The 144,179-nt window shown below is 49.5% G+C and overlaps 3 protein-coding genes and 1 pseudogene across 3 annotated transcripts in view; 2 read left to right on the forward strand and 2 right to left on the reverse strand.

Moving 5' to 3' along the window:
* Nucleotides 1-4,208, reverse strand: part of LOC133359577 (E3 ubiquitin-protein ligase TRIM11-like) — a 15,296-nt gene extending 11,088 nt beyond the window's left edge. The window contains exons 1-2 of the mRNA XM_061578023.1: nt 3,616-4,208; nt 3,243-3,338 (exon numbers count right to left, since the gene is read on the reverse strand). Of these exons, the coding sequence (XP_061434007.1) occupies nt 3,243-3,338; nt 3,616-4,194 (675 nt within the window). The 5' untranslated portion in view covers nt 4,195-4,208. The remainder of the gene's footprint in view (nt 1-3,242; nt 3,339-3,615) is intronic.
* Nucleotides 4,209-25,983: 21,775 nt separating this feature from the next.
* Nucleotides 25,984-45,886, reverse strand: LOC133359563 (E3 ubiquitin-protein ligase RNF135-like). The gene is made up of 6 exons (XM_061578006.1): nt 45,256-45,886; nt 44,983-45,078; nt 37,327-37,560; nt 36,423-36,445; nt 32,913-33,025; nt 25,984-26,640 (listed from the first exon to the last, which is right to left on the reverse strand). Exons 1-6 carry the CDS (start codon nt 45,811-45,813, stop codon nt 26,093-26,095), a joined length of 1,572 nt encoding a protein of 523 aa, XP_061433990.1. The 5' UTR covers nt 45,814-45,886; the 3' UTR covers nt 25,984-26,092.
* Nucleotides 45,887-58,529: 12,643 nt separating this feature from the next.
* On the forward strand, nt 58,530-100,525 carry LOC133359543 (E3 ubiquitin/ISG15 ligase TRIM25-like; annotated as a pseudogene).
* Nucleotides 100,526-107,302: 6,777 nt separating this feature from the next.
* LOC133359580 (E3 ubiquitin-protein ligase TRIM7-like) lies at nt 107,303-141,278 on the forward strand. Its single transcript, XM_061578026.1, has 6 exons — nt 107,303-107,875; nt 109,842-109,937; nt 113,252-113,485; nt 123,018-123,040; nt 123,385-123,488; nt 140,247-141,278. Exons 1-6 carry the CDS (start codon nt 107,303-107,305, stop codon nt 140,795-140,797), a joined length of 1,581 nt encoding a protein of 526 aa, XP_061434010.1. The 3' UTR covers nt 140,798-141,278.
* The last annotated feature ends 2,901 nt before the right edge of the window (nt 141,279-144,179 follow it).

The following is a 144,179-nucleotide window of genomic DNA, read 5'->3' on the forward strand; positions in this document are numbered from 1 at the left end:
TCAGCCTAGGCTTGTCTTCCTCCCCACTCCAAAATTATTACAGAGCTGCGTGATGAGTGAGATATGAATCAGTTCTGGATTTTACCTTCAGCAACCCGCACTGACCCGCACAAATAAGTATGGCCAACTAGCCTCAATGATCAACACGATGTGGGGAAGCCTTCGTCCAGAAGTGTATTGGTGAGGATCTGTAAATTATTTACAAATAGAAAAGCACACAAGTCGTCTTCCTCATAGATTGTCTCTCCACTTCAACAATAAAAAGTATTTTGTCCACAATCTATTGGCCCTGGTGCCTTTTGGGATTATATTATTCTAGAATAACTGTATTCATTCACTATGAGATCTCTTTTACCAGTGGCAAAATATAGTAGTTGGTTTTTACCCTTTTAAACTGGTACAAAACTGACACCTTTATTCAAGGCATCATGTTTGCAATAACCACAACACAAGTAGTCAAAAAGCAAACAAAAAGAAGCAACTCTGATAATGATAATAATATGCACCGTCCTTGAAGTTGATTGGTCCACACCCGAGACGGCTTTCTTTAGAGCCAAGTCCCCATTGGTGTTGGACCCCAATGACACCAGAAGGCGTACAACTCAAACACAGTGCAATATCAGAGTATTGAGAGCTCGAGGTAAGCATTTACACTATGAGATCTCTTTTACCAGTGGCAAAATATAGTAGTAGGTTTTTACCCTTTTAAACTGGTACAAAACTGACACCTTTATTCAAGGCATCATGTTTGCAATAACCACAACACAAGTAGTCAAAAAGCAAACAAAAAGAAGCAACTCTGATAATGATAATAATACTGGTAGGAACGAAGTGGACCAGCCTACAATAGATTATATCGTCCGTCCGTCCGTCCGACCGACCGTGTAGCAACATCGCCCCCTACTGCAAACACTTGGCATGACCCTACAAAAACTTTTAGACTCAGTGACGCTTTCCTGGCTAAACAAGTGTAACATTCCCTTATAATTCCCTGAGATAGCTTTTAATTAAAACTTTGAAATTAAAAAATAACTCACAGCGCCCTAAAGCCTACAGCTAGGCCTAAAGCCTCGAACTACGCCTATCACTCTCCCTTCGTATCGTACCCCCGCATGTGTGCAAGGGAGTTAATGTTTAGCAATGTTACATTCCCTGATGCTTTTAAATAGACACATTTAAATTTAAAGCTTTTACATAAATAAAAAAAACATTTAATTTTAAAATTCACTCACGGCGGCCTAAAGCCTACAGCTAGGCCTAAAGCCTAGAACTAGGCCTCAACCTCTCCCTTCGTATCGTACCCCCGCGTGTGTGAAAGGGAGTAAATGTTTTACAATGTTACATTCCCTGATGTTTTTAAATAGAAACATTTACATTTAAAGATTTTACATAAATAATTAAAACATTTAAATTACAAATTAACTCACAGCGGCCTAACGCCTACAGTTAGCCCTAAAGCCTAGATCTAGGCCTCACACACTCCCTTCGTATCGTCCGATTCGGTGTAGCAACATCGCCCCCTACTGCAAACACTTGGCAAGACCCTACAAAAACCTTTAGACTCAGTGGTGCTTTCCTGGCTAAACAAGTGTAATAATACATTATGTTTATATTCTTTGGTTATTCGTTCCTACCAGCCCACCCCGCAGGGTCATGTTATGCACTGTCCTTGAAGTTGATTGGTCCACACGTACAACTCAAACACAGTACGCCTTCTGGTGTCATCTGGTCCAACAACAATGGGGACTAGGCTCTAAAGAAAGCCGTCTCGGGTGTGGACCAATCAACTTCAAGGACAGTGCATATTATTATCATTATCAGAGTTGCTTCTTTTTCTTTGCATTTTTGACTACTTGTGTTGTGGTTATTGCAAACATGATGCCTTGTATAAAGGTGTCAGTTTTGTACCAGTTTAAAAGGGTAAAAACCTACTACTGTATTCATTCAGTGCAAGCAAACTCTGGACCGGTTTTGGCATGTAGTGTATCATGAGCAGAGTCAGGCTCGCTTCAATTAAAGCAGGTGAACTGCTAGGTGTTATAGACAAGGATATAGATCTTAGACGAAATATTATTTGATGCATAAACAAGTCCAGCGTTTCCTCTACAGAATCAATACTGCTAAAATGATGCACTCCAAGAAGACTAGAGCCGATGTATTAGGTGGAGAGACAGATGTGTTAGGAAATTATAATGTCTGTTTATTTTATTGCTATATTCTCTGCAACGAGTCTAATTATTATGTTGGTGTTGTGTATTATATAATTTGGCATCTAACTAGGACCCATATCATGACAAAAGAGTCCTTACCGATACACATAGGGTAGTACATCAGCCTTACCTCAAGCAAGTCTAACTGATACCGAGACACTGGATGTGAAAATTAGTCCAGAGTTTGCTTTTACTGAATCAATACTTTTGAAACGATGCACTCCCACATTGTGGAGCTGATAGGATGTGTAACATTTTTCTCATGATTTTTATAGAGGCAGATATATGATGGAGACTTTAATCTGCTTATATGTTTTTGTTACGAATATTTTCCACGTTTCTTTCGTAAATTTTGAATATCACCAGCTGAGCTGATGCCCTGCATTACACAATGGATACTTCTGCATGCGAAAACACAAACAGGCTCATAGCAATATCGTTGAAGACATATCAAAAGTAGATATATTTACGTAATTATTCTTATCAATAAAATGTACGGCACTAATATTCAATCACTTTAACATCACTATTCGTGAAAAATAAATTTAAAATGTTTGAAATATTCAGACTCTATTTTATGTCTGCTTGAGAGTTGAGTGCGTCTCGTGAGAGCAAATTTTTTTCCAGCATTTCCTGTACTCTCTTGAAGTCGTGTGTTTATTCTAGACTTTAACAGCTGAGTTCTTGTCATTTCATCTTCTTAACTCGTTAAATTTCTAGTTTCAATGTTGTCGTTTCTCCATACTGTGTTATTTTATCTCACTCATTGCAAGTCATTCGAGTTAACCTGCGAATTGTTGTGCATTCTCACGAGATATTAACTTTTTTTTACATATATAAACGTTTAATGTTTTTTCTCATTTATATTTCAAGCATCCATAGCCATAATAATGCAATATCCTGCACAGTTATTACACACTGACTAAGGACTATCAAATTTTACTTGAATCTACGGAGTTGTCCTCACAAGGAGAGATTCACAGACTCCACGCAGGGTGGAGATAACAGGATAACAAAGTCCACGCGTAGTACCTGCACAGCCTTGCGAGTGGCTTTCAGCCGTCCCACGGACGCCTCCGCCTTCTTCCTCTTCTCCTCCACCGCTCGCGTCTCCGCTCCGACTCCATTCTGTAAGAGACGAAGCCACCAGAGGAGACTCAACTTCTTATGCAGCTCCCTCTCAGCCCCACTCCACACGGAGGCCTCCACAGTGATCGTTCTATAACTGCTCACCAGAAAAGAGTCCAAACAATTCAGCTTGAAAGAAAAAAGAGCGTGAAAAGAGAATAATCCCACCCTAATGGTTTTGATGTAATGAGATGTTGTTGTAGTAGAACTCTTATGGGTTCAGGTCATGGTATTGTTCGCTTCTGAGTGACTCCAACTCAACCCACGCGGGTCTCACCTTCCGTGTCTGATGTTCATCCTCTAGTGTGATAAACTTATGACCCGTGTGGTCTCCTGCGATGGTGCAATCCCTGCACACAAGGCTAAGGTCTTGCTTACAGTAGAACTTGAGCTCCTCGTTGTGCCTCTTGCACTTGCGTTCTTCAGGGTTAACATCTGGTGAAACCAGGACGTGACCTTTAAACTTCATATTTTCCAGGTGAGGCACGAGGTGTTCCCTGCAGAAGGACGTATCACACCTGAGGCAGGTCTTCACTGCAAGCGTCTTGCCTTTTGGGCAGTTGTCACAGAAAACAAAACCATCAGCAGCAGCAGCAGCAGCAGCTATGGTCTCAGTCACTCGCAGCTGCTCTATGAGGTTGGCGATCGTCACGTTCCTGGTCAGCTGGGGTCGTCGAGGGAAGGTCTTGCGGCACTGCGGGCAGCAGTAGGAGTCTGTCTCTTTCCAGGCATCCTCCAGGCACTGGAGGCAGAACGAGTGGCCGCAGCTCAGCGTGGAGGGGCAGACAAACGTGTCCAGGCAGATGGAACAGGTCAACTCGCGGTCCACGTTCTCAGCGGGAGCTGCGCTCGCCATGACCCGAGGATGCACCCAAAGTAGTTTCTCACTGTGGCTCAGAAATATATTTCAACAAAACTATTTATCTTTATAATATCGTGAGATGTTGATTACCATTGACGAGGTGTGTTCTATTCAGGAGACGCTGTGTGAGCAGCTCAACCCGCGGAGACGAACAAGGAAATGAACTGACTTCACCTTCAGTTACGTTATAAATATCTCGAGACACGCCCTGGAATGTTCCACACGGCGGCTGGGCTCACGTGTAGACGTGGCGTTACAGTCACGTACTGTGTAATAGCTAAAACTGATTTTTGTGTTTAGTTGTTGTCCTCCTGCACTTCCGATTAGCATTGTTGGCTAAGTACGGTGTGGAAGAAGTTCAACAAACATGCATAGCTTTGACCGGTCTCAAGTGACGTAATATTTGTACAAACAAAACCCAGCAGTAGCAGCAGCAACTAGGGACACAGCGATAATGGTTTGTCCCACAGGCTGATTGACCGGCTAGGGTCAGGATGTGTGCATTGCCAGAGTACAAACATTCAGATTTAAATGTGAAATAGTTTTTTTTCCATCTGTGTCATTATCTATTTTTTCTTTCACGACCTTTTTTTAACTTCTAAGTCTATAATCTTCAACCTTTATCACCTAATATTTTTACTGTTCGTCTGTCATATATTTTTGTGTTCATGTATTTCAAGGACACCGTTTTATTCCGGGTGAATGGTGGTTGTATGTTGAACTTTTTTCACAACGTACGTAGCCAACCGTGCTGATCAGACGTGTGTGGGTGTGTGAGTGGGGGAGTATGTGGGTGAGTGGGTGGGTGGGTGTCTGGGTGAGTGGGTGGGTATGAATGTATGTTAAACCTATTTCGCACCGTACTTAGCCACTTGTGCTAATTGGAGGTCTGAATGAATGGGTGGTGGTGGTTGAGTGTTGGAGATAAGGAGAGAGGGTGAATGGGTGGGTGGAAGTGCGTTTGGTTGAGTGGTCGGGTCCCTAAGTGGGTGGCCTCACGCATTACCGAAACGAACCACCCCTGGCTAAACAAACATTCTGGCTCATTTAAGCTCATTATCTTAATGACTGCCACTGTATGTTTTCCTATCATGTGTTTAAAAACATCTTTTCGAGATTTTAAATCTTCATCACCTAAACAAATAAATCCGCATCATCTATTTGTGTCAATGTTAATATTTTACTTCCTGGATTCGCCGAGTTTGGGTAATTCTCAAAAACATATTTTTATTTTACAAGGTAAGGCCCACTCAGCTACATAGCTATTTTCTCAAAAGCGACCTGGCCACAATTTAAAGCTCAACGAAGTTGCTTGTCCCGTGGAAATTTATAGCAGCCAAACACTCTAAAGGCGTGATGTTGATTCCAAATGTGGAGGGAAAACCCGTAGGACCCGGAGAAAACCTACGTGACGACGGCGAGAGAAGTATGCAAACTCCAAATATACAACAGGCACCAGGTTCGGGGTCGAACCCACGCCCTCCTGTATACTAGGCGAGGTAGTTAACATCTCCAGCCAAAGTGGCGAGATGTAAAGAAATCACAGAGCAATGACGATGAAAAAGGAAACGAACTGACTTCACCTGCAGTTAAATTAGAAACACCACGAGATGTACCCCGCATATTAACTCCGTTGCCTGGTATACAGGAGTTCATGGATTCAATCCCCATCCTGCCGCCTGTTTATTTGGAGTTTGGATGTTCTCCTCTTGATAATTCCTCATATTATGATAAACAAAATAAAAAGTAGAAAAATTATGTAACGCATCAAATTCACAACGTTATCGCCCCTACACCCCAGTCATTCAACGGAGTATATGTCCCTTCCTTCCATGACCTCCTAGGGGGTGGCTGTCATGAAGAAAATTAAACATATCGAAAGGACGCCACCCACTTTTATTCAGCACACAAAATGTGATTAATTCAGATGTCAAAATAATTTATTTTGTACTTTAGAGTGCTAATGAAAGTGTGCATTTAAAATTTAGTTTTGTACCTCATTGTTTTATACGGCGCACCACCAGCATACCGCCACTACATTCATACGTTGGAAACATTTTCATATTTTCTTCAGCAAGGTTCGTGAGTCTGGGCGAGGGCAGATGTGCCACGTGCTTCTCGTTTCTAATCAACAGTACAGCGAGGACACGGAGGGGGAGAAGGACGCTGTGACTCCTGCAAGTCACGTGTGCAGTGACTGCTGATGGAACAAATAATAGTAATTCACAACTCGGTGTTAAATCACTACTGGATGATGAACTTCATCACACACTTTTATCGTGGTGGTTGTGTGACCATAATTCACCACGCTGGCCAGGTTGGTGAATGTATGTAGTTGAACATCTTTCACACCATAAATAGCCAAACGTGCAAATCAGAGGTGCAGGGGAAGGCGAGGACTCACTATCCTATATTGACTCGCTATCCTATATTGACGACGTGCTGGTTATGCAACATCATCATTGTCTAACAGCATGTGCTTTACAAGCATTGGGGACTGTCAATATACAATGGTCAGACGACATAAGGCAGGTTCATTTTGAATTAAGAGCAGTTTAAGAACTCCAAAATAATATTTAAGCGAACCGGAAGTTCATCAAAACACAAAAAACAAGACGATGTTTATGCAAAATGCGGCACACCAAATTTGCAAAGTTAGGGGAAGTTGATATCATGACAATTGCTCATGTCCTGAGATTTTTCAATCAACATGTGACAAATTATAACGCAGCAAAGTCACAACGTTATCGCCCCTACACCCCGGTAATTCAACTGATTATATGTCCCTTCCTTACCTGACCTCATAGGCCAACTTCTGTACTTTGTATCATCTGACAAATGAGTAACCCTGACACCCCGCACAGAATAATGGCCCATGGCATTCAATAATGATCATACTCGCATACGATAACTAATGGGCTGCTACATGGAAAAATACCTTTGGTTCTTTAAGTCCAAACAAACTGAACTTCACCCAGCTACTTGATGTGAACTGCTGGTCGTGACTTGCTACTGATATCTGAACTAGTCTTTCCTGTACACAAACAAGCACACATATTGAGTCATCTGCAGTTTAAGAGGTTGAACGCATTAATCCGTCAGCTTGTAGACATAGATCTCCACTTACAGCCTCATCTCGGCCTCGCACCGACTATATTGCTTTATTACCCTTCCCATCCCTGAGCCAGCTGTGTACTTTGTACCATTGCAACACTTTATATACCCTGCCACATAGTATAGGACAAACATCTTTGACATTATACTCTTTGTTTTTTTCGGTAAGGTCACGTAGGTAAAACAATTAATAAAATAAAATAAATGAAAACAACTAAATTAAGGCTGTGCCTTTTTACACCTGATGAGGGAGGCTTGTGTTGACTCCGAAACGTCGTGATTTAATTTAGTTGTTTTCATTTATTTTATTTTATTAATTGTTTTACCTACGTGACCTTACCGAAAAAAACAAAGAGTATGAATCCTTGCAGTCACGAAAGCTTCAAATCTAGAATCTTTGACATTAAACAACTTGCAGACTCGTGCGTGACAAGGAATGGGATGAAATATGGAATAACTCGTTTGGTTTCTCAAAATCAGACCACAACCAATCACACTTCGGATTTTATTTCATTTCGCTCCTCGACCAAGCGCTGCACAAATATCAACCCTGACACCCTGCGCAGCATAATGGTCCATGGCATTGAATTATAAGCAAACTTGTGTACGACAACGAATGAGCCGCGACATGGAGAAATGTGTTTGGTTGTATAAATCCAAACAAACGAAACATAATCTGGCCACTTGATGTCAATTGCTGGCCATGACTTGCTATTGATATCTGGACCGGTCTTTCCTGTACACAAACAAGCACACATATTGAGGCATTTGCGCGTAAAGATGTTAAACATGTTAATCGTCAGCTTTTAGACTTATACCTCCACTTACAGTCTCATCTCGGCCTTGCTCCGACAATAACATTGCTTCATTCTCCTTCACAAAACCCAGATATGTACTTTGTAACATTCCATCTCTTGATATAACCTGGCACACACCACAGGACAAACATCTGTAACCTTAAACCAATTGCAGACTCGTGTATGACGACGAATTGGGACTAAATATGGATGAACTCGTTTGGTTTCTCAAATCCAGACCACAACCAATCACAACTCCATTACATTTGTGGATGAAGTGGCTGAATGCACCATAAACCTACTGGCTTCCCAGCCACAGCCAACATCAGTGGCGACTGACATCTAAACCAGTCGTAGCCCCCATCACTCCCTACCCCTGCATTAACCCGCATTGACCAGCATCCAGCGTGGTGAAATATGGCCGGACATCAACCACGACCGACAAGGCACAGGGAGTTTGAGAGAACCTTTCTGAGTCTCCAGCTGTTGCTGGCCGTTTGGTGTGGTGGGTGGCCATATGGAGTCTATTCGCAAGGATTGTAGTCTTATTTCCTATTTCTAAACCAAACTAACTGGTGTAGTCAAAGATGATTGCACTCATAATAGTATGGTAACAATAAAACGATTTAATAATAATAAAACACGTGAACAACCACAAAGAATGGTTCACTCCAACTCACGCCACAGCTCTGCCCTCAGCCGAAAAAGGCGGGAAGAGAATGGCTCCGCCCCTTTTTCCATGACGACAAATGTAAGTTGGCTACAGGTTTGTCAAGTGAACACAAAGTACAGATCCAATTTACTACTACTTCAGCACCACCGGTTGTGTATTAGAAAGCAGACCCATACCATTTACATTTGAGTACGACATTTCACCAGTGATTACAACTAGCATCATCAGGCGATTGGCAGAAGTTTGAAAATGTTTTTCAGTTTTAAATAACGGAAGGTGATGTTATCACTGTGCACATACAGGTGCAATATACCCAAGGGGTTATTGTGTTGGTATAAATTGTTGTAAATTATGTTAATATGACATTATACATGTGTAGTGTAATAGCGCCGTCTGTTGTTCAGCAACAGCAACTGTGGTGGACGAGCAGTACACACGCTGGTTAGCATATACGCAGGTGTGTTGGTAGGGCGGATGAACTGGAGCAAGGGTCATAAAGACCCCGTCTGGAATCCCCTGGAACCCGCAAGTGGGTTCGAGAAGAGAGGTGCGGCCAGGGCAGAGCCAGGCCGCACCAGGCAGCATAAAAGCAACGGAAAGTGGAAGCTCGTGGCTGCCGGTTGTGGGGAAGTGGACTCGTTTCATCGTCGCTGTCGTCTTCGCCACCTTCGTCACTGCCGTCTTCGCTAGATCGTGCGCGGCCGAATAGTTGTTGGCTGTCTCAGTCGGCGCCTCAGAGTAGCACGGTCAGGGTTGTGTCAAGGCTAGGCTAGACGACTTGGGAGAAACGAGGGCGAACCTGTGAACCTAAAAGTGTTGAATAAAGAAGGTGCCTCCTCAAGAACCTTGTCTACCGCTCCGCAGCCTCGGCAGGGTCATCCCCACTTTGTCCCACGTTGTTATCCAGGCTGAGGGATGTCTCCTCCCCCACGCCCTCACAGAAATGCTCAGCAAATCTGCAAACCTGTTCCTTGGGGTCGGAGAATGAATCACCGTTCTTTCCCCTAATAATGGTAATAGTGTGTGGGGCTGCAGGTTACTATTTTATGGAATTAAAGAGCGATTAGTGATCGCGGGCCATTGAGCAGACTCCATCTCCTCAGCAACCCGCGACCACCACCCATCCTTGTGTAATAAAGGACTCTTGCACTGGGTCTGTCTCCGTTGTCCTTTATTGTGGTTCGTACAACTTTGCTCGCACGGCGTCTCGCTCAGAGTCTCCTCCGTCTCCCGCTCGGCAGCCCCACTGCTGCTGTCGCTCCTGCAGACTTGCTGCTGGCTCACTATGCAGCCCCGCTGCTGGCTCTTCACTCAGCCTCTCTGCCTCCGACCTGCAGCCCCACGGCTGCTCTCTATGCAGCCCCACTGCTGGCTCTCCATCTCCTCCGTGCCCGGACACAGCTGGCCAACGGTGCCGAGTCCCAACCTGTGGCGATCACGCCACTTTCCACCTCCTGCCCTGCGTGGCCTCCTCCTGTCTTTATTCCCACACTCTCCTCCAGCCCTTCCGGTTCCTGCCCTTAAAAGCTCTCCTCTCTCCCCACGTGACCCTAACTCCTCCCACCTGTTACGTCACATCCGCGAGGCCGTTTACGCTCGCATTACACCACCCTCCCCCATAGAGAAAATTCCAGCCGTCCTCGGCTGAAACAGAACAAGTAATGCGAGCGACCACCAACCTTCAGCCGTGAACGGACAACGGAGAATACAACGAATATAACAATAACAACAAGAACCAGAACAACAATCAACGAAAAGAAAGGGATTTCGAACGTGTGCGGGTCGCCGGCCTGTCCCGGACGAGTGGCGGCCCCCTGCAGACCAAGAACGCGACGGGGTTTTAGGAGCGACAGGATCAAAACCGCCTGTCGCTGTTGGAGGCCCGCCAACGCCAAGGTCCCGTTCCCCCGAAGGACCAGAGTCCGGGGTGTCCCACAACCGTGTCTGCGGTGGGGTTGGAGGGGCGGCGGGGTCAGGTGTCCCCGCAGCCATGGTAGGCCCACCCAGAGCAGAGTCCGCTGCCTCCTGCAGTGTCACGGCCGGTTTGTCTGTAGAAGGCACGACAGGCGCTATTGCAGGGTCAACAGGCACAGGCAAGGGTGCGTCGGCGGCAACAGACACCGGCAAGGCAACATCAAGAGATGACACATCCGTTCAAGGGGCCACGTATGGTTTCAAGCGAGACGTATGGACGTACCAGCGCCGAGATCCGAACCGAACGCGCGCAGACTGCGGGTTAGGAACCTCAATGAGCCTAACAGGCCCCTGCCATGGTTTATGCAATTTAGGGGAGGTTCCTGCTCGCACCTGCAGGCAATGCAGCCCAGCCATGTCCCCCACCTTCCAGGGGCACTTCCCCTTCGAGCGTCGAGCGCAACATTCGTTTCGGGCCTGGGTTTTGGCAGTAGCCACTCAGGCCCCCTCCCGCGCCTCAGCGACGCGGCAAATGGCGTCCTGAATGTAATCGGGGAGAGGCTTAGTAGGTCCTCTCACTCCCGTTCCCAACTGCACATCCATTGGCGGCACGTTTTCGCGACCGTACATGAGAAAAAACGGAGAATATCCTGTGGACGCATGAGGCGTCATCCGGTATGCCGAGAGTACCCCAGGGATGTGCAAATCCCAGTCAGCTTGCTTCTCATTAACCGTGTGACACAGCATGGCTGACAGCGTCCGATTTAGTCATTCCACCATGCCATCCGTCTGCGGGTGGTAAGGGGATGTCCGGATCTTTTTGGTCCCCAGAGCAGCGCACACCTCCCCCAACAATTTAGAAGAAAAATTCCGGCCCTGATCCGTGAGCAGCCTCTCCGGCGCCCCTTTGTCCATGACATATCCAAATAGAAAGGCGTCCGTAATGGACACCGCCGACTGCTCGGGCAAGGGCCAGGCCATCGGCCAGCGGGAGAGATACTCCACCCCAACTAGCAAGTATTTATTACCCTTAGCGGATGGCGGGAAGGGTCCAAAAATATCCAACGCCACCAACTCGTTAACTCGAGACACTTGAATAGACTGTATCGGCGGCACATATGGGTGTTTAGGCGGTTTCCGCCGGGCACACTCGGGCCACGCACGAACGTGCCCGACGACATCCGTCGTCATGCCGTGCCAGAAGTAGTCTCGCTGCAACGTCAACAAGGTTTTCTGCACCCCCAGGTGTAATAGCGTGTCGCAATGCAGAGTCCTAATCAATTCGTACCGAAACGACGACGGTACAACCAGACGCCAGCGATCATGTAACCCCTCCCTCCACATCAGCAGTCCATCGCGGAGAGCGGCCCCCGGCATCCCCCCGGAAACCAGTCCCCCCCCCTCCCTTTGCAGCTCGACTCCGCAGGGTCCCCAACGAGTCGTCAAGCATTTATTCACGAATCCACACTGCTCGTGGAAGGTTCAGAACCCCATCGGCCAGTCCCGGGCACACTGGAGCCTCAGGCACCTCGACCGCAAACGCAATAGGCCGAGGGGGCTGCTGGGTCGGCGTACACCTATGCGTACCCGACACGCAAGCGCAAGGGGATCCTTGCGGTAACCTGGAGAGCGTGTCCGCATTCGCGTGACGCGCCCCCTTCCGATGTTGAATTTGGAAGGAAAACTCCTGCAGAGTGTCCAACCATCGTGCCAGCTGGCCAGATGGTTGGTCTACCCTCAGAGCATATTGTAAAGCCGCATGATCCGTGCACACAATAAACGAACGGCCGTAGAGATACGGCCGAAATTGACGAAGAAAATAGACAATGGCCAAAAGTTCACGGCGAGTGATGCAGTAGCGGGTTTCCGCGGGGGACAAGACGCGGCTACCGTACGCCACCACGCGTTCCACACCACCTTTGGACTGTGACAGCACGGCCCCAATGCCCGTGTCACTCGCGTCTGTGTCCAGAATGAAAGGGTGATCAAAATCGGGATAGTCCAATGTTGGCGCCATTGCCAAACGATCGCGCAGGCCCTTAAATGCTGCCTCCTCTGGCGGTCCCCAACTGAATTTCCGTCCTTTACCCGTAAGGAGGTGCAGAGGCCTAGCGATCGTTGCAAAATTGGGAACGAACCTATGGTAATATGAGGCAAACCCCAAGAAGCGACGCACATCCCCCACCGTGGCCGGGGTTGGCCAGTTTCGAACGCACGCCGTCTTCTCCGGATCCGTGGCAACCCCTTCGGCACTGACTATATGTCCCAAATAGCGCACGGACCGTTGCAATAGGTGACATTTCTTAGGTTTAAATTTCAGATTGGCGAAGCGCATCCTGGCGAACACCGCCTCCAGTCTCTGTAGATGTTCGTCAAATGTGCAGCTAAAGACGATTATATCGTCTAAATATATCAGACATGTCTCCCACTGCAACCCCGTTAATACCAGCTCCATCAACCTCTGAAATGTGGCGGGGGCCGCATTCAACCTCATCGGAAGACAATTAAATTGAAATAGGCCCTGCGGCGTACGAAAAGCGGTCTTTTCCCGCGAGGACTCATCGAGGGGAAGCTGCCAGAATCCCGAAGAGAGATCCAGCGTCGAAAAGAACTTCGCCCCTGACAAGGCATCGAGGGAATCATCCATACGCGGCAGGGGGTACGCATTCGCCACGGACACTTTGTTTAATTTGCGAAAATCGACGCAAAATCGCAATTTGCCGTCTTTCTTTTTGACCAAGACTACAGGCGCACCCCATGGGCTGTTAGACGGAGATATTATGTCCGCAGCCAGCATGTCATCCACTGCTCCACGAACATGGTCTCGCTCCGCCGGGCTCATCCGATGCGAGTTCAACCGAATCGGAGCAGCGTCCCCCGTGTCAATATGATGGGAAAGCAGAGAGGTGCGTCCCAAGTCCAAATTGTCGGAGCTAAACACATCGGAATAACTCAACAATAGCGTGCGAAGCGCGGATCGCTGTTCCCCGGTCAGGGATGAATTTTCGCCGCATAATTCGGCGACCCAGCGATCATCTTGGCCCGCAGGCCCCGAAACTCCGGAAACCACATCCCGGCGGCCCAAATGGTCCTGGGCCGTGAACGCTGTTGTGGCATGGGCCACGACCGTTCCGGCCGGCATGCAAACATTCTCCGTACTCCCATTAAGCACCTGCAAAAACGGCTGCTGGTCCGGCCGGATAATAGTTTGCGCCCCGACCAGCGCCGATCCGCCCGTTATGGTTGCGGACAGCAATAACAAAACCCCAGGCGCTCCTTCCCGACCAGGCACCGGTTTCCGATATCGCAAGGGGATAAGCATCTGTGAACCAGGTGGAATATCAACAAATACTTCGGACAGCGCCTGCACCTGGCAGACTGGAGAGGGTCGCCCTCAGGGCGACGGCAAAAATGTAATTTTTCGACCCCCCGGTAATTCAATGCAATTTTGATTAACTCTTATTAGAATGGGCATTTTGGCCAGAAAATCAGTTCCCAATAAACACGGAACCGCAAGGGACCTCGAAATCAACACAGTTCCCGAGGCCGACACCCCCCCGATGGATATATTGGCGTCCACCTGGCCCACAATGCCCATACTCCCCCCGTTCGCTGCTACACAGGAATCGTAAACCGGGTGCACTGCGTCCGGCGGGATGCCCAACAGATGGAAAATGACATCCGATATAATCGTCGCGGATGCACCGGAGTCCACTAAAATGCGCACGTCGACCCCTTGTATAGAACCCGGCACAGTGGACAAACCAGTAGCGGCCGCAACAACCCGCCGTGCCAATTTACTCCACTGCGTTACCGAGCGATATGGGCCAGTCGGCGGCCTCCCGTTGTTAACGACACCCGGATCGCGCGGCAACGGTGATGAATGAGGTGCCAAGCCTTGCCAGGTGTCTGGTGCGCACCGACTTGCCTGTCCAGGAGGGTCCTTCCGCGGCACATCTGTGGTCGAGGCCTCCTGCTGGGGCGGCCCCGGGATACGGGCCCAGCAATCCCTGGCGTAGTGGCCTTTGCGACTGCAGCGGAAACACTCGACGTCATTACGACGCACAGCACTCCCCCCATCTCGACGCTCCCGCGTCGGCGGCGCAGATCGCGGCCCCGCCCTCCGCGGGCAGGCCACTGCGCAGAGGCGGCCGTCAATTCCTGCGGGCCCCCCCCCGTCAGGAACGTACACTGCCTTTTTGGGATCCCAACTCACGGCACCCCCTTCCACGATGGGCCCCCCCGTCCACGCTGTCACCTGCTTCCAACGGCGCAGATTAAACTGGGCATCCAAACACTTCGCAGCAGCCCGAGACGTCAACTTCTCATGGCCGCACACCGGCATAGGGATCCCCAAATCTCGCGACAGCTCAAGCATTTTGCCCAAAATAAGGGGTTCCAATAGGTCAGGCTCCGTCTCAGGGTATGCGGCCATGGCCAATTCCAGGACAGCACCCCTGTATGCCACCGGCGACTCTTCGGGTGCGCGCTGGCGCTGAACGAATCGTCGGTGAGCGTCATCCGGTTGCTCGTACGCATCCGCCATCTCGTCAAAAACCCCTCTCAGTGTCTTCTTCTTCTCGGCCTTGATGGAACGGAAAAATCTGACCGACTCATCATCGAGAAGAGTTGGCAGAACTTCCAGGGCCTCTGCGTCAGTCCATCTGGCAGAGCGCACCGCCGCCAAAAATCGGCAGGCGAATGCACTCCAGTCGCCTCAAATTGAAAATTTTGTAACTGTTGTCAAGTGACGGCTGCGGGTCCTCGCTCCGCTGTCCTCCACAGACGGCGTGTCGCGTGGCATGTTCAAGATGGCGTCGCACCGCAACGTGTCAAAGATGGCGGGTTCCCGCCGCGGAGGGCGCAAGATGGCGGCTTCACGCGGTTCTTCCCCTGCCACGCCCAAGATGGCGTCCTCGTGCCGCGTGGCAGAGGGCGCTGGCGGCGCAGGCAAGGCCCTGGTCTGTTGGTCACCCCCGGGCCTCCCCGAACCCGTCGCCGGCGTGACGAGGTCGCACAGTTGCGCCAAGACAGTCTTCAAAGTCTCCAGCTGGGCCGCCATCTGTCTCCATCGCTGGTCAGCGTCCCCCGGCGCGGGCGGATCCACCGAAGCGGCGACCTCTTGCACCCCCGGGCCACCACTCGTTCCCGCGTCGATATCTCCCTCCATCGTTGGCAGCGCCACTGCCTGAGGAAGGTCGTCGTCGTCGGAAGATGTAGCAGACGATGGTGCGGGGTAATTCTTTCTTCTGAGCTGTTTTGACATGCCATTTCACTTCTAACACCAGTGTAATAAAGGACTCTTGCACTGGGTCTGTCTCCGTTGTCCTTTATTGTGGTTCGTACAACTTTGCCTGCACGGCGTCTCGCTCAGAGTCTCCTCCGTCTCCCGCTCGGCAGCCCCACTGCTGCCGTCGCTCCTGCAGACTTGCTGCTGGCTCACTATGCAGCCCCGCTGCTGGCTCTTCACTCAGCCTCTCTGCCTCCGACCTGCAGCCCCACGGCTGCTCTCTATGCAGCCCCGCTGCTGGCTCTCTGTCTCCTCCGTGCCCGGACACCGCTGGCCAACGATGCCGAGTCCCGACCTGTGGCGATCACGCCACTTTCCACCTCCTGCCCTGCGTGGCCTCCTCCTGTCTTTATTCCCACACTCTCCTCCAGCCCTTCCGGTTCCTGCCCTTAAAAGCTCTCCCTCTCCCCACGTGACCCTAACTCCTCCCACCTGTTACGTCACACCCGCGAGGCCGTTTACGCTCGCATTACACTTGCAGTGCCTCACGGCTCTCCGAACCTCCGAGTGAAGGCTGCGGTAAGCCTCCTCATTCTCCAATGTGGGATGCTGTAGCCGATGAGAGTGGGATTGTCGCTTTTTCTAAGCCAGCTTGAACACCTCCTCTGTCAGCCAGGGTCTCTGGGGAGGTCTGGACCGTGTACCCAAAGCAGCCATTGCAGCAGCATGAGCCACAGTCCTCAATCCCGCCCATTTCCCCTCGACATTAGGAGGAGTGGGGGACGATGCCAACCCCAGCCGCAAGTGATGATTAAATCTTGCTTGCAACTTTCATCAGCTAGCTGAGACCATGCCACTAAGGGTTTGAATGGGGTCCTGGTTGTACACCCACCACTGGAGTGAAAGAATGGCAGGCGCATCTTCCAGATGACAAGTCGATGGTCAGTGGGCAGATGAGCTCCACGGTAGGTCCTGGTGTCAAGCACATGGGCCCGCATCTATTGTTTCGTCACTATGTAGTCCAGCAGATGTTCTTGCTTGGACCCGGCATGTATCCATGATGTTGTGTGGATGCGCCAATGGTGGAACAGCGTGTTGGTAATTACAAGCCCATGGGCTGCACAAATATCTAGCAGCCTCCTGCTGTTGTTATTGAGATTATCTGACCCATGCCTTCCAATCAGTCCAGACCAGGTGCCAGCATCATGACCAACTCGGGCATTGAAGTCACCCAACAAGATGACTCTATCCCGAGGGGCCACTTTAGCTAGCACCTGTGACAGGAGGTTATAGAAGGCATCTGACTCATCGGCCTTGCCTACATCCCTCCACGGATTATGAGATCTCTTTTACCAGTGGCAAAATATAGTAGTAGGTTTTTTACCCTTTTAAACTGGTACAAAACTGACACCTTTATTCAAGGCATCATGTTTGCAATAACCACAACACAAGTAGTCAAAAAAGCAAACAAAAAGTAGCAACTCTGATAATGATAATAATATGCACTGTCCTTGAAGAAAGCCCTCCACGGATGTTCATCTTCAGTGGGGGCATAAATAACCACGACCACCACTCCTCGCCTCTGGTTGATGGGAAGGCGAGCCCAAAGTAGCCTGGGGTTTACAGCTTCCCACACCTCACCGCCACATTCCCACGCCCCCTTAATTATTTTGTTCAGAAGAATAGCCACTCCCTGCTGTTTGGCAGTCTCCTGCCCCAAGAAGAGGACTGTCCACCCCTCATAGTGGCAGGACCTCCTGAATACCACAGAGATCCAGGCGGTACTGGTCCAACTCCCGACAGAGGAGTGGTAGCCTCTCCTCGGCAGTGAGCATGCGAATATTCCACGTAGCCACACGTACTGTTTTTTTGTTATTTCTAGAGGAACCCCGAGAGTAAGGATTCAGTCAGGCTCTGCCAAATGGGGTTTGGCCAGGAGAAGTCATAGACGCCTGTCCCCCCGGGGCCTCCGGCACAAGCTTATTAATTAAAATTTTCCGTCGTGGTTATGTGGTAATTAATTGAAGCTGGAGGGGTTACCAGCTCCTTGCACCCCTTTTGGCCACTGTGGTGGTCACAAACGCCATGAGGAGAAAGGCCAATCGGAATTTGCCCTCCTCCCACAGCACTGCCCACGACAGCATTGCCCGTCCGGCACCATGAGGAGGTAGGGGGTTGTTTTGCAGGACACACACCTCGACACACACAAACAAATGTGCGAACACAAACGTATTAAGCCATTTAGGGGTAATTATTTAAAATGTTTTAATCATCTTCTCTCAGACTTAGACGTGGACCTCCAGTCACAACCTTCAATCCACAGGGACCATGGCTCCCCCTGCTGACAGAAATGTCAACTTTATTTGACTTTGAATGTCGTCTTCCATTCAGTGCCTGATATGCTGTATATCTACATAACCGATCGAGCATACACTACAACACGGCCACTATTGTCTCAACATCCATTATTACACACAGAGACACTTGCACTGTTGTTCACTCCTTCATCGTCATCAATCTTAATGTGGCACAGAGTAAGAGTGATAGAAACGTTTAACACATAGTCGGCTTTCGCGACCAATATTATCCTTAGTTGAGGTTTTTTCTGGGTTAGATCGCATAAATATAAATGTGTCGTTAAACTCACCACCATCCAACACTGCCAATTAGTAAAGGTAAACAAAACATGCCAATTAGTAACGAGTTCACCACTAACCGGTGTGTTGGAGAGTAAACCCCACAACATTTACAATACAAATTCGAAGAAAAGCCCCCTGCCCACCGTCTCTCATTAAAAATGTATGTACAGTATGTATTAACGTGTTTGGCTGCGTACATCGCCAACCACACTAATCTGTGGGTCTCTATGGGTCTGGGTGTCTATGGGTCTCTTTGTATGTATGTTGAAACTTTTTGGCACCATAGGTAGCCGATCCCGCGAATCAGAGGTGCGGGGGAGGAAAGTCCGCGTCAGAGTGTAATTAACGATATCCCTAGCTAATATGGATGATGCCAGGACTCGGTGCGTTGTACACGGCAGCAGTGGAACACTGATGCTCCACCAACCCTACACGCATGCGCGTCACGTGCTCTCCCCACGTGGCTGATGGGTGGTGGGCACGTGTGAGCGTGTGTTGATGACGTGGGGACTGAGAGTGTAATATGTCACTAATGCCATCGCGTTTCATACAATGTCACGAATGCCACCATGTTTCATATCATGTCACTAATTCCATCGTGTTTTCATATAATGTCACTAATGCCATCGTGTTTCATATGCTACTAATGATATCTTGTTTCATATAATGTCACTAATGCCATCGTGTGTTATATGTTACCAATTCCATCATGTACATAGTTATTAATTCGCATTTTGCCCGTCCTAGGATGGAAGCTGTAATATTCACGAAAAAATTGAGCAGAGTATAATTGTATCTTGTGTAATATTAATGGTAGTGAATCAAAAGCACAAATGAGACCTGTTGTTTCAAGAGAAGAAGAAATAAATGAAAAAAGTAATGCACTGTGATGCTGCATGGACATTTATTTCCCTCACTTTCTATAAAGAAACGTCAAATGTTTTATACATTTGCATAAAAGTTGTTTAATACCCGCGCAAACTTCTTGTGTGTTAGTGTAAATTTCCACGCGGGCATGAATATTAATTAAGTGGGGGGCTCTCGTGCATTGACGTCATGCACGGATGTAGCACTGTGATGCGTAGATTTATTTTTTACCGTCACTTTCTGTAAAGAAACGTCACATTTGAAGCGACTTTTCGTAATAAATTATTTAATTTAGCTCGACCTTCCTCTGCGTTAGTGTAAAAATCCACCCAATGAGGGGGGTGGGGCTCATATTGAGTGACGTCACGCGCAGGACGGACATATATTTCTGGGTGATTATAGTAGGTAATAATGAATGTCAGTAGATGTATTTCGAAAGAATGTCTTCAAATACTGGGAACACTTATTAAGCACCAACATGAAATCCAGACGTGATCGGTCACCCCGTGTCCCTTATAAATCTCAGCGTTCATCAATCAAAGTCCCCATCACAAGGGAAAAACACAAATAGACAAAACATTGTTTTACTCAGGTAGACACATGGTAAGGGTATGTAACAGCATTACACATCACACTCTACAGCACACTATGCACTGTCTATAACTCAGCTATAGTACATGGTGAGGGTATGTAACAGCATTACACATACGTGTACTATATCTGAGCTGTATACAGTAGATAGTGTGATGTGTAATTTCGATTTAAAGCTTTCGTGACTGCAGGAATTCATCTTCTTGGTTCTTTCGGTAAAGTTACGTAGAAGGGAAATAATAAAATAATAAAAATTTTACATAATAAAATACAATTCTCACGACGTTTCGGCCACAACGCAAGCAGCCGTCCTCAGGTGAAGAACAGGTCTGTCGGAAAGACAGCGTCTGAAGACAGCATTTCAGGCGCTGCAGAAGATGGCGATGTTATTTCTTTATTCGCTGTTGATCCGCTCAACTCTGCCACGTGCACACAGAGAGAAACGCGTGCGTGGGAACCAATTCCAAACCCTTACAGTCACTAAAGCAACGATCATCAGAGTAAAAACCCAAACACGCACGCACTCATTCAGAATCGCCATTCTTTAAGTCTGAATGATGTGCAAGTAGGTCCATTGCCTGAAACGTCGTTTAATATGTTACCTTTAAGGTCCATGCAGTGTTATTTGACGAACGCGTTGAGTTATTTTGTGACAGCGAGAGAACGTCCCACATGAACCGACAGTGCGCACCGCGCATTCATGCGTTTGACTGCCCTCTGATGCTCGTGGGTGCGATACCTTGCCTCTGTTCTTGGCTCTGTATCAATGTGTTTCACGTTGTTTATAAACGTAAACCGTGTAAGATGTAGATTTTAACGTTTTTATTGGGAGTGATTAGATGTTAACTCCCTCGCCTGGTTTGCAAGAGGTCGTGGATTTGATCCCGACCCCGACGCCTGCGACATATTAGGAGTTTGCATGTCTCTCTTTCTCACTGTGGTCGTTTTTTTCCCTCATTTAGAATCAACATCATGCGTTTAGAGTATTAGGCTACTGCTATACATTTCCACATGATGATAAGCCACTTCGTTGTGTGATGGCCAGATCGTTTCTGAAAAAGAGCTACATTTCTCAATAAACCTCACCTGGTAAAATAGAACACAATTTAGTCCATAGTAAATATTTTATTGAAATTTTTACGCATGTGTCACTTGACACCTTGGATACCCTTGCAAATGAGAAGTTCAATCGAGCGACTTTTCAGGTAAAATATTTTAACCATCATCATCCTGGGGGCTCACAACATCGGAGATGAACAAGGAAGCCAACATTACTTAGCACGAGGTTACAAACCTCACGAGACACTCCGTGGAAATGTTCTCAAGTGGTCAAGGTCACAGACACGAGCGTCGCAGCAACCGCAGCTGTCTAGACGAAACGTGAGACACGTTACACGGTCGGCTTTGACCACTTCCAGACGGGAGCCAGGTCCACTCGCTCCGCTCTCAGTGGGGATTGCGCTCTCCACGACTCTCAGTGGCTTCTCACCGATAGCCGCTCGCTGTGGCTGAGAGACGCTGTCCCTGGAGCGCACACGGCGGCGGCGAACCAAGACACGAATCGACTCTCACCTGCCTAGACAGTAGCGTTGCATTCACGCCACGGTATTGGGGTTTACGGGTCGCGATTTCTACAAAACCCACAGTGGCCAGGCAAACGGTGATGGTTTGTCCCTTGGACTAATGTCGCGAGGCTTTGTGGGGTTCTGCACCAAACCGTATCTTGTAAAAATGTATTATTAAAGGTTTAAAAAAAGTATGTCGTCTCTATCATTGACATTTATTTGTTCTGGATTTATTTTAGAGTAACTGTTTGAAATTGTCTTTAAAAAAATAGTAACCTTTAATATTGTAATTTTTTTGACAAATAATCTCACAACTTGACATGTAAATGAGTGGGGGATCAGGTGGGAGGGTAGGAGGGTGATCGTGTGGGTGGTTGAGGAGATGTATGTGGGTGGGTGGAGATTGGTGTTGTAGTGGTTAGTGCGCTGTGCTATGAACCTGCCGATCCAAGTGAAATTCCCACTCATGGCCACCAACACCAATGAGCATTGTCTGTACCGGTCATGGGCCTCCCTTAGGTCGATTCAGCCTCAAATGAGTACCTGGTGTAGAGTATAAATATCACCACTCGGGACAAAGGCGGCAGGGCTTGGTGCTGGCCATCCACCCATTCGTGTGCCATTCCGGCCTTCATAGATGCTCGCTAACAGCACTTGCCCAACAGTCTGTTCAGGCTATACAGGGGATCTTTGCCTTTGTGCGGGTAGGTGAGTGAGCGGGTTTTAAGGTTATCAGGTGGGAGGAAGATCAGCCGGGAATGGGCGCTTGAATAAGCATGAGGTGGGCAGATGGGAGGGTGGCAGGATGGGCAGGTGTATGGCCGCGCAGGTGTGAGTGTGGGCAGGTGGGAGGGAGGTCTCTGTAGACGGCTTGGGGGGGGGGTAGGTTCGGGAGTGGCAGGTGTCGGCTTGGAGAGTGTTGGGTGCAGGTGAGTGGGTGGTGGCCATCATTACCAAGCGTAGTCATTATCATCGTGCTCTTCATCATCATCCATCATTCAGGATCCATTGATCATCATAGCTCATGATGAGGAGGAACAAGCAAACTGACAGAGTGCAGCAAAAAAAAACACGAGATGCGCCATGGAATGTGGCCCAAGGCTACAGACAGCACTTACCTGTGAAGGCATAAGCTGTAGATTTACTAACTGTGCCAGGGTTTAATATCCGTTAATATAACATCTATACAAACAAAACAGCAACCATCCCAAAAAAATACATGTTTACACAAGTCAGTCTCAGCTATGAGAGAGTCACATTCACAGCCTGGATGACAATCTTGACAATAGATTTTCAGATTTTATTTTTTATTCACCCAGAACACATTGACCCTTGACCCACAATACAATGTGATTACAATTCACAGGTAATCCAGAACACAATCAGGTCTATGTAAATTTACGCAATCTAACCCAATAAACCTTTATCATTGATAATATTGGTCGCGAAAGCCTCCGTGTTAAAGTCGATTTGTTTAACCAGGTGAGAACTCAAGAGACCAGGATTAGTCTCGGTTGCAAGAGTGATGATAATGGTGCTGCTGTTGATGATTCTGTTACTAATGATAATGATTCTATCATTATTGATGCTGCTGGTTCTACTCCCGATGCTGATGATGATAATGATGGAGCTACTGCTGTTGAGGCTGTTGCTCCTGCTACTAATTCTTCTGCTGATGATAGTTCTGCTGATGCTGATGATCGAGTCGAGTTGAATTTTAATTTAACGAGGTGAGAACTCAGAAGACCAGGATGAGTCTCATTGACAAGAATGACCTGGGTCACAAAAATGAAAAAAGCAAAACAAGTCAAACCCATGCCAGCAATGAAGCAAGTAGAAATCTCACCCCCAGCCCAGAGCACAATGCGATTAGCGTTCACACAATTACACAACTGGTACGAGATAATCAATGCGTCTCAAATCATCTACGTGTTGCTAAACACCCTGCGACTCGAGGTTGGGTTCACACCGGATTGGTGTCTCACGTTAAAGAGGGGTGCTGCGGTGGCTCGGAGATGTGAACTCCCTCGCCTGGTATGCAGGAGGTCGTGGGTTGGATTATGACCCTGCAAGCTGCTGGAAATTTGGAGTTTTTGTTGTCTCTATCCCTGTAATAACAGTGTCTTTGTGTTATTTATGAGTGTTGAGACAATATTAGTCGTGTCGTATTGTAAGGTAGATCCTCACTCTAGATATATATCAGGCGCTTAATAACTTTAACCCACTTCAAAGTCAAAACACAGTTCCCATTTATGTCAGCAGATGCGTTATCCCATGAATCGAAGGTTGTGGCTTTAGGTCCAAGTCTGAGAGCAGATAATTAAAATATTAATCAAAACAAAACTTTACGAATAATATTGGTGACGAAAGACCTCCTACTACTACTAGGTATTAAAATGGCTTCTCTCTCTCTCTATGCCCTGTAAAATAAAACTAGTTTGGGTGGGGGGGGGGGGGTCACTCAACCCCTGGTTATAACAAAAATGCTTTATCCCAGCGACGCTCAGCACACACCACGAGTAGTCCCCCCCTAGTGATGCCATCCCATTCCCACGCCGGGTTTATTGCCCAACGAGCGAGTGACCGCGAGGGGGACGGCGCGCGTCACCCCGCAGCGTCACGTGACGCGTGTTCCCAGCACGCCCGCGGTGGAGCTCCGCCCTCTCGGCGTTGAGCGCCACGCGGCGCGCGGTGCGAGGGGCGATGACGTCAGAGAGAACTTTGGCTCCCCCCGCCCTCCCCCACCAGTGCGCTAACCACTGCGCCACCGCTCCACCCCACACTCGCACATGGCTCTCTATACACTTAAGAGAAAGATACCCCGTGTAGCCTTAACAGACTGTTGGGGCAAGTGCTGTTCGTAGCGAGTAGCACCGATGAAGGCCAGTACTGTGACACAAAAGGGAGTGGGTAGGCAGCACCACGCCCAGAAATACACAAAGACAAAGACACGCACAGACACAGTAACAAAGACACAAACACAATAACAAAGGCACAAAGACACTCACAGACACAGTAACAAAGACACAAACACAATAACAAAGACACACAAAGACAAAGACATGCACAGACACAGTAACAAAGACAGAAACACAATAACAAAGGCACAAAGACACGCACAGACACAGTAACAAAGACACAAACACAATAACAAAGGCACAAAGACACGCACAGACACAGTAACAAAGACACAAACACAATAACAAAGACACACAAAGACAAAGACATGCAGACAGTAACAAAGACACAAACACAATAACAAAGACACGCAAAGGCATACACCCCAACTCACTTACCCGAAGACAAAGATCCCCCGTATAGCTTTCAAATACTGTTTAGTTAAGTGCTGTCAGTGAGTTTCACCTATGAAGGCCATCCTGGGAGAGGCCCGCCTTTGTATCCCCAGGGGTAATGTTTACTCATCGCACCAGGAAGTCATTTGAGGCTGAGTCGACCTAGGGGAGACCCAAGACCGATTCATATAATCGCTATCAATGATGTTTGTAAATCGGTCATGGGCCTCCCCGAGGTCGATCAGCCTCAAATGAGTTCCTGGTGCAGTGTGTAAACATCGCCACTGGGAAGACAAAGGCGGTCGGGCGTGGTGCTGGCCACCCACCCCCTCGTGTACCGTTTCGGCCTTCATAGGTGCTCGCTAACAGCACTTACCCCAACAGTCTGTTCAGGCTATACGGGGATTCTTTGTCTTTATCTGTGTCTATCTGTGTGTGTCGGTGACCAGCACCACGCCCGACCCGCCTTTGTCTCCCCAGTGGCGATGTTTGCACGTCGCAGCAGGTACTCATTTGAGGCTCAGTCGACCTAGGGGAGAGCCTGGACCGATTACGATAAACGTCACTGGTGTTGGTGAACCGGTCATGGGCCTCCCCTAGGTCGACTCAGCCTGAATAAAGAGTTCCTGGTACGGTGTGTAAACATCACCACTGGGGAGACAAAGGCGGCCTGGCGTGGTGTTGGCCACCCACCCCCTAGTGTGCTGTGCCGGCCTTCATAGGGGCCGTCCATAAATGACGTCACGCGATTTTTGACCCTTCCCCCCCCCTTCGTCACACGGCGTTACAAAAAGTCAGACCCCCCCTCAAATATGACGTCACAAAGCTCTGTTCCCCCCCCCAAAAATATAAAACATGCTTCAAATCGCTTTAAACGAATGTCATTGTAGTGCGTATTTAATGTGGCGCTGCACTCTGATGTTGTGGGAGTAAACATTTATTAAAAAGTCTATTTAACTAAGTAGAACGTGTTGTCTATTTATTTAAAGTTACTCATTTTTACGTGACGTCACATTTCCCCAACACCCCCCCCCCCCCCATCGTCACAAATGTCTGACCCCCCCCTCAAGATGCGTGACGTCATTCATGGACGGCCCCATAGGTGCTCGCCAACAGCACTTGCCCCAACAGCCTGTGAAGGCTACACGGGGGATCTGAGTCTTTGTGTGCGTGAGTCTGAGCGTTGTGCGCTGCTCACACTCCGTGCTCTCAGGACGCACGACTCAGGTCCAGAATCCTCACTGAGTAACCAACACCCCACACATACAGTGCGGGGTAGAGCGGTTGACTAAACGAGTGGTGGATCGAGTGCAGCAGCTGCATGGAGTCGGCGCAGTAAAACAACAGCAGCCCCGCCTCCCAGTTCAGGTGACACCCGACTCTCCGGGGAGATTTCATCACCGGCACTGACGTCCAGACACCACCATGAAGCACGTAGCAGTTGTTGTAAGATTTATATAAAACCCAGGCTGAGTTGTTCCTTCCCAGCTCGCACTTTTTACCACTCCCTTTCCGTGCGATCGTCCCGTACGTGACTCCAACCCGAAAGTGATCCGCCGCACCCCCCACGTCCACCTCCCAGTAGTGCTGACCCGACGAGAAGCTCTCGGAGCACAGGGCTTGGTCCCACCAATCAAAGCGGTGTGGGTGATCGAGGCGACCCTGGGAGACAGCGGTCTGCGTCACCGTCCTGAGATCCGAGGAAATCTGGAGTTTGTTGTAGGCCGAGTTGAGGTCCACAGTCGGTGAGCGTCCGTCTGCAGTAACGATAATCACAGTAGCCGTGTAACAACAGCAGCACTATAACAATAGCAATCGTGCACTAACACGCACGTACACTAAAATAGAGCAATTCATAATGATAATTATTATACAACGTGGTAATGCGTAGCTATCGGTGTGATGACATGTCACGGGCACTTTGTGAATCCACTGCTGGATGAGGGTCTCCCTACACCGTGCGGGTCGTGGGGGATATTTGACCATACTTCACCACGCCGGTCACCACGCGTTGGCAAAGGCAGCCGGCGCAGCTGGCGAGAGCACAGAAGTACAGTACAGCGGTCCGTTTGTCTGCCCCGCCACCTGCTGCCCCGCCACGTGGCTCCGCAGCCTGTAGCACCTGCTAGGCAGGGTGGTGACTGCCCTGCCACGTGGCCCCGCAGCCTGTAGCACCTGCTAGGCAGGGTGGTGACTGACCCGCCATGTAGCTCCGCAGCCTGTAGCACCTGCTAGGCAGGGTGGTGGCTGTCCCGCCACGTGGCCCCGCAGCGTGTAGCACCTGCTAGGCAGGGTAGTGGTGGCCGCCCGTGCGAGCCCTGCCCAGGTCCAGCACCATGCGGGGCTTTGCGAGGTGCCAGGAGGTGTGTGATAGTGTAGTGATGTACACTCGTGTGCGTGATAGTGTAGCGATGTACACTCGTGTGTGTGTGTGAGATGGTGTAGTGATGTACACTCGTGTGTGTGATAGTGTAGCGATGTACACTCGTGTGTGTATGATAGTGTAGTGATATACACTCGTGTGTGTGTGAGATGGTGTAGTGATGTACACTCGTGTGTGTGTGATAGTGTAGTGATATACCGGCAAAACAACCTCCTACCTCCTCGCGGTGCCGGACGGGCAACACTGTCGTGGACAGTGCTGTGGGTGGAGGGCCAATGCCTCATTGGCCTCTCCTCTCATGGCGTCTGTGACTACCACAGTGGCTAAACGGGGGCTATGGACGGGTGCGAGGGGCTGGTAACCCCTTCACCTTCAATTTATTACCACGAAACTACGAATTAAACATAAACCTGTAACAAATAAGCTTGTGCCGGAGGCCCCGGGGGGACAGGCGTCTAAGACGTCTCCAGGCCAAACCCCAATCGGTGGAGCCAGGAGATTGAATCTTCACCCTCGGGGCTCTTCCAGAAACAACAAAAAGCCATTACGGATGGCCACGTGGAATGTTCGAACGCTCACTGCGGAGGAGAGGCTGCCACTCCTTTGTCGGGAGCTGGACCGGTACCGCCTGGATCTCTGTGGCATTCAGGAGGTCCGGTGGACCGGTTCTGGCTCCTGCCACCATGAGGGGTGGACAGTCCTCTACTCTGGGCAGGAGACTGCCAAACAACAGGGTGTGCCTCTTCTTTTGAACAAAAGAATGAAAGGGGCGTGGGAGCGTGGCGATGAGGTGTGGGAAGCTGTAAGCCCCAGGATACTTTGGGCTCGCCTTCCCATCAACCGGAGGCGAGGAGTGGTGGTCGTGGTTACTTATGCCCCCACCGAAGACGAACATCCGTGGAGGGATGCAGGAAAAGCCGATGAGTCAGATGCCTTCTATGACCTCCTGTCACAGGTGCTGGTTAAAGTGGCCACTCGGGACAGTCACCTTGTTGGGTGACTTCAATGCCCGAGTTGGTCATGATGCTGGCACCTGGTCTGGAGTGATTGGAAGGCATGGGCCAGATCAGCTCAATAACAACGGTAGGAGGCTGCTAGATTTTTGTGCAGCCCATGAGCTTGTAATTACCAACACGTTCTTCCGGCATCGGCGCATCCACACAACATCATGGACGCATGCCGCGTCCAAGCAAGAACATCTGCTGGACTACATAGTAACGGAGCAGCGGATGCGAGCCCATGTCCTTGACACCAGGACCTACCATGGAGCCGATCTGCCCTCTGACCATCGACTAGTCATCAGTAAGATGCGCCTGCCATTCTTCCACTCCGGTGGTGGGTGTACACCGAGGACCCCATTCCAACCTAAAGTGGTCTGGTCTCAGTTAGCTGATGAAAGTTGCAAGCGAGAATTTCATCATCGCTTGCAGCTGGGGTTGGCATCGTACTCCACTCCTCCTGATGTCGAGGGTAAATGGGCGAGGTTTAGGAATGTGACTCATGCAGCTGCAATGGCTGCTTTGGGTACGCGGTCCAGACCTCCCCAGAAACCCTGGCTGACAGTGGAGGTGTTCAGGTTAGTTGAGAAAAAGCGACAGGCCCACTCTCATCGGCTACAGCATCCCACGTCAGAGAATGAGGAGGCTTACCGCAGCCTTCGCTCGGAGGTTCGGAGAGCCGTAAGGCACTGCAAGGATGGGTGGTGGTCGCGGGTTGCTGAGGAAATGGAGTCTGCCTCAGTGGCCCGCGATCACAAATGACTATTTAACTCCATCAAAAAAGTAACCTGCAGCGCCACACCTATTATCATCATTAGGGGAAAAAACGGTGATCCAATCTCCGACCCCCAGGAACAGGTTTGCAGATTTGCTGAGCATTTCTGTGAGGTCCTGGGGGAGGGAAAATCCCTCAGCCAGGAACACATCATGGCACAAAGTGGGGATAACCCTGGTGAGGCTGCGGTGCCTCAAATATTTGAAGTAGTCACCCCCTGTGAGTGGCTGGCTGAGGTGCCATCTGTTGAGGAAGTACTGAAGGCGATCCGGAGTCTGAGACCAGGAAAGGCACCGGGCAGAGATGATCTCCTAAGCGAAATGCTGAGGGAGGGTGGCGTTTGTGCACAGACTGCCCTATATGACATCATAACAACAGTCTGGACCACTGGACGGGTTCCGTAAGATTGGAAGGATGCCCTGGTGGTCCCCCTCTTTAAGAAGGGGGACCGCACAGACTGTAACAACTACAGGGGCATCTCACTCCTCAGTGTGCCGGGAAAGGTCCTGGCAAGGATTATTCAACATCGCCTTGCTAGTCACGCTGAATAGAGGCTTGCAGAGCCCCAATGCGGTTTCAGGAAAGGGCGGTCCTGCACAGATGCCATATTTTCTGTCCGTCTGCTACAGCAGAGGTGTAGAGAATTCCAACAAGACCTACATCTCTGCTTTATTGACCTGGTCAAGGCCTATGATACCATCAGTAGGCCTGGGCTCTGGGTTGTTCTTCGTGCTTTCGGAGTCCCAGACCCTCTGCTCACGATCATTAAGGACCTTCATGATGGTGAGCGGGCCCGGGTAAAACTACGTGGCCGGGAGTCAGAGCCTTTCCCTGTATGCCTTGGGGTGCGACAGGGATGTCCTCTGGCTCCCACATTATTTAACATGTATTTTGACCACGTAGTTCGTGAAGCCTTCAATAGCTGTACCGGGGGAATTTCCATTTGGTACAGATATAATGGGAGGCTGATTGATGCCCGGGTGTGATCAAGGGATGGCTCCCTATTGGTCAACCACGTTATATATGCCGATGACTTGGTAATAGCTGCTTATTCAGAGGAGGAGTTGGAGATGCTGCTGCTGAGACTGGAGCGTGCCACTAAGAGGTGGGGCCTTACCATCAGCCCCACCAAAACTAAGCACCTGCCTGGGTATTTTGTACCATCGGACACTCCACCCCCACAACTCACAATCGGTGATGGGGCAGTAGTGGAGAGAGTGGAGAGTTTCCCATACCTGGGCAGTGTGCTTATGACCGGCTCCAGTTTAACAGCAGAGGTTGTGTAACGCTGTGTGGAAGCAACCTGGTCTGTCGCTCCGCACGAAGCTTCAGGTCTTCTCGGCCACAGTCATTCCCTCCCTTCTCTACGCTTGCGAAACGTGAACCCCCCTAATGGAGCATCTTCGCCGGTTGGAAACATTTAGGCTGGCCTGCCTACGATCCATCCTGGGTTTAACCAGGCTGGATTGTGTAAGGAGCTCACAAATACTTGAAAGATTTGGGCAAAGTCCCATCGGTGAGCTCCTCCGGCAGGCAAGGTTGCGTTGGCTGGGTCATGTAGCCCGCATGCCCAGCCACCGCATGCCTAAACAGCTTTTGTTCGGCCGGATCGAGGGGGCTAAACGGGCGCGGCATGGGCTAGAGAAGAGATGGAGTGATGTGGTACAGGAGGACGTGGAGCTGAGTTGACTTGCCGATGACTGGTACCAGCGGTGTCAAGATCGGCCTCTGTGGAGGAGGCTCGTGAAGGACGCTACTGGGCAGTTGGAGGCAGTCGCCCTCCAACAACAACGGAGGGCGGTGGAGCGACGCTCACAACAACGAGCGGAGCGCCGGGTGGATAAAGCACAGCAAGTTGGCACAGTAGAGGGCACAGGTAGTGCATCAGCCAGTCATCTCGGTCATCTCAGTCAGTCGACCCGTGGCACCTGGGTCTGCCCCGTGACCTCCTGTCAGCGGACGTTCGACACTTCACGTGGCCTCAAGGTGCACATGGCCTGGCACAAGCGTCGTGGTGATGTCACCGCCACTTAGTGGCGAATGGCGGTTGTTGTTGATAGTGTAGTGATGTACACTCGTGTGTGTGATAGTGTAGTAAAGTACGCTCGTGTGTGTGTGTGTGATAGTGTAGTGATGTACACTCGTGTGTGTGTATGTGATAGTGTAGTAATGTACACTCGTGTGTGTGTGTGTGATAGTGTAGTGATGTACACTCGTGTGTGTGTGATAGTGTAGTGATGTAAACTCGTGTGTGTGATAGTGTAGTGATGTACACTCGTGTGTGTGTGTGATAGTGTAGTGATGTACACTCGTGTGTGTGATAATGTAGTGATGTACACTCGTGTGTGTGTGATAGTGTAGTGATGTACACTCGTGTGTGTTTGATAGTGTAGGGATGTACACTCGTGTGTGTGTGATAGTGTAGTGATGTACACTCGTGTGTGTGATAGTGTAGTGATGTACACTCGTGTGTGTGTGTGTGATAGTTTAGTGATGTACACTCGTGTGTGTGATAGTGTAGTTATGTACACTCGTGTGTGTGTGTGATAGTGTAGTGATGTACACTCGTGTGTGTGATAGTGTAGTAATGTACACCCGTGTGTGTGTGTGATAGTGTAGTGATGTACACTCGTGTGTGTGTGTGTGATAGTGTAGTGATGACTGCGGTGTTTAAACATCGCCACTGGGGAGACAAAGGCGGTCGGGCGTGGTGCTGGCCACCCACCCCTTCATAGGAGCTTTTTAACAACACTTGCCCCAACATTCTGTTAAGGCCATACGAGGGATTTCTGTCTATATAAACGTATCAATATGTTGATACGTGTTTTTTTGTAATTAACTTGTTGTTGCCTGTGTAGTTATTTACACGGCAACTCTGGTTATGCCTTGGTCTGGCTGTCTAAATAAACCTAAAGTTGCCTTTGATTCTGAGAGCTTCAAGCTGTAACACTGAACCCTGAGAATCCTCAAGGTGTCTGGATCTCCCTGCCTCAAGCACTAATAATGAATCCTAATAATATTAGCCATAGCGTGTGTGTGCGTCAAAGATTCACACGCAGAATAGCAACAGCATCCTCACTCAATCGTACACACGTGTAGTGTTAATAGAGCTCATGTTATAGTGATTTACATTCGTCTCTGTGTGTGTGCACTAACTATTGTGGGAAGCAATAGTGTAGCGGTTAGTGCGCTGCGCTATGAACCCAGCGACCCGGGTTCGATTCCCGCTCACGGCCAACACCAGTGACGATTATCTAAACCGGTTCCGGGCCTCCCCTAGGTCGACTCAGCCTCAAATGAGTACCTGGTGCGGTGTGTAAACATTGCCACTAGGGAAACAAAGGCGGTCGGGCGTGGTGCTGGCCACCCACCCCCTCGTGTACCGTTCTGGCCTTCATAGGTGCTCGCTAACAGCACTTGCCCCTACAGTCTCTTAAGGCTATATGGGGGATCTTTGTCTTTGTGCTACATATTAATGTATATTGATACACGTTCTATAGTAATTCATATTTTTGTTCGTATAGTGACGTACACGATCAACCAAGGTTAAGCGTTTGGCTGACTGTCTGATAAACCTCCGAATATTAATACAGAATCCTAAAGGTGCCTTGGAGTCTGAGAGCTTCAGGCATTAACACTGAACTCTAAGGATCATCAAGGTGTGCGAGTTTGGATCTTGCAGCCTCAATTACGAATAATGAATCTGAATAATCTTAGCCATATCATGTGTGTGCGTGTAATGAATTCATACATGAAGAATTTCAACAGCATCCTCAATCATACCCACGTGTAGTGTTAATAGAGCTCATGTTACAGTGATTTACACTCATCTGTGTGTGTGTGTTTGAGCTACATATGAATGTGTCTACATACACAGGAGAGCCAGGAGTCTCATCTCGACTCCTCCTGCTGAGATGACCTTTGTGAGCTCCTGCTGGCTGAATGTGGGAGCAGGGCCACCTTGAGTCTCCTGAGATACCGAGTTTCTGCTCCCACAACACAGGGCACACAGAACAATGCAGGCTCAGGTCTCTCTACACACAACACAGGGTACACATAACAATGCAGGCCCAGGTCTCTACACACACAACACAGGGCACACAGAATAATGCAGGCCCAGGTTTCTCTACACACACAACACAGGGTACACAGAACAATGCAGGCCCAGGTCTTTCTACACACACAACACAGGGTACACAGAACAATGCAGGCCCAGGTCTCTCTACACACACAACACAGGTCACACAGAACAATGCAGGCCCAAGTCTCTCTACACACTAAACACAGGTCACACAGAACAATGCAGGCCCAGGTCTCTCTACACACAACACAGGGCACACAGAACAATGCAGGCCCAGGTCTCTCTGCAAACTAAACACAGAGCACACGGAACAGTGCGGGGCAAGGTCTCTCCATAATAACAAGAGCCGACATTGACTACTAAGTGGTGATGTCACTACGATGCCTGTGCCAGGCTAGGTGCACTTTGAGGCCACGTGAAGTATCAAAGACTCGCTGTCAGAAGGGCGCAGGACAGACCTAGCAGGTGCCATGGGTGACTAAGAGAACTGGCAGATAACCCCACCTGTGTCCTCTACTGATCCGACTTGCTGTGTTTTATCTACTCATTGTTGTGAGCGCCGATCCTCTGCCCTCCGTTGTTGTTGGACTGCCGAGTAGCGTCCCTCATGATTCTCCTGCACAGAGGTCGATCTTAACATCACTGGAACCAGACACCGTTAATACCACTCATCTCCATATTCTCCTGTACCACATTAGTCCATCTCTTCTCTATCCTGTGCCACGCCCGTTTGGGCATGCGGTGGCTGAGCATACAACCTACATGCCCCAGCCAACGCAGCCTTGCCTTGAGGAGGAGTTCACCGATGGGACTCTGCCCAGATCTTTCAGGGATTTGTGAGTTCCTCACATAATCCAGAATGGTTATACCCAGGATGCATCATCGTCAGGACAGCCTGAATGTTTCTAACTGGGGCAGGCATTCCATCAAAGGAGTCAATGCTTCACAAGCATAGAAAATGGAGGGCATGACCGTAGCCGAGAAGACCCGAAGCTTCGTATGGAGCGAAACACCAGTCAGATTCCACACAGGGTTATGCAGCTGAAGTGCTACCTCTGCTGTCAAACTGGAGCTGGTCATAAGCACACTGCCCAGGTATGGACACCTCTCCACTCTTTACACAAATGCCACCACATCTACGCCTCTATATGAGGAATGCAACAGTTAGACTTCTCCACAAATCTGGCTGTCGCCTGAAGAAGCTAGTTGTAATTACTGGCGAAACGTCATTCTCAGATTGTAAATATTGACAGATTGGCATGTTCTGTTTACGTGGCAACCCTAACTAGTTGGCTATGTCAGGTGGTGGCGGGTTTTAATGACACATTTATATATTTACGCGATCTAACCCAAAAAACCTCTTATGGATGAATGGATGAGATTGGTCGCAAAAGCCTACGTGTTAAACTGGAGGGAAAGTCTTGAGGCTTTCCGGGTTTTCAGAATGGCGATGACTTTGGCATCCCTTGTTTTGGATTTTGCATGTCCTGTGCATGACGGTGAAGAGGTTTGCCAGCCATTGTTGTCGATATCGTCCCAGGTTTAGGAATGCAGGATAAAGGCCATCCATATCCTTGTGCCTTGTTGGACTTTGCAGCCCTGAAGGATGCTTCCACTTCAGCTGCAGTGTACGGCCTGGTTAGATCTGTTGCATGTGGTAGTTGACGCATGGAGATGGTGAGTTGTTTCCAGACAGCTTATTTGATGAGATCGTCGATTGGTGCCTTTGAGCAGGTCAGCTTGTAGGAAGGCACCGGATTTGCTGCGGTGTTTGGAGTCTGTTTTGAGGCACCTAGATTTTAGAGCTTCCAGGCTTTACAGCTGGAGTGAGTGAAGTCCACGTTTGTCGTGATGTCTTCCCATCATTTTCGTTGTGCAAAGTTCAGGAACTCTGGCAGTGTGGTGCCCTTATCTTGGTCACCAGTTCTGATTAGATAATAGGGTTTTCCCCTTTTTTCTGACAACAAAATAGGTGTTAAGGCGTCCTCTGGTCGAACACTGTTTGAGACGAGGCTCAAAAGAAAGCTGTCTCTGGTGTGGACCAATCAGTTTCAAGGACAATGCATATATTATCAGAGTATGTTTTTTGTTTGCATTCTGACCACAAGCATTGTGGTTAATGCAGACATGATTCCTTGTTAAAGGATTTCAGTTTTGTGTTTTAACATCTTAACACCTGTTTTGTTGCCAGAAAAAAGGGAAAAAACATATTATCATATTTTGGGACTGGCAAAGGGGAGGTCCCATGATGTAGTTCTGATTAACTCTTTCAAGAATTGCTCTGGTTTTGATTGCCAACATGGCATATAGCTTTTCCAATGCCCTATCAGGATTTTTTTCCTCTCGCATATGTCATAATTGTTTTCAATATATTGAAATTCCCAAGCTTTGGTTGCAGGTTATTCAAATCAGCTTCGGTTTATTGTTCATAGCCCGGGCTTCAGTTGGCTTTCAATGCAGCCGTCATGTTGAGGTTATGACTGATATCAGTTGTCCACTGGTCGTGATTGCTGCCCCTTGTTGGCTCTTCTGAAAATTGCCAATAATTGTTCGCGAAACAATGAGTGGAGCTGACAAGAAGCATAATTCGGGGTTTTTGTTCTTTATCCATCGGGCTGAGTGAATCGTGCCAGGTTGTTTAGGGTCACACGAAAGGAAAGTGTCTTGTGCCAATGAGCATTTCTTGACTCTCCGGCTTCATCATTTACTGAGTACCCCCCTTGTGGGTGGTGGCTGTTGAAGTCACCCCACATCTATAGCCGGGTGAGTGACTGCTAGTAGAGGTGGTGATGGCCATTTCGTATTTCAGGGGCTGATGTACATTCATGACCGTCGCATTACCAATTGTGACGGTTCTTGTCCATGTGCCATCACTTATGGCGAAGCACTTGAGAGCAAAGGCCTTGCCTGATGAAGGTCACAAAGAGGTCAGGATGTGGGTGGTAGATGGCAGCAACAAGGGTGCTACCATTTATTCTGCTTTTTGTGTTGTTTGTTATCCTTCCCATGCACCTACGATTAGCACGGTTGGTTACATACGGTGGAAAGAAGATCAACATACATACACATTCTGTAATTTGCCATCCGTGTGCTGGCATGAACGTTCATCTCCCATGAGGTGATGACGTCAATTATATTTACCCATCTCCCACCCAGATTCTAACATAGTATAATGAGATTCCTAGTCTCACTGTATACACAGCACAGGATAAGCAGAATAGTCAATGTCCATGTCTATCTACAGTCTACACACAGCGTGAGATACAAATACTAATGAGGGTCCACGTCTCTCTGGTACTGACCTGAGTTCCTCGTACTTGGGATCCTGAAAGACACAATTGTGCAACTCATGTCAATAAAAAATATTCACTCCATCACCAACATCTCCTCCTCTTCTTCCACACACTCATTTCCTGTTGTCAGGATAGATTGACATCACGATACGGGATAACAATATCTGGCTATTGAATAGGGTGTCCTGAACTGGATAGGCTTTTTGGGCGTCAAAATAATTTCTTGTTGTCTTCTATATGTTAATACACCTGCAGTGTTAATCAGGGTTGTCCCTGCAACTTCTGCAAAGAGTTATAATAAACATGCTATCACTGGGCCATATCACATGACTCTTCTAGCCCAGTAATAAGGTTTTGAATGAAAAGGAAACACAACAACGTGTTATAGTTATATCAGGTTCAGAATAATGTGGTGGCTGGCTAGGTCATAGGTAAGAGTGCCGAGCGCCTACTACTGAGTTTTTGAGTTTGAATCTAAGTTTTAGGCGCCGGTAATTATCAAGGAAGGCCCTCCAGGGTCTCAACCCCTTTTTTTACTTTTTTTAGTCCCGCATTGTGAAGTTTGGCCATTTCCACTGTGAGAGGAGGAATTTGCACGGGGATGGAAATTAATTCTTAAAGAAAACCCCAATATACATGAGAGATAGCACTTTAGCGTGTAAACAGGTAGATTCACAACCGACTTTCTATACTGCAATCCCCGAGTAACTTTGCAGATCGCTTGGTTTTGGAGTTTCACACGTCTGCGTAATCAACCAATCGTTACATCAATGATTTGAGGATCTGCTAATGCAAGGGAAGGTCTTCTATCTGGGTACTTCATTTTCCTCTCACATTGATAAACATCCAAGTGGATTGGTTTAACATTCCACTTGGGTTATGTCAAGTTGTGGAATCAGGGATGCCTCGTCACCTGCAGAAAGGTGAGTGGGTCCTTTACTGCGAGGGCCACGATCAGCTCGTTGATCTCCTGCTCCAGGCCACGAGCTCTGTTCTCATAGAGAGCGATGTTCGCCTGGATCCGGGACAGCACGGAGCGGCCCTCCTCGTCCACGTGCTCCAGCGCCTCCCTCTCCTCCTTATTCAGCTGCTGCCTCTTCCGCTCAAACTCTTGGCTGATCCTCGCTTTCATCCCACGCAAAGACTCCTACGCAGAAGGGGATGATCATGAGTTGTTGAATCACTCACATGGTACTGTATGTGTCTGGCTGTACCTATATGTGTCTGTGTGTCTATCTGTAATTCCACGTTTCTGTGTCTCGATATCTAAATGTCTCTCTGTGTGTCATGAACTTAATGTACTAGTTTGTTCACCAGGTTGTTGTATTTTTATTTGGTTAACTGTGTGTGGTGGGGTATAGCTGAGGAGGCTCGTGAAGGATGCTACTGGGCAGTTGTAGTCAGTCGCCCTCCAGCAACAATGGAGGGCAGTGGAGCGACACTCACAACAATGAATGCAGCGCCGGGCGGCAAAAATATAGCAAGTTGGCACAGTAGGGGGTGCAGATGGTGCATCGACTGGTCATCTCAGTCAGCCATCAACCTGGGTGTGTCCCGAGACCTGTCAGCGAGCCTTCGACACTTCATGTGGCCTCAAAGTGCACCTGGCCTGGCACAGGTGCACTGGTGTCATCACTGTCACTTAGTGGCGAATGTCGGGTATTGGTATAGCTGACTAGTCAGATGCGTGTATTGGCCAGTGCTGGCTACAGGCTCATTAATATGTGAATGCATTTAGAGTAGGCTCGGTATAGCTGTATCTATGGGACCTTTTTGCCAGTATAAAAAAAGTAATATTTAAAAATACTTCTTTTTTTTTAAACACGCTTTAATGAAATGTACCCTACTCGTAATGGCAGAACTCGACGACTCCAAGAAGTGGCCGCAAAGCTTGCCATAACGTAAGGCACCGTGGTGATTTACAGCCAACGTCAGTTGAGCGTGGACAATTAGACCCAAGCCGAAACATAACATAGAAAAAATAATGTTTAAAAATACTTTTTTTTTATTTTGTTTAATAGAATATAGTAGTGTCATCAGTATGACATAAGTATACCAAGTTTGCAGTCGATACCACATTGGGAAGTGGGTTAAAATTGAGTTACAAGATTTGAGGATACGACAACGACAACAACAGACAGTGAGTTAAATAAAAGCGTGTAATAACAACTTTGACCCTTTCCGTCAATAGAACAGGTGTTAGGATGTTCAAACACCAAATAGATACCTTTTATAAGGCATCAAGTTTGCATTAGCCACACATTCTTGTGACAACACATGCATGCAAACAAACATGCTCTGATAATTATATATGCATTGTACTGTTCACATTTTGGTGTTCTCTGGTCTAACACTGGTGAGACAAGGCCACAAAAGAAGGCTGTCTCTGGTGTAGGACAATCAGTTTCAAAGACAAAGCCATATATTATAATATTATCAGAGCATGTTTGTTTGCAAGTTTTGCCACAAGTATGTGTGGTTATTGCAAAAAATATGGCTTGTAAAATATATCCAATTAGCGTTTGAACATCTCTACGCTTGTTTTATTACTATAAAGGATAAAACCTATTATTTGTCATAATTTTAGTTATAACTGGTCGTAGCTGATGTAGATCCGGGAGGGTGGCCACTGGCCGTGGCACATTGGGTTTATATGGAAAGCTTTCATGCGATGAGGCAGGTCAACTACTCCTCTATCTAATTTCTCAGCACCTCTCCAGCAACCGTTGACATGGCTCTAGCAAGCAGCGAGAGCGAGCATGGCGGGACTTTCGGGGAGCAAGTTGGACTTCCATCCCTGGCTGTGAATCTGTCAAATGTGCTCTTAGTCTCTTTGGCGCAATCAGATGGTGATAGTTGACAGTGGGCGTTTCCTTCATCTCATTTTTTTTGTTAAGATTTGCCGGTTGGGGGACAGCAAAGATCTTGGAGGTGGTGGTTACGGGCCAAGTGGCGACTTGTGGGGACTAATGGAAGGGGTGTGAACATCTGTGAAAACTTCTGAAATACGTGAAAACTACTGGACATCTGTGTAAGCTACTGACATCTGTGTAAGCTCCTGACATCTGTGAAAACTACTGGACATCTGTGAAAACTACTGACATCTGAGAAAACTACTGGACAGCTGTGTAAACTACTGACATCTCTGAAAAGGAGCTGTACAGCTAATCGGATTTCTCCACTATAAATACATATTCTCATTCTGGGCCAACAGCAGACTCTCACAACCAATCAATCAATCTTTATACTGGTAGGAACCCACTGGTTCTACCAGCCCACAGGGGATTATTGTGTCCGTCCGTCTGTCGTGCAGGGAGGGGCTTGGTGGGGAGGGGCTGGGTGGGGAGGGAGGGGAGTGTGGGGAGGGGCTGGGTGGGGAGGGTAGGGAGGGGCTGGGTGGGGAGGGTGGGGCTGGGTGGGGGGTGGGAGGGGTGGGGCTGGGTGGGGGGTGGGAGGGGTGGGGCTGGGTGGGGAGGGGCTGGTCACCCCGTGGTGCCCTTATAAAACTCAACGTTTAAGCTACTCACACCGGCTTGTGCCCGCCCTCACAGTCGGGCATATTTGCGGAATATACCACGCCGTCTTTGACCCTGGCCATTGACCGAGCAACCCAACGTTCCTATCAGCTCCCTCCGCGGGAATGTGTTTTTACATACCAATATCGCCCTCAAAGTAGGCATCAGTGCACATTACAGCAGAACGGGAATTGTACAGGGGGCACGGAGCAACAGGAATGAAAATGAAACTTGTCACGACCTCAGCGGCTAACACCAATTGAGTGATCTGCAAGGTGGTCTGGTGACTCCCAATTAAAGTACCCCTAACATTTTCTTTCCTTTGCATTTTCATTTATGTTTTAAATACACCTTTAAAAAAATGTAAAGTCTTACAGAATTAAATGTGGATCACGAGACAGCTGGACCACCCTGTAGATTGCAACCACGACGCTGTTTGGAAACAGTTTGATATCTTCATATCGGTGGTGGCTATGCATGTGGCTCGCAATCGAGCACCATGGAGGCAAGTTTTGTATGAATGTATGGATGTAAAAGTTCTTTCGAACCGTACATAGGCAACCGCGCTAATGGGAGGTGCGGAGGAAGGACAACGAACCTAACACAAAAAGCAATTTTAAAGAATGAGTTTTCAATCTAGATCAGTGGTTCTTAACCTTTATTGCAGCCTTGCACCCCTTTGATTCCCAATTGTTAAAATATGTTATAATGTATATTAAACAGAGTACTTGTAGTTACATGAACGTTTAACATGAAGGCTTTCGCGACCAATATCATCCATAAGAGGTTTTTGGGTTAGATCGCGTAAATATATAAATGTGTCGTTAAAACCCACCACCACCCAACACAGCCAACTATTAGGGTTGTCACGTCAACGGAACATGCCAATTCGTCACTAGTACAGCACACCGGTGTGTTGGAGAGCCAAGCCACAACATTTACAAACTGAGTACGACGTTTCGCCAGTAATTACAACTAGCTTCATCAGGCGACAGCCAGATTTGTGGAGAAGTCTTACTGTTTCGTTCCTTATATAGAGGCGTAGATGTGTTGACCACCCTTCTGCGCTCTTGCACAATGTGGGAGGAGAGGGATTACTGAGGCAACGTTCATTATGCATGTGCATTTTGCGAGCCCTTTGAACTTTTCTTTCCTGTCTATTGTGTTTATTAAAATAGCCCTACCAATGGTAATCCCTATTGATTCGCTTCCGCGCAGTACTAAGACGGTAGCTATCCTAACGGTTAAAGTTATTTTGATTTCTTTCAATTTCGATAGATCCTCTATTAGTATTGGCCAGTAGTAGCTAGTTTTGCACAAAACTTCAACATGATCAAAATCAATTGAGTGTCCTTGTTGGCACGCATGTTCTGCTAGTGCAGACAGTTGCATTTGGGATAATTTAATGTTTCTCTGATGTTCTTTTAGTCTCGTTAACACATTCGTCCTGTTTGTTCAACATAACATTTACCACACGTGCAGTTAAACCTTTCACACATTCTGTTGATAGCTTCGGTAATACATATTTTGTACCAGATATTCAATTCTGTATTTTATGTACCATGACAACGTCATCTGCAAAAAGCAACGACACCACCTCCATGCCCCCATACTGTATACTCTCCATACCTCAACTGCGCCCTGATATCCTGTCCATAAAAATCACAAATATTAGTGGAGACAAGACGCACCCTTGGCAAAGTCCAAAACCCACAGTGAACTACTTTGATTTAACACCGAGGATATGGACAGAGCTCTCACTCCAGGAATAGAGGGTCCAGAGAGCACACAAAAGCAGCACCAGTACATCACATCCCGCAGCACCTCCCACTGGACATTGCAGGTGTAGTGCCATAAGAGGGGAGGGGCTGGTGGGGGCTCTGGGACCCTATACAGATAAGCCTCGGCGCCAGGCGCTAGGATCCCAGGCAACCCAGACGCTTAAGCCCCTTGGCGCCACCAACGGGGGGGGGGGGGGGGGGCTGTGTGTGCTCTGTGGGATACCTGGGGGCGCACACAACCCCACCCCTCGTTCGGGACGAGGCATAAAAGGGCAGCTCCCTGGCCGATCGAGGGCCAGTGGTGTAAGGGCGAGTTCCGAGGAAGCCAGAGTCCAGACCTGCACCTTGGCTGGGTCGGGTCAGATTAGCCTCCCCTAGGGTAATTGTAGCCGGAGGACCCCAGAGCATAGCCAGAGTAGTGTATCTAGGCTGTGTACCTAGGCTGTAACAGAGTATCAGGACTGTTGGAGTGTTGTATTGTAATAAAAAAGTTACCTCTACAAGTGTCTCCAGAACCCATTACACAGGGAACACGGTTATATACTTTCTCCAAATCTACAAAGCAGATGTAGACTGGAGAGGGACTCCCATGACCACTCAAACATCTGTGAAAGGAAAACGAGCTGGTCCATTTTTTTACAACCATGACGGAATCCATATTGTTCCTCCTGAATCTGAGGCTCGACCACCTGGCTGGAGCCTTACCTCCAGCACTCAGGCAAAAACTTTACTTGTCAAACTGAAGAGTGTGATTCCTCTGTAGTTGGAGCAGACCCTCTGGTCCTCTTTTTTTAAAAATGGGAACCGCCCATGCCTGGGCTTTTGCTTCAGGGACTGCAACAGCTGCTGCCCTCTTGGCAAGCCGGTACCTCTCATTAGAATTGGGTAACCTTTTTCTGGGCAAAGCTCAGAAAGCCTCCTTCAACTTGAAAGCCTCCTTCACCACTGGTATCCACTAGCGGATCCAAGGGTTCCCGCCAGGACAGGCACCAACTGCCTTCAGGCTACAGCTTTTCGCAGCTGCATCCACAATCGAGGTCCTGAACATTGTCCACTCGGACTCATTTTTTACCACCTCCCCTGGGGTGCAGGAGAAGTTTCCCAGAGGTGGAAGTTGAAATCTCTCTGCACTAGGTCTTCTGCCAGACGTTCCCAGAAAACCCACACTATTCATTTGGGCCTTCTATGTCGTTGCCCCAAGTGTCGGATCCCACTTACTACCTGGTGGTGATCAGTTGACACATCTGCCCCTCTCTTCATCCAAGTGTCCAGAACATACGGCCTTAGGTCCGATGATACAACTATGAACAACTACCTTCGGCCTTAGGTTCTGTGGTACTAAGTACACTTATGAGCATCCTTGTGTTCGAACATGGTGTTTGTTATTGAAATTCCGTGATTAGCACAGAATTACAATAACATCTCACAGTCGGGCTCAGATCAGCATTCCTCCCAATCATGCCTCTCCAGGTATTTCCATCGTTTCCCAAGTGACCATTGAAGTCGCCAGTAAGACGATGGTGTTGGTAGGCAGTACTGTCGAGCACTGTACCCACCATCTCCAAGCCAGCCGAATACTCTGAACTCCTATTTGATGCATAAGAACAGACAACAATCAGAATTGTCCTTTCTGAGACCCGAAGTCTCATTGAGGCGAATCTCTCCTCCACTGGGACAAACTCCAACTGAAGAGCACCCAGCCGTGGGTTTGTGAGTATCTCCACACTCACCAGGGGTACTGCAGAATCGGAAAGACACCACCCCCGATCAAGTAGTTTGGTTCCAATGCCAATGCTGTGTGTGGAGGTGAGACCGACTCTATCTCGTCGGTACGTTTCCACCTCCTCCACCATCTCTGGTTCCTCCCCCAGTGATGTGACATTCCACGTCCCAATAGCGAGTGTCGATTGCCAAGGTTCAGCCCGTCTGAGACCATCCCTCTCCCCGTCATGCTGGCATCGCACCTGCCACTCACCCTTCGTCCTGTGAATGCTGGGCCCACAGGACGGCGCCATGTAGCCAATCGGGCTGGACCCAACCGGGTTACGTGGGTCACCCAGCCACCAGGCGCTGGCCAGCAAACACCACCCCCAGGACTGGCTCCAGGGGGGGTGTCCCAGTATCCCTTGTCCAGGCGAGGTTCTTTGATTTTGGTATTTTGAACCATTCATGAGGGGCTTTGTATTTCGATAATTTACCTTCTAAAAAAATCTGGCATGTCCCGCACCCCAACGAAGGGCAGCTCGCACCTCCAGGGAGTGTGTGCACCCCAGTTTAAGAACCACTCATCTAGATGATTTAAAAGTACTTGGCTCCAGTGCCTTCCTAATAGCAGAAGGAAGAGCATTCCAGTCGGCCGCAAAATAACTTGCAAATGTTTAACACCTACGTTTTCGCGACCAATATTCATAATATAGTTTTTGGGTTAGATCGCATAAATAGAAATGTGTCATTAAACCTGCTACCACCCGACACAGCCAATTAGTAAGGTTTGTTACGGAAACAGAACATGCCAATTGGTTACAACATTTACAATCTGAGTACGATGTTTCGCCAGTAATTACAACTAGCTTAATAAGGCGACAATCAGATTTGTGGAGAAATCCTTCTTTTTCATTCCTTAAATAGAGGGATAGATGTGATGACATCACTTGTGAGCCTTCTTGTGCGAAGGAAGGGGGGGGGAGTTAATGAATACATAACCATTACAATGGGTATCCATTGTCGTCGGTTGGGTTATTCAAATGGTAATTACCATTTGCATAATGTACGTTGCTTATAATCAATGTAAATTACATGACTTACATTAACGATACGAACCAGTTAAAGGCTCGAGGTGGTGATGGCATGTGGCGTTGACTGACGCATTGACCTCTAAATATTGTGTCAATACCTTATTCACATCGTTTGATTGTTAGAACAAGGAAACCGTTGTGATGGATGGCCTTGAGACCGTAGGATCAGGTTTCGTTTAGATGGTCGCATTCAGAGTGTGTTGTTTCCTTTGCCACTGCGTGTTTATTTAACTGTAGGTTTGCTGTATATAGCATCACACGAGACTATCCCTTAAGGTCGGTGAGAGTGGGAAATAGACCGACTGAACCTTTACAAGCATATCACTTCTGGTTTTTTGTGCCCTCAATGTTGGGCACGACGTCCCCCTCCCACGCCAAAAGCCACTCTGGTGAAACCGTTAGAAACATCGTTCACGGGAAAAAGGCGGCAATGTGCGAGTCCACTCTGGCATACTTGTCACTGCGTCTCGAGCTATACCTGCATGTGCTTGTACGTGTCCTTGAGCTGCTGTGTCTGTGACACTGCCGACCCCTTAATCTTCTCTCTCTCCATCTTCTTGAGCCTCAGCTCCTTCTGTGTGAGGCAGGTGAACGTGCAGTGCTTAACATTCACTTCATCATCACCATCGTCATCATCAATTATATTGAAATCCATATAAATAAAAAACAGACTTTTTAAAGTAACAATGCAGAGACACAAGCTGTAGTAACTCGAGAGGAGGGTGGGTTACAGCAGTAAATGATTTCTCACCTGTTTAGCATGTTGAGCTTTTGTCACCGTGATGACCTTGTGTCCTGTGTGGTCTCCTGCAAAAGTGCAGACCATACAGACCAGGCTCCCATCCTGTTCACAGTAAAATTGGAGATGCTCATTGTGTTCCGCACATCTTCGTTCTTCTAGGTTCAAAATGGGAGCCACCAGGCCATGGTCCTTCAACTTGGGGTTAATCATGTGAGGCTTCAGGTGGGACTCACACAGGGACATCTCACACCTGAGGCAGGTCTTCACTGCAGGAGTCTCCCCATCACCACAACAGTCACAAAAGACAACTCCGGCCATCCTCTCTCCAACTCTGAGCTGCTCCACCAGGTTGGCGAGCGCCACGTTCCTCTTCAGCTGGGGTCGCTCAGGGAAGGCCGCTCGGCACTGCGGGCAGCTGAAGCTGCTCGCCGTCTCCCAGGCACCGTCCAGACACCGGAGGCAGAACGAGTCTCCGCAGCTCAGCGTGGAGGGGCAGTCAAACGTGCCCAGGCAGATGGGGCAACTCAGCTCACTGTCGACACAATCACTGGGAGACGCGCTCGCCATGGCCCATGGCTTCACTTGGACTCAGTCGCGCGCCGCGGCTCACAGAGGAGCTATCGCAGCAGCTGCTCACACAGCGGAGACGAAAAAGAAAATTAACTGACTTCACCTGCAGCTAAATTATAAATACCTCGAGACACGCCCTGGAATGTTCCACACGGCGGCTGGGCTCACCTGTGTAGACATGGCGTTACAGTCACGCACTGTGTTAGCTAAAATTGCTTTTTGTGTTTATATGTCGTTCCCCTGCACTTCCGATTAGCACGGTTGGCTACGTACGGTGTGGAAGAAGTTCAACATACATACATACATAGCTTTGACCGGTCTCAAGTGATATAATTTTTATACAAACAAAATCCAGCAGCAGCAGCCAGGGACGCAGCGATAATGGTTTGTCCCACAGGCTGATTGACCGGCTAAGGTCAGGCTGTGTGCATTGCACAATGGAACCGCACCTTGTGGAAACATTCTGATGTTAAGGTTAACTTGTTTTTTTCCCCATCTGTGTCTTTATCCATTTTTTTCTTGCAAGGCCTTTTTTAAGGTTCGCAGTCTGTAATCGTCTTCTACCTTTATCAGCTAATATTTTAACTACAGGCTTCATGCGTCCTCTGTTCATCTGTCAAATATGTTTCAGTTTTTTTTTATTCCTACCACACCGTTTTATTCTGGGTGGACGGTGGTTGTATGCATTATCACAGGTAACAGCCTCTGGCTGAACAAAACATCGTCGTTCGTTTAAGCTCAATATCGGTATGACTATCACTGTACATTTTCCTAATATGCATAAACAAATCTTGCTCAATGTTTAAAATCAACATCACGTAAACAAAAAAGGTCTTCATCACCTATTCTTGTCAAAGTTGACATTTTAAATAATGGACTCGCTGAGTTTGGCAGATTCGATAAATAAATACAAATTTCACAAGGTAAGGTCCACTGAGCTGCGTAGCTCTTTTTTCCAAAGGCGACCTGGTCACAAATGAAAGCCCAGCGAAGTGGCTTTTCTCAGCAAAAAACTCTAAACGCGCGATGTGGATCCTAAATGTCGAGGGGAAAGCGGAGGGAGCAGAGAAAAGTCCACAGGACCACGGCAAGAGAGACATGCAAACTCCAAATATACAGCAGCAGGCGTCAGGGTCGGGATCGAACCCACGACCGCACGTATACCAGGCGAGGTAGTTAACATCTCCGAGCCACCGTGATGATGATGAGAGAGAGACATGCAGACTCCAAATATACAGCAGGCGTCAGGGTCTGGATCGAACCCGCGACCTCCTGTATACCGGGCGAGGTAGTTAACATCTCAGAGCCACCGCAGCTAGATGTAAAAAAAAAATCGCAGAGCAGCCACGATAAACAAGCAAACGACCTGACTTCACCTGCAGTTAAATTATAAACACCACGAGATGCGCCCTGGAATGTTCCCTGCGGCAGCCCTGCTCACCTGTGGAGACGTGGATTTACATTCACACACAGTGTCAGGGTGTAAAAGCCGCAATTTATATATTTTGCTAAAACCCCATGGTAACCATGAACACGGCGATGTTTTTTTCCACAGACAAGTTACACCAGATAGGGTGAGGCTGGGTTTCTTCATAGTAAACTGCACGTTGTAAATTCTTATTAAAGTTTTAAAGTAATACGTCGGCTTTCGCGAGAAATATTATCCGTAATATTTTTTTCATTTTGGGTTAGATCGCGTCAATATAAAAGTGTCGTTAAACCCGCCACTACCTGACACAGCCAATGAATTACAGTTTATCACTTAAACAGAACATTCCGACTAGTTACTATAGCACACCGGTTGTGTGTTGGAGAGTAAACACACAGCATTTACCTTTTGACAATTCTAGCTATTGCCTGATGAAGCTGGTTGTAATCACCAGCAATACGGCATACTCGAATTGTCATCGTTGTGGATTTCCTCTCCAATACACCACCGGTGTGCTGACGTAGTAACTAATTGTCACGTTTTATTTAAGTGACAAACCTTACTGATTGGCTGTGTCAGGTGGTGGCAGCTTTAACGAGACATTTATATTCACGAAGTCTAACCCTAAAAATTATACTCGTCGCAGTCATTAACATTTATTTGTTCAGCATCTGTGTCTTAGAATTCAAAATTTGGAATTGTTTCAAATCTACATCAGCTTAATGTGTTCCATCTGTGCCTCGTGATCTCTGATGGTCATTTGTAAAATCATTTTTTTCTTGGGATACGGTTTTAGTCCTGGTGGTTGGCGATCGGCAGGATGGGTGAGTCGGTGGGCAGGTGAATAGGTTGTCAGGTTGAGCAGGTGAGCGGGTGAGCAGATGGGCAGGTTGGAGCGTGGGCCAGGTTATTTGGTGGATGAGTGATCAGTTGGGTTGGTGTGTGAATGGATGGGCGGGTGATTATATGGGCACCTATGCAGGTATGAGATGAGTGTGGGTTGGCGGGGAGATGTGAGGGGGGGGAGGTCTCTGTCGATGGCTGGGTGGGTCGTGGGTTAGGGAGTGGCAGATGACCGGGTGGGAGGGTGTTGGGTGCAAATGAGTGGGTGTTGGTTGTAACTTTTTCATCATGCTCTTAGGTTTTTTTCGGTAAAGTCAGGTAGGTAAAAATAAATAATAAAAATAAAAGAAATAATAATAGAAATATATTTATTATTTATTTTTACCTACGTGACTTTACCGGAAAAAAAACCTAAGAGTATGAATCCTTGCAGTCACGAAAGCTTAAAATCTAGAATTTTTCATCATGGTTATTATTATTTTCATCCACTTCATCATCATCTATCTACCTACTCACATGAATGGCTGCTTAGCCCTCAAGTTCAAGTTCATTTATTAGGTATAGCCCTGTGAGCCATTCGGCTCTTGAATCGGGTGCAACCGCAAAAACAAAAAACAAAAACAGGAACGAAAAACATCTTAAAGTGAAGATGTGACTAAGTGCAAACAGAAAATCCAAGAAAAGACAGCAAAATATTGCAGAAAAAAACACCGTACACCAACGCTGTGTGCAAAAATCCCAGTGGGATGCAAGTCAAACAACAACAACAACCACAAGACAACTTAGATTAAGGCCATCAGTCTAACTCTGTACTACAACAAACAAACATGGCTAAACCAATACACTTTTCGAAATCATCAAAATAAAGCAATGAAAGCAATGAAAAAGCAATCATAGGAACTGTGACGGAATTTTCACAATAAATGGCATAAACAACATGTACTACCAAAACCCTGCAGCCATAGCTGGCCGCATGAGTCACTCCACAACAGCAGGAGCATCACCACTGCTTCAGCGAAAGATCTTCACTCCATAGTCCTCTGTAAACGACGCAAGTCTCGGTACTTCCCCCGGTCAAACGGCCCCAGACGTCGCCGTCGCGGTTGTCGAGGCGGCAGGAGTCGAACTCTCCATGCCGCTACTCACGCTCCTCATGTGAGATCATCCGTCCCTGGGTGGGTTGCCTCACGCATTCCCACAGCGAACAGCCTCTTGCTAAACAAACATCGTCGTTCGTCAAAGCTCAATATCGGTATGACTATCACTGTACATTTTCCTAATATGCATAAAAAAATCTTGCTCAACGTTTAAAACCATCATCACGTAAACAAGTCTTCATCACCTATTATTGTCAAATGTTGACATTTTAAATCCTGGACTCGTTGAGTTTGGCAGATTCTATAAAAAATATAAATATAAATTTCACAAGGTAAGGTCCACTGAGCTACGTAGCTCTTTTTCCCAAAGGCGACCTGGCCACAAATGAAAGCCCAGCGAAGTGGCTTTTCCCGTGGACATTTTCTCAGCCAAAAACTCAAAACGCGTGATGTGGATTCTAAATGTCGAGGGGAAAGCAGAGGGAGCGGAGAAAAATCCACAGGACCACGGCGAGAGAGACATGCAAACTCCAAATATACAGCAGCAGGCGTCAGGCTCGGGATCGAACCCACGACCGCATGTATATCAGGCGAGGTAGTTAACATCTCCTTGCCACCATGATGATGATTAGAGAGAGACATGCAGACTCTAAAAATACAGCAGGCGTCAGGGTCGGGATCGAACCCACGAGCTCCTGTATACCAGGCGATAAAGTTAATATCTCAGAGCCACTGCAGCTAGATGTAAAAAAAAATCACAGAGCAGCCACGATGAACAAGCAAACGAACTGACTTCACCTGCAGTTAAATTATGAACACCACGAGACGCGCCCTGGAATGTTCCCTGCGGCAGCCCTGCTCACCTGTGTAGACGTGGCGTTACATTCACACAGTGTCAGGGTGTAAGAGTCGCAATTTTTATATTTTGCAAAAACCCCATGGTAACCATGAACACGGTGTTGGTTTTTCCCACAAACAAGTTACACCAGAAAGGGTGAGGCTAGGTTTCTTCAGAGTAAACTGCACGTTGTAAATTCTTATGAAATTTTTACAGTTATACGTAGGCTTTCGCGAGCAATATTATCCTTAATATTTATTTTCATTTTGGGTTAGATCGCGTAAATATAAAAGTGTCGTTAAACCCGCCACTACCTGACACAGCCAATGAATTACAGTTTGTCACTTAAACAGAACATTCTGATTAGTTACTATAACACACCGATTGTGTGTTGGAGAGTAAACACACAGCATTTACCTTTTGACAATTCTGGCTATTGCCTGATGAAGCTGGTTGTAATCAGCAGCAATACGTCATACTCGAATTGTCATCGGTGTGGATTTACTCTCCAATACACCACCGGTGTGCTGAAGTAGTAACTAATTGGCACTTTTTATTTAAGTGACAAACCTTACTGATTGGCTGTGTCAGGTGGTGGCAGCTTTAACGAGACATTTATATTCACGTAGTCTAACCCTAAAATTATACTCGTCGCAGTCATTACCATTTATTTGTTCAGAATCTGTGTTTTAGAATTTTAAATTTGGAATTGTTTCAAATCTACATCAACTTAATGTGTTCAATCTGTGCCTCGTGATCTCTGATGGTCATTTGTAAAATAAGTTTTTTTCTTGGGATGCGGTTTTAGTCCTGGTGGTTGGCGATCGGCAGGATGGGTGAGTCGGTGGGCAGGTGAATAGGTTGTCCGGTTGAGCAGATAAGCGGGTGAGCAGATGGGCAGGTTGGAGGGGGGGCCGGGTTATTTGGTGGGTGAGTGATCAGTTGGGTTGGTGTGTGAATGGATGGGCGGGTGATTGGATGGACACCTGTGCAGGTATGAGATGAGTGTGGGCTGGCAGGGAGATGTGAGGGGGGGAGGTCTCTAGATGGCTGGGTGGGTCATGGGTTAGGGAGTGGCAGATGACCGGGTGGGAGGGTGTTGGGTGCAAATGAGTGAGTGTTGGTTGTAACTTTTTCATCATGCTCTTAGGTTTTTTTCGGTAAAGTCACGTAGGTAAAAATAAATAATAATAATAAAAATAATAAAAGAAATAATAATAGAAATAAAATAATAAATCACGACGTTTCGGAGGCAACACAAGTCTCCGTCATCAGGTGGGACCGTCACAGCTAGATTTACTGTATCAAGTGAGGAATTTTGCCTCATCGTGATTTATAATTGTACTGCTATTATTATTTCTATTATTTTATCTTTATTATTTTTTTTACCTACGTGACTTTATCTTTATTATTTCTTTTTACCAACGTGACTTTACCAAAAAAAATAAACCTAAGAGTATGAATCCTTGCAGTCACGAAAGCTTATAATCTAGAATATTTCATCATGGTTATTATTATTATTTTCATCCACTTCATCATCATCCATCTACCTACTCACACGAATGGCTGCTTAGCCCTCAAGTTCAAGTTCATTTATTAGGTACAAGCCCTGTGAGCCATTCGGCTCTTGAATCGGGTGCAACCGCAAAAACAAAAAACAAAAACATGAACGAAAAACATCTTGTAGTGAATATGTGACTAAGTGCAAACAGAAAATCCAAGAAAAGACAGCAAAATATTGCAGAAAAAAACACCGTGTACATCAACGCTGTGTGCAAAAATCCCAGTGGGATGCAAGTCAAACAACAACAACAACAACCACAAGACAACTTAGATTAAGGCCATCAGTCTAACTCTGTACTACAACAAACAAACATGGCTAAACCAATACACTTTTCACCAAAATAAAGCCATGAAAGCAATGAAAAAGCAATCATAGGAACTGTGACGGAATTTTCACAATAAATGGCATAAACAACATGTACTACCAAAACCCTGCAGCCATAGCTGGCTGCATGAGTCACTCCACAACAGCAGGAGCATCACCACTGCTTCAGCGAAAGATCTTCTCTCCGTTGTCCTCTGTAAACGACGCAAGTCTCGGTACTCCCCCGGTCAAACGGCCCCAGACGTCGCCGTCGCGGTTGTCGAGGTGGCAGGAGTCGAACTCTCCATGCCGCTACTCACGCTCCTCATGTGAGATCATCCGTCTGTTGTATCTATTGTGGTGAAATGATAAATTAAATGTAAAAATGAAAATATGATTAAAAATGTTTTTTTGAAAAATTGTATTACGTAAAATATGTTAACATGTGTAATTAACACTATGGGGACCTCATTTGCCAGTAAAAATATGATAATTGGTTCTTTACCCTTCTATCTGGCAACAAAACTGACACCTTTTTGCAAGGAGTCATGTTTGCATAGACCGCAATACCTGCAGTCATAATACAAACAAAAGAACATAACTCTGATAATGTGCACTGTCCTTGAAGTTGATTGGTCCACACCCGAGACAGCTTTCCTTCGAGCCTAGTCTCATATGGGTTGGACCAGATGACGCCAAAAGGCGCACAACTCAAGGACAATGCACCATCAGAGTATGAGAGCTCGGGGCAAGCATCTACACTATGGGGACCTCATTTGCCAGTAAAAATATGATAATTGGTTCTTTACCCTTCTATCTGGCAACAAAACTGACACCTTTTTGCAAGGAGTCATGTTTGCATAGACCGCAATACCTGCAGTCATAATACAAACAAAAGAACATAACTCTGGTGCATTGTCCTTGAGTTGTGTGCCTTTTGGCGTCATCTGGTCCAACCCATATGAGACTAGGCTCGAAGGAAAGCTGTCTCGGGTGTGGACCAATCAACTTCAAGGACAGTGCACATTATCAGAGTTATGTTCTTTTGTTTGTATTATGACTGCAGGTATTGCGGTCTATGCAAACATGACTCCTTGCAAAAAGGTGTCAGTTTTGTTGCCAGATAGAAGGGTAAAGAACCAATTATCATATTTTTACTGGCAAATGAGGTCCCCATAGTGTAGATGCTTGCCCCGAGCTCTCATACTCTGATGGTGCATTGTCCTTGAGTTGTGCGCCTTTTGGCGTCATCTGGTCCACCCCATATGAGACTAGGTTCGAAGGAAAGCTGTCTCGGGTGTGGACCAATCAACTTCAAGGACAGTGCACATTGTCAGAGTTATGTTCTTTTGTTTGTATTATGACTGCAGGTATTGCGGTCTATGCAAACATGACTCCTTGCAAAAAGGTGTCAGTTTTGTTGCCAGATAGAAGGGTAAAGAACCAATTATCATGTGTAATTAAGTGTTATTAACTGGAAATGTGTGTTAAGTGTATTTCATGTGTGTTCAAAATTATTATTGGACGTGTATGTGATTGTGTGAGTGAGTTATGTGTTTGTGATTGAGTTAATTAAGTGTACGTGATTACGTGAGTGATTATGTCTGTGATTATGTTAGTGATTATGTGTGTGTGCAGTTATTATGTGATTGTGTGTGATTATGTGAGTGAGTTATGTGTTTTTGATTGAGCTAATTAAGTGTATGTGATTATGTGAGTGATTATGTCTGTGATTATGTGAGTGATTGTGTGTGCAGTTATTAAGTGATTGTGTGTGATTATTAAGTGGGGTCGATTATTATTGGCTCTCTCGTTGTCTAGGGGTTCGTGTGCGTGTGATTATGTGTTTGTGATTATGTGTGTGGTTATGTGTGTGTGAATTTCGATTTAAAGCTTTCGTGACTGCAGGGATTCATCTTCTTGGTTCTTTCGGTAAAGTCACGTAGAAGGGAAATAATTTATTATTATTTTATTTTATAATGTTTTATTTTATTATTTTATTATTTCCCTTCTACGTGACTTTACCGAAAGAACCAAAAAGATATGTGCGTGTGATTCTTACGTATATAATTGCGTGTTAGATTATTATGCATGTGATTACGTGTGTGTGATTATTATGTATGTGATTATATGTGTGTTTGTGATTATTATATATGGTTATGTGTGTGTGTGATCACGTTGTTGGCTCTCGTTGTCTCGGGGGTATGTTTCACCAATCGTGATAATTTCAATGATTCTCGCTTTAACAATTATGATGTGTAATTATGACAGGTCTCAGGATTCAGATCTCACTGCAGGACACAGTTCGTCATTACGACGATGGTGCACGAATTTAGGAAAGAAGCACTCGGAACCTGTTTTTAATCTAAGCAACTTTAATATCAACTTACTCTAACATCAAACTCTTATCAAAAGGAATTAATAGCAACGAAAGTACCCATGCAAATATACGTACTCATCAATCCGTATGAAATGACAAAAACAAGTATTGCCTAATCTTCACGATCACGTGATGAAAAAAAACAATAGGCAGACCCTAAAATATATCAATATTCGTACGGAATGCGTGTCCAAAAAAATGTATACGTATCAAATATATCAGAAGCATCAACGATCGGATTTCATGATCACGTGATCAAAGAATACTTAAGGCTAACACACACCAATAGTATCAATGTTAGCATACGTGTTAGCAAATGTATCTTTAGCAAATGTTTAGAAAGCATCAAAAGTTAGATTTGCAAGATTATGTGATTAACAGAAAAACACACAGCTAATATCAAAATTACCATATGCATGCAGGCATATGGGTTCATACAATACATCCTTATTAAATGGTTAGAAGAACATCAAGGATCAAATCTCACAATCACGTGGTTAAACCAAGCCAATAGGCAACACCTCGAAATGGCAATATTCGCACAGAATTCATACTCTTAGTTTTTTCGGTAAAGTCACGTAGGTAAAAAATGAAATTAAAATTAATAAAAATAAAATAATAAAAATCACGACGTTTTGGAGGCAACACAAGTCTCCGTCATCAGGCGGGACCGTCACAGCCAGATTTGCTGTATCACTTGATACACTTGATACAGCACATCTTTTGCTGTATCACTTGATACGATCAAACATAAAACAATTGTTAAGTTTTTTCGGTAAAGTCACGTAGGTAAAATAATAATAAAATAAAATAAAGTGATACAGTAAATTTAGCTGTGACGGTCCCTCCTGATGACGGAGACTTGTGTTGCCTCCGAAACGTCGTGATTTATTATTTTATTTTTATTAATTTTTATTTCATTTTTTACCCACGTGACTTTACCGAAAAAACTAAGAGTATGAATCCTTGCAGTCACGAAAGCTTCAAATCTAGAATTCGCACAGAATGCGTTCTCATCAAACGCGTGTCAAATAGTTCGAAAAAGTCAACGATCTGATCTCCCAATCAAGTGATTAAAATAAGACAATAGTCTATCTCATGGTAAGGCGATCATACACACTTCCCTTGTTATGGTGTGTGAGGCATGCAAGCTGAGATTCTTCTTGGCCCACAACCTTGACAAAGTACAGTTAAAAATAGTGAGCGAGTGTAAAGTTAATACTCTTTGGTTCTTTATGTATGGATTCCTGCAGTCACGAAAGCTTCAAATCAAGATTTTTATTAAATTATTAAGTTATTAATAGATAAAAATGTAAAAAAAATCGCTAAATATTTTTTTATTATCAATTTCCACTTTAATTCTAATTATCAAACAATTACAATTTAGTAATAATAATTTAATAATTGCTATTACTTGACGGTCACGCCAGTTTGTTCAGGGCACGGGGTCGGCAACCTGCAGCTTCGTAGCGGCGTGCGGCTCTTTGAGGGACCGCTGCTTCGTGAGACGTTTTTATTTATCAAGGACCACCACCAGCACGGTCTCTCGTACTCACACCACGTTTTTATTTATCAAGGACACCACCGTCTCTCGTTCTCACACCACGTTTTTATTTATCAAGGACCACCACCAGCACGGTCTCTCGTACTCACACCACGTTCTTATTTATCAAGGACCACCACCGTCTCTCGTACTCACACCACGTTCTTATTTATCAAGGACCACCACCACCAGCACCGTCTCTCGTACTCACACCACGTTGCATTGCGGATCTTGAAATAACGAATTGTTTGGTTTCTATTTTACTTACTGAATTGTAAAAAATAAGAAAAAATGTCTCTCTTTGTTGTTTTGGTTGGTGACCCTCTCGTTTAGGGGAATCGTTTTTCTTTTAAACCTTGAATACGAACTGACAGCTGTGTGGTTTGCTGGGCAAAACGCACAGCCTCACCCTAGCGGGAATGTTTGTATTAGTATTATTACACGCTTTTATTGAACTCACTGTCTGTTGTTGTTGTCGTATCCTCAAATCTTTTAACTAAATTTTAACCCACTCCCAATGTGGTATCGACTGCAAACTTGGTATACTTATGTCATACTGATGACAATACTATACTCTATAAAAAAATATTTTTAAACATTATTTTTATATGTTATTTTTCGGCGTGGGTCTAATTGTCCACGCTCAACTGACGTTGGCTGTAAATCACCACGGTCCCTTACGTTGTGGCAAGCTTGGGGGCCACTTCCTGGAGTCGTCGAGTTCTGCCATTCCGAGTACGGTACATTTCATTAAAGCGTGTTTAAAAAAAAAGTATTTTAAAATATTACTTATTTTGTTTACGTGACAAACCTTACTCATTGGTTGTGTCGGGTGGTGGCGGGTTTAACGATACTTATAATTACGCGATTTACCCCAAAAACACGTTTTATAGATATTATTGGTCGCAATAGCCTATTTATTATTTTAAATCTTTAATAAGAATTTACACGGTGAGGTTTACAGTGGAAAACACAGCCTCAGCCAAGCAGGTGTAACCAGTCTATAGGACAAACAATCACCGTTTTCATGGCTACCGTGGGGTTTTTGTAAAAATATATCAATTGCGACTCTTTAACCTTGACACTGTGTGTGTGAATGTGACGCCACGTCTGCACAGGTGAGTACGGGCTGCCGCGTGCAACATTCCAGGGCGCGTCTCGTGGTGTTCATAATTTAGCTGCAGGTGAAGTCAGCTCGTTTCCTTGTTCGTTGTCGCTTCTGTGATTTTTTTTTTACATCTCGCTGCGGTGGCTGTAAGATGTTAACTACCTCGCCTAGTATACAGGAGGTTGTGGGGTCGATCCCAAAACTGACGCCTGTACGTGTACTTGGAGTTTGTATTATCTCTGCCTGTGGTCGCGTGCATTTTTATCCCGATCCACCGATTATTCCCTTCACACTTAGAACAGTGCGTTTAGAGTGTTTGGCTGCTAGAAATATCCACGTAATAAGCCACGTCGTTTAGCTATCAATTGTGGCCAGGTCGCTTCTGAAAAGAGCTATATACTTCAGTGAGCCTTACCTGGTAAAATAATCGTTTTGAAAGAATCGTCCAAACTCAGCGAGTCCAGGATGTAAAATCTTAACATTAACAATAGATGATGAATATATATATTTTTAGGTTAAGATTTAAATTCTCGATTTTTTTACGCATAATAGGAAAAAAGGGACGGTGAAAGTCATGTAGATAATGAGCTTAAATGAACCACGATGTTTGTTTAGCCAGGGGCTGTTCACTGTGGTAATGCGTGAGGCCACTCACCCAGGGACCCAACCACTCAACCACAAGCCCTCCCAGCCACCCTTCCTCCACTCCTCCCTCACCGCCTGCTTGACCACCCTTCACGCCATCCTCCTGCCCATCTGTCTCCCCTCTCACCAACTAACCCATCCACTCACTCAACCTCCAGTACCACCACCCACTCGCACCTTCGATTAGCATGAGTGGCGAAATAAGTTCAACATATACTCACCCACTCACTCACCCAACCACTCACCCACCCACTCACCTACACACTAACCCACTCACCGACCTACACACGCACCCACTCACCCACATACCTCCGATTAGCACGGTTGACTACGTACGGTGTGAAATAAGTTTAACACACATACAACCACCGTCCATCCGGAATAACACGGTGTCGTATGAATTAAATAAAAAACATTTGACAGATGAACAGAGGACGCATAAAGCCAGTAGCTAATAAATTAGTTGATAAATGGGGAAGACTATTACAGACTGAAGCTTAAACAAACAGGCCTTGCAAGAAAAAAATTAATAAAGACACAGATGGAAAAAAAACAAGTTAACCTTTACATCAGAATGTTTGCACAAGGTGCGGTTCCATAGTGCAATGCACACAGCCTGACCCTTGCCCATCAATCAGCCTGTGGGACAAACCATTATCGCTGTGTCCCGGGTTGCTGCTGCTGGATTTTGTTTGCACAAATATTATATCACTTGAGACCGGTCAAAGCTATGTATGTATGTTAAACTTCTTCCACACCAACTGTGCTAATCAGAAGTGCAGGGGAAGGACAACAAACTAAACACCAAAATATGTTTTAGCTATTACACAGTGCGTGACTGTACCGCCACGTCTACACAGGTGAGCCCAGCCGCCGTGTGGAACATTCCAGGGCGTGTCTCGAGGTATTTATAACTTAACTGCAGGTGAAGTCAAGTTCATTTCCTTGTTCGTTTCCGCTGTGTGAGCAGCTGCTACTGCGATTACTCCTCCGTGAGCTGCGGCGAGCGACCGAGTCCGAGTGAAGCCATGGGCCATGGCGAGCGCGTCTCCCAGTGATTGTGTCGACAGTGAGCTGAGCTGCCCCATTTGCCTGGGCACGTTTGACTGCCCCTCCACGCTGAGCTGCGGACACTCGTTCTGCCTCCGGTGTCTGGACGGTGCCTGGGAGAGAGCGAGCAGCTTCAGCTGCCCGCAGTGCCGAGCGGCCTTCCGTGAGCGACCCCAGCTGAAGAGGAACGTGGCGCTCGCCAACCTGGTGGAGCAGCTCAGAGTTGGAGGGAGGATGGCCGGAGTTGTCTTCTGTGACGGCTGTGATGATGGGGAGACTCGTGCAGTGAAAACCGTCTCAGGTGTGAGACTTCCTTCTGTGAGTCCCACCTTAAGCCTCATCTGAAAAACCCCAAGTTGATGGACCACGTCCTAGTAGCTCCCATTGTCAGCCTGGAGGAAAGAAGATGCAAGAAGCACAAACAGGAGCTCATGTTCTACTGCAAGCAGGACGGGGGCCTGGTCTGCACGGTCTGCTCCATCACTTGTGCACACAAACGACATGATGTCATCGCACTGGAAGATGAGCACAAGACACGGAAGGTGAGGTCCTTTATTAGGTGTATGGAAGCCACTCAAACGATACCACAACATAAGTTGATAAAAGCTGTCACTGGGCAAACAACATCTGATGGTAATCATCACCAGGGGTTTATTTCCTCTCCACTGTTTCTTGCTTTCCGATTGTTCAGTCAGTAGAGGGTGGGTTGCTAGCCTATTTTCTAATGGGCATTTCAGGGCCACCACTGTGGGAGGGCTCAGTGTGGCGTGGGGCTGAGAGGCAGTCGCTCAGGGATTGGAATCTCCTCTGGTGACTTCGTCTCTTACAGAGTGGAGTCGGAGCAGAGACGCGAGCGGTGGAGGAGAAGAGAAAGAAGGCGGAGGCGTCCGTGGGACGGATGAAGGCCGCTCGCAAGGCCGTGCAGGTACCACGCGTGGGCTTTGTTATCTTGTGACCTTTACCCTGCGTGAAGTCTGTGACTCTCTCCCTGTGAGGACAACTCTGTAGATTAAAGTGAACTTTGTTAGTCTTGAGTCAGTGTGTAATAACTATGCAGGATATTGCATTATTATGGCTATGGGTGATTGAAATATAAATGAGAAACAACATTCAATGTTCTCCCTTCTAGCGGGCCCTACAGACACTCAGGGCTATGCTCTCTCGGGTCCTCCGCTACGGGACCTAGGGGAGGCTAAGCTGACCCGACCTAGCCAGGTCTGCTACAAACCGACTCTTACAAAGAGCCTCGGTTGAGGGTCACAGGGTGCTGGCCTAGTCTTAAAGTCTTCAGACGTCTTCGGGTCTTGAGTAGACGAATACTGCCCGTCCCGTTTCGAGGACCGGCTTTTATACACCAGTTGGGGCTTACCCCGCCCCTAGCCCCTCCTTCCCTCGAACCTTCCAGAGGGTTCTGGAAGGGTCGGGAATGAACCGTTGGCCCCCATCCCCCATCCCCATTGGGGTCTGGGGTCTCTACCTTCGGTCACGGGGTACCCAGGGGGGGGGGAGTTACCTTAGGTTAACCGCTACACTTCCTGCTCACTCTCTCGGCTGCCCCCTATCGGCCTGTGAGCGTGGTGACAAGTAAGAAAACATACAGCGCCTTGGTATGGCACAACATACGTAAACAAAATTTATATCTCGTGAGACTGCACAGCACTTCTCTGGTTAACTCGAATGACTTGCAATGAGTGAGATAAATTAACGCAGTATGGAGCAACGACTACATTGAATTAGAAATTAGAAATTAAACGAGTGGAGATGAAATTACAGGAAATCGGCTGTTAGATGCTAGAAGAAACACACGAGACGCTACTGCAAGAGAGTACACGGAATGCTGGAAAACAAGTTTGCTCTAATTACTCGCAGACAACGCTCAAGCAGACATAAAATAGTCTGACTATTACAAACATTTTAAATTGAATTTGCATGAATAGTGATGTTAAAGTGATTACATATTAGTGCCGTACATTTTATTCGATAGGATAATAACGTAATTGTGTCTACTTTTGATATGTCTTCAACGATATTGCTATGAGCCTTTTTGTGTTTTCGCATGCAAAAGTATCCATTGTAATGCATCGCATCAGGTTAGCTGCTGATATTCATAATTTACATAAAAAACGTGGAGAATATTAGTAACAAACACAGATAAGCAGATAAAACGTCTCCATCATATATCTGCATCTGTATAAAAATCATGAGAAAAAATGGCCACACCCCATCAGCCCCACGACGTGGGAGTGCATCGTTTCAAAGCATTATTTAAAAGCAAACTCTGGACTGACTTCCACACCCAGTGTCTCGGTATCAGTCAAGCTTGCTTGAGGAAATGCTAATGTACTGCCCTTAGTTTATAGGAGATGATCCTTTCTTAATGATATGGGTCCTAGTTAGATGCCACATTTTATAATACACAACACAAACATAATCATTAGACTCGTTGTGGCGAATATAACTATAAAATAAAATAAAGACAATTTCTTTACACATCTGTCTTTCCAACTAATACATAAATTCATAAACCTCACATCGGCTCCACAGTCTTCTGGGAGTGAATCATTTTAGCAGCATTGATTCCATAGAGAAAAACACTGGACTGGTTTATGCATCAAATAATTTTTCATCTGACTAAGAAACATATCATAGAGGGTCCTTGTCTTTAACACCTAGCAGTTCACCTGCGTTAATTCGAGCGAGCCTGACTCTGCTGCTGATATACTGCATGCCAAAACCGGTCCAGAGTTTGCTTGCACTGAATTAATACAGTTATGCTAGAATTATACAATCCCAAAAGGCCGCCAGGCCAATAGATTATGTTCAAAATACTTTTATTGTTGATGTGGAGAGGCAGATCTATGTGGATGGCGACTTGTGTGCTTATCTATTTTGTAAGTAATTTACAGATCCTCACCAATACACTTCTGGACGAAGACTTCCCCACATCGTGTTGATCATTGAGGCTAGTTGGCCATACTTAGTTGTGTGGGTCAGTGCAGGCTGCTGAAGGTAAAATCCAAAACTGGTTCACATCACACTCATCACGCAGCTCTCTAATCAATTTGGAGGGTGGGGAGGAAGCCCAGCCGAGGCTAAGAGGCAAGGACATTTCAGTAGCGTGAGGTAGTAGCAGCAGCCTGGATGTACGCGTCACCAAACCTAGTCTTAATAATGGATTTTATTTTTAAGAATAGATATATACTTTTGAAGCTGCGACTGGGAATTTGCGGAGTTAGGAGGTGCTTACATATGTAACAAATCCGCTCCGGACGATATCGTGTATTTTGTCTTTTCTTTATTCCTTCATTACACAGCTCCCTCACACGCTGGGTTCCTTTCCCCCCCATTACTCTCGTTCCCCGAGCGTGGCGTTCGCTCGCTGCCTCGCTCCCTCACACCACTGGTTGACAGTGTGTAGGAGACAGCCTCCGGCCTGCCACGTGGCCGCTGGCGTGCCGGTGGCACAGACGTGGTCCCTTTTCAGCCCCTCTCTACACTGACCCCGAGCTGTCTCCACCCCTTTTAACACCTGGCCCACGTGATAGCACGCAGCCAATCATCAGCCTCACCCCCTGGAACTTTCCAGATGTTGCCATGCAGCCACAGGGGTACGCCCCTGGCTCGACGTCCCATTGGCTGCGGGCTGAGGCCGGCAGAGCCTACCACCATGGCCCAGTTACCCCCCGGGTGCATCCTCATATTACACATATGTGTAGTGCTCGAACCAACACGACAGCTTCTTGTCTTTCCTCGTTACAACAACCCTTACACAATCCCCCCCTTGACAAGGCAACCCGATTTCTACACCACAAAATGTCATGAAAAAGTCACTCTCTGGGAGCGGGTTCCCGCAGCCGGTCCATCTCCCCGGCCCGGGTGAACAGGGGACAAGGGCGGGGAGCATCTCTCCGTGGCCGCGGGCCAGCGTTCTGCCCATAACGTGCGCCTCTCCTCGTCACACCGGCCGCTCCCCGGCAAGACCGCATTCCGTTCCTATGCGTCCCGGGGCGGCACCTGACTCAAAAATGGCGATCCTGCAGACACACGGGGGGTAAACTGCTGAGGTGCGTTCTCACGCCGCCGCACAACACGCCCGTCAGACACATCCAATACAGACCACTCCGGGATGGGAGATGACGCATCATAAGGCAATACATATTTCTTCAACTGCGACGGGTGAACATGCCACAATCGACGACCGCACCGAATCCATACACTCTGGTCCCTTCGAACCTCCACAATCTCAACAGGACCCTGCCAGGGCCGATGGAATTTCGGTGATGTGCCAACTGGCACTATAGGACAATGCAACCAAGCCCTGTCTCCAACTTCCCATTTCTCCCGCGTGCAGGCACTCATTAGCCGCCTGCCTCCGCTCCATATTCCCCAGTGAGGCCTCTCTAGCCTCCTTCAGACGGTCCAATGGCACTTGCATGGGGGCAGGCACCGCTGACAACTTCCCTTTAGTTCTGACACCCAACTTGACTAGGGCCGGGGCCTCCAGTTCACGACCATATCCCGACCATACCCCGTTGAGGCATGCGGGGCTAATCTGTAAGCGGCCAGAGCCGCCGGAACATGTAGATCCCAATCTGTTTGAGCCGAATTAACCTGCTAGCACAACATAGACGTCAACGTCCTATGAAGATGCTCAACCATCCTGTCGGTTTGCGGGTGGTACGGGGACGTCTGAATTTTCTTCGTACCCAATGCGTCACACACTTCCTTCAACAGGCGGTAAGACATTTTTTTTGCCCTGATCAGTAAGCAGGTGCTCCGGAGCACCCTTATCAAAAACGTAACACTGCAGGAAGGCCTCCGCGATCGATCCCGCTGATTGGTCCACTAGCGGCCATGCCATAGGCCACCGAGTGAGCTACTCAACCCCCACCAGCAAATATTTGTGACCCCGCGGGGTAATGGGGAACAGTACCAAAATATCCAGGGCGACAATTTCGTTTACCCGTGAAACCCGTATCGATTGCAACAGTACTCGATACGGTTGCGCCAGCGCCTTCCGCCGTGTGCACTCGTGACAGGCCTTAACATACAAATGAACATCGTTCTGCAACCCCGGCCAGTAAAAATCGTTACTCAAAGTCAATGCGGTTTTCTTCTCACCCAAGTGCATCAACCGCTCGTGCACATCGCGAATAAGTTTTCCCCTCAAGCACAGCGGTACAACAATACAACATTTCTGCAACACAACATCCCACCTCACTAGGAGGTCGTCTATGAGCCGAAGGAAGGGCCGGTCCTCCGACCCTTGGGAACGGGAGGCCTGAAGCCTCATTCTGGTAAGCGAAGAATCGTTCGCCTGAAAGCGCGCTCAACAATCCTGTGACAATCCTAGCAACCCGGGCTCTATAGCAGGGGCCCCGTCAATTGGGCTCGAATCGGCTGCAGTGGCCATGGCCGGAATGCCCTGCAGTGATGGACCGCAGTACAGCGATCCCTCGGTACATCTACAATCGGGACAGAGCGTCCGCATTGACATGACGCGTCCCTTTTCTGTATTGGACCATAAAGGAGTATCCCTGCAGGACCTCAAGCCACTGGGCCAATTGACCTGAGGGTTGATCAATCTGCAAGGAGTACTGCAGCACCGCGTGGTCAGTGCAGACCAAGAATTCCCTTCCGTACAAATATGGACGATACAACTGCACGAAGTGTACAATTGCCAAAAATTTCCTGTGCGTTACACAATATTTCTGCTCCGCCGGGGACAGCACACGGCTGCCGTATGCAACGACTCTTTCCACCCCCTCGATATTTTGCGACAAAACAGCGCCTATGCCCGTATCACTGGCATCCGTGTCCAGAATAAACATCTCACCATAATTCGGATATCCGAGCGGCAGTGCGTCTGCTAAAGCATCCCGAAGCATTTCAAACGAACGCTGTTCCTCGTCACCCCATAGGAACTTTTTACCCTTAGTGGTCAGTGAATGCAGTGGCCTCGCAATCGTGGCAAAATTCTTGACAAATCGACGGTAGTACGACGCAAATCCCACGAAGCTACGCAACTTCCGACACTGTTTTCGGCACTGGCCACGTGCGTACACAACTCGTTTTCTCCGGGTCAGTGGCGACTCCCGCCTCGCTGACAACATGACCCAAATATTTGACAGACGTTCTCAACAAATGGCATTTTTGGGGTTTAAATTTTAAATTGGCATCCCGTACCCGGCCAAACACAGCACGCAGTCGTTGCAAATGCCCCTCAAAATCCTTACTGAACACAATGACGTCGTCAAGGTATATCAAACATGACTCCCACTGCAATCCGGACAATACGAGCTCCATTAATCGTTGAAAGGTGGCTGGCGTGGAGTTCAGCCCCATCGGAAGCACGTTAAAATGGAACAATCCCTGCGGCGTTCGGATGGCCATCTTCGGTTTAGATTCCTCGTCCAAGGGCAATTGCCAAAAGCCTGACAAGAGGTCAAGAGTGGAAAAAATTTTGCGCCAGACAAGGTGTCCAATGCGCGGGAGCGGGTATGCATCCGCCACCGAGATCTTATTTAGTTTACGATAATCGACACAATCGCAGGGAACCTTCTCGTTTCTTAACCAATACAATTGGAGTCCCCCACGGGCTGGAAGAAGGAGAGACAATATTCTGTTGCAACATTTTGTCCACAGTTTTCCGAATAAAATCCTTCTCCAGCGGGCTCACACGGTGAGAATTTAAGCGAATCGGAGGTGCATCTCAGTATCAATGTGATGCCGTAATAGGGACGTGCGACCGACATCATATTTCCCCGAGCTGAAAACGTCCTTAAACTCCAAAAGCAGACTATGAAGACGCGATCGCTGCTCGGGTGTCAAACCATCATTACATTCGTACAAATCCCGGAACCAGCCCGGTTCCTCCTCGTTCCGTGGCAGGGCACTTCCTTCCCCTGCTGCCAAGCACGCATCTCCATCTGAGTTCCGTGCCGCCGATGCGTGCGCTAACGTAGTCCCTTCCTGAATAACAACAGGCTCGTGCCCCATATTAACAATCTGAATAAATGGTTCGCAATTTGCCGGCACAATCGTAAAAGCTCTGACCAAGGAGGGCGTCCGTTACACGGCGTTCGACGGTGTCAACAAAATACCTTCCCCCAGGTTATCCAATGGCAGGCCCTTTTTCAAGAGTAACGGCACAAGCATCTGCGTCGCAGGTGGAACGCGCACTGTGCGACTAACAACCGCCTGCACCACGGTGTGTACACTTCCCCGATGGCAATTCTAAACGTCCCCTCTCAATTGAGATCTTAATGGGCATCCTTTGCAAAAAATCTGTGCCCAACAAACATGGCACGGCCAAAACAGTTGAAACCAAAATGTATCCCGTTACACACACCTCCCCAACTTGAATCGTTGCCAGCACGCGACCCAAAATCCCCAAACTGCCCCCATTTGCCGCAATACACGGGCCATCCACTGGTTCCAAAGCCTGGGGCGAGGTTGGCAATAACCGAAAAGTTTGCAAAGAAATTAAAGTCGCAGAAGCCCCCCTATCGACAATGACTCTAACCTGTACCCCTTGAACAAGCACCATCACATCCAACAAACCCAGCGCGGCTCCCAAAACACGATGAGCCAACGTACCCCATACAGCATTTCCATGCGAATCGTACGAAGGGGGATTTACAGTGTGTGGTGTCGCGGTTGGGTGAGGTGAAGGATACAGCCGTGTATTAAATGTGTCACGACTCACCTGTTGGTCCTGGAATGGGGAGAATCCGCGGTTGTAGTCTCCCGATGTCCTCAGGAAGACGCCTCTACATCTCCAGCAGTCCAGGTTGGCTTGGATGTTCCTGGCGATCTGCAAAGACGACCCGTCGTCGTCGCTGTTGCTGTGAAGTGAAATGACGACCCATAGCTCCTTCGCCATCAGCAACAGCTTCTCCTGGGCCAAGGAGTCAAGGGCGGCATGGTCCATCGCCGGGTAAGCCGCTTGGTCGTGGGTCAACAGCGCACTGCAGGACGCGAGGGGAGATTCCATCTCCGCCCGCTGCCTCAACTGAAACTTGCGCTTGGCGACCGATCGCGGCTCGTAAATGTCCTGCATTGCCGCGAATGTCTCCGTCAATGACAAGCAAACTTCCACAGAGAAGCCGTAGAACGCCGCCAGCGCATTGTCGTCCAGGGCCGTGGGCAGGGCCCATAACGCGTCACCTTCCATCCACCCGAGCGACTCATACGCTGCTCGAAACCGTCATGTAAATGCCGTCCAGTCGCCAACTTTCGCATCAAAACGTTCCATGTGCAGCCGGCGTCGTGAGCCCGGAGTCGGCGACCCCGGTGCCTCCTCAGCATCCAGCTCCGCTCCTGGCGTATTGGGAGACACAGCAGTGCCGCCGGCCACCGCAGGTGTCGCGATCTCGTGCGGCGGCTGATCCGATCCTGTCGGTGCCTCCCATATCGTTAGCATGAATCGTTCGAACTCCTTCACAAGCGCCGTCATCCTGGCCTCCCACTCAGCCATCGCAGCCCTCCATACGTGAGGCGGGCTTGGTTCGTCATCGTCGTCCGGGTCGCCCTCCTCCCGCGGAGGCGCCCCATCAGCCTGGTCCGTCGGGGGAGCGGCAGCCTCCATCCCCGACGGGAGTATCACGGCTGCATCGCTACTGTCGGCCGACGAGCCCGACGGTACGTTCTTCCTCTTCGTGACTTTCTTTGACATGTCGGCGCGGTTCTTCAATCACTTCTGACTCCAGTTGTAGTGCTCGAACCGACAAGACAGCTTCCTGTCTTTCCTCGTTACTTTATTTCGCGTATTTCGCTCAACACTCCTCCATCCAACATCTCTCAATGTTCCTCCCGCTCACACCGATCCACAGTTCTCCTCCACGCTCTCCGCTCGCTCGCCACGTTCCGCCGGCCTCACTCGCTCCCCATCACTCCTCCGTCGACTCTCTCTGCCACAGTTTGGCTGCTCTTTATCAGCTCCACCGTCCCACTCTGTCGTAACTACATCAGCTTCTCTTCCCACACTCCAGCCGCTTCCTATTGGCTTCGTCGTCTCACTGTTACTTTACACTTCTCCACTGCTACCCTACGCTTCTCCACTGCTACCCTACGCTTCTCCACTGCTACCCAATACTGTTATTAGCTCTGCTGCTCTGACTCTTCCATCCTCTGTCTCCTCCCAGGCGCGAACTCCCATCTCCTCCAAAAACCCCTGTCTTTATCCCCTAGCCAATTAATTCCCCATTAATCAGGGGCACCCCCCGCGACACCCCTCGCCCCCAGCCCCCGCTGCCACGTGGCATGTTTTTCCAGACAATGCGGTGCCACTCTGCGACAGCAACACCCTCTCGGCCAATCAGCGCCCTGCGTCCTTAATTACTCCCTGCCACCTGCTGTCATCCTCAAACATCACGTCACCTCCTTTGGGACAACAACAACGGTTGTATATGTTGGATTATGAAATTTTGATAAAAAAAAATAAAAATTAATAATTTTCCAAAAAAATGCGCAAATCGCATAAATTATGTTAATGTGTGTATTAATATGCATAAATTATGATAATTACGGAGATAATCGTAGTTATTTATGCGAATGCTTGCGATTATGTTAATGTGAGCAGTTATGATAATTAGGCTTTGTTTCGTTTATCCAGAGTTGTATCAATCAGGATAACACGATTATCATTGATTAAACATTTACTGATTATCTTAGTGTGTGTTATGTTATATTAGGTCTCCAGTTTCATATCTCGTCACAGGATACAGTTCTTGGGAATAAGACAGTTTTGCATGGACTTGGAAAGCAGCACTCGAACAGTTGGTGTTAAGCAATTTTAATTCTAAACAAACACATGACACTCTAGTATGCAAAAGCAAGTATACGTCAATAAATTCATGGCAAGATTATGCAATTAACGAAAATGAATGACTAAAACATTTCTTATTCATGTAACTCGATGGCAGCAACTACTTTGCACGATCAGTTGATATTGAACGCACCACCTTGAATTGGCAACCCTTTTTGAAACGCAAAGATAACTTTTTGAAAGTATTATTCGTGTGCGTGCTGTATGTGCGTTGTCCCCTCGTAATATTAGTTAAATTTCTTAGAGCCGGGAGTTGTGTCGTTAGCTTGTGTGGTGGGGGAGGATACAACCCGCCGCCAGCGAAGTTCCTCTCTGGGTTGGGCGTGGCCGCAGCGAGCCCCTGCTGCTCCCTCGCTCGGACGTCTCTGCTTGTGTGCTCTCTCTCTCTCCACTGCTGGATAACGAGTTGGCACGACGCTCGGTGACGTGTTGCGCGATGATTCCGTCGTCGCTGCTGGACGACGAGTTGTCTGTTCTCACTGGGTGTTGGTCGGTGTGCGTATCAAACACACTGCGTATTCGATGGCGCTTTCTCTCTCTTGGTGGCAGCCCCCGGCTTCTCCACTGCTCGATTGATTGTTGAGTCGGCACTATGCTCGCCGTCGCTCTGGACGTCTGGTCTGTTCTCACTGGTCGTTGGTCGGTGTGCGCATCAAACACACGGCGCATGCATTGGCGCTGTCCTCTTCCTCACAGCCGTTTGATCAGGCTTTCTCCACTGCTTCGCGCTCTCTGCTTTGCACGCTTGGTCGACGCTTGGCGATTTCCGCCCTTTTACAGGTTGATTGCTTGTCGTCACTCGTCACTCTCTCTTCTCCGTGCTTCCCTTGTTCGTGCAGCTGCCAGCTTCACTCGCACTTAACTTCGTTCTGCGAGAAGCGACACCTGCTATCGGCATCGGTGTTTGCTCCCTCACGACGCTCCGCCAGTCCGGAGCACGGCTGTAACCCAGCCTCGACCCAGGTTGAACTCAGACTTCTGTGACTCGAACGACCCCTCCTCGTTCCATCACTTCTCGAGGCACGACGCGCCCCAGCTCTCTTGCGAGCCCCGTCGCAACGCTGCGTCGCAAGCCGAGTTCGCGAGACTGAGCAGCGACTCGAACCAGACTGCATCTCAGGCTGTCACCATAACGACCCCTCGTCGTCCCATCTCTCCTCGAGGCACGACGCGCCTCAGCTCCCTTGCGAGCCCCGTCGCAACGCCGCGTCGCAAGCCGAGTTGCGAGACTGAGCACGACTCGAACCAGACTGCTCATTCGCTATGTGCGCTTGCTTAAACTCAAAAACGGACTCCCCTCTCTGCGCATTCCTTGCGAGCGGGAAACAAAACAACAAAAACGAGCGAGAAGAACCAGACACCCCCGCGACCCCTCCTCGCGACCTTTCCTAACCCCCCAAGCATTCATGGGCCATCTGTTTGTGCCGGCCCGTTGGAGACAAAGGTGGCTGAGGAGATTTTTGCAATACATTTATGTGGTCCTGTGTGTTACATTTATTCTTGAGTTATATTTTAATGTCCTGAGGTTAAGTATCGTGGTTATCATTCGTCTATGTTTCATGAATATTCGTAATGATCCTCGTTACATCATTATTTTGGGGGCTTCGCCAAGTTTAGTTCTCCAGAGATTGGTGTTCTATTCTGAGTTATATTTTAATGTCCTGAGGTTAAGTGTAACTATGTTTCCACTTAAGCTTTCTGGAATTCGTACTCTTTAGTTTTTAGGAAGGTCATGTAGATAGGAAACATATAATTCTAAATAATATGTATGCGGTGAATACGAGTAATATAAGGGAATTACTAATAAAAGGCCCCTATTGTTTGTTGGTTAATTCTTTTTGTTAAGTTTCTACTTTTCGCTACGGAAAACGTTTAAGGAAAACGCGAGTTGCAAAAGTTGTTTTTCTCTGCTCTGCACCCCCTCCGTGCATCTCAAGATGTCTTGGGAGGTCAGGCCATCGATCTTTGTCCATCTGGATGTCTCTGACCTCTCTATGACCAAATTCTTATCGTTTTAATGGCCCTCCATGTTTCATAGATTCCTGGTATAGCCGGTGGAGAAGTGGGTTGTTTTCATTATTTAATTTAAAAAATATATATATAGATATAAAAAAAATATATATAAACATTTTTTTAAATAGTTCTTAATAAGAAAAAGGGTATAGACACAACACATCGACCAGCCAATCAGCGCCCCGTGTTCTTATTTGCTCCCACTGTACACCGCGTGCACGCACACCGACTTCAGCATGTGACGCGTATCTCAGGCACTACATATGTAACGACTCCAGGAGACAATGCTCTTGTGATGATCTTTATTGAAGACACGTTCACTTGACAGGAAAAGACCCCGACTCCAAGAGCAGCCTCGAGCCTCTCCTCTCGACCCCTTTTATCCCCCATCCCTTGACCATTGGCCACGACCCTTCTCTAGAATCTTCTGGATGGCTCTCGGCCCCTGATCCGCACCTGCTCCCTTCTATCACTTGGCCACAGCCCCTATTCTTGATCCTTCTCGTAGACTCCAGATCGTTCCCCTGTCTATCACTTAACCTGTCATTACCCTCTGTGCCTCCTCGTCTTTTTCCATGCTAATTCCTATGTCATTACCCCCTGTGCCCACTATGTCCAATAACCTGTCATTATCCCCTGTGACCGCTAGTCCCATGCACTGTCTTTACATAACCCTCCCCCCTCTTATAAAGTAGCCGTCCCGGCTAATAACAACTTTAACAATGTCCGTTAGGGCAGCCAGACAGATTCTGCAGAATATAATAAAAACAATCCGACGCCCAACGACCTAAACCATGACGGCCCAATATGACGAGGGAGTGGATTGAACCATCTCACCCGAATAACAACAATAATCAACAACTTTAGCCATAACGACCGACTGCAACATAAACAATAATAACCGCCCTGGGTCACCAACAACATGCGAAAAAAACGCGGTTGCCCGAGGAAATTTAAAGTACATTTTAAGGTTGCAGAGCTGCTACCGCAGACATTGGCAATTTGACTGGGTTCTTGACGCGGGTCCATCGCCCGTGGCGGATTCTTGTGGCCCTATGGGCATCAAGAGTTCGCAGTCTGTGGGTGGCACAACGCATTTTCCTCGATGCACAATTACTTTGGCTGACTGCTCCGACACGTTGGACACACCAGACCCCGGCCATACAGAACATGGGGATGAGGTGTCTGGGCAAGGATGTAAGTATGGCTTGAGGCGTGAAGAGGATGAACCAACAGTGACGCCCTGCCTGTATTCGCACGCACTGCGGCCATTTCACCTCTATAATCTCCACCAGTCCACGCCACGGCCGGTGTAACTTGGGGGATATGCGCAGCGGCACATGCGGGCAATGTAACCATGCTCTGTCCCCGACTGCCCATGGAAACACGTGCTCAAGCCGCTCCGTGTTCCTTTCATTAGCAGCTTGCTCCCTGGCAGTATTTTCTCTTGCTATCCGCGCGTGCTTCCAACAAATACCAGAGCGTAACCTGTAGTGGCACGGATACGGACAACTGCTTTTTTTTCTGAGGTCGTACCAAGTTGAGCCTCTATAGCGAGTTAATTTTTCTGCCCATACATTTGAAAAAAAAGGGAGAATCCCATAGAGGTGCGTGGATCCATTCTGTATGCTGCCAGGAACCCCGGGACATGCAAGTCCCAGTCCGACTGTGCCTCATTAACCACTTGACAGAGCATAGATGTTATAGTCCTGTTCAAGCGTTCTCCCATCCCATCCGTTTGAGAATGGTATGGTGATGTTCTAATTTTTTTATACCCAATGCGTCACACATGTCGCACAGCAGTTTAGACAAGAAATTACGACCCTGGTCAGTGAGAAGCTGTTCTGGGGCGCCCTTGTCCAACACGCAGCCGTCTAGGAATGCATCAGCAATGGATGCAGCTGTTTGGTCCGGCAATGGTCAAGCCATTGTCCACCGAGTAAAATACTCCACCCCCACCAGGAGAAACCTGTTCCCCTTTTGCGAACATGGAAAGGGAGCTCGGATGAGTAGCGCAACCAATTAATTGATTCGGAACACCGTGATGGACTGCAACAGGGGCTGAGACCTTTGCAATGGGGGATTTCAGCGAACGCACTCCGTGCAACCTGCGACCAGGTGATGAACATTGGTTGACATTCAAGGCCAAAAAAGTGTCGTTGCACGGTCAACAGCGTTTTCCAATGCCCGAGGTGCAGCAGCTTAGTTTCATGCACCGTTCACATCAGCTTACCCCGCAGGGAAGTGGAAACCACTAGGCAACGATGATGTGAAACATCCCATCGCATTAACATTCCCTCATGGATAATAACCCACGAGACTCTTGCAGAGGCAGGGGTACCACGGTTTGTTTCCGCGCGATGCCGCAAAGCCAACAATTAACCGTCATCCACCTGCAGCTACCCCCATTCCACATGCGTGAGCACAAACGTGCTGTCTCTATGTATAATCATCCCGGCTGATTCTGCATCACTCAGTCAAGCTACGACCATTGGAAATCCAGCTGAGGGTGCACATGCACACAGTTGTTCATGAAGTAACCGAGACAATGCATCCGCGTTACAGTGTCTTATGCCCTTCCGATAGACTACCTGGAAAGAGTATTCCAGTAGTATTTCTAGCCAGCGTGAGAGCTGGTCTGAAGGCTGGTCTACTTGCAGGGAGTACTGCAGAGCCGCATGGTCGGGGCAGACCACGAAGTCCCTGACATATAGGTAAGGCTTGTACTGCTGAATGAAGCAGACAATTGCCAGAAGTTCCCTGGATAACACCGCTCGCAACCGTTGCAAATGCTCCTCCAACGTGTGACCAAACACAATAACATCGTCCAAATAAATGAGGCACGAGTCCCATTGTAATCCTGCTAGAACCAACTCCATAAGCCTCTGGAATGGGGCAGGCACCGAATGCAATCCCATGGGAAAACAATTGAACTGATACAGTCCGTGAGGCGTTCGAAATGCAGTTTTATGTTTAGATCACTCGTTCGGGAGTATTTGCCAAAACCCTGACAATAAATCCGATGAAAAAAAAACGAGTACCTGATAACACATCCAGAGAATCGTCCATACGCTGAAGCAGATATGCATCTGCCACCGAGACCTTGTTTAGTTTCCTAAAATCAATGCAGAACCTTAGACTCCCATCCGATTTTTTCACCAGCTCTACAGGGGCTGGTTGACAGTGAAATTATATCAGCCGCCAACATTTAATCCACGGCCTGTTGTACATGCTCCTTTTCTACAGGTCTCATACGGTATGAGTTCTGGTGAATAGGAGCTGCGTCAACCGTATCAATATGGTGCTGCAGCAGCGAAGTATGACCAATGTCAAACTTGCTCTTACTAAAAACATCTGAAAATTGCAGGAGCAACAACCAGAATTCGCTCCATTGTGCTTCAGACAAATACGGATTTTAGTTGCACAGTGTTTCAGGCCCATTTCACATTCAACTTGGCCCTTTCCTCCACCGCACCCACAATATCCACCGCCACCGAGTCAACTGCCTCGCAACACGCAGCCATCGCGTGAGCCAATACAATACCCGCCTGGACCATAGCCGTCACATTTAACACGTGCAGAAATGGCTCCTGGCTCATCCGCAGGATCGTCTGTGTGCCCACCAGCGTAAGCCAACCGGTCGCTGTGTTGGACGGTGTAAGGAGGAATCTCACATCGAGGTCGGCCAAATGTAATCATTTGCGGTAACGCAAGGGGACCAACATTTGCATGCCTGGCAGAATCTCTACCGATTCTATAACCAAGGCCTGGATGGTTATATTCGTATCTGACTTCCTACGAATGAAGTAAAAAAAAACAATCACTTCCCTGACGGCATTAAAATGCATTTCTCGTCCATCAAAATATTAAGGGGCATTTTGCTCAAAAAGTCGATGCTCAACAGACAAGGAACAGCCAGTGTTTTAGAAATCAAAACAGGCCCCAACATTGCAATTTTCCCAATCCTTACACATGCCTCGACATGACCCATGATTCTCATGTTCTCTACGCTAAGCGCCACACATGCATTCACCACCGGCATTACATAATGACCATTTGACGGCAACATTTTATACATCATTTCCGAGATAATGGTGGCTGAGGCACCAGAATCGATCAAGACATGCAACTCTACCTCCTCAGTGGAGCCGGCCACTGCTGAGTGCCTGCAGCAGCCACCACCACCTGGCAAGCCAACTTTATCCATTGAATGCCTGATTTGGGCCACCTGCCTGACAAGGTATGCAGGGTGAAAATTTAACTTGGAACACGGGATGCCCTAGATGCTTGAGGTGGTGTTTTGGCCAGGGTGTCTGGTGTATCGCGACTTGCCTGCTGTGACTGTGGATGTGGCAGAAAGTTGGATGCCGGCAATGTCGTTGTTGGTCGGGCGTCGCTCCGGCATCTCCGCGCGATGTGTCTCGGCTGTCCGCACCGGAAGCAGGTGATGGCGGGATTCTTCTGTGGAGGGGTCGATTCCTCCATTGGTCCCCAACCTCGAGGCCGTCGCGAGATCTCCCCTCGACGCCAGGCCTAGCCTTGATCCTCCTCCATCAGCGCCCCCGTGCTCCCCGCTGACCGGGCCGTCGAGGCTTCGCCCAACATGGGCTCACCTGCCCATGCCACTACTTGAGGCCGCTGGCTCATGCTTTAATGTGCCTGTTGCCACCTGGCCACCCAAAGAGAGGTCTGTGCCTCCTCCACAATGGGCAGCACGACCCCCATCTCCTGCGCCAACACCAGCATCTTTTCCAAGGCTAGTGAGTCCAGCACTGTCTTGTCCATTCGCGGGTATGCTGCCTGCCCGAGTGCAATCAACATGCTACGGTAAGCGAGGGGCATCTCGGCCTCCCTCCGCCTCCACTGCAGGAACTTCTTCCTCGTATTGGATGGAGGGAGGACAAACACAGCTGCCATCTCCCCATATGCCTGTTGAAGAGTGGTCCTTCATCCCTCAGGCATGGCTCGGAATGCCAAGAAGGCATCCAACCTATTGCTTGATATGATGTCTCAAACCTCCGGGTGAAAGTGGCCCAGTCACCTTCCGCTGCCACGAACTCCTTGACGGGAGTCATCTATCGTGGATGGTCCGCTGCTCTCTCTTGCACCACCGGAACTGCAGCTGAATAGCTTCTTCCTCACCTGCAGGGTTGTTGACCGGGACCCCACCTCTTTGGGCTGACTGAAGGGGGGTCTCCTCCTCGTTCTCTCCCTCGTCTCAGGAGGGGTTTTCCTCTGGTTATACCGTGACCCAATGATACCACCCCACTTTGACACCAGTTGTAACGACTCCAGGATACACTGCTCTTGTAATTATCTTTATTTAAGAAACGTTCACTTGACAGGGGAAGACCCCGACTCCATTAGCAGCCTCAAGCCTCTCCTCTCAACCCCTTTTATCCACAGCATAGCCTATCCCTTGACCTTTGGCCACGACACTTCTCTAGAACTATTTGAATGGCTCTCAGCACCTGACCCGCACCTGTTCTCTTCTATCACTTAGCCACAGCCCCTATTCTCGATCCTTCTCGTAGACCCCAGATCCATCCCCTGTCTGTCCCTTAACCTGTCATTACCCCGTGTGGCCCCTAGTCTCTTCCCATACAAATTCCCCTGTCATTACCCCCTTTGCCCAATGTCAATTAACCTGTCACTACCGCTTGTGGCCGCTAGCCTCTTCCTTGGCTAATTCCCCTGTCATTACCCCCCTGTGACCGCTAATCCCCTGTACTGTTTTTACACATATTTGGCATTTTTGTTTAAAAGGACGTTTAGGATGAAGGTATCCAGGGGGGACAAACTAGAGGTGTGTCTGAAATTCCAAATAATAAATAAACAATTAACACGCAAATCCCTCGAGTTAATTGGTTGGTAATATATGCAGACGTTGGCATTAAAAATGTAACCGCATGCTCCTGTAATGTACAACATATTGAGGCTACTTGATGCAACATTTTAATTATTTATATAACCAATATGGAGGCATCAAGTTCAAAGTGGGCGGCCAGGTGGTATAATGGAGCAAGAGGCTAGGCAGTCGATGATTACACAGGAGTCAAAGATGGGGAGGATGGTGGCTTGGACTATATCATTACTGGACAGATGATCAATGTGAAGGATAAGATAACACCTAGATACTTAAAGTTATTGACCTGTTCACTGGGAATCCAACGACAATGTCGAGGCAGGGAAATCTATGTTTGAAGTATCCAGAAAACAATGTGACTTTGGTCTTCACAGCATGGTATATGAATTGATATAATCTATCGCACACCCCTTGCAGGATTCCATGGTCCAGACCAAGGCTCGCATCTCAGGCCAGTTCAACCGCATGAGGGCGACGCTGGATGAGGACGAGAGGGCGGCTCTGGGCCGTGTGGACGTGAAGGGGCATACGCTGCTGTCCCAGATCAAGGAGAACATCGCTCATTATGAGCGTGAGATCAGCGACCTCCAGGCAGCAGCCACGCGCCTGCGCGCTCTGCAGGAGGAGAGGGACTCGCTCACATTCCTGCAGGTAGAGCGCTCACGGAGCCAGGGCGAATGCCCCAGTTCGCGTATATTCTTTGCATTTTTTTAATGCGGCACATGCGATGCAACTCAACGCATGGGCTATGCATTGTCAATAAAATGTATAGCCCATGAGTTCTGAAATTAAATGTAGAATCAAGTCCACCAACGTGGATTTGTATATTCTGATAAAAATATAAATTACTGCTGAAATTCCAATTAATAAATTAACAATTAACACGAAAATCCCTCGAATTAATTGGTTGGTAATATATGCAGACGTTGGCATTAAAAATGTAACCGCATGCTCCTGTAATGTACAACATATTGAGGCTACTTGACGCAACATTTTAGTTATTTATATAACCAAAGGTAGACCAGTCATGCTGGAAATAGAAGTGCTTTTAACTTCAGGAAATCCAGAGGGCTTTGTTTTTCAGCACTAACTGCTGATGAGTCCAATGCAGAGATTGCCTGCTTCAACAAATGTTTACCCTGTTAAACTATCGACTCTGCTAACGCAACACTCTGGGTGTAATTCACCCTCACAGTGCCTACTTATTTTGAATGTTGGTTCACAATCACTGCGAATCGATATCGAGTGCCACGGACGCCTCTTCCTGTGACAATGGGTACCGAGTGGAAACAGTTTGAGAGGCCAAACCTTGCTGATGAGAACCATCGAGTCCGAACGACTCCACGGCTTTGTCTTGTTTACAACCAACAATACTGGGATATGCGAATAGATGAGCGCAGCCCAGCTCATCGCGTCTACCAATCACCATGTGGTTAACGTGGCTGGAGGTGAACTGACTCGCGCCCCCTGTGTCTGACTCCTGCAGGTTCACCTAAAGGAGACAAACCGGTATGGACTGATGCAGTCACACAGATTAACACATGGGGTGACGCCGTGTGTGGGACATGGTCTGCGTGATGATGATGTGTGTAATGATGCTGTGTGAAATGATATTGTATTATGGGACCTTTTTGCCTGTATCATAGTGTAGTGACCGACTCAGAGACACTAAGAGTAGGAGGCACTCTATTTATTAAACGGCCTTAACAGTTCACACATGGTAACTATGATTCCCAGTCAGGACAGCTGGTAGACTGCCTGACTGGCGACGGAGACGAAGACGAAGACTATAGCAGCAGGAGCACGACAGGATCCCACTCCACACGACAGCCCCGAGGTCCCCTCCCAGGGCCCCTCTTATACTGTCAGCGTGGCCTGGCTCCGCCCCGGCTACGCCCCCCTTCTGGAGATAAAGGGTCAAAAATCAATTATCATATTTGCTACTGGCAAGAGAGGTTCCAATGGTGTAAATGCTTAACCCCGAGCACTCATACTCTGATGGTGCATTATCTTTGAGTTGTGCGCCTTTTGGCGTCATCTGGTCCAACACCATGTGAGACTAGGCTCTAAGAAAAGCTGTCTCGGGTGTGGACCAATCAATTTCAAGGACAGTGCATACATTATCAGAGTTGTGTTTTTTGTTTGCATTCCGACCGCAGGTATTGCGGTCAATGCAAACATGACTCCTTGTAAAAAAAAGGCGTCAGTTTTGTTGCCAGATAAAAGGGTAAAAAACCAATTATCATACTATCAGGTTCTCGATGTGTCCCTTTCGTGACCCTTCCCTAACATCCGTCTCTGATCTATCACGTGACCTGCTGTCAGTCAGGGCTGCTGTAAGTTGCAGATCCCCCTCCCTGCCAGCAGCCAGCACTATGCTACTGTATGTGGCGGATTTTATGTCACTACAATAGTATGAAAATAAGAATAGGTTTTACCCTTTCTGGCAATAAAACAGGTGTTAAGATGTTCAAAGAGCAATAGATACCTTTGGCAAGGACTCAAGCCTGCATTAAACCACACGTACTTGTGATGAACCTGCAAACAAAAATGCTCACTGTTCGCCTTTGGCGTTCTCTGGTCTGACACTGGTGAGACTAGGCCATAAAGAAGGCTGTCTCTGTTCTAGGCCAATCAGTTTCAAAGGCATTGCATCACATATAATTATCAGAGAATGTTTGTTTGCATGTTCACCACAAGTACGTGTGGTTAATGCAGATTTGATTCCTTACAAAATATATCTATTTGGTCTTTGAACATCAGAGCACCTAGTTTATTGCCAGAAAGGACAAAACCTATTATTATTTTTCATAAGATGATGCTGTGTAAGACACGGGCTGTGTGGGTCACTGCTGGTTCTGGTCTCACAGGAGAGACGCTCAGAAGGGATCTCCACCCTCATCTCCCAGTGAAGAAGACATCGCCTCGATCAGCACCCTGCAGGGAGCTGTGGTCAACCTGTTGGCATTCATGTGTGAGTTTCACGGACTCGTGCCACGTGTGCATCTGTTATTGTGCATGTACTTTAGCTTGTACATGTTTGTTGCGGAGCGGTAGTGTCGTGGTTAGTGCGCTGCGCTACAAACCTGGTGTCCCGAGTGTGAATCCCGCTCAAGGCCAACACCAGTGATGGGTTATCTGAACAAGTCCTGGACTTCCCGTAGGTCGTCTCAGCCTCAAATGAGTATCTGGTGTGGTGTGTAAACATCACCACTGCGGTGACAAAGGCAACCTGACGTGATGCTGGTCACTCACCCTCTCGTGTGCCGTGCGGGCCTTCACTGGTGCTTACTAACAGCACTTCCCCCAACAGTCTGTTGAGGATATGCAGGGGTATCTTTGTCTTTGTAATAGTGTATCGACCTTCATTGAACTTCTTTCACACCAACCGTGCTAATCGGAGGTATATGGATGTATGGATGAGCGAGAGTAAGTACGGATGTCCAGTGAAGATGGGATGGTTTGTGCACTGAGATACAAACATGGTCACCAACAGGCTATTCACGGCCATGGCTAACATCAGTGTTGAGTGGATTCAGAACTAAATTTGGAGCTCTCCTAAGTCCACTCAGCCTTAATGAGTACCTAGGACGTCTTGTAAACATCACCACTGCAGACACAAAGGCTGCCTGTATGTATGGTTCAATGATAAAGACTATGGCTTTTAGAACGTGATCAAGGTACGTTTAGGAATCGTATGGTTGATTGTTAATACCCAAGGAGCATACGTCCAGACTAAGAAACATTTATGAGTCTTAGGCTTCATGTTAACAGTTTGATGTACAGTCAAACTAAAGCACTTTTAGAACTCTTAGGTTCCCCAGTTAATGGCTGATGCTCACAGAGCAAGACTAAGGCAAACCATGGTCAACCTTGTCTATCACTCACTGTACGTGCAAACATAAACATTACGACTATGATGTATTTATTAGACGACAATATATAGAACACACACGAGTGTATTTCACTAATACATGAGCTCCATTGAAATTACAGGCGTGTATTATCCAGTGAGGATGATGTTGGCCAAAGTAACCATTGTAGCAGATGAATCTATGACTATACGTAATGGATGTCATCATCAGACTAGAGCCAGACTACATCATCGTTGTGATGCGTAAGGTTTATTGTTAATGTTGTAGGCTCATAACCAGACTAGACAGCAAAACCAAGGTTAAACCTTGGTTGACAGTGTAAATCACTACAAAGACTTGAAGGTAAATTACTGTTGAGGTGTTACGGAGGGCAAACAAACACACTGGGCGTGGTTATGCCCGTACGCCGAGAGGTGCTTACATCCACGTCCGCACCGTTTAGCCTGGGGGGCTAACACGGCGCTGGGATCCCCCACGGCCCCACCCCTCAGTGGGGGAGTTGCTATATAAGGCAGTGAGCCGGAGGGCTCGGGGTTCAGTGTTCAGCCTTAACCAGCGAAGCAAGAAGACCTGCTAGATAGGCCCTGGAACTCCCCTGGATCGATGTCCTTCTCAGGACCGACCAGCGCAAGCCAGTGGCGTGGCCCCAAGAGCCCAGAGCCGATGCTCTTGTAAGAGCCGGTCTGGGGACTCAGGGTGCCGTAATCCCAGCTTAACCAGGGCTGGGTTAGCTAGCCTCCCCTAGCCCGGTAGTGGAGGACCTAGGAGTAGGCTAGCTGTGACATAGATTGTTGATCTCCCTGTTAGACGGGTGAAGGGGCCGATACCCATTCGAGTGTTGTACATCTCGGCCTGTTATGTACTTTCTGCTTAATAAATAAGTGTGCCTCCAACTACGTCGTCCAAGTCTCCTGGAACCTACTACAACTGGCGTCAGAAGTGGTCTTCTAAGGATGGATACAAGACGGACGGCTCGTACCAGGGAACCGGGGGAGGAGGAAACCTCGGCCGACTCAGAGCCCGAGATTGCGGAGGGCGAATCCGAGCAACCGGCGCCGAGTCCACCCACACCGCAACGGCAGGACGGGTGGGGACCGTCGGCTGACGGACTACGGCTGGCTCACTCCCGCCTGGCGGAGCTACTCTACGCGGCAGCCGCCACGTTGGAAGAAATCACTCGCCTGGGGGCTGGAGGAGCTGCACGGGGCGACGACGGACGACACGTGGCACCGGTTCCCGCCATTTCTACGGGCCTGGAAGTCGGATTTGCCACCATCAGTACAGTGGGTGCTGAGGGCGGGGCCGGGCTATGTCAGGCAACCGACTCTCGCCAGCCAGGAACCGCCACGTCATCAATGGCGGCCGGCATGTCACCAGAAGAGCGACCGCCGATGGCACCCACCCTTCCCGCCAAAACTGTGCGGAGTGGCGGGAACGACGGGGCGCGATCTTTGACTGCAGACGCCGCGTTACAGCAGCGATTACCACCTCTCAAAGAGTTCGTGGGGGAAGACGGTGACTGGGGAGGCTTCCGAAGACGCTTCCTCGCTCACCAAGAAATGGCACAATGGACGGATGACGATGCACTACGCGCGCTACCGGCGATGCACGACAGTGACGCCCTCGCTACCCTCACCTCGGCGCCAAGAGCGAAGCGCGCCACGTTGCAAATGGTGCTTCAACTCCTGTCTGCAGTCTATGGACCACCTTCGGACTGCAGGCAGCTGTTCTACGATCGCCAGCGGGGCGCCAAGGAATCGCCTCTGGCATACCACACAGCTCTCCTGGCCCTAGCGAAGGCGGCTTTCCCTCGGATGGACGAGGAAGGGGTGGATGCCATGGTGGCAGAGAAGATACTGCTGTTGGCGGACGATTTGGACATTGTCGTCTTGGCGCAAGACGACACGGAGATGTGTTCCCTGCGGGCCGCGCGGCACATCCACGCTAACTTGCTGTCCCAGCGTCGCAAGGCCAGCAAGGCGGCTGCCGGGTATACCGTGGCTGCAACCACCCTCCCATCGGAAGAGGTTTGCGCTGTGGATCGCCCGATGGAGTGGAGATCCGGGGGACGACCGGCTCGGGACAGACCGAGCTGCCAGGATCAGCCCAAGCCATCTGGGGCGCTCACGCGCTGCTATAACTGTGGCTTCCGGGGCCATGTGGCTTCGGGATGCCGGGCTCCTGGACAGCGCGGTGCGACGCCTCGGCCGGACGTCGCGCCTCTACCCAAGCCTCACCAGCAAATTCCGGCGAGTTGTGGCACCCCACATGTTTGGCCTACGCACACACCTGTGACACACTCACGCACTGCAACAAATGGGGGTCAAAATTTGCCTGTCGTCGCGCCGAAATGTGCCACAGTGGGGAGTGCGTTCTAACCGGGCCAGTGGTCCGAGTTGGCCCATCGCGTTGCTGCCGCGTCGTCGGGGTCGGTCGTTGTGGGGCATATTGATGGGGTTGAGGTGCGTGTCTTAGTTGATACGGGAGCATCGGCAATTATTGTGTCCGATTTGATTTATAACATTCTCCCCGTTCAAAGCCATCCTTTGCTCCCCGCTGATGTTCCATGCTACGCTGCTAACGGGGGCTCGCTGGGCATTATTGGACAGATCCGCGCGCAAATTTGTATTGGGGACATCAAATTATTCGGCCCGATATTGGTCTCCTCCTCGCTGGTGGTTCCGTGCCTGTTGGGGACGGATTTCTTGGCCAAAATGCCGATTCGTATCTTGGTCGACCAGGGTTGCATCAAACTCCCGTCGGGCCGACGTATGATGTTTTTGTCCTCCCCCGCTACTGTCCGTACGGCATTTGCGACGGTACAGGCGCTGGTTGCGAGGACGGTACGCGTACCGCCGGGAGCTCAGATGCTCATGCCTCTTAGGCTGCGGCGACCATTTGCCAAGGGCGTTGGGGATTGGGGGGTTCTTTTGGGACCATCTAGGGCCGGGGTCAACGGACCCGATTTGATAGCAGCCCAGACCATTGTGAAATGGGACGGGGACCCCTTCATCGCGGTCCTCAATGTGGGATCGCGAATGGCTGTGGTTCCTCAAGGGACCGTGCTTGCGCACGCGACGCCGGTACCCTATGAGGAACCGGTCATTGGTCAGGTGAGCGCCGTTCCGCCGTCGCGACCGCATTCGGACCGTGATGAGGGGTGGCTCGATGCGCTTTGTGTGGGATAATCGGACCTGTCCGACTCACAGCGTGAGAGGCTTCGAATCCTCCTGCGCGAGTTTTCCGAAGTTTTTAGTCAAAACAACTATGATATTGGGTGTACTAAACTGCTGCGACACCATATTGACACGGGTGACAGCGCGCCAATCCGCCAAAATCCTTTTTGGTTGAGTCCCGCCAAAAAGGATCATGTCAAATTGGCCGTAGACGACATGCTAGCTGCGGATATTATATCCCCTTCTACCAGCCCTTGGGGTGCGCCGATCGTCTTAGTTAAAAAACACGACGGCTCATTGCAGTTTTGTGTCGATTTTCGTCGGCTGAACAATATTTCTGTAGCCAACACATACCCGCTTCCTCGGATGGATGAATCGCTTGATGCCCTGGCGGGGGCGCGGTTCTTCTCCACATTGGATTTATTGTCCGGGTTCTGGCAGCTCCCTCTGGATGAGGAATCTAAACCGAAAACTGCTTTCCGTACGCCGCACGGCCTTTTCCAATTTAACCGCTTGCGAATGGGGCTACATTCAGCGCCGGCAACTTTTCAGCGATTAATGGAATTGGTCCTGGCTGGGTTGCAATGGGATTCATGTTTGATTTACTTAGACGATGTCATCGTCTTTAGTAAAACATTCGATGAACACCTCCAGAGGTTGCGTGCCGTTTTTCTCAAAATGCGGGCTGCTAATTTGAAATTCAAGCCCCAGAAGTGTAATTTGCTCCGTGAATCGGTGCGGTATTTGGGTCACATTGTCGGACGTTCAGGTATTGCCACAGATCCCGCCAAAACGCAACGTGTCAGCTCCTGGCCGACTCCCACCTCGGTGGGGGAGGTCAGGAGTTTCATTGGATTCGCATCATATTACCGACGGTTTGTCGCTGATTTCGCTACAATTCTGAAACTCTTACATGTGAAGTGTTCTTGAAGACGCGTGGACAACGGGGTAAGGCACACGTATTTATTTGCACAATGTCTTTACAATACTGGAGGGATGTATCGGCCCCCTCACCCGTACAACTGGGAATTCACCCCTAGCTAGCCTTCCTAGCTGAGTCCTCCGCTAACGGGCTAGGGGAGGCTGTCTGGCCCGACACTGGTTAGTCGGGCTACGGTACCCGGAATCCCAGAGGTCTGACTCTGGTTCCGGGACCACGCCACTGGCTCCAGCCTGCACTGCCCTTACAAGGGCGGCGTCCCAGGGGGAGTCCAGGGCCTATCTGGCCGGTCTTCTCTCTTCCCTTAACTACACTAAGACTGAGCCCCGAGCTCTCTGGCTCAACCCTTTTTATACCCCCCTAGAGGATCGAAACCCCCCTCACGCCGTCCAGTACGGACGTCGTTGCGGGCACCACCCCGTGTGCTCACGGAGTCCCCGCCCACTGTGTTTGTTATCCGTTAGCCCCTATGCAAACAGCCCTACACAAACAGCCCCTCTGTAACAGCCCTACATCACCCCCCCCTGTACAGCTCGCAGCCGTCCCGGCTGCAACAACTTTAATAAAGGCTGTTTAACCCCTGGATACCCGCGTGTGCCTTAAAAAACGTTTTTAACGCTAACATGAAGGAACCAACAGCAACAACGACAACAACAACAACAATGACAACAACAAAACCCACAACCCCGAAGGGAACAATCCGACGCACCCCCCCTGAATAAATACGAATACCGTAAGAGCGACGCATATATACAGGTTAAGCAGGGAACTCGCAGCACACATGCAACACAACACAAAAAACATGTGTTAGGAGCTCCCCACCGACGCAGCACCACGCAACCGCACGTAAGAGCGAAGAAGAAAAAAAAAATGTTCGTCCAATGCATTATAAGAGTCTGCGCATTTTTGCGCGTGTCCTTGCTGCAGGCCCGTCACACGGGGCAATCCCGGGTGGCGAACCCGCCGGTGGCGGTTGTTCGTTTTGTATAGAGTCCGCGTCTGACGTCGCGGGAACCGCGGCGTCCCTTGCAGCAGCAGGTGGGTGCGGGCTCGTCAGTCCCGATGCACCTGGAGGTGGCACGGCCGGCAAGGCATTAGGTGAGCGCGGTGGAGACGGAGCTAGTGAGTCGGTCGACCCCCCACACGTCTGGCCACGCATGTGTGAAGTGGGTTTGTGTACCGCGACGAAAGGTTTCAACCGAGAGGGGTGCACGAACCATCGCCGCTTCCCCCAACGAATGCGCACGCACTGTGGTCGCAAGACCTCGACCACTTCCACAGGGCCCCGCCACGGCCGCGCCAGCTTAGGGGAGGTGGCCAGGGGTACTTGGGGACAGTGCAACTATGCCCTGTCCCCCGGTTTCCACTGTATTACATGCGCCCGACCCAGCCTGAGGCGCTCGTTCGCCTTTTGACGGAGGTCCGAGTTCAACCTCGCAGCATCCCGCGCCTCTGTTAATTTAGCCAGATTAAATTTGACGTGGTCAGCCAATTTAGTTTTTCCTTGCGGGTCGGGGATCTGCAGCTGGGCGCGAACAGGCGGGTCGGGTTCGCGACCGTACATAAGGAAAAAGGGGGAAAATCCCGTAGCTGCATGGGGTGCCATCCGGTATGCCGCCAAGACCCCCTGAATATGCAGGTCCCAATCAGTCTGAGAATCTGAGACCTGCTGTGCCATCATTGACGAAATGGTGCGATGCAGGCGCTCGACCATTCCGTCTGTCTGTGGGTGATACGGGGAGGTCCGAATTTTCTTTGTGCCTAAGAGGTCACAGACTTGTTTAAGCAATTTGCTTGAAAAATTTTTACCCTGGTCGGTCAGCAGCCGTTCCGGAGCACCTTTGTCCAGGACGTATCCCTGAACAAAGGCGTCCACGATGGCTGCTGCCGACTGGTTGGCAAGGGGCCAGGCCATGGGCCAGCGCGTAAAATACTCGACTCCTGTCAGCAAATACCTATTGCCCCTGGGGGTGGCGGGAAATGGGCCCAAGATGTCCAGCGCGACAAGCTCATTTATTCTGGACACCTTGATTGATTGTAAAGGCGGGTTAGACTCCCGTGCCGGCGGTTTCCGTTGCGCACACCGCGGGCATGAATTCAAAAGATCCCCAACATCCTTTGTCATACCAGGCCAAAAAAAATCTAGTTGTATCAGTGCAAGGGTCTTTAGAGTCCCCAGATGTAACAGGCGCTCATGCGCGGCCCACACCACTTTGCCTCGCAACTCCGAAGGGACGACCAGCCGATGTCGCTGCGATTTTGCGTCCCAATGCATGAGCAGACCCTGTACCATTTCCCATGCACCCGAATCACCTTTCACCCGGCCAGCACCCCCGACGCGACGACGCCACCCGAGGAGGGAGGTATCCTCCATTTGGAGGCGCCCCCACTCAGTGACGGGCAACCCCAACAGGGAATCCCTTCCCTGTTGTTCGATCGAATTATCAGGCAGTGGTTCGTCGTCGTCGGTGGCTGCCAGGATCGGAACCGATGCGTCCCCTGAAGGTCTGCAACGTCCCGACCCCAGGAGGCATGCACATTCCGAGGTGGTTGGCATGCGTGACAGAGCGTCCGCGTTGGTATGGCGAACGCCCTTACGGTAAGTGGTCTCAAAATCAAAATCCTGGAGGACCTCCAACCATCGAGACAACTGTCCCGATGGTTGTTGAACCCGCAGGGCATACTGTAGTGCCGCATGATCTGTGCGGACGGTGAAATGCCGACCGTACAGATATGGGCGATACTGTTGGATGAAAAAAACAATTGCCAACAGTTCTCTACGGGTGACACAATATCTCTGCTCCGCAGGAGACAACACCCGACTACCGTATGCGACCACCCGTTCAACGCCATCAACCACCTGGGAAAGCACACCCCCAATACCCGTGTTGCTCGCATCGGTGTCGAGCAAAAAGGGCTTCGAAAAATCAGGGTAGATCAAGGGAGGGGCTTTCACCAGGGCGTCCCGAAGGGAGCGGAACGCAGCCTCCTCCTCTTGACCCCAGTGGAACCGAACCCCTTTAGATGTTAAAGCGTGCAGGGGTTTAGCAATTGTCGCAAAATCAGCAACAAACCGTCGATAATACGACGCGAACCCAATGAAACTCCTGACCTCTCCCACCGAGGTGGGAGTCGGCCAGGAGCTGACACACTGCGTTTTGGCGGGATCGGTAGCAATACCTGAGCGTCCCACGATGTGCCCCAAATAACGCACCGAATCACGCAACAAATGGCATTTTTGGGGCTTGAATTTCAAATTAGCAGCCCGCATCTTTAGGAAAACCGCCCGCAACCTCTGGAGATGTTCATCAAAGGTTTTTCCAAAGACGATAACGTCATCCCAATAAATGAGGCACGACTCCCATTGCAGTCCAGCCAAAACCAATTCCATTAAACGCTGGAAAGTTGCCGGCGCTGAGTGTAAGCCCATCGGCAACCGGTTGAATTGAAACAAGCCGTGCGGTGTACGAAAAGCAGTTTTAGGCTTTGACTCATCATCCAGAGGAAGCTGCCAGAATCCCGAAAGTAAATCGAGTGTGGAAAAGAATCGCGCTCCCGCCAAGGCGTCAAGCGATTCATCCATCCGAGGGAGCGGGTATGCGTCGGCAACCGAAATTTTATTAAGACGCCGGAAGTCAACGCAAAACCGCAACGAACCGTCCTGCTTTTTAACCAGGACGATCGGCGCTCCCCAAGGGCTGGTGGAAGGAGAAATGATGTTCGCGGCCAACATGTCATCAACAGCCGATTTGACATGGTCCTTTTCGGCGGGACTCAACCGAAACGGATTTTGGCGAATTGGCGCGCTGTCACCCGTGTCAATATGGTGACGCAGCAAGTGAGTGCAACCCAAATCATATTTATTTCGACTAAAAACGTCGGAAAATTCTCGCAGTAGCGTTTTAAGTTGCTGACGCTCTGAATCGGACAGGTCCGTCGATCCCGCACAAAGCGCCTCGAGCCACCGGCCCCCCTCTCGTCGCGGTGTTTGAGTGCGTGACGGGTGTGTGTGTGGGCCAAACGTGTGGGGTGCCGCGACTCGCCGGTTTTTGATGGTGGAGCTTGGGATGAGGCCCGTCGTCCCGGTGAGGTGTCGTCCCGCGCTGACGAGGAGAGCGGCACCCCGAGGCGACGTGGCCCCGGACGCCGCAGTTAAAGCACCGCGGGAGCGACGTCGGAGGTGACGAATGGTCGGAACGGCCCGACCCGTCCTGGCCCGGCCGTGCACTCGTCGCCTGTTGCCGTCGGTGGTCGACGGCGTAGAGTTCCTCCGTCGGAAGGGTGGCTGCCGCCACCGCACGCCCCGCCGATGCCCTGCTGGCTTTTCGCCGGAGCGACAGGAGGTTTGCGTGGAGGAGCCGCGCCGCCTGGAGCGATGTCATTTCCGCGTCCTCCTGTGCGACGACAGCGATGTCAAGATCGTCAGCCAGGAGGAGTATTTTCTCCGTCACCATAGCGTCGATGCCGTCGTCATCCATACGGGGGAAGGCCGACTTGGCCAACGCCAGGAGGCTCGTTCGGTACGCCAGGGGCGACTCCTTTTCTCCCCGCTTGCGGTCGTAGAACTCCTGTCTACATTCCGCCGATGGTCCGTAGACCCCTCCCAGCAGCTGCAGCGCCATTGGTAACGTAGAGCGCCTTTCCTTCGGTGCCGATGTTAGAGCGGCAAGCGCGTCGCCGTCCAGGAGCGCCGGCAGGGCGTTGAGAGCTTCTGCGTCTGTCCATTTAGCCATTTCTTGGTGGGCGAGGAAGCGTCTTCGGAAGCCGCTCCAGTCGCCCTCTGCGCCCACGAATTCTTTAAGCGGGGGCAGCCTTTGATGCAGCGCAGCAGTTGCCGTGGAGTCCCGTGGGCTGCTGTCTCCCCGACCCGGCTGCGTCTCGGCGCGAACGGCAGATGGCATCGCCTGTCGCAGCTTTGATGACGCGCCCTCCTCCGTCGTTGATGCGGCAGCCCCAGCGCGGCCGATGTCGGACCCCAGGTTGAGGTTGGCCACGCCCCTAGCGGTCGCCGCGTCGATGGCGGGAAATTCAAAATTTGAATCTTCAGAAATGGCGGGAAGGCGCTCCGGACGCCGGTTCCCCTCGCCCCGCGGTGGACCACCAGCCCCCAGCCGTGTGATGTTCTCCAGCGTAGCGGCAGCGGCATAGAGCAGTTCCGCCAGCCTCTCGTGAGCCAGCCTCAGGTGGTCTGTCCGCTGCTCCTCTTCATGGCGACGCTCCGGCAAGAACGCGTCCGGCCCCGGCTGCACGTCGTCTTGTTGAGCCATCTCGGGCTCGACAATTTCGGCGGCGTCTTCCGTTTGCTGTTCCCTGGCTCGAGCTGTTTGGCGCGTGTCCATGTTCTTGGTTCTTTTGACGCCAGATGAAGTGTTCTTGAAGACGCGTGGACAACGGGGTAAGGCACACGTATTTATTTGCACAATGTCTTTACAATACTGGAGGGATGTATCGGCCCCCTCACCCGTACAACTGGGAATTCACCCTTAGCTAGCCTTCCTAGCTGAGTCCTCCGCTAACGGGCTAGGGGAGGCTGTCTGGCCCGACACTGGTTAGTCGGGCTACGGTACCCGGAATCCCAGAGGTCTGACTCTGGTTCCGGGACCACGCCACTGGCTCCAGCCTGCACTGCCCTTACAAGGGCGGCGTCCCAGGGGGAGTCCAGGGCCTATCTGGCCGGTCTTCTCTCTTCCCTTAACTACACTAAGACTGAGCCCCGAGCTCTCTGGCTCAACCCTTTTTATACCCCCCTAGAGGATCGAAACCCCCCTCACGCCGTCCAGTACGGACGTCGTTGCGGGCACCACCCCGTGTGCTCACGGAGTCCCCGCCCACTGTGTTTGTTATCCGTTAGCCCCTATGCAAACAGCCCTACACAAACAGCCCCTCTGTAACAGCCCTACACATGCCTTGACATCCAAGGGGGTCAAGTTTCATTGGGGTCAGGAGGAGGAGGCTGCTTTTCGCTCCCTCCGGGACGCCCTAGTGGGGGCTCCGCCATTGAGTTACCCTGACTTTACAAAACCCTTCTTGCTCGATACAGACGCAAGCAACACAGGCATTGGGGACGTGCTTTCACAGGTTGTTGGGGGCGTAGAGCATGTGGTTGCGTACGGCAGTCGGGTGTTGTATCCGGCGGAACAAAGGTACTGTGTTACCCGTCGGGAACTATTGGCAATCGTTTATTTCATTCAGCAATACCGCCCATATCTGTACGGTCAACATTTCACCGTCCGCACAGATCATGCGGCGCTGCAGTATGCCTTGCGGGTTCAACAGCCATCGGGACAATTGTCTCGATGGTTGGAGATTCTCCTAGATTTCGATTTTGAAACTACTTATCATAAGGGCGTTCGCCACACGAATGCAGACGCTCTGTCGCGTTTGCCGCCCACCTCCAAGTGCGCTTGCCTCCTGGGTTCGGGGTGTTGCAAGCCTCCGAATGTGATCTCTGATTCGGTCCTTGCGGCCGCCGCTGATGCGCCTTCCATTGCGGGTCCTATTGAACAAGAAGGGAGGGATTCTTTGCTGGGGTTGTCTGTTGCGGAGTGGAGGCGCCTCCAAATGGAAGACACCTCCCTCCTCGCTTTGCGCCGTCGCATCGGGGGAGTTGGTCGGGGGGCGGAAAATGTCGACTCGTGGGGGTTATTTCAAGGTCTTTTGATGCATTGGGACAGGAGATCCCGCCGCCACCGGCTGGTGGTGCCTTCCGCATTGAGGGGTAGAGTGGTGTGGGCTGCGCACGAGCGACTCCTTCACCTGGGGACTCACAAAACCCTTGCCATGCTCCAGCTGGATTTTTCTTGGCCGGGCATGGCAAGGGACGTGGATGATCTTTTAGGGTCGTGTACTCAGTGCGCACAACGGAAGCCACCAGCGTGGGGGTCCAACCCACCATTGCAGTCTATCAAAGTTTCCCGGGTTAACGAGCTCGTTGCGCTTGATATTCTGGGCCCATTCTCCGCTACACCTAGGGGAAATAGATATCTATTGACCGGGGTAGAATATTTTATGCGATGGCCTATGGCCTGGCCCCTCGCCAACCAGTCGACAGCAGCCATCGCGGAGGCCTTTGTCCAGGGCTACGTCCTCGACAAAGGTGCTCCGGAGCGGCTGCTGACCGACCAGGGTAAAATTTTTTCGGGTAAACTTCTCCACGAAGTATGCGAGCTCCTGGGAACGAAAAAAATTCGTACCTCCCCATATCATCCGCAAACTGACGGGATGGTGGAGCGTCTGCATCGGACTATCACGTCCATGCTGTCCCAACAGGTCTCTGAATCCCAGACTGATTGGGACCTTCATATTCCGGGGGTTTTGGCGGAATACAGGATAGCTCCTCATGCAGCGACCGGATTTTCGCCCTTTTTCCTAATGTATGGCCGCGAGGCTAACCCACCTGTCGCGACTCAGCTGCAGATCTCCACGCCGCATGCTAAATCTAAATTGACCGACCATGTCAAATTCAACATCGCTAAATTGACAGAGGCGCGGGAGGTGGCCATCCAGAATTCAGAACTCCGCCAAAGGGCGAATGAGAGGCTCAAGCTGGGCCAGGTACATGTGCTCCAGTGGAAACCGGGTGACAAGGCGTGGTTGCACTGTCCCCAAATACCACTGGCGACCTCGTCTAAGCTGGTGCGGCCGTGGCGGGGGCCCGTGGAAGTGGTGCAGGTCTTGCGGCCACAATGTGTGCGTATCCGGTGGAGGAAGCTTCGGTGGTTCGTGCACCCCTCCAGGTTGAAACCGTTCGTTGCGCCCCATGTTCCTACCACACACACGCGTGGCCAAACATGTGAGGGGACCACCGACTCCCGGAGTCCGACTTCGCTGCTTTCGCCTGACTTGACACCGACTGTTCCACCTCCAGGTGCACCAGGATTGACGTGCTCACGACCGCCAACCTCTCCCGGGGGGGTCGGGGGTCGCTCAGCAGCGAAGCCAGACACTCTCGCAACCGGACTGTTGACACCCACCACTGGGCCAACCGGGGTTGCCCCTTGTGACGGCCCCGCTGCAAGAACGCTCGCCAAAACGCGCAAACTTTTGTGAGATCGACCGCTTGTGCGGCCCTTGCGGGGGTCGCGGGGTGAGGGGGGGGTCCTGGAAATTGTATATATGTTGGGGTTTTTTTACAGGATGGGGTATTTATTCGGAGGGGGGGTGCATCGGGTTATTTTTCTCTTTCTTGTTGTTGTTGTTCTTCATTGTTGTTATTGTTCTTGTTAAATTACGCGAGGCACACACGGATTTGGGGGGGGGATACATCTTTACTGAGATTTTGTTGTAGCCGGGACAGCTGCGGGCTGTACAGGGGAGGGGGTGATGTAGAGTTGTTACAGAGGGCAAACAAACACACTGGGCGTGGTTATGCCCATACGCCGAGAGGTGCTTACATCCACGTCCGCACCGTTTAGCCTGGGGGGCTAACACGGCGCTGGGATCCCCCATGGCCCCACCCCTCAGTGGGGGAGTTGCTATATAAGGCGGTCAGCCGGAGGGCTCGGGGTTCAGTGTTCAGCCTTAACCAGCGAAGCAAGAAGACCTACTACTAGATAGGCCCTGGGACTCCCCTGGATCGCTGTCCTTCTCAGGACCGACCAGGGCAAGCCAGTGGCGTGGCCCCAAGAGCCCAGAGCCGATGCTCTTGTAAGAGCCGGTCTGGGGACTCAGGGTGCCGTAATCCCAGCTTAACCAGGGCTGGGTTAGTTTGCCTCCCCTAGCCCGGTAGTGGAGGACCTAGGAGTAGGCTAGCTGTGACATAGATTGTTGATCTCCATGTTAGACGGGTGAAGGGGCCGATACCCCTTCGAGTGTTGTACATCTCGGCCTGTTATGTACTTTGTGCTTAATAAATAAGTGTGCCTCCAACTACGTCGTCCAAGTCTCCTGGAACCTACTACATTACTGTAGAACGTGTATCAATACAACTCCACATTAATATATAGCACACGCAAACACACACACGCTATGGCTGATATTAGGATTCATTATTAGTGCTTTAGGCAGCGTGATACAGACACCTTGAGGATTCTCAGGGTTCAGTGTCAGAGCCTGAATCTCTCAGAATCAAAGGCAACTTTAGGTTCTATTAGACAGCCAGGCCAAGGCATAAGCTGATTTAAAGCACTACACACACAGAGTGTATATGACGACACTATCACACAAACACACACGAGTGTTCATCACTACACATTCACACACACACACACACACGAGTGAACATCACTACACTATCACACGAGTGAACATCACTACACCATCTCACACGCACACGAGTGTACATCACTACACACTCACACACACACTTGAGTGTACATCACTACACTATCACACACACAGTGTACATCACTACACTATCACACACAGTTGTACATCATTACACTATCACACACACACACACACGAGTGTACATCATTAGACTATCACACACACACGAGTGTACATCACTACACTATCACACAGACACACGAGTGTATATCACTACACTATCACACACACGAGTGTACATCACTACACTATCACACACACACAAGTGTACATCACGACACTATCACACACACGAGTGTACATCACTACACTATCACACACACACACACGAGTGTACATCACTACAATATCACACACACACGAGTGTACATCACTACAATATCGCACACACACGAGTGTACATCACTACAATATCACACACACACGAGTGTACATCACTACACTATCACACACGCACGAGTGTACATCACTACACTATCACACACACACACACACGAGTGTACATCACTACACTATCACACACACACACACGAGTGTACATCACTACACTATCACACACACACACACGAGTGTACATCACTACACTATCACACACACACACACACGAGTGTACATCACTACACTATCACACACACACACGAGTGTACATCACTACACTATCACACACACACACACGAGTGTACATCACTACACTAGCACACACACGAGTGTACATCACCACACTATCACACACACGAGTGTATATCACTACACTATCACACACACACACGAGTGTATATCACTACACTATCACACACACACACACGTGTATATCACTACACTATCACACACACACACACGAGAGTACATCACTACACTATCACACACACGAGTGTACATCACGACACTATCACACACACGAGTGTACATCACTACACTATCACACACACGAGTGTAAATCACTACACTATCACATACACACACACGAGTGTACATCACTACAATATCACACACACACGAGTGTACATCACTACAATATTACACACACACACGAGTGTACATCAATACACTATCACACACACACACGAGTGTACATCACTACACTATCACACACACACGAGTGTACATCACTACACTATCACACACACACACGAGTGTACATCACTACACTATCGCACACACACGAGTGTACATCACTACACTATCACACACACACACACACGAGTGTACATCACTACACTATCACACACACACACGAGTGTACATCACTACACTATCACACACACGCGTGTACATCACTACACTATCATACACACACACAGTGTACATCACGACACTAACACACACACACACGAGTGTACATTACTACACTATCACACACATACACGAGTGTACATCACTACACTATCACACACACACAAGAGTGTACATCACTACACTCTCACACACACACACACGAGTGTACATCACTACACTATCACACACACATTGTACATTACTACACGATCTCACACATACGAGTGTACATTACTACACTATCACACACACACACACGAGTGTAAATCACTACACTATCACACACACACGAGTGTACATTACTTCACTGTCACACACACACACGAGTGTACATCACTACACTAGCACACACACACGAGTGTACATCACTACACTATCACACACACGAGTGTACATCACTACACTATCACACACACACACGAGTGTACATCACTACACTATCACACACACACACGAGTGTACATCACTACACTATCACACACAACACACACGAGTGTACATCACGACACTATCACACACACACACGAGTGTACATCACGACACTATCACACACACACACGAGTGTACATCACGACACTATCACACACACGAGTGTACATCACTACACTATCACACACACGAGTGTACATCACTACACTATCACACACACGAGTGTACATCACTACACTATCACACACACACACGAGTGTACATCACTACAATATCACACACACACGAGTGTACATCACTACAATATCGCATACACACGAGTGTACATCACTACAATATCACACACACACGAGTGTACATCACTACAATATTACACACACACGAGTGTACATCACTACACTATCACACACACACGAGTGTACATTACTTCACTGTCACACACACACACGAGTGTACATCACTACACTAGCACACACACACGAGTGTACATCACTACACTATCACACACACGAGTGTACATCACTACACTATCACACACACACACGAGTGTACATCACTACACTATCACACACACACACGAGTGTACATCACTACACTATCACACACAAACACACACGAGTGTACATCACGACACTATCACACACACACACGAGTGTACATCACGACACTATCACACACACGAGTGTACATCACTACACTATCACACACACGAGTGTACATCACTACACTCTCACGCACACACACGAGTGTACATCACTACACTATCACACACACACACAGTGTACATCACTACACGATCTCACACACACACAGTGTACATCACTACACTATCACACACACACGAGTGTACATCACTACAATATCGCATACACACGAGTGTACATCACTACACTATCACACACACACACACGAGTGTACATCACTACACTATCACTCACACACACGAGTGTACATCACTACACTATCACACACACACACACACGAGTGTACATCACTACACTATCACACACACACACACACGAGTGTACATCACTACACTATCACACACACACACGAGTGTACATCACTACACTATCACACACACACACACGAGTGTACATCACTACACTATCACACACACACACGAGTGTACATCACTACACTATCACACACACACACACGACTGGATATCACTACACTATCACACACACACACGAGTGTACATCACTACACTATCACACACACGAGTGTACATCACTACACTATCACACACACGAGTGAGTGTACATCACTACACTATCACACACACACGAGTGTACATCACTAGACTATCACACACAGAGTGTACATCACTACACTATCACACACACGAGTGAGTGTACATCACTACACTATCACATACACACGAGCGTACATCACTACACTATCACACATACAGTGTACATCACTACACTATCACACACTGTGTACATCATTACACTATCACACACACACACGAGTGTTCATCACTACACTATCACACACACACACACACACGAGTGTACATCACTACACTATCACACACACGAGTGCACATCACTACACTATCACACACACACGAGTGTACATCACTTCACTATCACACACACACACGAGTGTACATCACCACACTATCACACACACGAGTGTACATCACTACACTATCACACACACACACACACGAGTGTACATCACTACACTATCACACACACCTCGTGTGCCGTGCCGGCCTTCACAGGTGCTCACCAACACCACTTGCCCCTACAGCCTGTGAAAGGTGACACACGGGAGATGTTTGTGTTTGTTGTACACACACAGAGACGCTGCGGCGGTGTTGATATCCACGCTGCCGCTGCTGCTGTGATCCACTGCCTCCCACGGACACTACGGCACAGTGGGGCTGAACGATGAATCGATTTCAAATCGAATTCGCAATTTGAAACAATGCGATTAGCAAATCGCAAAGGCTGCGATTTTTTTGCAATTTTAAAAGTCATGTTACTTTCTTATTGGAATTGTTTTATTTTTTATGATTATAACTTTATTTATTTAACTTAACAATTGTAATATGTTTAATTGTTCTATTTCAATTTAACCATGTTAATAAATACATGTTGGAAGCAATTCACATATTTAAGTTCTCATCCTTGCATTAGAATATATAGAACAGTTCATAATTTTATGGTATCATGTGGTAATGCTCCATCACGTGTCTATTACACCGTGATTATTGAACTGATGCTCGACTTAAAAACATGTAATCGCAAATCAAATCGCAATCTCTGTCAGAAAAATCGCAATTAGAGATTCTCCCCAAATCGTGCAGCCCCAGCGCACAGAGCGCCCCACCTCCTGGCACCTCGCAAAGCCCCGCAGGGCCACCGCCACCACCCTGCCTCGCAGGTGCTACAGGCTGCGGGGCCACGTGGCGGGGCAGTCACCACCCTGCCTAGCAGGTGCTACAGGCTGCGGGGCTATGTGGCGGGGCAGCAGATGGCGGGGCAGACAAACGCACCGCTGTACTGTACTTCTGTGGTCTCGCCAGCCGTGCCGCCTGCCTTCGCCAACGCGCGGTGACCGTCGTGGTGAAGTATGGTCAAATATCCCCCGCGACCCGCATGGTGTAGGGAGGCCCTCATCCAGCAGTGGATTGACAACGTTCCCGTTACATGTCATCACACCGATAGCTACGCATTACAACGTTGTATAACAATGTTCTTTATGAATTGCTCTATTGTAATGTACGTGTGTGTTAGTGCACGAGCTCTGTTTTTATAGTTGTGCTGTTGTTACACGGCTACTGTGATTATCGTTACTGCAGACGGACGCTCACCGACTGTGGACCCAAACTCAGCCGACAACAACCTCCAGATTTCCTCGGACCTCAAAACGGTGACGCAGACCGCTGTCTTCCAGGATCGCCCCCATCACCCACACCGCTTTGATGCCTGGCCACAAGCCCTGTGCTCTGAGAGCTTCTCGTCGGGTCAGCACTACTGGGAGGTGGAGGTGAATGTGGGCATGTGCGGTGCGGGGGGCTGTTATGTTGGAGTCTCGTACGGGACGATCGCACGGAAAGGGCGTGGTAAAGAGTGCGGCCTGGGAGAGAAAGACTCATCCTGGGTGTTATATAAATACAAAAACAGCTTGTCAGTGATTCATGGTGGTGTCTGGACCTCAGTGCCTGTGAGGGATCCTCCCCGGAGAGTCGGGTGTCACCTGCACTGGGAGGCGGGGCTGCTGTCGTTTTACCACGTCGACTCCATGGAGCTGCTGCACTCCATTCACCACTCGTTTAGTCAACCGCTCTACCCCGCACTGAGTGTGTATGGTTATGGTAACTCAGTCAGGATTCTGGACCTGAGTCGTGCGTCTGGGCATGGTGTTGGCCACCTACGCTCTCGTGTGCCACAGTGCCAGCCTTCATAGTTGCTACTCGCTACTAACAGCAGTTGCCCCAACAGACTGTTAAGGCTACACAGGGGATCTTTGTCATTAGTGTTTTGATGGGCATGTGCATCGTGTGGGGTGGAGCGGTGGTGCAGTGGTTAGCGCACTGGTGGGGGAGGGCGGGGAACACTCGCCACACCCTCCGCACTCGCGGCGCTCAACGCCGAGAGGGCAGAGTTCCACCGCGGGCGTGCTGGGAACACGCGTCACGTGATGCTACGGGGTGACGTGCGCTGTCCCCTGGCGGTCACTCGCTCGTTGGGCGGGAATGGGATGTCATCACTCGGGGGGAACTATTCGTGGTGTGTGCTGAGCGTTGCTGGGCTACATTTTTTTCATAATCAACGTTTTTGGGTTTAGATCGCGTTATTTATAAATGTGCCGTAACCCTCCACCACCCGTTATAACCTGGGGGCGAGAGACTCCTCAACCCACACACTTACAAGGGCGTCGGGCCGGGAGTCCCGGAGTCTCACCACTAGCCCGCACAGCGACCCGGCCCTTACAAGGACAGCGGGGCGAGTGGGTCCAGGGTCCCAAGCTGGCTGGTCTTTTGGCTTCTGTCTGCGACTGGCCCAGATCGGCTGGGGAGTGGCCCTTTTATCCCCGTTGCCCATTGAGGGCTTGGGCTGTGTGGGATCCTGAGCCCCCAGCAGCCCCTCTCCTCTTGGGCTGGCACTGCAGCCGCTCCCCTGGCGGTACGAGGTACCGCCCTTGATAGGCCCTGTCCACCATTGCAGGTATGTGCGGCTCATCTATGGCGCTACACAGGTATAGAGACATCGAAAACTCCAAATATACAGCAGCTTTCAGGGTCATAATCCAACCCACGACCTCCTGCATACCAGGCGAGGGAATTAACATCTCCGAGCCACCGCAGCGACCCTCGTTAACGTGAGACACCAATCCGGTGTGAACCCAACCTCGAGTCTCAGGCTATTTTGCAATGCGTAGATGATTTGAGACGCATTGATTATATCGTACAAGTTGTGTACTTGTGTGAACGCTAATCGCATTGTGCTCTAGGCTGTGGGTGAGATTTATATTTTCTTCATTGCTAGCATCGGTTTGACTTGTTTTGCTTTTTTTCATTTTTGTGACCCAGGTCAATCTTGTCAATGAGACTCATCCTGATTTCCTGAGTTCTCACCTCGTTAAATTTAAATTCAACTCGACTCGATCATCAGCATCAGCAGAAGTATCATCAGAGCAGAATTAGTAACAGGAGCAACAGCATCAACAGCAGTAGCTTCATCACTATAATCATCAGCATCAGGAGTAGAACCAGCAGCATCAATAATAATAGAATCATTATCAGCAGTAACAGAAATATCATCAGCAGCGGAAGCATCATCATTAGCATCACTCTTGCAACGGAGACTCATCCTGGTCTCTTGAGTTCCCACCTGGTTAAACAAATCGACTTTAACACGTAGGCTTTCGCGACCAATATTATCAATGATAAAGGTTTATTGGGTTAGATCGCGTAAATATACATAGACTTGATTGTGTTATGGGTTACCTGTGAATTGTAATCGCATTGTATTGTGGGTCAAGGTGTTCTCGGTGAATGAAAAATAAAAATCTCAAAATCTATTTTTTTCTATTATTTTATTATTTCCCTTCTACGTGACTTTACCGAAAGAACCAAGAATATGAAAATCTATTGTTAAGATTGTCATCCAGGCTGTGAATGTGACTCATAGCTGAGACTGACTTGTGTAAACATGTAATTTTTGGGGATGGTTCCTGTTGTTTTGTTTGTATGGATGTTATATTATTGGAGATTAAACCCGGGCACGGTTTGTAAATCTACAGCTTACACCTTTGTAGTGTTGTAATTACGGACGAATAAACTTCTATATGATGCACACGCTGTTTATTGTCTCTCTTCAACACGGTCCCTAACACACATAAGGTCCCTTTACCCAATACCTAGGGAGGTATGGCCTCCGGACTCGGCAGGACTTCCTCACGAGTTACCCGCTAACCTAACGTCCTCCAGCTGGGACCTAGGAGAGGCTGACTGACCCGACCGCTGGCTCGGTGGGTCCCCGACCACTGGTTACGCTGAACCTCAGTCCTTAGAAGGGCTGCAAGGCTTGGTCCAGGGTCCTATTTATCTTCAGCCCGGGCTTCGGTCTTCGTGTGGAGAGAACTGCCCCGAGCCCTCAGCACTCTCCCTTTTATACCGGTTCACGACTGGCTCCGTCCAAGCCATGCTCCTTCGTGTAACCTTCTGATTGGTCATTCCCAATCGGCTTGGTGCCTTCTGATTGGTCCTTACCAAATAGTCGTTCTGATCCGTTTCACCTTATCTGACCCTGGGAATTTCCGAGCAGGAATTGGCGTTCTGATCCGCTCTCACCCCCGCTTGACCCCGGGCATTTCCCCCAGGGAGGTAACGCTGCTGCACGCCGTTGACTGTGGTACTGCAGGTTACTGAATGGTGAATAGCGATCACCTCTACATCTTCACAGGTAAGTGCTGTCTGTAGCCTTGGGCCACATTCCATGGCGTGTCTCGTGGTATTTATAGCTGCACTCTCAGTCAGTTTGCTTGTTCCTCGTCATCATTAGCCCTAATGATGAATGGATCCTGACAGATGGATGATGAAGAGGACAATGATGATGATAATGACTACGCTTGGTAATGATGACTACCACCCACTCACCTGCACCCAACACTCTCCTACCCGACACCTGCCACTCCCTAACCTACTACCCCCCCAGCCATCTAAAGGGCCTTTCCCTCCCATCTGCCCACACCTGCTCGGCAATACACTTGCCCATCCGGCCACCCTCCCACCTGTCCACCTCATGCTTATTCAAGCGCCCATTCCCGGCTGATCTCCCTCCCACCTGATCGCCTGCAAACCCGCTCACTCACCCACCCGCACAAAGACAAAGATCCCCCGTATAGCATGAACAGACTGTTGGGCAAGCGCATCTATGAAGGCCGGCACAGCACACAATTGGGTGCGTGGCCAGCACCAATCCCTGCCGCCTTTGTCTCCCGAGTGGTGAAATGTATACTCCACACCAAGGTACTCATTTCAGGCTGAATGGACCTAAGGGAGGCCCATGACCGGTTCAGACAATGGTCACTGGTGTTGGTGGCCATGAGCGGGAATTGAACTTGGATCGGCAGGTTCATAGCACAGCGCACTAACCACTACAACATCAATCTCCACCCACACACACCTCAACCACCCACACGATCACCCTCCTCCCCTCCCATATGATCCCCCACTCATTTTACACGTGAAGAAAGGATATCATTTGTCAAAAAAATGCACAATATTAAGTTGATTCTTTTTTAATACAATTTTAAACTGTCATGCTAAAATAATGGCAATGATAATAATAATGTTTTACAAGGTACGGTTTGGTGCAGAAACCCACAGAACCTCACCATAGCCGACGAAATCAGTCCAAGGGACAAACCATCACCGTTTGCATGGCCACTCTGGGTTTTGTAAAAATCGTGACCCATAAACCCCAACACCGCGGTGTGAATGCACTGCTCCTGTCTACGATGGTGAGAGTCGATTCGTGTCTTGGTTCGTCGCAACCAGATGCGCTCCAGGGACGGCGTCTCTCAGCCACAGCGAGCGGCTGTGAGAAGCCACTGAGAGTCGTGGCGAGCGCAGCTCCACTGAGAGCATAGCGAGTGGACCTGGCTCCCCCCTGGAAGTGGTCATAGCCGACCGTGTAACGTGTCTCACGTTGCATCTAGACAGCTGCGTGCGATTCGAAGCTCGTATCTGACCTTGACCACCTGAGCAAATTTCCACGTAGTGTCTCGTGAGGTTTGTAACCTCGTGCTAAGTAATGTTCGCTTTCTTGTCCGTAATAAAGTAGGGCACTGATAAGGGGTTGGCAGCTCTGCATACCCACACCATGTGCTAGATCTGAGCTGTAAACAGTTAACGGCGAGGTTATTGCGAGAAAATGATGAGAAGTAAACTCCTTGGATCTTTCGGTTAAGTCAAGTAGATATTTTTTTCCGAAACAACCAAGAAGTATGGATTCCTGCAGTCACGAAAGCTTCAAATCAAGAACGATAATAAGTGTCTGTCGTCAAAGTAAAGTCACATCGGTGATAAAATCGTGCGTAGTGAATTGAAAGAGACATCGATGAGGCGTCAACCATTAATGTTGTACAACAACAGCAGCTGCTGTGCGTCAACGAGCTGCACCACTCGAACGGCATTCGCCACAACGCGCTACAGACGCAGTCCATGGTGACACGGAGCCAAAGCGAATTCGTCGCTGCACTCCGACAACAAAGAAAGCGGTGGATAAAGCAAAGCACTTTGTGGCAATCACCCGAATGTCAACAAGACGCAGGGAACTACTAACTTTTATATATACTGTAGATGTCCATAATGCAGGTTGTTTGGGTTAGATGGTTAACCCCCAATAAAACTGTATAATGGATATTGGTCGCGAAGGCTTTACGTGTTAAACTACTGTAGATGTGTCATGGGGATGTGTTAACTTTCCATGTACTTGCGCTACTATCATGTTTGTGTACGGTTTGTTGTTGTAACGTTCGTACCCCGAGAGCTTTACAGGTCATCGGATTCCTGCTGCAGTATAAATATTCCGATTATGATGTGCGTCAGTCCAAATATGCCAAATTAACATCTGTGATAATAACAAATCGCGTTAACGGCATCTGCTTTGATCCACATTGCTCACCGTAGCTGTTGGGCTGTTCGGAATGTACCACTCACTCAGCGGGTGGGGGGGGGGGGAATATCAACAATTTCGCATTAACTTTTACTTTAAAACATAAAAGAAAGCAAGTCACAGCATTACAAAATCACTGCAACTGTTATTGTACAACCATTAGAAAATTACAATTTGAATCGATGGAATATGGTAACGTTTCATTCATAAAATTGTGAAATAATGGTATAGAATTACCCCTTTGGTTGTCAATGATTTCTCTCTCCGTGGGTCATCGTGGACAAATTATTTTATTCAATTGCCATTAAACTTTTAAGTATATTTTAAACATGTTATTGTATTTAAACTTTTAAATATAGAACACTTGTTTTCGTGTAAACATCCCTGATTGTAAATGTTGTTTTGGCCAATCAGCAGGCAGGAAATAGCGAGCGTTAGCGTGACACGTACACACGAACTATGAATTTGTATTACAATAGATGTGTAGCACTCGTACCGACACGACAGCTTCTTGTCTTTCCTCGGTTCTTTATTCAATCATATAGTTCCACATTCCTTCTGTCAACACCGCTCAATGTTCCTCCATACACTCCAACCCACAACTCTCCGTCAACATCACTCAATGTCCCTCCGCTCGCTCGCTGCACTCCGCTGGCCTCGCTCGCTCTCCTCTGCTCCTCCAGCGACTCTCCTCTCCGCTCTCTCTCTCCAGCTCGGCTGCTCTTTTGTTTACTCCGTCGTAACTCTCCGTCGTCTCTCTCCACTAATGCTTCCGTTACGCTGCTGCTACCCTACGCTGTACTCACTCTATATACTGCTACCCTATGCTATACTTTTCATAATCAACGTTTTTGGGTTTAGATCGCGTTATTTATAAATGTGTCGTAACCCTCCACCACCCGATGATGGAGGTTTATAAATGTGTCGTAACCCTCCACCACCCGATGGTGGAGGGTTACGCCTACGTGTTATACTCACTCTATCCGCTGCTCCGTCTCTCCATCCGTTCGTCTCTTGTCCCAGGCAACAACTCTCGTTTCACTCCACCATTTCACCCTTTATCCCCGAACCAATTACCCTTAATTAATTAGGTCATCCCCCGCGACGCCACTCGTCCCCAGCCCCCGGTGCCACGTGGCATTGTTATTCCAGACATGCCGGTGCCAATCTCAGACAACAACCCCTCTCGTCCAATCAGCGCCCTGCATCCTCAATTACCCCCGGCCACCTGCAGCCCCCTTAACTATCACACCACCTTAATTTGTACAACAACAACAGTTAGCCAATCAGCGCCCTGTGTCCTCGTTTGCCCTCACTGTCCGCCACGTGCACGCATGCCGACCCAGCGCGTGACGCGTGTTTCTCAAGCACTACAGATGGATGAGTTATCAATGCATCTGTGCTTGCATCTAAATGAGAGAATGTAACTCACACCGCTGAGTAGCTAAGCAAGTGGGTGTTCACACATTCGCGTATTATCACTGTGGGGCAGCTATAGCACGAAGTGGATATTGCACGGAAATTGGACAATTGCAGTTGACCGGCGATATAAAATATAAACTTTAACAAAATAAAAAATCATGATCGACTACAATCTTATAGGCACGAAAAGACGTATCGACACTTAACGTGGATGCAGAAATAAGAACGGAGGGAGGGGTGACGATGAGGGTACCACAGTGGCTAGGAGATGTTAACTACCTCGCCTCGTCTGCAGGAGGTCATGGGTTCGACCCCGATCCTGACGCCTGCTGCTGCTGCTATATATTTGGAGTCGTCAGTGTCTCTCCTCCCATGGATTTTTCTCCGCGTCTTCCGGTTTTTCCCTCCACATTTAAAAACACGCGTTCAGAGTGATTGGCTGCTGGACGTTTCCACGTGATGAGCTACTTCGTTGAGTTGCCATTTGTGGCCAGGTCGCTTCTGAAAAAGTGCCACTTAGCTCTAGTTGGGCCTTGACTGGTAGAATAAAATTAAATATTTTTGATAGAATCGGCCAAACTCAGCGAGTCCAGGATGTAAAATATTCACATTAACAATAGGTGATGCATATAAATTGTTTAGGTTATGAAGATTTACGCATAATAGGAAAATGTACAGTGAAAGTCCTATAGCTAATAAGCTTAAAAGAACCACGATGTTTGTTTAGCCAGAGGCTGTTCGCTATTGTAATGCAAGGCAACCCACCCAGGGACCCACTCACTCAACCGCACGCCGTCCCAGCCACCCTCCCTCCCTACATCACTGCCTGATCGTCCACCCTTCACGCCATCCTCTTGCCCATCTGTCTCCCCTATCACCAAATAACCCACTCACTCACTCAACCTCCACCACCCACTCACTCGCACCTTCGATTAGCATGAATGGCTATGTACGCTGCGAAATAAGTTCAACATACATACTCAACCACTCACCCACACACCCACTCACCCAACCACTCACCCAATTGCTTACCCACACACTAAACCAATTACCCACCTACACACTCACCCCACACACCTTCGATTAGCGCAGTTGACTACGTATGGTGAAAAAGAAGTTCAAGATACAACCACCGTCCATTCAGAATAAAACGGTGTCATAGGAATAAAAAACCTAAAAAATGATTGACAGATGAACAAAGGGTGCATGAAGACAATAGTTAAAATATTAGTTGATAAAGGGTTAAGACCATTACAGACTGTGAAGCTTAGACAAACAGGCCTTGCAAGAAAAAAATGGATAAAGACAAAGATAAAAAAAAGTTCACCTTTACATCAGAATGTTTGCACAAGGTGCGGTTCCACTGTGGCAATGCACACAACCTGACCCTTGCCCATCAATCAGCCTGTGGGACAAACCATTATCGCTGTGTCCCGGGTTGCTGCTACTGCTGGGTTTTGTTTGTACAAATATTACGTCACTTGAGACCAGTCAAAGCTATGTATGTTTGTTGGACTTCTTCCACACCGTACGTAGCCAACAGTGCTAATCGGAAGTGCAGGGGAAGGACAACAAACTAAACACAAAAATTGGTTTTAGCTAACCCCATGTCTACACAAGTGAGCCCAGCCGCCGTGTGGAACATTTCAGGGCGTGTCTCGAGGTATTTATAACTTAAATGCAGGTAACGTCAGTTCATTTCCTTGTTCGTCTCCACGGTGTGAGCTGCTCACACGTGCAGTCTTTGATCACCGCTCACCCTCCGTCCCGACACGTTTCCATTCATTGTGTTGAGCACTGCGTGATGTCTTTGATCACCGCTCACCCTCCGTCCCGACACGTCTCCATTCATTGTGTTGAGCGCTGCGTGCAGTCTTTGATCGCCGCTCACCCTCCGTCCCGACACGTTTCCATTCATTGTGTTGAGCACTGCGTGCAGTCTTTGATCGCCGCTCCTCCTCCCTCCCGATACGTTTCCATTCATTGTGTTGAGCACTGTGTGCAGTCTTTGATCACCGCTCCTTCTCCCTCCCGATACGTTTCCATTCATTGGCTACCACAGTCTGATAAGCTCTCCAACCCCCCCCCCCTCTCCACCTCCCTTCAACTTGCTTATAAGGGATTACATCTTGAATCATTGCTTCACTTGATGCAGCTAATTCGGCTGTGACGGTCCCACCTGATGACGGAGACTTGTGTTGCCTCCGAAACGTCGGGATTTTTATTTTTATTTTATTTTTATTTTGATGTTTTACTTACGTGACTTAACCGAAAAAACCTAAGAATATGAATCTTTGCAGTCACGAAAGCTTCAAATCTAGAATCTACTGAATAGAACACACCTCGTCAATGGTAATCAACATCTCACGATATTATAAACATAAAGTATTTTTGTTGAAATATATTCTCTCAGCCACAGTGAGGAACTATTGTGGGTGCATCCTCGAGTCATGGCGAGCGCAGCTCCCGCTGAGAACTTGGACCGTGAGTTGACCTGCTCAATCTGCCTGGACACGTTTGACTGCCCCTCCACGCTGAGCTGCGGCCACTCGTTCTGCCTCCATTGCTTGGAGGACGCCTGGAAGGAGACAGACTCCTACTGCTGCCCGCAGTGCCGCAAGACCTTCCCTCGACGACCCCAGCTGACCAGGAACGTGACGATCGCCAACCTCATAGAACAGCTGCGAGTGACTGAGACCATGGTTGCTGCTGCTGCTGGCGGTATTGTTTTCTGTGACAACTGCCCAAAAGGCAAGACGTCTGCAGTGAAGACCTGCCTCAAGTGTGAGATGTCCTTCTGCAGGAAGCACCTCGCGCCTCACCTGGAGAGAGCGAAGTTGAAGGACCACGTCCTGGTTTCACCAGATGTGAACCCTGAAGAACGCAAGTGCAAGAGGCACAAACAGGAGCTCATATTCTACTGCAAGCAAGACGTGAGCCTCGTGTGCACAGTCTGCGCTTTCACTGGAAAACATCGAGGGCATGATGTTGACACGCTGGAGAACGAGCATAAGACACGGAAGGTAAGGCCCGCATGCCAACAGCGAGAACCAATGAGGTGCAGAAAAAAACATGCATTGAGATTATTTGACAGCTCAACATTTCCCCATGATAAACCACTTTGATGAGTTATCATTTGTGGCCAGGTCGCTTCTAAAAAAGAATAATTGATACCTCGGTGGGCTTTGCCTGGTAGGATGGGGATGGCTAAGTTGCATGTGTTTGTTATACTGGTAGGAACGAAGTGGACCAGACCACCAATAGATTAATGTGTCCGTCCGTCCGTCCGTGTATCAACATCGCCCCCTACTGCAAACACTTGGCATGACCCTGTCCGACAAGATGGCCGCCCGCTCCCCCTGCAATGTGAATTAAACAAGATGGCCGCCCGCTCCCCCTGCGATGTGAATTAAACAAGATGGCCGTCGCTTCCGGTGCATCACGGCAAAACTTTAAACTTCGCTTCAGAATTACTTTACTGAAACGCAGCACGTTTTTAAAAAAAATTACTTTACTGAAACGCAGCACGTTTTTTAACACAGAGACAAGAAACATTTATTAACACAGAGACGAGATACATTTAATCGCCTTATTTGTGCACGAAAAGCACGGCGCGAGGCCTAGTGCGGCAGGCTTCGCGAGGCCTAGTGCCGCAGGCTTATTGACACAGAGATGAAACGCAGCACGTTTATTAAAAAAAAATTACTGAAACGCAGCACGTTTTTTTAACACAGAGACAAGAAACATTTATTAACACAGAGACGAGATACATTTAATCGCCTTATTTGTGCATGAAAAGCACGGCGCGAGGCCTAGTGCGGCAGGCTTCGCGAGGCCTAGTGCGGCAGGCTTTTTAACACAGAAATGAAACGCAGCACGTTTATTTAAAAAAAAATACTTTCCTGAAACGCAGCACGTTTTTTTAACACAGAGACAAGAAACATTTATTAACACAGAGACGAGATACATTTAATCACCTTATTTGTGCACGAAAAGCACGGCGCGAGGCCTAGTGCGGCAGGCTTCGCAAGGCCTAGTGCGGCTGGCTTCGCGAGGCCTAGTGCAGAAGGTGGTGGTGGGGGCTGGTGGTGGGGGCTGGTGGTGGGGGGTGGTGGTGGGGGGTGGTGGTGGGGGCTGGTGGTGGGGGGTGGTGGTGAGGGCTGGTGGTGGGGGGTGGTGGTGGGGGGTGGTGGTGGGGGGTGGTGGTGGGGGGTGGTGGTGAGGGGTGGTGGTGAGGGGTGGTGGTGGGGGCTGGTGGTGGGGGGTGGTGGTGAGGGGTGGTGGTGAGGGGTGGTGGTGGGGGCTGGTGGTGGGGGGTGGTGGTGAGGGCTGGTGGTGGGGGCTGGTGGTGGGGGGTGGTGGTGTGGGCTGGTGGTGAGGGCTGGTGGTGCGGGCTGGTGGTGAGGGCTGGTGGTGAGGGCTGGTGGTGAGGGCTGGTGGTGAGGGGTTTTTAAATCTCACAGCGTTTCTTGTCAAAACAAACACTTTTAATTAACGTTACACTAGAATACAGTAATTTTGTCTTTAACTCCTCTATACCCGGTCGATATCCTTGTACCGGTACTAAGTATTATTCCTACCAGCCCACCCCGCAGGGTCCTGTTTGGGTGATTGTTTACCTTTCTAGTACTTTGCACTACTATCTGGTTTTTGTATAGTGTGTTTTTTAACGTTCTTGCCCACCCCTACTGGACATTTGTGAAAAAGAGCTTTATAGCTCATCGGATTCCTCCAGTATAACTACATATACTGATTATGATACTTCTACAAGAGCTGATAAAAAAACTGCCCCCTAGGTATAATAGAAACATCTCATACAACAAACATCACCGTGGGTTGATTCTCTGTCCACAGGTCCCTTGCGTATTAGACTTTTTCAGTCAGTCCAGGATGACTTCCACACCACGCTTCTGGTGGGCAATTCAGAACTGTCACCGTGGAGGGCTCCGGATGGAGTGGAGTCTCCTCTGATGACTTCGTTTCTTGTAGGGTAGAGTCGGTGAGGAGATGCGAGCAGTGGAGAAGGACAGGGAAAAGGCGGAGGCGTCCGTGGGACAGAAGAAGGCCATTTACAAGGACGTGCAGGTACTGCGCGTGGCCTCTGTGGCCCTGTGACCTCCACCCCGAGTGGAGTCTGTGACTCTCCCCTTGAGGATAACTCCGTAGATTCAAGTGAACTCTGTTAAGCTTGAGTCCGTGTGTAATAACTGTGCAGGACATTGAATTATTATAGTTATGGGTGATTGAAACGTAATCTTTTTTAATGCAACGTTTTACACGAAAATGTATCTCTCGTGAGACTTCAAAGCACGTCGCAAGATAACTCGAATGGCTTGCAATGGATCAGATAAAATAAAGCATTATGGAGCAACGATTGTATTGAATTATAAACTAGACATTAGTGAAGATGGCGATATAATACGACAGGAAATCGGCTGTTGAATGCTAGATTAAACATAAGAGATGCGGCTATAAAGAGAATGCAAGGAATGCCAGAAAACACTTTTGCTCTCATGACACTCACCTACCTCTAAAGCAGCAAAACGTAGAGCCAATTTTTATTTAAAAGTTTTACATTGAATAGGCACGAATCATGATGTATTAGTGATTAGCTCTTTTGATGTAGTACATTTTAATGATTCAGATAATTACGTAATTTAATCTACTTTTGATATGTCTTCAACGATATTGCTCTGAGCTTGTTTGCGTTGTCGCATGCATGAGTTTGTTCATTCATTCGTTTCTCAATCCACTTGTCCTGGTGAGGGTCGCGGCAGCAGAATGTTGAGTAGGACGATCTTGACATCCCTTTCCCTGGTGACAGACTCGAGCACTTCCTGGGGAATTCCCAGGTGTTCCCAGGCCAGCCGAGTGACATAGTCCCGCCAGCGTGTCCTGGGTCGGCCCCGCGGTCATCGCTCAGTGGAACATTCCCAGGAGAATTCCAGGGGGAGTCTACCGAGGGGCATTCTTACCAGGTGCCCAAACCACCTCAACTGGCTCCTCTCAATCCGGAGGCTTTCCCAGATTACCGAGCTCCTCACCCGATCACGGAGAGTGAGCCCGGCAACCCTGCGGAGAAACCTCATTTTGTGTTCCTTCCACCTCTCGACTATCTCCTTCGTTGTGTTCAATGTTACTGAGAACAGATGGGGCCACATCCCATATACCCTTCCTAATGCGTGGGATGGTTTGACAGAAGATCTTTGAGGCTGCTCGGTCGTCTCTCTCCATGGCCTCTCCAAGTGCCTCCCTTGCTCAGGCTTTCGCTTCAGCAATTGCTACCGCTGCCACGCTCTTGGCAAACTGGTACCACTCAATCGAGTTGGGAGACCTTTTTTCAAGCATAGCTAGGAAAAAGTCTCCTTATTCAACTTGTCAGCATACCTCAGCACTGGTGTCCACCAGCAGGACCTAGGTTTGCCACTTTCACAGGCACTAACTGCCTTCGGACAACAGCTTTGCAGTCGCATCCACAATAGAGGTCCTGAACATTGTCCACTCGGACTCAATGTCCATGACCTTCTCTGGAGTGCAGAAGAAGTTTTCCCAGAAGTGGAAGTTGAAATCTTTCTGCACTGGGTCTTCCGCCAGACGTTTCCAGAAAAGCTGCACTATTCGTTTGGGCATTCCACATCTATCTGGTCGGTGCCCAAAACATCAGATGTAACTTACCACCAGGCGGTGATTAGTTGACAGCTCTGCCCATTTCTTCACCCGAGTGTCCACAACATATGTCCTTAGGTCTGATAATACAACTATAAAGTCAATCATTGTCTTTCGGCCCAAGGTGCCCTGGTACCAAGTACACATATCAGCATCCTCGTGTTCGAACATGGTGTTAGTTATTGACATTCAGTTACTATCGCAGAATTCCAGTTAAATCTCCCCGTTCGGTTTGAGATCAGGGGGGACATTTCCCCTAATCATGCCTCTCCAGGTTTCTCTATATTTTCCCAAGTGAGCATTGACTTCGCCCAGTAAGATTATGGAGTCGGTAGGCAGCACGATCGAACACTGCACCCACCATCTCCAAGAAGGCCGAATACTCTGAACTGCTGTTGGTACATAAGCACAGACAACAGTCAGAGTTGTCCTTTCTGAGACCCGACGTCTCATTGAGGCGACCCTCTCATCCACTGTGACAAACTCAAACTGAACAGCACCCAGCCGGGATTGTGAATATCCCCACACTCGCCCGGGGCCACTCACCAGGGGTTTCTCCAGAATAGGAGAGACCACCCCCGATCGAGAAGTTGGCGTCCATTGCCAATGCTGTGTGTGGAGGTGAGACCCATTATATTTAGTTGTTACCGTTCCACCTCTACCAGTGCCGACTCCTTCCTCCCCCCAGTGAAGTGAGATTCCATTTCCTAATAGCTAGTACCCATTTCCAAGGTTCAGTCCGTCTGAGGCCATCCCACTCTCTGCAATACTAGCATCGCACCCGCCCCTCACCCTTCGTCCTGCAGATGGTGGGCACAGAGGATGGCGCCACGTAGCCATTTTGGGCAGGGCTCAACAGGGTTATGTGGTTACTTGGCCACCAGGCGCTTCTCGTCAAACACCACCCTCAGGCCTGGCTCCATGGGGTTGTCCTGGTATACCTTGTCTGGGTCAGGTTATCTGATTTTAGTATGTTTTAACCATTCATGAAGGGATGACTTTTTGGACCATTATTTGTCTGTAACCTCTGCCCATACCTGTTAACAAAGGCAGATCCTACCAGGAGTACAAGACTCTAGGCGACATAGCTCTAAGGGTCACTGGAACACACAAACCCCACCAAATCCTGCTGTAAAAAAGGGCATCAATTCACACATCTCCATGTTGTGGAGAATATTAGTAATACAACCAAAAAAGCAGATAATTGGTCTCCATCAAATATCAGAGCTAGGAGTGATTTGAAAGGATGGAGGGAGGGGAGAGAGCCCAGCCTATGCTTAGAGGAATGGACATTCCAATACCGTGAGTTAGTTTTAATAACAAATCATTTTAGTAAGTTATTAGTCGTTAATTTTCTCCATATTTGTGCATAAAATATCTCAGTTGTATTGAATATATATTTTTAGTATGTTTTGGGTGGGTACATTTGTTTTAGGAATGCATTTTAGGTAATATAATGGGACCGTATGGAAAATTGTTTCGATTTACAATTTCATGTTTCACTTTATGATGTGTTTATTTCCGCAGAGGAATACAATTTAGCTTTTTATCTTACTAACCATATTATAGACGTGAACGTCCTAGATTCTTAAACAGTTATCAACCTGTTCACTGAGATGTGAGACATAATGTGGAGGCAAGGCAAACTAGGTTTGGAGTAGCCAGAAAAAATGTGACTTTGGTATTTATAGCATTGAATATGAAATGATAGCATCCATCGTACACCCTTGCAGGATTGCATGGTCCAGACCAAGGCTCGCATCTCAGGCGAGTTCACCCACATGAGGGAGATGCTGATTGAGGATGAGAGGGCAACTCTGGATCGCGTGGACATGAAGTGGCGCGAGCTGCTGTCCCAGATCGAGGAGAACATCGCTCATTACGAATACGAAATCAGCGAGCTCCGGGCAGCAGCCACGCGCCTGCGCACTCTGCAGGAGGAGAGGGACTCGCTCACGTTCCTGCAGGTAGAGTGAGTAGGCATCACCCCACCTAGCCACCATTGACCACTGTTGCCTCCGCAGTGGCGATGTTTACGCACGAAACCAGGTACCCCTTTGAGGCTGAGTCGACCTTGGGGAGGCCCAGGACCCATTCAGATAATCGTCACTGGTGTTGGTCGTGAGCAGGAATCGAACTCGTGTCACCGGGTTGGTAACGCAGTGCGCTTACCATTGCACTACCACTCCCCCCACACTAACTTGTACACGCACGCACATACGAGCACGGGCGCACACCTGCACAAAAACTCACTGCCAGCACGAGGCTGACAGATTACATTTCGCGAAGGATCGCTCTACTGAGAAAACATTGTTCCGTGATTAAGTTTGCGTTTTACGTCGACAACTGCCCGTACATTTAGAAAGGCGGCACATGCAAGGTATCACAAAGAACATAACGCAACTTGCATTGTCAATACAATCTATGGGCCATAGATTGTATTGAAACAAGTCCACCAACCTGAATTTGTATGTTCTAGTGAAAATATAACGAAAATATAACTTACCACTGAATTTCCAAATAATAGATAAACGATTAACATTTTGACTTTTAACTTTCGTGACTGCAGGAATTCATATTCTTTGGTTATGTCGGTAAAGTCATGTAGATAGAAAAATTATAATTTTATTTTTATTATTTTTATTTTTATTAACTTGATTTTTATTATAATATTTCTATCTACGAAACTATTAACACACAAATCCCTCGAGTTAATAATCGTTTGGTAATTTATACAGACGTTGGCACTACAACATCAAACCACATACAGATTTAAGCTACTTACCTCTAGATTTAGCTAATTCATGTATCCAAATGTCGACCAACCAAGAGTAATGCTGAAAAGAGAAGAGCTTTTAACATCACGTAAGCCACAGGCATTTGTTTTCTGATCAGTCTCGGAAAGTTTAAACCAATCGGAAGATTGTCTGCATCAACAAGTGTTCACCCATAATAGAAGTTTTTTTTGGGTTAGATCGCTTAAATGTAAAGGTGTCATTAAACCTGCCACCACCCGATACAACCAATTAGATTTCGATTTAAAGTATTCGTGACTGCAGGGATTCATTTTCTTGGTTCTTTTGATAAAGTCACGTAGAAGGGAAATAATAAAAATAAAACATGATAAAATAAAATTATCACGATGTTTCGGCCACAACACAAGCAGTTGTCATCAGGTGAAGTACAAAGCTGTCTGAAAAACAGCATCGTAATGAACACCACTAAGCTTGGCAGCTTAGTGGGAGGAGCAGAGTGCCTTGACAAAGCAGTTTACATATCAAGAAGAATTTAGCATATTGACGCTAAAGAACTGCAACTAAATCGTCCGCCAACAGCAATATCGGTTCACTATATGGTAGTTATTATATAGTGTAGTGTATACCCAGTTACTTAATGTTAATAGCTCAGCTTATTGGAGAGTATATTGAGCACATTGATTATATTGATGTATTTTATATTTATTTTTTTCACATCGGTTTATTGTGTAGGGGTTATTACGGGAGAAACGGCGGACAACAAACACAGGGTTGTCGGCACTCACATACACGGGTGGTCACACCGACGTCCGCATCAGTTATTGCCCACGCCCCAGCCCTCGGAGGCGATCCCTATAAAAGGTGGAACCCAAAGAGCTCGAGTTCAGTTCGACACGAAGCTGACCAGTGAAGATCCAAGACTCGGAGATTAGGCCCTGGGACTCCCCGGTCTCGCCGTCCTTATAAGGGCCGAGCCGGGTAAGCCAGTGGCGCGGCCCAGGAGCTTCCAGACCGCTGCCCTTGTCAGGGCAAGGCTGGTTAGCTGGTGCCGAGATCTGTGCTTGCCAGGGCCAGATCAGTCAGCCCCCCGTAGCCCAGTAGAGGAGGACTGGGGGACAGGACAGAGGGCTTAGTACTAGGGTGGGTTTCCCATAGTACGGGTGAAGGGGCCGATACCCCTTCAACTATTGTATCTGTCCCGGAGTTAATAAACAGTGTGTCTCAACTTCGACATCGTCTCCTCCGATACTTACTACATCTGGTGTTAGAAGTGGTCCAAGCATGGATACGAGACGGAAGACTCGTGCCCAAGACCCAGGAGAGGATGACGACGAGGGAGGGGCAGTGCAAGACATCGCCTCCGACGTACCTGCACAACTGCTGCCGGCTCCGACATTGGCGGGGTCGTCGGAGAGGGCCGGGACGTCGACTGACGAGTTGGCGTTGGCTCACTCGCGGCTGGCGGAGCTCTTGTATGCAGCGGCCGCTATGCTCGAACAAATAACTCGCCTGGGGCCGGGAGGAGCGACGCGGTGGGAAGATGGACAACGCCCGCCAGAAACTCCCGCCTTTACAACAGCGGGGCGACTCGAAATTCCCGCCTCACAGACAGTAGGGGCGGAGGGAGGAGTCCCAGCTCGTCACGCGGGGGACGGTGCCCAGCCAGCAGCCGCCACGTCATCGGCGGAGGCGGGTCGCGGTGGCGGCCTATCAGGGGTTGCGACGTCACCACCAGCGGACGCCAGCACCGACCGAGCCCCGACCAACACGTCACTGACGGCGCGACACCCATTAGAGTTTGCCATTACTCATACTGTACGGGGACGCGCTATGGATGCTGCAAGAGGATCGGAGACGGAGCCGACATTCCAGCAACGTCTGCCGGCCCTGCAGGTATTTGTTGCAAGCGACGGCGATTGGGGGGGGTTCCAGCGCCGGTTCTTGGCCCACCAAGAGATGGCAGGCTGGTCGGACAACGAGGCGCTGTGTGCTCTCCCGGCGTTATTGGACGGCGACGCCCTGGGCACCCTCACTGCTGCACCCAAGTCGGCACGCTCCACCATTCAGTCGGCGCTGCAGCTGCTGGCCACCGTTTATGGGCCGCCCTCTGACTGTCGCCAGCTCTTCTATGAGCGGCAGAAGGGTGACAAGGAATCGCCACTCGCTTATCGCACGGCCCTGCTGTCATTGGCGAAAGACGCTTTCCCGCGTATGGATGAAGAGGGGATCGATGCGATGGTGGCCGAGAAAATTTTGCTGCTGGCTGACGATCTGGACTTCACCATCTTAGCGCAGGACGATGCGGATATGTCATCACTGCGGGCTGCAAGGCACATTCACGCCAATCTCATCTCCCAGCGGAGGAAGGCGAACAAAGCAGCTGCACGACACACCGTGGCGGCGACCTCTTCCGGAATGGAGGGAGCCTTCGCTGCGGATCGTTCTGCAGGATGGCGATCTGCCGAGCGTCCAGCTCGGGACGTCCCAAGCCACCGAGACCAGCCCAAGTCCTCTGGAACGCTCGTCGTCTGCTATAATTGTGGCCTCCGGGGCCACGTGGCGTCCGGATGCCGGGCTCCTCGACAGCGCGGTGCGAGACCTGGAGCTGCGGACGGCCCTCCTCACAAGCCTTTGCAACATCCTCGGGCAAGTCATGGCACCCCACATGTTCGGCCTGCACACACACCCACTTTCCTATCACATGGTCCGACACACAATTCTCGGGGGTTGGGTGCTGGTGCGTCGGGTCGCGGCATGTCGGGGAGGGCGCTCCAACCGGGCCAATGGTCCGAGTTGGCTCACCGAGTTGTGGCTGCATCGGCGGGGTCGTCCGTTGTCGCGGGACATATTGACGGGGTGGAGGTACGGTTATTGGTCGATACGGGAGCTTCGGCAACTATCATTTCGGATTTGATTTATAATATCCTGCCCGTTCAGAGTCGCCCGTTGCTCCCTGTCGATATACCGTTTTACGCTGCAAATGGGGGCTCGTTGGGTATTATCGGTCAAATTCGAGCGCAAATTTCGATAGGGGACATTAAACTATCTGGGCCGGTGTTCGTCTCTTCCTCGCTGGCTATTCCGTGCCTGTTGGGGACAGACTTTTTGGCCAAATTGCCCATCAAAATTCTGATTGACCAGCAATGCATCGAGCTTCCATCAGGCCGACGTATGACGTTCCTACCTGCCACCCCTGCCGTGCGTGTTGCCTGTGCTACGGTACAGGCGCTTGTTGCTCAGACGGTGCGTGTACCCCCGGGGGCACAGATGTTGGTACCCCTGCGCTTGCGTCGTCCGTTCGATAAAGGGGTTTCTGACCGAGGCGTTATTTTGGGACCATCTAGAGCCGGGGTGTGTGGGCCAGATCTGGTAACGGCCCAGACTATTGTTAAAGGGGATGGGGACCCGTTTATCGCGGTCCTCAATGTCGGGACACGGACGGCAGTGGTTTCGCAAGGTACCGTGTTCGCACATGCGGTTCCGGTACCTGCGGAAACGCCGATCGTTGGCCAGGTGGCCACCGATTCTCAAACGCGATTAGCCTCAGACGCTGACGAGGGTTGGCTGGATGCGTTGTGTGCTGAGTCACCTGACCTGTCCGACGCACAACGTGCTAAATTACGCGCCTTATTGCGAGAATTTTCCGACGTCTTCAGTAAACATAAATACGATATCGGATGTACCGAATTGCTACGCCACCATATTGACACCGGTGACAACGCTCCTATCCGCCAGAATCCTTTTCGGTTAAGTCCCGCCGAAAAGGATCATGTCAAATCGGCTGTAGATGACATGTTGAAATCGGACATCATTTCTCCCTCAACCAGCCCTTGGGGTGCACCCATAGTGTTGTTAAAAAGCACGACGGGTCCCTAAGGTTCTGCGTTGATTTCCGGCGATTAAATAAGATCTCGGTGGCCGATGCTTATCCGCTTCCTCGAATGGACGAATCGCTGGATGCCCTCGCGGGATCGCGATTCTTTTCCACTTTGGATTTGCTCTCAGGATTTTGGCAACTTCCCTTGGACGACGAATCTAGACCCAAAACTGCTTTCCGAACGCCGCACGGCCTCTTCCAATTCAATCGCTTACCCATGGGATTACACTCTGCTCCCGCGACGTTCCAGCGCCTGATGGAATTGGTCCTCGCTGGCTTGCAATGGGAGGTGTGTTTGATTTACCTGGATGACGTTATCGTATTCAGTAAGACGTTCGAGGAACACCTTGATAGGCTTCGGGCCGTCTTTCTCAAGATGCGCGCTGCAAATTTGAAATTCAAGCCACAAAAGTGCCATTTGCTGCGCGAATCTGTTAAATATTTGGGTCACATCGTCGGCCGGTCAGGTATCTCAACCGATCCCGCCAAAACGCGTTGTGTCAGCTCCTGGCCTACCCCAACCTCGGTGGGGGAGGTTAGAAGCTTCATCGGCTTTGCTTCATATTACCGTCGGTTTGTTGCGGACTTTGCTTCCATCGCTAAGCCACTACATGCCTTGACGTCAAAAGGGGTCAAATTTCATTGGGTAGCGGTGGAGAACGCCGCTTTTGTCTCTCTTCGGGATGCCCTGGTGGGGGCCCCGCCGTTAAGCTACCCCGATTTTTCCATGCCGTTCGTGCTCGACACGGACGCGAGCAATACCGGGATTGGAGGCGTGCTGTCACAAATTGTGGGTGGCGTGGAGCGCGTTGTGGCTTATGGTAGTAGAGTACTGTCCCCGGCCGAGCAGCGGTACTGCGTCACCCGCCGCGAACTGTTGGCTATCGTGTTCTTTATCCAACAGTACCGGCCATATCTGTATGGCCGGCATTTCACCGTCCGTACAGATCATGCGGCGTTGCAGTATGCCCTACGAATTAACCAGCCATCGGGGCAGTTGTCCCGATGGCTCGAGATCATGCAGGATTTCGATTTTGAAACAACTTACCGGAAGGGGATTCGCCACACCAATGCCGATGCCCTATCACGCCTGCCGATCGCCCCGGATTGCACTTGTTTCTTGGGTTCGGGCCGTTGCAAATCGGCAAGTGACGGTCAGGATCGGGTTCTTGCGGCCGCAGTTGATACTCCTTCGGACGCTGGTCCTCTTTCGGGGGGTGGGAGTGATTCCCTACTTGGCTTGTCGAGTGCTGAGTGGGGCCGCCTCCAAATGGAGGATGCGACCCTCCTGGCACTACGATGTCGCGCGGAAGGATCGGGTCCAGGAAAGTCGGGCGTTGACTCATGGGGGTGGTGCCAAGGCGTACTCATGCATTGGGACGGGACGATCCGCCGTCACAGGCTGGTGGTGCCTTCCACGTTGAGGGGTAGGGCTGTATGGGCTGCTCATGAACGGCTCCTGCACCTGGGTACCCTCAAAACACTTGCCACGCTCCAGCTTAATTACTTTTGGCCGGGCATGGCAAGAGACGTGGACGATCTGCTGCGGTCCTGTACCCAGTGTGCACAACGGAAGCCGCCGGCGAAGGGAGCCAGTCCACTGCTCCAGTCCATTTCGGTCACCCGGGTTAACGAGCTGGTCGCCCTTGATATTTTGGGACCGTTTCCTTCCACGCCGAGGGGTAATAAGTACCTGCTGGTTGGCGTGGAATATTTCACGCGATGGCCTATGGCTTGGCCCCTCGCCAACCAGTCCGCAGCGGCCGTTGCGGAGGCTTTTGTTCAGGGCTACGTCCTCGACAAGGGCGCTCCGGAACGGTTGTTGACCGATCAGGGAAAGAATTTCACTAGTACCCTTTTACACGAGGTATGTGGCCTTCTGGGTACAAAGAAAGTTCGTACCTCGCCTTACCATCCACAGACGGATGGGATGGTGGAACGCTTGCATAGGACTCTTACGTCCATGCTATCCCACCAGGTATCTGAGTCCCAAAACGATTGGGATCTACGGATCGGGGGAGTCCTGGCGGCATACAGGATGGCTCCTCACGCGGCGACCGGTTTCTCGCCATTTTTTTTGATGTATGGTCGCGAGGTTGACCCGCCTGTCGCGACTCAGCTGGCGATTGCCGCGCCTCATGCTAAGTCAAAAATCGCCGACCATGTTAAATTCAACATCCTTCGCTTGGCGGAGGCACGGCAGGCGGCCATGCAAAACTCTGACTCCCGCCAGAAACAAAACGAGAGGTTGCGGTCGCGCCGGACTCACACGCACGAATGGCACCCGGGCGACCGAGCATGGTTGCACTGCCCCCAGGTGCCATTGGCCACCTCGGCTAAGTTGTTGCGACCATGGAGGGGCCCCGTTGAAATTGTGCAGGTTGTACGGCCTCAATGTGTGCGCATTAAGTGGGGGAAGCGTCGGTGGTTTGTACACCCTTCACGGTTAAAGCCATTTTTTGCTCCACACGCTTCCTCCCACGTAAATGGCCGAACATGTGGGGAGTCCTCTGACTCAGGGGGGGCGGGATCGATGCCAGCCTCTGATCCACTAATGACTGTCCCGTCTTCAGGAGCCCCAGGACTGAAGCCCTCTTGGCTGCCAGCCTCCCCCGTGGGGGGCGGCGCTGGCACGTCCGGGAAACCGGACGACCAGGCACCTGCTGATGCGACACCTGCCACCGACTCTACCAAGCCGGCCCCTTGTGACGGGCCCGCTGCACGGACTCGCGCCAAGACGCGCCGGTTGTTATGATTAGCTTTCCGCGCGTGTTCCGTTGCTGCGGAACCCGCTCATTGTATATATGTTTTTTTGTTGTATGTGTGTGTAATAACGATGACCACGCTATCTGCTTGTTGCTTGCTGTCCATGTAAGTGTGTGCGTGTGTTGGGAATGGACGGAAAGTCTGCTGTGGTTGCTGAGTTTCAAAGGGAGTGTGTGCGCTGCTGCGTGGAGTTGTTATCTTGATGCTATAGTTAATTATTAACGTGTGAGCGTCGGGTACCCTGTGCTGTACCATCTCGTGGGTTACCGTGCGCGAGGGGCTTAATTGACAAAAAAAAAAGAGAAGAGAAAAAAAATGTTTTTTTTTGGGGCTGTATTGTGCTGCGAGGTGCGGTGTGCGATGCGGTCGTTGCATGAGAGAGAATAATTGTGTTGTGGTTGCAAAGTTGCGACGGGATTGAGGGTGTGTTGGTCGCCTGCAGATTTGCTTGCTATTGTGCTTCAATGTACGCGTGTGATCGCGATATGCTGATTGCATGTGCTGTTATACCGTTCTGTATATGTATTGCGGTTCTGCGTGGGGGTTTTTTTTGTTATATAGGGAACCATCGGTTGATGTTACGCTTGTTCTTGTTATTGTTACTGTTACGAGGCACACGTGTATTGACGGTGTTAATCTTTATTCTTGGGGGTTGAGGGATTGTTGCAGCCGGGACGGCTGCGAGCTGTACAGGGGGGGGTGATGTAGGGGTTATTACGGGAGAAACGGCGGACAACAAACACAGGGTTGTCGGCACTCACATACACGGGTGGTCACACCGACGTCCGCATCAGTTATTGCCCACGCCCCAGCCCTCGGAGGCGATCCCTATAAAAGGTGGAACTCAAAGAGCTCGAGTTCAGTTCGACACGAAGCTGACCAGTGAAGATCCAAGACTCGGAGATTAGGCCCTGGGACTCCCCGGTCTCGCCGTCCTTATAAGGGCCGAGCCGGGTAAGCCAGTGGCGCGGCCCAGGAGCTTCCAGACCGCTGCCCTTGTCAGGGCAAGGCTGGTTAGCTGGTGCCGAGATCTGTGCTTGCCAGGGCCAGATCAGTCAGCCTCCCGTAGCCCAGTAGAGGAGGACTGGGGGACAGGACAGAGGGCTTAGTACTAGGGTGGGTTTCCCATAGTACGGGTGAAGGGGCCGATACCCCTTCAACTATTGTATCTGTCCCGGAGTTAATAAACAGTGTGTCTCAACTTCGACATCGTCTCCTCCGATACTTACTACAATTGTATGGAAGTAGGGTAGTTGCAGTTCTTTAGCGTCAATATGCTCAATCCCTCTGTTGATATGTAAACTCAGCTTCCCTTCTACGTCACTTTACCGAAAGAACCAAGAAGACAACCAATTAGATTTGTCACGTAAATATAAAATGCCAATAAGTTACTAGTTCAGCACACCGTTGTTTTGGAGAGTAAACAAATAACATTTACAATTGGAGTACAACGTTTTGCCAGTAATTACAACCGGCCTCATCAAGTGACCATCAGATTTTTGGAGAAATTCTCCTGTTTTTGTCTTAGAGGAATAAATGTGATGTCATCACTGTGAACCAATCAGGTGCTAATCCCAGAGTGGGAGAGGTGAGTTAATGTATGCATATAAATGACAATGGATCTCTATTATTAGTTGGGTTATTCGCAGTTAATCAAGACACGTAATGCACGGACGTTATGTATGTACATTACCGACTTTTGGGCACAAAATCGTATCAAAGGTGGGCTTCTCTGAGGTTTTTGGGCCTGAAAATTGTCCCAAAAATTCTAAACTTCTGACAAAGGTAACACGATGCTCTGGGTGTAAGTCACCCTCGCAGTGGATAATTATTTCCAATGTTGGTTCAAATCACTGCCACTCGATGTCGAGTGCCACGTATGCCTATTGCCCGTTGCAAGGGTTTGAGAGGCCACACCTTGCTTATGAGAACCATCGAGTCCAAATGAGTTCACGGCTTTGTTTTGATTACAACCAACAACACTGGGATAAGTGAATGGTTGAATGCAGCTCAGCTCATCGCGTCTACCAATCACCGTGTGGTTAATGTGGCTGGAGGTGAACTGACTCGCGCCCCCTGCCCTATGTCTGACTCCTGCAGGTGCACCTTAAGGAGACAAACCGGTATGGACACATGAACTCGCACAGATTAACACACGGGGTGACGCATTGTGTGGGACATGGGCTGCGTGATGATGATGAGTGTAATATCCCTGTGTGTAATGATGCTGTGTAAGGCACTGGCTGTGATGATGCTGTGTGATGATGATGTTGTGTGTGATGCTTCGTAAGACACTCGCTGTGTGTGATGCTGCATATGATGATGCTATGTGTGATGATTGTGAGTGATGAAGCTGTGTGTGATGATGAGCTGCGTGTGATGATGATGCTGTGAGAGTTGATGCTGTGTGTGATGATGCTGTGTAAGACACGGGCTGTATGAGTCACTGCTGGTTCTGATCTTACAGGAGAGAGGCTCAGAAGGGATCTCCACCCTCATCTCCCAGCAAAAACGATATCGCCTCTATCAGCACCCTGCAGGGAGCTGTGGTCAACCTGTTGGCATTCATGTGTGAGTTCCACGGACTCTTACTACCTGTGCGTGTGTATTATTGTGTGTGTAATTGTGCTTGTACAAGTATGTTGTGGAGCGGTAGTGTAGTGGTTAGCGCACTGAGCTATGAACCTGGCGTCCCGAGTGTGATTCCTGCTTAAGGCCAACACCAGTGATGGATTATCTGAACCGGTCCTGGGCCTCCCCTATGTCGACTCGGCCTCAATTGAGTACCTGATGCGGTGTGTAAACATCACCATTGGGGAGACAAAGGCGGCCTGACGTGGTGGTGGCCACTCCCCCCTGGTGTGCCGTGCAGGCCTTCATAGGTGCTTGCTAACAGCACTTGCCCCAAAAGTTTGTTGAGGATATACGGGGGCATCTTTGTCTTTGTAAAAGTGTATTGATCTATTTTGAACTTCTTTCACACCAACCGTGCAAATCGGAGGTGTATGGGTGTATGGATGAGCGAGAGTGAGTGCGGATGTCCAGTGAAGATGGGATGTATTGTGCACTGAGCTACAAACATCGTCACCAACAGGCTATTCATGGCTAATATCAGTGGAGAGTGGATTCAGAACCAATTTTGGAGCTTTCCTAGGTCCACTCCGCCTTAATGAGTACCTAGGACGTCTTGTAAACATCACCACTGCAGACACAAAGGCTGCCTGTAGGATTTGTATGGTTCAATGATAAATACTATAGATTTTAGAACAGGATCAAGGTACGTTTAGGAATCTTATTGTTGATTGTTAATACCCAAGGATCATACATCCAGACTAAGACGTAGGAGTCGTCGGCTTCATGTTAACAGTTTGATGCACAGAGAGTCAAACTAAGGCACTTTTAGAATTCTTAGAATCCCCAGTTAATGGCTGAGGCTCACAGAGCCAGACTAAGGCATAACCTTGGTTAATATTGCCTATCACCGCACTGCACGTGCAAAGATAAACATTACAACTGCAATGTATTCATTGGACAATAATATATAGCACACACACGAGTGTTTCCCTATTATATGAGCTCCATTGATATTACACGTGTGTATTATCCAGTGAGGATGCTGTTGGCCAAAGCAACCATTGTAGCAGATGAATATATGACGATAAGTCTTCCCTGTAATGGATGTCATCATCAGACTCGAGAAAGACCACATCACCATTGTGATGCGTAGGGTTCATTGTTAATGCTGTAGGCTCATAACCATACTAAGGCAGCCTACAGATACGCATTATTCATTCATAATGTTTGAGGCTGCTATAACCCTACTAAGGCACAGTAAGGATTATTGGGGTTCAAGGTTAATACCCGAGGCTCACAGAGCCAGACTGGGCTATCACTGTGGCTGACCATGTGTATCACTGTGCATATGTAGAGGTGTTACTGGAGGGCGAACAAACACACCAGGGGTGGTTATGCCCGCACCGTTCAGCCTGGGGGGCTGAAACGGCGCTGTGATCCCCCACAGCCCCACCCCTCGGGGGGGGGGGGGGGAGTTGCTATATAAGGCGGTGAGCCGGTGGGCTCCGGGTTCAGTGTTTAGCTTAAACCAGTGAAGAAGGAAGACCAGTTTGATAGGCCCTGGGACTCCCCTGGATCGCCGTCCTTCTAAGGACCGACCAGGGCAAGCCAGTGGTGTGGCCCCGAGAGCCCAGAGCCGATGTTCTTATAAGAGCCAGTCTGGTGACTCAGGGTGCCGTGATCCCAGCTTGGCCAGAGCTGGATCAGCTAGCCTCCCCTAGCTCTGTAGTGGAGGACCCGGGAGTAGGCTAGTCAGGATAAAGATCGTGGGATCTCCCTGTTAGACGGGTGAAGGGGCCGATACCCCTTGGAGTGTTGTATACCTTGGCCTGTATAGAGTGGAACGGTTAATAAATAAGTGTGCATTCGACTACGTCGTCCAAGTCTCTTTGAACATACTACAACTGGAGTCAGAAGTGGTCTTCTAAAGATGGACACAAGACGGACGGCTCGTACCAAGGAACCTGGGGAGGAGGACAACTCGGCCGACTCAGAGCCTGAACTCGCCGAGGGCGAGTTCGAGCAACCGGGGCCGAGTCCGCCGATACCGCAGCAGCCGGACGGGTGGGGACCGTTGGCTGATGGGCTGCGGGTGGCTCACTCCCACCTGGCGGAGCTACTCTACGCGGCAGCCGCCACGCTGGAGGAAATCACTCGCCTGGGGTTTGGAGGAGCAGCACGGGGCGACGTCGGACGACATGCGACGCCAGTTCCCGCCATTTCAACGGGGCTGGAGGTTGAATTTGCCGCCATCAGTACAGTGGGTGCTGAGGGCAGGGCCGGGCCACGTCAGGTGACCGACAGTCGCCGACCAGAACCCGCCACGTCATCAACAGCGGCCGACGTCGGCGAACGCCAATCAGTGGCCAGCGCGTCAGCAGCGGTGCGACCGCTGATGGCGTCCGCCATTCCCGCCGATACTGTACAGATTGGCGGGAACGACGGTTGGCGATCTATGGCAGTGGAGGCCTCGTTCCAGCAGCGATTGCCGGTCCTCAAAGAGTTTGTGGCAGAAGACGGCGACTGGGGAGCCTTCCAAAGACGTTTCCTCGCCCACCAAGAAATGTCGTGATGGACGGACGACGAGGCCCTACACGCGCTGCCGGCGACGCTGGACAGTGATACCCTTGCCACCCTCACTACGGCTCCAAGATTGGCGCGCGCCACGCTGCAGGTGGCTCTTCGACTCCTGTCTGCAGTCTACGGTCCACCTTCTGACTGCAGACAGCTGTTTTACGATCGTCAGCGGGGCGCCAAGGAATCGCCCCTGGCATACCGCACGGCTCTCCTGGCCCTGGCGAAGACGGCTTTCCCGCGGATGGACGAGGAAGGGGTGGACGCTATAGTGGTTGAGAAGATATTGCTGTTGGCGGACGATTTGGACATCGTCGTCTTGGCGCAAGATGACAAGGAGATGTGTTCCCTGCGGGCCGCACGGTACATCCACGCAAACTTGCTGTCCCAGCATCGCAAGGCCAGCAAGGCGGCAGCCAGACATACCGTGGCTGCCACCACCCTCCCATCGGAAGAGGTCTGCGCTGTGGGTCGCCCGACGGAGTGGAGATCCGGGGGACAGCCAGCTCGGGACGGGCCGAGCCACCAGGATCAACCCAAGCCGTCTAGGGCACCCACGCGGTGCTACAACTGTGGCGTCCGGGGCCATGTGGCTTCGGGATGCCGGGCTCCTCGACAGCGTGGTGCGACGCCTCGGCCGGACGACGCGCCTCTACCCAAGGCTCCGCAGCAAACTCCGGCAAGTCGTGGCACCCCACATGTTTGGCCTACGCACACACCTGTGACACACTCATGCATTGCAATGAACGGGGGTCAGAAATCGGCTGTCGTTGCGTCGAAATGTGCCGCGATGGGGAGGGCGTTCCAACTGGGCCAGTGGTCTGAGTTGGCCCACCGCATTGTTGCCGCGTCGGCGGGGTTGTCGGTCGTTGTGGGGCATATTGATGGGGTTGAGGTGCGGGTCTTAGTTGATACGGGAGCATCGGCGACAATTGTGTCCGATTTAATTTATAACATTCTCCCCGTTCAAAGCCGTCCTTTGCTCCCCCTTGATGTTCCGTGCTATGCTGCCAATGGGGGCTCGCTGGGCATTATCAGACAGATCCGCGTGCAAATTTTTATTGGGGACATCAAATTATCCGGGCCGGTATTGGTCTCCTCCTCGCTGGCAGTTCTGTGCCTGTTGGGCACGGACTTCTTGGCCAAAATGCCAATTCGAATCTTGATTGACCAAGGTTGCATCGAACTCCCGTCAGGCCGACGTATGATGTTCTTGTCCTCCCCCGCTACTGTCCATACGGCATTTGCGACGGTACAAGCGCCTGTTACGAGGACGGTACACATACCGCCGGGGGCTCAGATGCTCGTGCCTCTTAGGCTGCGTCGACCATTCGCTAAGGGGATTGGGGATCGGGGTGTTCTGTTGGGACCATCTAGGGCCGGGGTCAATGGACCTGATTTGATAGCGGCCCAGACCATTGTGAAAGGGGACGGGGACCCCTTCATCGCGGTCCTCAATGTCGGGTTGCGAACGGCTGTGGTTCCTCAAGGGACCGTGCTTGCGCACGCAACGCCGGTACTCTGTGAGGAACCGGTCATTGGACAAGTGAGCACCGCTCCTCCGTCACAACCACATTCGGACCGTGATGAGGGGTGGCTGGATGCGCTTTGCGCGGAATCATCGGACTTGTCTGACTCGCAGCATGATAAGCTACGAACCCTTCTGCGCGATTTTTTCCGATGTTTTTAGTCGACACAAATATGATATTGGCTGTACTAAACTGCTGCGATACCATATTGACACAGGTGACAGCGTGCCAATCCGCCAAAATCCTTTTCGGTTGAGTCCCGCCGAAAAGGATCATGTCAAATCGGCCGTAGACGACATGCTAGCTGCGGATATTATATCCCCTTCTACCAGCCCTTGGGGTGCACCCATCGTGTTAGTTAAAAAAACACGACGGCTCCTTGCGGTTTTGTGTTGATTTTCGTCGGCTAATAATAATAATTGTACAATTTGTAACGCGCGCAAATTTGCAGACGTAGTGGTCGCAACTCAGAGGCGCGGAGCCAAGCTCAGGGTCGCTCAAAAGCATGATTGTAGAGGTGAGTTTTAAAGTGTCTCTTGAAGGAGGCGATTGAGGTGATGCTGCGAATGTGCAGAGGGATATCGTTCCAGACTGTTGGGGCTGCCACCGAGAAGCGGCGCGTAGACATGACCATCCTGGATCTTGGTATCGAGAGGAGGTCGTGAGTCGCGCTGCGCAGGCATCTGCCATGTGCTGAGCTGCAGGTTGTCAATAATGAAGAAATATACGGCGGGCAGGCAGATATGAAGGCATTGTGGCAGAGGCAGGCGGTCTTGTATGTGACCCTACTGGCAATGGGGAGCCAGTTGAGAGCGCAGAGACGAGCTAGTGAGTCGAGGCGGGGATGAGTGTGGGCAATGACGACGCGTGCTAGGTTATTTTGTAGTCTTTGAAGTTTCTTTAGGTTGCCAGCGGAGGTCCGGACAAGGACGGAGTTACAATAGTCAAGGCGAGACCCAACTATGCAACATGCCAAAGTGTTGGCAATTTCAGTAGAGATGAGAGGACGTATGTGTCTAAGAGCCTTCAGGTGAAAGTTACATGAGCTGATGATATGGTTGGTTTGACGGTCGAAGGATAAAGTTGAATCTAGGATGACACCGAGGTAGCTGAAGTGGTCGGTGAACTTGATGCTGTGACCGAAGATGTGTATGTGTGTGGGGAGTGCTGCTGAATTGAGACGTTGCTTGGTACCTAACATGATGGCCACTGACTTTTTCGGATTAAGGGCTAGGTTGTGTGCAGTGAACCATTGTTGCACGGCGGTGGTACATTCCGAGAGCCTCTCTCGAATCCAGATGCATTGCTAGAATCGATGGCGGTGAATAGAATCGTGTCATCCGCGTATGATTGATGCTTAACACTGAAGCTTGCAATGAGCCGGCCGATCGGGGAAGTGTAGGCTGTGAAGAGCAGGGGACCTAGAACAGAGCCCTAGGGAACCCCGCATAATGCTGTTGTTTCAGGCGATGTGGACATGCCCACCCTGACTGAAGATTGCCGGTCAGAAAGGTACGAAGCTATCCACTTGAGTGCTGAACCGCATATACCGAAGTCGGAATTCAGGAGGGAAGTAAGGAGCGAATGGTTGATGGTGTCGAAGGCTGACGAAATGTCCAGACTTACAAGTGCAACAGTTGAGCCGGAATCAATGATCGTTAAAATGTCATTGAGCACTCTAGTGAGTGCTGTTTCTGTGGAATAGTTTTGACGGTAAGCTGACTGGAAGTAGCAGTAGTTTGCGGAGGAGGTGACGTGTGGTTGTAGCTGGGCGAGGGCTAGTCGTTCAAGTAGTTTAGAGAGGTTCGAGAGGTTAGTGATGGGACGATAACTAGATGGGTCATCCGGATCTAGATTTGGTTTCTTTAACAAGGGAGAAACCAGGCCAGATTTGAGGTTGGACGGAAAACACCCCGAAGAGAAGGAGGCATTTGCGATGTTCCTGATCATGATGGCGAGTTCCGGAGCACATTGCTTGAACAAGGAACCTGGGAGCACGTCGAGTGGAGATGACTTCAAATGAAGTGATTCAATTAAAGCGAAAACGTCTTTTGTAGACACAGGCTTTAGCATAGTTAGAAGAGTGTCTGGGTTAGTGCTTATAAGTTTAGGTACCATGAGCGGGGTACAATGGTGCAATGTGTCAGTAGACGTGCACGAGTTTGCGACGGCGATTAGCTTGTTGTTGAAGTAAGTGTTAAAAGAGGTGGCAAGTTTCAGTGAGGCAAGGGGATCGCTAAGGTGAGGGACCATAGTGCTACCAGGATGGAGAAGATCTTTGAGGGTTTTCCATAGAATGCGCGGGTTTCCGGTTGCTTTTTTAATGCGTTCCTCAACGTGGGAGGAACGTGAGACAAGGATCAGTTTGTTAGTTTTCCTGCAGGCGACTCTGTAAGCAAGTCGATCAGCAGGTAGACCACTGCGGGATGCGATACGTTCAAGGCGCCTCCTGGTTCGCTTAGCAATGATGGCATCTCTTGAGAGCCAGTGAGTGTCGTGAGAAGACTGCCTAGCGGTTCGTGATTTTAATGGAGCTAGTTTGTCCAGCGCCGCCCTCATGTCAGCTTCTAGTTGGAGAGCGCAGACGGTTGGATCCGATGATGGGGATAACATTGAAAGCGAGTTTGCAAGGAGGTGACGAAAAGCAGGAAATGCGATACCCTTGAAATTACGCAAGTTGCGGGTGAATTTGATGGTGATTGGCTTCGGAAATTGGAGGGAAGAAAGTATGAGGCGGTGGTCGGAGTAACCAGTTTGGAAAACTCCCAGTGCAGTGATGCGTCGGTGCTGGTTAGGTTCCAGAACCAGGTCGAGCATGTTCTCAACGTTTGTTGACGAAGGTCTGGTGGAGCCTGAGTTTGTGATGACCAGGTTATGGCAGGCCAAAATTGACTCAAGGTGACTATCGATGGAGGCTGGGGTATTACCGGGGCAATTAAAGTCACCTGTAAGCACGAGCCTGTGAGATGGGTTAGGAATCAGATATAGGAATTCCGAAAGCTCATTTAAGAAGGTGTTGATGCTGCCATCTGGAGGGCGATAGATGGAAATGATGGAAAAGCACTCGTTGTTAGTAGTAAGGGATACGGACTGGACCTCGAATGTGGCCTGAGCCATTGGTAGATGGAGTTCTTTAATTTTCAAGTGAGCATTGTAAACGACCGCTAAGCCACCACCCCGCTGGTTAGTTGCGCGAGGTTTATGTAGAACCTTGTATCCTGGGGGCGCAACTTCCAGAGAGATAGCTGGCGGGGAGTCTTGCCTGCACCAGGTCTCAGTGATGAGCAAAAGGTCGATGTGGTGGTCCGAGATGGTGTCGTGAATCAGGGCTGATTTATTGGTGATGGAGCGTGCGTTGAGCAGGCCGAGGCGGATATGTGAAGGTAGATGTGAAGATCCGTGCAGGTGAGGCGTCGAGGGAACAGAGGAGTTGGCTGGTTCGAGGTCGACCTGTGAACGGCGGCCCCTACCACCTCTGCAACCACGGTGCCGATGCAGTCTCCGACGTTGGCCTCGGAGAAGCCCAAGGACAGAGAGCGTCCTCAGGAGCGCGGGTTGCAGGTGCAGATGATGAAGAGATGGTGCATGTCGTAGCCCTATTATATCAGCCCGTGCTGCAACGATGGTGCGGATGAAGGGGCCCGGATTCGGGTGTACTCCAATCAGCGGCTCTGCTGCCCTGAGCAGCAAGTCGAGGTGTCGTTGTCCAAGCTCCACGCTGTCAGCAAGCACTTCCCCGTACGTAGCGGACGCAAACACGCCCGTGTAAACACTCATTGAGCGCGTACACGGGCATACAAAACCACGCAGGCGGGGCGTACAATGGAGCAGGCAGACGGACACGTAGTCCGGTGGATTAGCTGACCACGCTCTGTGCTCCAGCTCGCAGGTGATGCAGCAGGATGGACGTACCTCGCAGAGCTCCCGTTCAGTGGTGGTGCTGGGCAGCAGGCAAGCCAACTCTCTCGTGTTGAGGAGATGACAGTCTGCTTCGCGTTCCCACTCGCTGATGGTGGTGAACGTTGAACGGAGCACGTAGATCTCCCACTTGCTGGCGATGCTGGGGCACGCCAAGCTCACAGTCGCTGATGGTACCGGAAGAGGTGCCTGGTAGAAACCGTGCCCGGGGTGGATGTTAAGCCGCGCCGCATGAACAATACAGCCAGCGTCCTCCAGCTTCGTGAATCGAAGCAACAGGCCTCATTTACTCACACTGCCCAACAGCTGTGCAATGCGGCAGTTAAGGCAAGTTGTGTGACACTGCAGTAAACGGCATTTGTCGACTGTTGTAGCGCCGCGAGGCGTGTGCAGTGAACACGGAGGCGGGCGGGTTTGGGTGCAGGGATCGGCCGCCACCCAAAACTCGGGCGACGCCAAAGTAATAATGAAAATAATGAAACAAAATAAATTATATGAAAAATGTAATGGAAGATGAAAGTGAGAAGAGTGGTGGTGAGTGAAGAAGGACGTGGGTAAGGTACGAGGTGTGGTTACGGTTGATAAACTGTGAGAGCGATCCGGGACTGCAGCCAGCTGCGGCGCTGTCGCCATCTTGGTCTGTAGCTGACGCATATCCGCTCCCTCGGATGGATGAATCGCTTGACGCCCTGGCGGGGGCGAGGTTCTTCTCCACATTGGATTTACTGTCAGGGTTCTGGCAGCTCCCTCTGGATGAGGAATCTAAACCTAAAACAGCTTTCCGTATGCCACACGGCCTATTCCAATTTAACTGCTTGCCGATGGGGCTCCACTCAGCGCCGGCGACTTTCCAGCGATTAATGGAATTGGTCCTGGCTAGGTTGCAATGGGATTCTTGTTTGATTTACTTAGACGATATCATCGTCTTTAGTAAAACATTCGACGAACACCTCCAGAGGTTGCGGGCTGTTTTCCTCAAAATGCGGGCTGCTAATTTGAAATTCAAGCCGCAGAAATGTAATTTGCTCCGCGAATCGTTGCGGTATTTGGGCCACATTGTCGGATGGTCAGGTATTGCCACACATCCCGCCAAAACGCAATGTGTCAGCTCCTGGCCGACTCCTACCTCGGTGGGGGAGGTCAGGAGTTTAATTGGATTCGTGTCGTATTACCGACGGTTTGTCGCCGATTTCGCGACGATTGCTAAACCCTTACATGCCTTGACATCAAAGGGGGTCAAGTTTCACTGGGGACAGGAGGAGGCTGCTTTTCGCTCCCTCTGGGACGCCCTAGTGGGTGCTCCGCCATTAAGTTATCCCGACTTTTCGAAACCCTTCTTGCTCGATACGGACGCAAGCAACACGGGCATTGGGGTGTGCTTTCCCAGGTTGTTGGGGGCGTAGAGCATGTGGTGGCATATGGCAGTTGGGTTTTGTCTCCCGCGGAGCAGAGGGACTGTGTCACCCGTCGGGAACTATTGGCAATCGTTTACTTCATTCAGCAATATCGCCCATATCTGTACGGTCGCCATTTCACCGTCCGCACAGATCATGCGGTGCTGCAGTACGCCTTGCGGGTTCAACAGCCATCGGGACAATTGTCCAGATGGTTGGAGATTCTCCAAGATTTCGATTTCAAGACTACATTTCTTAAGGGCGTTCGCCACACGAACGCAGACGCTCTGTCGCGTTTGTCGCCCACCTCCAAGTGCGCTTGCCTCCTGGGTTCGGGGCGTTGCAGACCTCCGAATGTAATCTCTGAGTCGGTCCTTGCGGCCGCCGCTGATGCGCCTTCAATTGCGGGTCCTATTGAGCAAGAAGGGAGGGATTCCTTGCTGGGATTGTCTGGAGCAGAGTGAGGGCGCCTCCAAATGGAGGACACCTCCCTCCTCGCGTTGCACCGTCGCATCGGGGGATCTGGTCGGGGGGTGGAAAATGTCGACTTGTGGGGGTTCTTCCAGGGTCTCTTGATGCATTGGGACGGGAGATCCCGCCGCCACCGGCTGGTGGTGCCTTCCCCACTGAGGGGTAGAGTGGTGTGGGCTGCTCACGAGCGACTCCTGCACCTGGGGACTCACAAAACCCTTGCCATGCTCCAGCTGGATTTTTTTTGGCCGGGCATGGCAAGTGACGTGGATGATATTGTAGGGTCTTGTACTCAGTGCGCGCAATGGAAGCCACCAGCAAGGGGGTCCAACCCACCATTGCAGTCTATCAAGGTTTCCCGGGTTAACGAACTTGTCGCGCTTGATATTTTGGGCCCATTCCCCGCTACACGTAGGGGAAATAAATACGTATATTGACCGGGGTGGAATATTTTACGCGATGGCCTATGGCCTGGCCCCTCCCCAACCAGTCGGCAGCAGCCATCGCGGATGCCTTTGTCCAGGGCTACGTCCTCGACAAAGGTACTCCGGAGCGGCTGCTGACCAACCAGGGAAAACATTTCTCGGGTAAACTTCTCTACGAAGTGTGCGAGCTCCTGGGTACGAAAAAAATCCGTACCTCCCCATATCATCCGCAAACTGACGGGATGGTGGAGTGTCTGCATCGGACTATCACGTCCATGCTGTCCCAACAGGTGTCTGAATCCCAGACCGACTGGGACCTTCATATTCCGGGGGTTTTGGCGGCCTACAGAATGGCTCCTCATGTGGCGACCGGATTTTCGCCCTTCTTCCTAATGTACGGTTCGCGAGGCTAACCCGCCTGTCGCAACTCAGCTGCGAATCTCCGTGCCGCATGCTAAATCCAAATTGGCCGACCATGTCTAATTCAACATCTCTAAATTGACAGAGGCGTGGGAGGCGGCCATCCAAAATTCAGACCTCCGCCAGAGGGCGAATGAAAGGCTCAAGCTGGGTCGGGTGCATGTGCTCCAGTGGAAACCGGGTGACAAGGCGTGGTTGCACTGTCCCCAAGTTCCGCTGGCGACCTCGTCCAAGCTGTTGCGGCCGTGGCGGGAGGCCCGTGGAAGTAGTGCAGATCTTGCGGCCACAATGTGTACATATCCGGTTGGGGAAGCATCGGTGGTTCGTGCACCCCTCGCGGTTGAAACCGTTCGTTGCGCCCCATGTCCCTACTCCACACACACATGGCCAAACATGTGGGGGGTCCACCGACTTCCAGAGTCCGACTTCGCTGCATTCGCCTGACTTACCACCGACTGTTCCGCTTCCAGGTGCACCAGAATTGACGTGCTCGCGACTGCCAACCCCTCCCGGGGGGGTCGGGGGTCACTCGTCGGCGACGCCAGACACTCTCGCACCCGAACTATTGACACCCACCGCTGGGCCGGCCGGGGCTGCCCCTTGTGACGGTCCCGCTGCAAGAACACGCACCAAAACGCGCAGACTTTTGTGAGGTCGGCCGCTCGTGCTGCCCTGGCTGGGGTCGCGGGAGTGGGGGGACTTTGAAATTGTACATATGTTGTTTTTTTACGGGATGGGGTATTTATTGGGGGGGTGCGTAGGGTTCTTTTTCTCTCTCTCGGTTGTTGTTGTTGTTGCTGTTGTTGCTGTTGTTGTTGGTTACGCGAGGCACACACGGGTTTGGGGGGGGGATGCATCTTTATTGTGAATTTTGTTGCAGCCGGGACGGCTGCGGGCTGTACAGGGGGGGGGGGGCGGGTGATGTAGAGGTGTTACGGGAGGGCGAACAAACACACCAGGGGTGGTTATGCCCGCACGCGGAAGGATGCTTACATCCACGTCCGCACCGTTTATCCTGGGGGGCTGAAACGGCGCTGTGATCTCCCACGGCGGCCCCACCCCTCGGGGGGGGATTGCTACATAAGGCGGTGAGCTGGTGGGCTCGGGTTTCAGTGTTTAGCTTAAACCAGTGAAGAAGGAAGACCAGCTAGATAGGCCCTGGGACTCCCCTGGATCGCCGTCCTTCTAAGGACCGACCAGGGCAAGCCAGTGGCGTGGCCCCGAGAGCCCAGAGCCGAAGGTCTTATAAGAGCCGGTATGGTGACTCAGGGTGCCGTGATCCCAGCTTGGCCAGAACTGGATCAGCTAGCCTCCCCTAGCTCTGTAGCGGAGGACCCGGGAGTAGGCTAGCCGGGACAGAGATCGTAGGATCTCCCTGTTAGACGGGTGAAGGGGTCGATACCCCTTCGAGTGTTGTATACCTTGGCCTGTATAGAGTGGAACGGTTAATAAATAAGTGTGCCTCCGACTACGTCGTCCAAGTCTCTTTGAACTTACTACACATACATACACATACATTACGATAGCCCTTGTATTGCAATACCTCTACATTAATATACAGCACACACACGAGTGCAAAGGAGTTTTACATGAGCTCTATTAACACTCCTCTTTTGTATTATTGAATGTGGATGCTGTTGCTATGCTGTCTCTATAAGTGTTTTACACAGAGACGCTGTGGCTGAGATTCTGAGGATTCATAATTAGTACTTGAGGCAGCGTGATACAGATTCAGACACAGTTAGAATTCTTAGGGTTCAGTGTTAATGTGTGAAGCTCTCAGAATCAAAGGAACCTTGAGAATTATTTGTGAATATTCATAGGTTTATCAGACAGCCAGACAGCCAAGGGCTTCACCCTGGTTGGTCGTGTAAATCACTACATAGTGACGACACTACACTATCACACACACGAGTGTACATCACTACACTATCACACACACAGTGTACATCAACAACAACCGCCATTCGCCACTAAGTGGCGGTAACGTCACCAGGACGCTTGTGCCAGGCCATGTGCACCTTGAGGCAACGTGAAGTGTCGAACGCCCGCTGGCAGGAGGTCACGGGGCAGACCCAGGTGCCACGGGTCGACTGACCGAGATGACCGAGATGACTGGCTGATGCACCACCTGTGCCCCCTACTGTATCAACTTGCTGTGCTTTAGCCACCCGGCGCTCCGCTCGTTGTTGTGAGCGTCGCTCCTCCACCCTACGTTGTTGGAGGGCGACTGCCTCCAACTGCCCAGTAGCATCCTTCACGAGCCTCCTCCACAGAGGCCGATCTTGACACCGCTGGTACCAGTCATCGGCAAGTCCACTCAGCTCCACGTCCTCCTGTACCACATCACTCCATCTCTTCTCTAGCCCGTGTCGCGACCGTTTAGCCCCCTCAATCCGGCCGAACAAAAGCTGTTTAGGCATGCGGTGGCTGGGCATGCGGGCTACATGACCCAGCCAACGCAGCCTTGCCTGCCGGAGGAGCTCACCGATGGGACTTTGCCCAGATCTTTCAAGGATTTGTGAGCTCCTCACACAATCCAGCCTGGTTAAACCCAGAATGAAACGTAGGCAGGCCAGCCTAAATGTTTCCAACCGGCGAAGATGCTCCATTAGGGGGGTCCACGTTTCGTAAGCGTAGAGAAGGGAGGGAATGACTGTGGCCGAGAAGACCTGAAGCTTCGTGCGGAGCGACAGACCAGGTAGCTTCCACACAGTGTTACACAACTGATGAAAAGATATTGCCGCTCGACTGATTCGGAGTGAGACCTCTGCTGTTAAACTGGAGCCGGTCATAAGCACACTGCCCAGGTAGGGGAAACTTTCCACTCTCTCCACTACTGCCCCATCACCGATTGGAAGTTGTGGGGGGTGGAGTGTCCGATAGTACAAAATACGCAGGCAGGTGCTTCGTTTTGATGGGGCTGATGGTAAGGCCCCACCTCTTAGTGGCACGCTCCAGTCTCAGCAGCAGCGTCTCCAACTCCTCTTCTGAATGAGCAGCTATTACCAAATCATCGGCATACATAACGTGGTTGACCAATAGAGAGCCATCCCTTGATCGCACCCGGGCGTCGATCAGCCGCCCACAATATATCTGTACCAAATGGAAATTCCCCAGGTACAGCTATTGAAGGCTTCACGAAATACGCGGTCAAAATTGATGTTAAATAATGTGGGAGCCAGAGGACATCCCTGTCGCACCCCAAGGTGTACAGGGAAAGGCTCTGACTCCTGGCCACGTAATTTTACCCGGGACCGCTCACCATCATGAAGGTCCTTAATGATCGTGAGCAGAGGGTCAGGGACTCCGAAAGCACGAAGAACAACCAAGAGACCAGGCCTACTGATGGTGTCAGAGGCCTTGAGCAGGTCAATAAAGCAGAGATGTAGGTCTTGTAGGAATTCCCTACACCTCTGCTGTAAAAGACGGACCGAAAATATGGCATCCATGCAGGACCGCCCTTTCCTGAAACCGCATTGGGGCTCTGCAAGCCTCTCCTCAGCGTGCCTAGCAAGACGATGTTGAATAATCCTTGCCAGGACCTTTCCCGGCACACTGAGGAGTGAGATGCCCCTGTAGTTGTTACAGTCTGTGCGGTCCCCCTTCTTAAAGAGGGGGACCACCAGGGCATCCTTGCAATCCTGCGGAACCCGTCCAGTGGTCCAGACTGTTGTTATGATGTCATGGTAGGGCAGTCTGTGCACAAACGCCACCCTCCCTGAGAATTTCGCTTGGGAGATTATCTCTGCCCGGTGCCTTTCCTAGTCTCAGACTCTGGATCGCCTTCAGTACCTCCTCAACAGATGGCACCTCAGCCAGCCACTCACAGGGGGTGACTTCTTCCAATATTTGAGGCACCGCAGCCTCAGCAGGGTTATCCCCACTTTGTGCCATGATGTTTCCTGGCTGAGGGATTTCCCCTCCCCCAGGACCTCACAGAAATGCTCAGCAAATCTGGAAACCTGTTCCTGGGGGTCGGAGATTGGATCACCGTTTTTTCCCCTAATGATGATAATAGGTGTGGCGCTGCAGGTTACTTTTTTGATGGAATTAAATAGTGATTTGTGATCGCGGGCCACTGAGGCAGACTCCATCTCCTCAGCAACCCGCGACCACCACCCATCCTTGCAGCGCCTTACGGCTCTCCGAACCTCCGAGTGAAGGCTGCGGTAAACCTCCTCATTCTCTGACGTGGGATGCTGTAGCCGATGAGAGTGGGCCTGTCGCTTTTTCTCAACTAACCTGAACACCTCCTCTGTCAGCCAGGGTTTCTGGGGAGGTCTGGACAGCGTACCCAAAGCAGCCATTGCCGTTGCATGAGTCACAGTCCTAAACCTCGCCCATTTACCCTCGACATCAGGAGGAGTGGGGGACGATGCCAACCCCAGCTGCAAGCTATGATGAAATTCTCGCTTGCAACTTTCATCAGCTAACTGAGACCAGGCTACTTTAGGTTGGAATGGGGTCCTGGGTGTACATCCACCACCGGAGTGGAAGAATGGCAGCCGCATCTTACAGATGACTAGTCGATGATCAGAGGGCAGATCAGCTCCGCGGTAGGTCCTGGTGTCAAGGACATGGGCTCGCATCCGCTGGTCCGTCACTATGTAGTCCAGCAGATGTTCTTGCTTGGACCCGGCATGCATCCATGATGTTGTGTGGATGCGCCGATGCCGGAAGAGCGTGTTGGTAATTACAAGTCCATGGGCTGCACAAAAATCTAGCAGCCTCCTACCGTTGTTATTGAGCTGATCTGGCCCATGTCTTCCAATCACTCCAGACCAGGTGCCAGCATCATGACCAACTCGGGCATTGAAGTCACCCATCAAGATGACTCTGTCCCGAGTGGCCACTTTAGCCAGCACCTGTGACAGGAGGTCATAGAAGGCATGACCTGCTGTCACAGTGTACATCACTACACTATCACACACACACGAGTGTACATCACTACACTATCTCACACACACACACAGTGTACATCACTACACTATCACACACACACACGAGTGTACATCACTACGCTATCACACACACACACACACACACGAGTGTACATCACTACGCTATCACACACACACACGAGTGTACATCACTACACTATCATACACACGAGTGTACATCACTACACTATCACACACACACACGAGTGTACATCACTACACTATCACATACACACGAGTGTACATCACTACAGTATCACACACACACAGTGTACATTACTACACTATCTCACACACACACAGTGTACATCACTACACTATCACACACACACACGAGTGTACATCACTGCACTATCACACACACACACACGAGTGTACATCACTACACTATCACACACGAGTGTACATCACTACACTATCACACACACACACACGAGTGTACATCACTACACTATCACACCCACACGAGTGTACATCACTACACTATCACACACACACCCACACGAGTGTACATCACTTCACTATCACACACCTCCTGGCACCTCGCAAAGCCCCGCAGGGGCTGGGCCTGGGTAAGGGCTGGCACGGGCGGCCACCACCACCCTGCCTAGCAGGTGCTACAGGCTGTGTGGCCTTGTGGTGGGGTCAACACCCTGCCTAGCAGGTGCTACAGTCTGCGGGGCCACATGGTGGGAAAGTCATGACCCTGCCTAGCAGGTGCTACAGGCTGCGGGGCTACGTGGCGGGGCAGCAGGTGGCAGGGCAGACAAACGCACCGCTGTACTGTACTTCTGTACTCTCGCCAGCTGCGCCGCCTGCCTTCGCCAACGCGCGGTGACCGGCGTGGTGAAGTATGGTCAAATATCCCCTGCGACCCGCACGGTGTAGGGAGTCCTTATCCAGCAGCGGATTGACAAAGTGCCCGTTACATGTCATCACACTGATAGCTACGCATTATAACGTTGTAGAACAATGCTCATTATGAATTGCTCTATTGTAGTGTACGTCCGTGTTAGTGCACGAGTGCTGTTGTTATAGTGGTGCTGTTGTTACACGGCTACTGTGATTATCGTTACTGCAGACGGACGCTCGCCGACTGTGGACCCAAACTCGGCCCAAAACGACCTCCAGATTTCCTCGGACCTCAGGACGGTGACACGGACCGCTGTCTCCCAGGGTCGCCCCGATCACCCACACCGCTTTGATGGCTATACACAAGCCCTATACTCCGAGAGCTTTTCGTCTGGTCAGCACTACTGGGAGGTGGACGTGGGGGGTGCAGCGGGGAGCTGTGCGGTTGGAGTCGCGTACGGGACGATCGCACGGAAAGGGAGTGGTAAAGAGTGCGGGCTGGGACACAACGACTCATCCTGGGTTTTATATAAAAATAACAACAGCTGCTACGTGATTCATGGTGATGTATTGACCTCAGTGCCGGTGAGGGATCCTCCCCGGAGAGTCGGGTGTCACCTGCACTGGGAGGCGGGGCTGCTGTCGTTCTACCGCGCCGACTCCATGGAGCTGCTGCACTCCGTCCACCACTCGTTTAGTCAACCGCTCTACCCCGCACTGTATGTGGGTGGTGTTGTTGGTGACTCAGTGAGGATTCTGGATCTGAGTCGTGCGTCCTGAGAGCACGGAGTGTGAGCAGCGCAGAGAAACGGGCACAACGCTCAGACTCGTGCACTCAAAGACACAGATCCCCCGTGTAGCCTTAACATGCTGTAGGGGGAAGGGCTGGTACAGAGCACCTATGAAGGCCAGCACGGCACACAGGAGGGTGGGGGGCCAACACCATGCCCGGCCGCCTTTGTCTTCCCAGTGTTGACGTTTACACACCGCACCAGTGAATCATGTGAGGCTGAGTCGACCTAGGGGATGCCCATGACCGGTTTACAAACACCATTGATAGCGATTATTTGAATCGGTCTTGGGTCTCGCCTAGGTCGGCTCAGCCTCAAATGAGAACCTGCTGCGGTGTGTAAACATCGCCACTGGGGAGACAAAGGCGGGTCAGGCGTGGTGCTGGCCACTAACCCTCTCTCTCTTGTGCTGTGGCGGCCTTCATAGGTGGTGGTTAACAGCACTTGCCCCAACAGTATTTTAAGGCTATATGGGGGATCTTTGTCTTTAGTGTATAGAGAGCCATGTGCGTAGTGTGGGGTGGAGCGGTGGTGCAGTGGTTAGCGCACTGGTGGGGCAGGGCGGGGGATCCAAGCTTCTCTCTGACGTCATCGTCCTTCGCACCGCGCGCCGCGTGGCGCTCAACGCCGAGAGGGCGGAGCTCTACCGCGGGCGTGCTGGGAACACGTGTCAAGTGACGCTGCGGGGTGACGCGCGCCATCCCCCTCGCGGTCACTCGCTCATTGGGCGATAAACCCGGGGTGGGAATGGGATGGCATCACTAGGGGGGGGGACTTCTCGTGGTGTTTGAGCTGTGCTAAATATGTTTGTTATAACCAGGGGTCGAATGAATCCTCCCCCCCACCCAAAGCAGTTTTATTTTACAGGGCATAGAGAGAGAGAGAAGCCACACCTATTAGTAGAAGGAGGGGATCTTTCACCAACAATATTATTCGTAATAAAAGTTTGTTTTTATTAAAATTGTAATTATCTGCTCTCAGACTTAGACTTGGACCTGCAGCCACAACCTTCGATTCATTGGATAATGCCTCCCTCTGCTGACACAAATGGGAACTGTCCTTTGACTTTGAAGTGGGTTCAAGTAATTAAGCGCCTGATATATATCTAGAGTGAAGATCTACCTTCCACTACAACACGACTAATATTGTCTCAACACGCGTTAATAATACGCAGCCACTGTGTGTTATTACAGGGATAGAGACACCGCAAACTCCAAATATACAGCAGCCGTCACGGTCGGAATCCAACTCACGACCTCCTGCATACCAGTCGAGGGAGTTAACAGCTCCTAGTCACTACGGCGCCCCTCCCTAACGTGAGACACCAATCTGGTGTGAACCCAACCTCGAGTCTCAGGCTGTTTAGCAATGCGTAGATGATTTTGGACGCATTGGTTATATCGTACCAGTTGATTACTTGTGTGAATGCTAATCTCATTGTGCTCTGGGCTGTGCGTGAGCTTTCTATTTGCTTCATTGCTAGCATCGGTTTGACTTGTTTTGCTTTTTTCATTTTTGTGACCCAGGTCACTCTTGTCAATGAGACTCATCCTGATCTCCTGAGTTCTCACCTCGTTGAACTCAAATTCAACTCGACTCGATCATCATCAGCATCAGCAGAAGTGTCATCTGCAGCAGAATTAGTAACAGCAGCAGGACCTACAGCATCAGCAGCAGTAGCTCCATCATTAGCATCATCATCGTAAGCATCAGGAGTAGTACCAACAGCATAAAAAAATTATGTAAGCATTTTCAGCAGCAACAGAATCATCACCATCAGCAGAAGCAGCGAATGCAGCAGCAATCACTCTTGCAGCCGAGACTCATCCTGGTCTCTTGAGTTCTCACCTGGTTAAACAAATTGACTTAAACACATAGGCTTTCGCGACCAATATTATAAATAATAAAGGTTTCTTGGGTTAGATCGCGTAAATATACATATAGTTGATTGTGTTCTGGGTTACCTGTGAATTGGAATCACATTTTATTGTGGGTCAATGGTCCATGTGTGTGTGGTGATGAATAAAAACATTAAATCTGAACATCAGTTTACTGTACTGGGATGTGTGGGCTCATGTGGTGGGTGAGTTTCCTCGTCTCTTTGTGGCTGGGCGGTGGCAGTTTAACATCGTGATATCAGTAGTGGCTATGCACGTGGCCTGTAATCCTGCACTGTGGAGGCGAGTGTTGGTGGGACCCCTCGAATGTTGTGAAGCCCACTTCCCGAGGGAGCCGAGTAGGTGCCGTTCCCAGGTTGCCTCTGCCAGGAGAACTCCGTACAGCAAAGTGTGGACTAAACTCGTCTGTCCCTTCTGTATGGCAAAGAGTGTAGCGCCGTTTCAGGCGCAGGTTTACTCCGGGTCCTCCAATTTATTCCCACATTCACACACACAAACATTCATTGACTAAAGGCATCTTCTTCTTGGTTCTTTCGGTAAAGTCACGTAGAATGGAAATAATAAAATTATAAAAATAATAAAATAATACTTTATTATATTATTTTATATTATTATTTTATTATGTTATTTTATTTTAAAATGTTTTATTATTATTTTAATATTTTCATTCTACGTGACTTTACCGAAAGAACCAAGAAGATGAATCCCTGCAGTCACGAAAGCTTTAAATCGAAATGTTATTATGTTGTATTTTTATTATTTTATTATTTCCATTCTATTTGACTTTACCGAAAGAACCAAGAAGATGAATCCCTGCAGTCACCAAAGCTTTACATCGAAATTTAAAGACATCTTAATATATATAGAGGAGCACAGAGATTTGGTAATAAGTTTAACACGTAGGCTTTCATGACCATTATCATCCATAACACATTTTGGGGGGGTTAGAACACGTAAATATATAAATGATGAAACTAGTTGAAATTACTGGTGAAACGTCGTACTCAGATTGTAAATGTTGTGGCTTGGCTTTTCAACACACCGGTGTGCTGTACTATTAACGAATTAGCATGTTCTATTTACGTGACAAACCTTACAAATTGGCTGTGTCGGGTAGTGTCAAGTTTATTGACACATTATATATTTACGCAAACTAACCCAAAGAAAAACTATATTATAGATTTGGTAATCGTTGGTGAAGCCAGCTAATCACCACCTGACTGATGCTTTCCTCGACGAGCTTGAGAGATGTGCTTTGTACACGTAATGTCATCAGAATGGAATCTCGTGAAAAACCAATGACATACGCATACGTCATCGAAATAGGTTAATATATGCATCAGCTGAACGATCGAAATCATATGCATGACTCAATATGTACCCAACATATTCAAGCTATATGTACTATACTCTTTGGATATTTCGGTAAAGTCACGTAGGTATAAAAATAAAAGATCACGACGTTTCGATCGC

Source organism: Lethenteron reissneri, chromosome 65 (assembly GCF_015708825.2).
Source record: "Lethenteron reissneri isolate LAM-NWPU_2019-01 chromosome 65, ASM1570882v1, whole genome shotgun sequence".
Lineage (NCBI taxonomy): Eukaryota > Metazoa > Chordata > Hyperoartia > Petromyzontiformes > Petromyzontidae > Lethenteron > Lethenteron reissneri.

Bases quoted from the DNA above. Each gene is read 5' to 3' on its own strand.
- LOC133359563 (XM_061578006.1), bottom strand. From the start codon at position 45,813: ATGGCGAGCGCGTCTCCCAGTGATTGTGTCGACAGTGAGCTGAGTTGC. The intron at 37,561-44,982 runs GTATAGCTCGAG...CCTTCTGCGTAG, and splicing joins ACACGTACAAGCACATGCAG to GAGTCTTTGCGTGGGATGAA. The intron at 33,026-36,422 runs GTCAGTACCAGA...TTGTGGGAGCAG, and splicing joins CCCAAGTACGAGGAACTCAG to AAACTCGGTATCTCAGGAGA.
- LOC133359580 (XM_061578026.1), top strand. From the start codon at position 107,303: ATGGCGAGCGCAGCTCCCGCTGAGAACTTGGACCGTGAGTTGACCTGC. The intron at 113,486-123,017 runs GTAGAGTGAGTA...TGACTCCTGCAG, and splicing joins ACTCGCTCACGTTCCTGCAG to GTGCACCTTAAGGAGACAAA. The intron at 123,041-123,384 runs GTATGGACACAT...CTGATCTTACAG, and splicing joins CACCTTAAGGAGACAAACCG to GAGAGAGGCTCAGAAGGGAT.